Here is a 106,991-nt window from a genome sequence, read left to right as displayed (position 1 = left end):
AAATATCGTATTTATTTGTGTCCTTTATTGATAGTATTGTTATTGGACAGAATCACTTATAAAGGACTTCTCTTCAAAAATGAGCATTGTACTGGGGCAAATTTTGGCTCTGAAGACTATCTACCTGTGACTGTGCATCATTAAACTTTATTCATCCATGTCAGCTTGTTTTCTTCCTTCATTGGTATAGAAAAAAAGGGCCTAGAAAAAGTTTCTTCATCATAAAAGTGGTTCTGCCTAGTCTCTTTCCATTTATCAGATGTTATTATGGTGTTATTATGATAGAACACTATCTTGAAAAGCACATTGAATCATAGAATCATATCCACATGTGGATAACAATCCCGTCCAAAGAATTAAGAAACTTTGCTTAAGCAGAATAAATGGGAAGATAGGTGAGGCAACCAAGATTTTCTTATGATTGTCTCGTATCTGCTTCCAGCATGAACTATCAAATGGAACAGCACACTGTAGCTGTGAGTACACACTAGCAATGAGAAACTTCACCAGTCACTTTACGATCACAAGATCTTAAGATCATGCTTTTTAGGTTGATTTTCTAGATTAAGGATATGCCTTGGTTCAATTCTAAGGGTAATTTTTATAACACCCGTTGACTGTAAGTGCTGGAAATGTTATGTTAAAGTGGGATTTTTTTTGTTGTGGCTTTGTTTTTATATTTACAGGCAAAAGACATCTACAGTATTCAGCAATGCAAAACTTCAAGCAAATGGGGACTTTGGGGAGTAGAGGGAGGGATGATATTGTAATATTGTAATCAAAGATATTTTTCCTTGTTCTTTCTATATATAAAAGATACAGATATATATGTGTGTGTGTGTGTGTGTATGTGTGTATATGTGTGTATATATATATAAAAGGCACTATGCACCTATGATTCCATGCATAGGCATTGCATTGGATCAGTATGGATTTTTTAAAAAGAAAAATTAGCAGACATTGTGGGGGCATTAAACTGCTGGAGAAAGGGGATTGGTTGCCTGAATTGATTGAAATGTGGAAGCACAACATGTATAAGGTGAGCTGCTATCTTCTGCAATTTCCAGCAGCAGAAGTGGAGGGTGAGATGCAGGCAAAGGTGGCAAACAAAGATCAGAGAGCAAAAAGGTGAGGAGGGCCTGGGAAGCACAATAAACCACTGACGTAATGCTATTTTTACTATGTGTGGAAATGGCCTGTTAATCTCCACCCTGAGAAGACTGTGTCACGTCCCTTTGCCTCTGCAAACACAGCCAGAAGCAGCACCGCCCTTCTCCAGGAACAGCAGATGAGGGGCTGCCCCATCAGAGGGTAGGGAAGAGAAGTCTGAAAGGTAAATCTGTGCTTTCCAAGAAGGTCCCAGAGGGCCCTCGCTAAATTGTAGTAGATTGATTTAAACCTATTGGATCCCAGGGTTGCTACAGAATGGGCAATTGGGAACATCACAGATCTGCCTGAATTTCATCTTGGGGAGGCTTCTGTCAAGCTCTGATAGAGAAATCAAGGACAGAAACAAAAACTGAAGGAGAAATGAGCCACTTCAATTTGAGTTGTTTATGATGAACTGCTGTGGGGAACAGCACAGAGCTTATGTGGGTGAGGAACTAATCCTTCACACCTTCTGGCAGCTGGAAAGTGAATGCCCCTCAGCAGGTTGGCAAAGCAGAGGAAGAGCTCAACCCTTGCCAGCTGCTCTCCCAGACAGACACGGGCCCCTGCAAAGGAAACAAAGGAAGGCAACAAGTGAGCGACCTATTCACCTGTATAGTTCACTTCAGTGAACATCAGGCTTGGACTTCATTAAAATAGCATGAGCTGATAGGCCAAGACTTCTCTCTTCAAAGACTTCAGCAACTTGTGTTGCTTCAACAGTAAATCCTCCATACTGCATGTCATTGCCGAGCTGTTTACTTCCTGTTTTTCCTCCTTGCTTTCCAACAAAAGACAAGAGAACCAACACAAGTTTAGGACTACACTGAACCATTGATTGGTGCTGGAAGAAGTCTCATTGTACCCAGCATATGGCTATCAAAATCATTCTTCAAGTCCTATAAGTATGTAACAATGCATGTAACAACAGGGTCTCTGTGGGAAAAATTCCAGGGATCCTAGAAGATTAGGCGGATGATAGAGCTGTCCTAGCAGGATGAATGGCCAAAACTCCCATCCCTTTTAGTACACATCCCTATCTCCTGTATGCATTTATAGCCTCTAAAATCATATTATGGCAAAAACAGAGCTCGAAATGGACTGAATTGGGGTATACTCATTGCAATAGGCGTTTCAAGAAGTATTATGAACCACAATACGGCAATCTGCAGTTGGTTCATATTGGCCAGGCAGCTACATTTTAATAGCTTCAGAAGCTCAATTCTTTGTGAGAATCCTTTCCAGATGGATAAATTCTCTGCCTCTTTTCTGCCATCCAGTATTTCCAAGGATATAGCTGGACTGGGGCGGGTCAGTGCTGCTCATGGTATTGGAACTCATGGCAGCATTTGACCTTGAGGTTCTCCCTCACCACCTCGCCAAGGCCAGAATATAGGGGACAATCCGTCAGTGGCTGATCTTCCTCCAGGGCTGTGGCTAGAGGGTTGCTGTTGCAGAGATACAGACTCTGTGATGCCACCTCCACTGTGGGATGCCACAAGGTGCAATTCTCTCCCCAGCCTTGTTTAGCAACCTTATGTGCCCTCTTGCTTAGGTGATCTGGAGATTTGGGCTTCGGTGTCATCAGTACGAAGATGACACCCAGTTCCATCTCCTGATAGAGAGACACCCAGATACACTCCAAGATTATCTTGCCAGAAGTCTGGAATCATTGATCGAATGACTCAAGCAGATTCATCTGAAACTCGGCCCTTCAAAGGCAGAGGTCCTGTGTCTAGGTAGGAAAGGACCAAGTGAGGAAGCGTCCTTACCATGCGTCCTTACCCTGCCTGAACGAGTTTCAACTGCCAAGAATCTGTTTATGATTCTCAATGCCTCGGTATTTATGGCAGCACCGGTCTCAAGAGGTTATTGTATATTCATATATGATATTGTATACTGCACCGATTTATTTGTTGGATTCCTTATTCACTTTGAGCTAGAGTTTCCAGGTCTGAACTGTGAAATACCTGAAGACTTTGGAACTCAGAGTGGACAGTGTTTGGAGAAGGGATAGACCGCAATGGAGTATCAACTATGGAGTCTACCCTCCAGAGCAACCATTTTCTCCAGGGGTCCAGATCTCTGCCACCAGGAGAGTTTGCAATGCCAGGAAATCCCCAGGTCCCACATGGGGCCTGACATCCCTAGTTGGAGCCTTTGGTTCAGTCAGGATTACAGAAGGTTTCAGTGGGAGGAGAGGTCTGTGAAGTGGTGGTATCATTGCTAGGTTTTTAAACAACATATTCTGGGGATCCGGGGAAGATGGCCCTGCTGCGTCCAACTCTGTGTAAAGGCATGCCTCCAAACTGGATCCTGTAGGATTGGGGGCACTACAAAAAGCCCCCATACCTCTCCCGTCAGCCCCTGCAAGGGCACCAGGGGCTGAATTTGAAAAATCGAGATCACCCTTCTACAGACTTTTTCCTTCCTTCCTTCCTTCCTTCCTTCCTTCCTTCCTTCCTTCCTTCCTTCCTTCCTTCCTTCCTTCCTTCCTTCCTTCCTTCCTTCCTTCCTTCCTTCCTTCCTTCCTTCCTTCCTTCCTCCCTCCCTCTCTTCCTTCCTTCCTTCCTTCCTTCCCAACTAAATAATTGTTCTTGGTGATCAACTCTAAAGGTTAGATTTAATTATAGGTATTCCCAAGAGCTGCACTCAGCCAACTTGATTGATTTAGAACTGTGCTTGTCTCTCTCTACCCCCTCCGCCTCTGTTCTTTGTGACTGGGTTTTTGGACTCCAACCAACTGATACTAGACTGAAGACCTTGGATCCCTGATATGAGGAAGCAAATCAGACATAAACTTTGATAGTTTCACTTTTGGGATCCTTTTTTCAATTGTTTATAGTTGCAGCATTCCACTGCAGCGATAAGAACCATGTCGCAAGAATTGGGCTTGCCAAGAAGAAGAGGAAGAGGAAGTGGAGGACATATAGACCAAAGAATAATAAACAGGAACAGCTGTGGTATCAGACAAGCAGGTCTCACATCCGACCTATTCTCCACCAGCTGCAATGGCTGCCAGTTGAATTCCGGATCAGACTAAAGGTTCTGGTAATTACCTTCAAGGCCATACGCGGTCAGGGCCCAGTGTACCTGAGGGACCGCCTCCCCGCCTATGCCCCCAAATGAGCTCTGCGCTCTACTACCACCAACCAGCTAAGGATCCCTGGCCCTAAAGAAGTCCGTCTGGTCTCAACCAGGGCCAGAGCATTCTCTGTTCTGGCTCCTACCTGGTGGAACGAGCTCCCGGAGGAGATCAGGGCCCTGACGGAGCTTAAACAGTTCCTCAGGGCCTGCAAAAAGGAGCTCTTCTGCCAGGCCTTTGGTTGAGACCAGACACAATTAACAGCGACTGGTCCCCCCCTGCCCCCCTCAGAATTCCACCAACATGCTCTGGACCTGTTTGTATTGTTGCATTGTTGTATTGTCTATATTATTTATACTGTTTCATTGTTATACGGTTACAAACATTAGTTATTATTGTAAAGTTATTCACATGTTTATAGATCGTTTTATGTACTGTTGTTTGTTCTTATGTAAACTGCCCTGAGCCCCCGGGGAGGGCAGTAAATAAACAAAATAAAATAAAAAAAAATAAAATAAAATAAAATAAAATAAAATAAAATAAAATAAAATAAAATAAAATAAAATAAAATAAAATAAAATAAAATAAAATAAAATAAAATAAAATAAAATAAAATAAAATAAAATAAAATAAAATAAAATAAAAGGGAGGGAGGGAGGAGAAGCAGGAGGAGAAGGACAGAGAGGCAAAACACGGATTTGATCTTACAGAGACAGTTGGAGCTAGAGAAGGTTGGGGCTGGCAACAGTGTGCAAAATTCCAACTCAGATTGATTTTGGAGTAAAATTCCTACTCAGAACAATTTTGGAAGCAAATTACTACTCAGGTCGAATCGGTACATTTTCTCGCCCATAACTGGTTCATTCTGTTTATTCATATTGGCTTCTCATCATTACTGTTCATTTATTACTGTTTCTAAATACTGCATTGCAATTCTATTTTTTATATTGTTCATGCACATTGATTATATTGCTCAATGTACATTGCTATTACGTTGACTGTATCTTGATGATATTACCTGTATTATTGCCTGTATAAGTATTAGCCTTTTGATTATTTGGGAGTCAGATTATTATATTACAACGGGCCAAGCCGATTGCATTAAGGAAAACAATGGGTGCTAAATTGAAGTGGTGGTGGAGTGGAAGAACTCTGCAGATGACATCTCCCTCCCCCCAGAAACTGGAAAGGCTGCAGTTTGAAGCCCCCTAGGAAGGGAACTCACTGGCAGCGGCAGCTCTCATGCAACAAGGTTTTGCTGCCTCTGATTCTTGGAGGAAAGTGGAAGGAGGAGGGATGGTCAGGTGTGGGGTATGAAAGGCAATTGGCTGACGTCTCGACTGACAGGCAAGCTGGTTGGAGAGGGAGGCACTCAGGGGCTGGACAGCTGCCCTAAGTGTGTCTTAAGCGCTGAGTGCCATTTTAGCCATGAGACATGCTCCTCCTTCAAGGCCTTACTGAAAATATTAATTGGAACAGATATTTGTCATCTGCCTTCCCTCCCTATGAATTGTAGAAGTTAAGTATCTCGTTGCAGATATTGGATTATTGGATTATTAAGACTCTAGCTCAAACTCAGTTGCTGGCAGATCGATTCAACTCATGAAGCAAGACATAGGGGGAAAAAAGATTACGAACGAGGACCTTCAACACAGAAAAATGAACAAGTTTAAAATAATCTCAGTTGATGTAAATGGCCTGAATTCACCTGTAAAAAGTACTAAGGTGATCGAGTATACTGGTGCTGACACTTTCAGCCTTCACGAAAAGGATATGAGATCTTCTTCAAAATAAAAGAAATTGGAACAGCTCCATGTAGTCTTATCAAAGGTGAAGGAGCAAGAAGTCATTATCTATTTTAAAAGTCCAAATTTAAGAGTAGAAAGATTGCTTGTTTCTGGAATTCGTTCTGCCAGATATTAAGAGCTGGATTATAACTAACCTCTACAAACCAGTCAATGGTAACAGAGTGCATTTTGAAGAATTCTTCCAAACCATTTTGGATTTTGCTGATGGTAAGGTCTTGAGAGCCAGCTTGGTGTAGCAGTTAGGAGAATGGACTTCTAATCTGGTCAACCGGGTTTGATTCTGTGCTCACCCACAGGCTACCAGTTGGGTGACCTTGAAATTGCAATGGCATGGATAAAGCTGTCCTGACCGAGCAGCAATATCAGGCCTCTCTCAGCCTCTCCTAACTCACAGGGTGTCTGTTGTGGGGAGAGGAAAGGGAAGGCGACTGTAAGCCACTTTGTGCCACTTTGTGCCTCTTTTGGGTAGAGAAAATTGTCATATAAGAACCAACTCTTCTTCAGTAATATCAGGGCTCTCTCAGCCTCACCTCCCCCACAGGGTTTATGTTTTAGGAGGAGGAAAGGGAAGGAGATTGTAAAAATTAGAAAAATGGGCAAATGAGAACAAGATGCAGTTTAATAAAGATAAGTGTAAAGTTCTGCATCTGGGTCAGAAAAATGAAAAGCATGCCTACTGGATGGGGGATATGCTTCTAGGTAACACTGTGTGTGGATGAGACCTTGGGCTACTTGTGGACTGTAAACTAAATATGAGCAGGCAGTGTGATGCAGCGGTAAAAAAGGCAAATGCCATTTTGGGCTGTATCAACAGGGGCATCACATCAAAATCACAAGATGTCATAGTCCCATTGTATACGGCACTGGTCAGACCACACCTGGAGTACTGTGTGCAGTTCTGGAGGCCTCACTTCAAGAAGGACGTAGATAAAATTGAGAGGGTTCAGAGGAGAGTGACGAGGATGATCTGGGGCCAAGGGACCAAGCCCTATGAAGACAGGTTGAGGGATCTGGGAATGTTCAGCCTGGAGAAAAGGAGGTTGAGAGGGGACATGATAGCCCTCTTTAAGTATTTGAAATGTTGTCACTTGGAGGAGGGCAGGATGCTGTTTCTGTTGGCTGCAGAGGAGAGGACACGCAGTAATGGGTTTAAACTACAAGTACAACGATATTGGCTAGATATCAGGGAAAAAAGTTTCACAGTCAAAATAGTTCAGCAGTGGAATAGGCTGCCTAAGGAGGTGGTGAGCTCCCCCTCATTGGCAGTCTTCAAGCAAAGGTTGGATACACACTTTTCTTGGATGCTTTAGGATCCGTTGGGCTGATCCTACGTTGAACAGGGGGTTGGGCTAGATGGCCTGTATGGCCTCTTCCAACTCTATGATTCTGTGATTCTGTAAACCACTTTGAGACTCCTTCGGGTAGAGAAAAGTGGCATATAAGAATCAACTTCTTGATAGTTGGAGATTTTGGGGCCACTCCTGATCAACTGATTGATAGGCAAACAAACACCAAAAAAAAGCTAAGATGGCAAAAACAGCCCTTCATTATTTAGAACCAATGTGAGTAGTGGATGCTTAGAGAGATAGAAATAAATCCAAAAAACACTACACCTACTTTTCACATCAGCACCAATTATTATTATTATTATTATTATTATTATTATTATTATTATTATTATTATTATTATTATTATTATTATTATTATTATTATTATTATTAGATTTATATCCCGCCACTCCCTTGCGGCTCGTGGCGGGTAACAATATCACAGTAACAATATATTAGATATCTGATCAGTGCTGTATATCTAAGAGTCTACTGCCTATTACGGTTGATGTGGAAATGCTCCTCAACACTTTCACAGACCACTCCCTCTGGATTTAACACTGCAATATCAAAGAAGCGGTCAAAGAAGATAGAGGATGAATGATCTCATCTTAGATGATCCACAAATTGTGAAGTGCCAAGAAAAACTGAGGGAATTCTTTTGGCTGAACAACACTCAGGAAATTATCTAGGGCACAGTTTCAGAAACAAGTAAAGAATCTGTTAGGGGGAGATTAATCAGCTACATAAAAGTGACTCATGTTCAATGTATGGTCTACTAAGACTCCTAGATCCTTTTCGGCCATACTACTCCCAAGACAAGTCTCCCCCATCCTATATTGGTGTAAAGGGTTTTTTTTTTAACCTAAATCATAGAATCATAGAGTTGGAAGGGGCTACACAAGCCATCTAGTCCAACCCCCGCTCAACACAAGATCAGCCCAAAGCAACCTAAAGCATTCAAGAAAAGTGTCTCTCCAACCTTTATTTGAGGACTGCCAGTGACTGCAGAACATTACATTTGTCCCTACTGAATTTCATTTTATTCATTTGAGTCCACTTCTCGAGCTTATCAAGATCATCCCGTATTCTGATTCTGTCCTCTGTTGTGTTTGCTACCCCTCCCAGCTTAGTATCATCTGCAAATTTAATAAGTACCCCCTCTAATACCATATCCAAATCATTCGTATATATGCTGAACAACACCGGGACAGTCTTGTATTTTTACTTAATGGAAAGGTAGCAAAGGAGTTTCTTAGTAGACTAGTGTTAGACCTTCAATGTGCTATGAATTCAAGAAGGTTAACCTGATTTTGATTGCTACTGTAGTCCTGCAAAAAAAAAAAAAAGTGTCTTTCAGACGCGGAAATCATATCTGTCACTAAAGCTTAGAATCATAGAATCATAGAGTTGGAAGGGACATCATGGGTCATCTAGTCCAACCCCATGAACTATGCGGGATACTCACATCCCAATCGCTCATCTACTGTAATCTGCTACCCCTTTGCAGAATCACAGAATCAGCCTCTCCGTCAGATGGCTCTCCAGCCTCTGTTTAAAAATTTCCAAAGATGGAGAACCCACCACCTCCCAAGGAAGCCTGTTCCACTGAGAAACCGCTCAACTTTTGTGCAGTTTATGGGCCCTCTGTCGGAGTCTGGGGGTGAGTCAGGGTGGTCATCCACCATGAACAAAATTAGCATATGTAATGTGTAATTAGCATGTGTAATTAGCATATTGATGAAATCCCGGTCCAAACCTCATTTTCAGCTGAACAAGAGGGTGCATAAAGATGTTAAATAGGACTGGGGAAAGCAGTGCCCCTTGTGGCACCCCACAATGGATTGGTTCTCTCCTATTGCTGTCCTCTGTTTGCGACTCTGGAGGAAACAGATGAACCACTGAAGGACTGTCCTTCAAATCCCAGTTTTGGTGAGGTAGCAAGCTAGCAGCACGTGTGTCAAATGCCGCCATGCGATCATGTAGAATTAGCAGTGCTGACCAGCTGATGGTGAAGGTCATTCATCAGGGTAACCAGTGTGGTCTCCATCCCATGGCCAGGCCAGAAACCTGTCTGAGCTGGGTCTAGAACCAAAGCTTCTTCCAGGAATGCTGTCAGTTGGTCCATGGAAGCTCTTTCCACCACCTTTCCTACAATTGCTAAGACTGGGTGCCAGTTGTTGGGCTCTTGTGGATCCAGGGATGGTTTCTGGATCACTGCCTTCTTCAGCTTCCCTGCGAAATCTACAGTTGAAAAGGATCCTCTCGATCCTTCATCAGGAGTTTCAGTCCAAACTCGCTCTAGCCATCTCACTTCTCATTTCATCTCATGGAGCTCCTCCATATTCAAGGGTGGGAATTGGCAGGGTGTCAGAGGGTGATATCGTCAATGACAGTCAGCATTCTGTCATGCCAGTTGCTGACTAGCTCATTTAGAGAAGCACCGGGAGTCATTGGTCCTGCAGAGCATTCAGGAATCCATTTGGATTCATAAGTTTCTTTGGGTAAGTTAAGATATGCTCAGCACCCAATGCAGGAGGAGGTGGTATTTTTAGCCTGGCCTTCAGTGCATAGTAGTCTTAGCACAGAACAGAGTTAGCTTCTATTAATTCCACTTCTAGCAGCCATGGCAGGGTATCCGGTGGTGAACTGGGTGTGTGGTACACCACCCAGGTGACCAAGCTTTCAGTTTATGAAGAAGAGTTTGTTCTTATATGCTGCATTTCTCTACCTGAAGGAGGCTCAAAGCGGCCTACAGTTGCCTTCCCTTTCCTCTCCCCACAACAGACACCCTGTGAGGTGGGTTGCATCCCACTCAATGCCATTTTGAGAACACCCTGTCTGAGATTCTTTTTGAAATACTAAAGAATTTTTGATTATTACTTGTCTTTAGATGAAGGTTACAAACAATTTTGTATATTAAGAAAGCACTGTAAAAGAAGATAGACTTCCGTTTAAGGTATGCATGGCTTAGTATTGTTTATTGTAATGTTTTATAAAATCATATTTATATACATTCTTTATTGATAGTATTGTTATTGCACAGGATCACTGATGAAGGACTTCTCTCTAAAAATGGACACTGTACTTGGACAAATTGTGGCTCCGTAGGCTATCTACCTGTCATTAAAGAGTATTCATCCACATCAGCTTGTGTTCTTCCTTCTTCGGTGTAGAAAAATATGGCCTAGAAATAGTTTCTCTATCATAAATGTGGACCTGCCTAGCCTCTTTCATTTTATCAGACATTATTATGGCATTATTATGACAGAACAGTATCTGGATAACAATCTCGTCCAAAGAATTAAGAAACTTTGCTGAAGCAGAACAGATGGGAAGATAGGTGAGGCAACCAAGATTGTCTCATGACTGTCTTGTAACTGCTCCCAGCATGAACTATCAAATGAAACAGTACATTGTGGCTGTGAGTGCGCACTGGCAGTGAGACCCTTCATCAGTCACCTTAAGATCACAAAATCTTACGATCGGTCTTTTTAGATTGGTGAATCCACTCATGTGATTCCAGAATTCGTGCTTTAAAGAGGAGGATGTAGCAAGCTGCCGGCTATCCAGATGCTGGATATGTGCAACATCATGTGGAGCTGCCGGAATATGTGGAGGGTGAGACATGCAAAAAGGCAGCAGACAAAGGTGAGTCAGAGATAAGGTGAGGAGGGCCTGGGAAGTGCAATAAAATAACACGCTTTGCCATTCCGCTGGAACAGTGCTATTTTCACTAATGTGCGGAAATGCCCTGTTAATCCACGCCTTGAGCAGACTGTGTCATGTCCCTCTGCCTCTGTAAACACAGAAGCAGCACCGCCCTTCTCCAGGAACAGCAGATGAGGGGCTGCCCCATCAGAGGGTGGGGAAGAGAAGATGGAAACATAAGTCTGTAGCTTAGTGGGGGAACGGGAAAGGGAGCCTTCAAAGAAAACAAAGGCTGTGAAGTAGTTCCTAGCCACTTTGATCCCCTCCCTGGCCACAAACAAAATGGCTCCAGAAAAGTCACACCCCCACCAGAACTCACCCTGTCTCCATGCCCACCACTCCCACCGATCCTTTCACACTAAAGCAAACCCTGCATCCAGTGTTGGTCTTGGGATTAAACACCACGAGATTCTGTTGCTAGGAGAGGAGCTGTAATTCTTGGGATTTCCATCGTTCCCAACTGGAGGCTGGCATCCCTGAACCTCAGTGGGGTGCAATGCCTCAGAATTCCCCCTACCAAGCATCCCTTTAATGGGGGATATGATTTTTGGAGTCTGGAGAGGAGCTGTTATTCCAGGGAATCCCCAGGTCCCGCCTGGATGCTGGCAACCCTGAACTGCAGTAGGGCACAATGCCTCAGAGTCACCTTCCCAAGCAGCATTTCTTTATAGTCTGGAGTTACAGTCTGGTGTACAGTTCCTGGCCTCAACTGTAGTTGTCAGAACAGCTCTGTCTTGGAGACCCTCCAAAACTTTTGAAGGTCCCAGAGGACCCTGATTTCATCAGGGAGACTGTTGCACCAGTTTGAGGTCTAGAAGAAGCCTGTCTCTGGTTGAGTCCAGTCTTATCTCTTTGAGGCTGGGATCCTGTCCAAGGGTTGGTCACTGGCTCTTAGTGCTCCTTGCGGGGTGGAGAAGAAGAGGCAGTCCCATAGCTAAAAAGGGTCCCAGACCGTTTAGGGCTTTGAAGGTTAGTAATTAAACCTTGGACCTGGTCCAGAATCCAGCCTGGAGCCAGTGGAGCAGCAAGAGCACTGGAGTGGCATGAACTCTCTATGGAGTCCTGGCATGGAGGTGTACTGCTGTGTTCTGGATCAGCTGGCATTTCAGGATCGGCTTCAAGGGCAACACTGCAAAGAGCGCTTTAAATCCGTGGGTTGGAAGGAAGCCAGGCGCACTGAGTTCAGTCAGCTCCCTATTGCTATCTCAGCATGGTGCTACAAGAATCAGGACTGAACCGAAACCCCCACAAGAAATCCAACTATCTACAATTGAGAACAATAGATCTTCCCACCGTTGCGTGCCATTGGCTGAATCGTAGTAGACTGATTTAAACCTATTGGATCCCAGAGTTGCTACAGAATGGGCAATCGGGAACATCACAGATCTGCCTGAATTTCATCTTGGGAGGCATCTGTCAAGCTCTGATAGAGAAATCAAGGACAGGATAAATCAAGCACATGACAGCATGTTAAGGATGAAGCAAGAACTGAAGGAGAAATGAGCCACTCCAATTTGAGTTGTTTATGAAGAACTGCTGCGAGGAACAGCACAGAGCTTATGTGGGCGGGGAGCTAATATGAACCCAACTATTGGATCTGTGTTGAGTTCCTTCACTCCTTCTGGCACCTGGAAAGTGAATGCCCTCAGCAGGTTGGCAAAGAAGATGAAGAGCTCAACCCTTGCAAGTTGCTCTCCCAGACAGATACGGGCCCCTGCAAAGGAAACAAAGGAAGTGAGGAACCTATTCATCTGTATTCTTCCCTTTGGTGGCTGATCTTCCTCCAGGGCTGTGGCTAGAGGGTTGCCGTTGCAGAGATACAGTCTCTGTGATGCCACCTCCACTGTGGGAAACCACAAGGTTAAATTCTCTCCCCAACATTGTTTAGCAACTTTATGTGCCCTCTTGCCCAGGTAATCTGGAGATTTGGGCTTTGTTGTGATCAGTACGAAGATGACACCCAGTTCCATCTCCTGATAAAGAGACACCCAGATACACTCCAAGAATATCTTGCCAGATGTTTGGAAGCAGTGATGGAATTGTTCCTTTAATAAAAATTTTATCAGTTTGAAGCTGTCAGTGGTTCCCTCATCAATGTTGTGCACTCACACCTTGGAAATAGTAGCCCAGGGCAAATTGAAAGCCCAGGGTCCGGGGAAAGAACTTGGAAAGCAGCTACTCATCTGGAGGGGTGTACCCTGCAGTAAATTGTCTCCATGTTGCTTATGTGCTGGGCGGTGGGAGATTTGGAAGTGAGGCTTCCCAACTGGGAGGGGCAGCTTTGAGTCCTGATGCTCAAGCAGGCAGCCCTGTACAACAACCAGGTGGTGCTGGCAGTTACCCTGAGATATACCTTTATACCTCTTCCAGGAAGTGGTAATCAGACAGAAAAGAAGAAGAAGAAGAAGAGTTGGTTCTTATATGCCGCTTTTCCCTACCCGAAGGAGGCTCAAAGCAGCTTACAGTCACCTTCCCATTCCTCTCCCCACAACAGACACCCTGTGGGGTGGGTGAGGCTGAGAGAGCACTGATATCACTGCTCAGTCAGAACAATTTTATCAGTGCTGTGGCGAGCCCAAGGTCACCCAGCTGGTTGCATGTGGAGGAGTGCAGAATCGAACCTGGCATGCCTGATTAGAAGTCCGCACTCCTAGCCACTACACCAAACTGGGTGTAGGCAAGGGGGTAGGCAAGGCAGAATAGGGCTTGCAAAGCAAAAGAGGGCCTGTTCCATCACATCCACATTTTGCATTTACCTGCACCAAAAGGAAGAAACGCTTCTTTCTGCACAAAATTTCCATCCTTGTCCAAGAAATTATTTGGGTTGAACTCCTCTGGTGTTTCCCAGTGTGTAGGATCACAAAGTACAGAATGTAGATCCGGAATAATAACGGCCCCCTGGAAGAATGAAACTGTAGCTTTAGGATGCATACAAACAAGGACATTGATCTTTCCCAGTCACTGTCCCAATGCTATAGTTGTTGTGTCCTAGGGTCGCCAGCAATTGCTTGACCCCTGACAGGAAACTGGGGGGCAGGGAAAGTGTTGACACCATTACAGTGATGATGAGATGGTATCATTTCATGGGGAAACCTGGACCTGCTCATGTCACTATCGTTTAGAGTGGGAACTCTATGGTTTGACCATAGGTGTTCTCATTAATCCTTTAGTGGTATGGTGTCACTTCTGGATTCACTCCGGAAATGATGTCATAGTGTTGATAATATAGTGATTAATTACTTATATATAACCCTATTCGCCGTCTGCATGGCAGGTGGGAACAGCTCTGTTCCAGATATGTGAAACTAACAATATATATACTTGTTGTTGTTGTTAGGTGCAAAGTTGTGTCCGACCTATTGAGACCCCATGGAGGACAATGATCCTCCAGGCCTTCCTGTCCTCAACCATTCCCCGCAGTCCATTTAAGTTTGCACCTACTGCTTCAGGGACTCCATCTAGCCACCTCGTTCTCTGTCGTCCCCTTCTTCTTTTGCCCTCAATCGCTCCCAGCATTAGGCTCTTCTCCAGGGAGTCCTTCCTTCTCATGAGGTGGCCAAAGTATTTGAGTTTCATCTTCAGGATCTGGCCTTCTAAGGAGCAGGCAGGGCTAATCTCCTCTAGGACTGACCGGGTTGTTCGCCTTGCAGTCCAAGGGACTCGCAAGAGTCTTCTCCAGCACCAGAGTTCAAAAGCCTCAATTCTTTGACGCTCGGCCTTCCTTATGGTCCAACTTTCGCAGCCATACATTGCAACTGAGAAGACCATAGCCTTGACTAAACGCACTTTTGTTGGCAGGGTGAAGTCTCTGCTTTTTAGGATGCTGTCTAGGTTTGCCATAGCTTTCCTCCCCAGGAGCAAGTGTCTTTTAATTTCATTGCTGCAGTCCCCATCTGCAGTGATCTTGGAGCACAGAAAAATAAAATCTGTCACTATCTCAATTTTTTCCCATCTATTTGCCAGGAATTAAGAGGGCCGGATACCATGATCTTCGTTTTCGTGATGTTGAGTTTCAAGCCAACTTTTGCACTCTCCTCCTTCACCCTCATCAACAGGCTCTTTAGTTCCTCTTTTCTTTCTGCCATTAGAGTGGTATCTACTGCATATCTGAGGTTGTTGATATTTCTCCCTGCAATCTTGATCCCAATTTGTGACTCCTCTAACCCCGCCTTTCTCATGATGTGCCCCGCATACAAGTTAAATAGGCAAGTATACAGTATATATACAGTATACAATATATATGCTATTGAGGGAGAATTGTTCTACAGGTAGAATTTGTCTCCTAAGATATAAGTAAAATGTCCAACCAATTTGATGGGAGTTGTTGGAAATGTTACAATGCTATAAGTTTTTTTCTCATATGTCTTGTGGGGAAGCTAAAAGGTTTCAGATTAAAATTCACGAGAAATTGAGGAGGCTACTTAAAATTCAGTTTCTATTAGAACGGAAATGTATGTTATTAGGTATCTTTCCTGGGAATTTCCCTCTGCTTGCTAGGGAATTCTTCTTATATGCAACATCTGCAGGTAAACACATATTAATCTCAAGATGGAAGCAGCAAGAATGACCTAATCTAGATGTACGGTCAGAGGAGCTAAGAAAACAAGACTTTCCAATTTGAATTTCAGGAATGATCAGCACAGATGGGGCCAGATAAATCATGGGCTGTCACAATACTAATACTTTGATCGTAAGCCGTGACTTCTTCAGTAGTAATACTTTGATATTTCTGGGAAATGGTTTCTAGCCTTCGAAAACTACAGCACGGGGAGCTCCTCTACATGAGATTAGAAGCTGTTTTGAGACCCCTTAAGGCAAAGCAAAGCAGGAGATAAAAACTAACCCCCTTCTTCTACTATACAGATACATTTTTTCAAAGATATCAGTCTTAGAATCCAGAAGTACAAACAGAAGAGTATCCTGTACCTTTGGAATAAAGAAACCACGCATGTTCACATCTTTTGTACATTGTCTGGGCCCCCCTACTGATACAATATACTGGAAACGTTGGATTTCATGTATCACAGCATTAGTGTAGGGCAGCTTCTTCCGATCTTGGTAATGGAATATTTGAGAGGAGCCTAAAACATCTTCGATCTCCTTGTGGACTTTCTCTGAGGAAAACAATAACAAATCTTTATTATGGGTACTGCATTATTCTGAACCTCATTGATGAACCAGTGAAACTATTAAATATCACATATTCAAAATATTGGAGTATAAATTGAAGTATAGTCTTGGGTCCCAAAGCAGCACATTTAGAATTTGCTATGAAAAGAAACAAAAAAATGTAAAGAACTGGAGTCTTTCCACCCAAATTGGTCCCCGTGACAGATGGCCTTTCCATAAGTAGAGTACAATAAATGGGTCATTCGAGTCTGTTGTATAGATAGTTCACAGCTTGTGCAAAGAATGAAACAGATACTTAACCAACAACTAACTGTTTTTACCATATCCAAAATAGAATGAAGGGAAGTGAACGGGTGGTAGGGGATGAAAGCTTGAACATGTTTCAACAAGGATTGCAAAACATCAGGATGCCACCATGAAAAGAAAACACCGAATAGAATTCAGATATATGTTTTAGATTCTAGGTATGGATGGGGAATGTGGGCCACCACCGGGTTCCCTGATTCTACTGGGCCCTAATGACCCTCTCCCAGTGTCCATGCATCACATGTTCAAGGTTCAGCCTTTTGCTCCGTTGCTTGACAGGGACTGGCCCTTTAACAGGCCACTGCCTGATGACCAGCAGAGTGTGGAAATGAGGACACAAGTCAAGGCAGCAACAGCTTCAGAATTTCTCAGATCTCCTGGGAATTCCAGAGGTGTGGAGCCTCCAAGGGACCGGCATCCAGGAAGAGCCAGGCCCTTAAGAAGGTCAAGGGAAATATGTCAAGTAGATTATCTATCCTGCTGACAAGTTATTTATTTATGATTCAACTGTTAGCCCACCAGGCCCACAAAACCGGCTCGTAGCAGCTAACAATGCATAAACCCTACATTAAAACCCTCCATAAAACTCCATTACATCTAAACATTGCCAATTTCAGACAGTGGCAACCAATCAGCCCTCCCTCCTGCACAAACAGATGGATGACACCCTATGGGAGGGTCAGAGAAGCCATGCTGATCTAATTTTCTCAAGTGGGGCGTGGGGGAGACCAGGGGCCATTTCGCACGGCTTCAAAATAGCACAATGGTTGCTAATTGAAAACGCTACTAATTTGCCTTAACGCACGACGTCGCAGACAATCTGCAACACTCCTGAAACCAATCAGCAAAAAGCGCTTCGTTGTAGCGCTTTCAGGGGAATCCAGAAAAGTGGATTCACCCTCCGGATAGCGATACACTCCTGCAACCAATCTGCAACACTAGCGCTAAAGACCTGTGCGTTACCATTGTTGCGGGTTCTTCAAAGTCCCTCCTCCTGAGCCTGTCCTCCAAACTTCCGGCGAAGCGATCGCCATTTTTTTTTCTCCGAGCGAGCGGGATAAACGCACCAGCGAGCCTCTTTCTGTTTAGAGGCTTCCCTGGCTTCAGTCCTTCACCTTTAGTCACTAAGCACAAACCACATAAAAGCCCGTTTGCTGAAATAAAGTCCCTTTATTTTTTACACATTAATTCAGCTGAAAATCGGGCCCGTGAGAGGGGGGGGGGATTTTTTTTTTATCACTCGAGGCAGCGTGCCAACGATCATACAATCAAACGACAGCTCACATTAGGCAGCTGGATGGGTCTCTCCGTTGCAACGAATCTACCTAGATTCGTTGCTATGGGTCTGTTTTTTTTTTAAAAAAACCTTTCTTAAAGGGAAAGGGGCTGTTTGGGAGCATGCTAACGGCTGCCCATGTCAGGATTGTAGAATCTCTGTCATAAATTAGCCTGAGTTCCTCCATGTCAGTTATATTGCTTGATGGGCCCTGGCGCCTGCTTGTCCTGGCCTTGTAGTTTTGTAAGCTATAAAGTAGAGTAGTGATGTTATGCTAACCTTTATCTTGTTGTGGGCTCACAGGGTTGTTGTCACCTCTCTCAAGGCTGAGAGATGGAATCCTGTTGTTTTAACACATATGGCTTTTCTCTCCTACCCCCCCCCCCTTGGGAACTGTCAAGTTTTGGGCGGGAGAAATGTATTGATAAGCTGGGGCAAATCTGGCCTCTGGTCAGATTTGACTTTCAGTCCAATGCGTATAGTGCTAATCAATAAAACTCTTTTCTTTTGAATAAGTTTTGTTGTGAGTTTCCTGTGCGTCTGACATCAAGTCAAATCTCACAACTCCTTTCACCTGCAAAAATGCAGGGCGAGGGACATACTTTTTCTGAGCAGGGAGAGGGCCTGGATTGGGACCTTTCCCAGGGCGACGGCGCCAGTGCGGGGCCGTACAGCTCGGGCATGCTGAGGGCAATCTCGGGAACAACCCCGGGGCCCGAGGAATTTTTGGAACGACACGTCACCCAGCGTAGGCGATTATCGAGGTACGACCGCCCTACTGGGGACGAAGTGTGGCCGGAGCACCTGGCACTGCCTAGCTACGGACTGGAGCCTGTGGGTGAGACGCAGGACTTGCAGTTTAAGCTGGACAGAGTGACCAACTGGCTGCAGGACCTTTCGGGTCGGTTGGATCCGGAGGAGAAACGCCGGACACAGCGCCTGTTGAAGGAAGTGCTCGGTGGTGGTGCACCCGATACCAGCGGGCGCAGAGTGAGCGGTGGGCTTGCCCTGCGGGAGCACGGCATGGCGGACACACAAGCCGCAACGGATGCTGAAGCGGTGGCCAGAGCCAGAGCGCAGCTGGAGATCGAGGCGGAGGCTGCGGCGCGAGCAAGAGCGCAGAGGGAAAGGGGAAACGAGGACGAGGAGCGAGAAGACGCGGGTGGCGCTGGCGGCGACGGAGCCGGAGGCGACGGAGCCGGTGGCGACGGCGCGGACGAAGACGCCGAAGCAGCGGCGGCGGCAGCAGCGGCGGCGGCGGCGGCGGACGTTGCGGGAGCCGAGGCGGCGGCGGCGGCAGCGGCGGCGGCGCGAGAGGCAGCGGCGGCGGCCGCGCGGGCGGCCGAGGCGGCCAGGGTGGCTGAGCGAGCGAGAGTGGCGGCGGGACGAGGACGGGGCATCGGCCGTGGTGCAAGACCCCTGGTCCCAGCTCCGGCGCCGGCGGAATGGGTCCCAGGGCGCCTACCCCCCCACCTCCGTGGAGTGGAGATGCGGAGCACCTATAAATTCAAGGCTAAGTTTTCTGGGAACCCCGCGGAATTTCCTACGTTCCTAGTGCATCTCCAGGCCTATATGATGGACATGGGTTTTACGTTCCATGATGACGCCGAGCGGGTGCGTTTCGTGGGGCAAGCCCTAGAAGGCAAGGCGGCCAAATGGTTCCTGGACTTGTACCGTTACCATCCCCAAGCCATCCGTAATTACAACCACTTCCTGCGAGCCATGCGCCAGATGTATGTGGAGCCGTTCGAACGGGAGACGGCAGAGAAGAAACTCAGAGCTCACCGACAAGGAAAGTTGTCAGTGGTGGAGTACGCCAGGGAATTTAAAGAGCTGGCGTCCTCGGTGCCAGACTGGACCGAACCCCAACGCGTGCTGGCGTTTGTGGGGGGCCTCGATCCCACTCTGGCGGATAAATGCCTCCTGCTGGAAGACCCGCTTACCGTCGACGGGTGGGTCCAATTGGCGGGGGAGATGGAAAACCGATTGGAGCGAGCCTCGATGATCCAAGTTCTGGCGGGGAAAACCGGGGCGAAGACATCCACCCCGGCGAAAGTCAAGCCCCGTGCGAAACTAGAGCCGACGGAGCGCACCCGGCGCATGGAGAAAGGTCTGTGTTTGGGTTGCGGCCAAGCGGGGCATTTTCTCGCACAATGCCCGTCCAAGGTGGGATCGACATCGAGAGCCATGAGCAGCCTCCCACCGAAAGCCCAGCCCACCAAGAAAGCCGCTCCGAAGAAAAGCGCCAAGTCTCTGCTGGTGCCGGTGGCTGCTGCACCGGTAGTGGAAGACTCGGAGGAAGGTAGCGAGCCGGAGGATGAGGACCAAGCCGAGGCGCAGTCGGGAAACGAGGACGGTCTGCTGTAAAGGCGCCCCGCCAGCAGGCCGCCGTCAGGGGCAAACGCGCGGTGAGTGATTCCCCCTTGCTGCTCCTACCTGCCAATCTCTCCAACCCCAAGTCGGGGAAGACAGTGGGTATCCGGTGTATCGTGGACTCAGGGTGCACCCAGTCGTTAGTGAGCCCAGCGCTGGCCGAGACTTTGGGGGTGGGAAAAGTGCCACTGAAAGAACCCTTGCCAATCACCCAATTAGATGGGAAATGTGCCCCGGGAGGGGAAGCCACGGCGAAAACGCGCCCCATGGACTTGGACATAAAAAAACATTGGGAGCAGATCCAGCCTTTGGTGGCCCCCCACTCTGCCTTCCCTTGTGTGTTGGGGCTGGATTGGCTAAAGGAACACGACCCCCTAGTAAAATGGAAAGAAGGGACGGTAGAGTTCACCTCGCCCGCTTGCGAGCAGCACGCGCGGGTGCGGAGTCCCCCGAGTGTGGGGGTTGTGGCCGCGTTGGGATCTGGGGGGGCAGCGCTTCCCGCCGAGTACCGGGACTTTGCGGATGTGTTCGCGGAGGTGGAGTGCAACCAACTCCCCCCCCACCGTAAGACTGACTGTGCAATTGAATTGAAAAAAGGAGAGCCCCTCCCAAAAGCCAAGCTTTACTCAATGAGCCCGCGGGAAATGGCGGAGCTTAGGGAATTTTTGGACAAAAACTTGGCGAGGGGTTTTATTAGGCCGGCCACCTCGTCCTTGGCGGCCCCGGTTCTCTTTGTAAAGAAGAAAGACGGTTCTCTGCGTTTGTGCACCGACTACCGGGGTTTGAACGCAGTCTCCACTTGCAACGCCTACCCACTCCCCCTGATAAAGGACTTATTGGGCCACTTGGGGAAGGCGCGAATCTTCACGAAACTGGATCTAAGGGAGGCCTATTACCGGGTTCGAATAAAGAAGGGACACGAATATTTAACAGCTTTTAACACGCCTCTGGGGCAGTTTGAATACATGTAATGCCGTTCGGCCTCGCCGGCGCTCCGGGCGTGTTCATGAATATGATTAATGAAATTATGCATGATTTATTGTACCAAGGGGTCTTGGTTTATATTGATGATATTCTTGTGTATTCAGAAAATGTTGAGAGTCATGCTAACCTGGTCCGTGAGGTGCTCCGCCGCTTGAGGGAGCACCAGTTGTTTGCTAAACTGTCAAAATGCGAGTTCCACCAAAATGCGGTAGAGTTTCTGGGCTTCCGTGTCTCCCAGGCTGGGATTGAAATGGACCCGGGCAAGGTGCGGGACCTACTGGCGTGGGAACCGCCCCGTACTCGAAGGCAATTGCAAAGTTTCCTGGGGTTCGCTAATTTCTATAGAACCTTTATCCCCAATTTTGCCAAAGTGGCGTTGCCTCTCACTGATTTGTTGAAGACCAAACAAGGGGGAAAGACAGCTACCCGTCCTGGGGCGCCTCTCCAGTGGACACCCCCATGCCAGGACGCGTTTGACAGACTGAAATTGTTGTTTACGTCTGAACCGGTGTTGGCCCATGCTGACCCAACTAAGCAATTCACGGTGCAAGTAGATTCCTCGGACGTGGCAATGGGGGCCGTGATCCTCCAAGAGGGGGAGGATGGGAAATTGCACCCGCTGGCCTATCTTTCTAAGAAATTCTCTGGGGCAGAACGTAACTGGGCCATTTGGGAGAAGGAAGCGGCAGCAGTCAAATTGGCCCTGTCCACTTGGCGGCATTGGTTAGAGGGATCAGCAGTGCCGTTTGTGGTCTGGACGGATCATAAAAACCTCCAGGCGCTCAAGCAGCCCCGCTCGCTTTCGGCAAAACAGATGAGGTGGGCGGAGTTTTTTGCTCGTTTCAACTTCTCCCTTAAACATCTGCCCGGCAAAATGAACTTTCTGGCAGACGCCCTGTCGCGCCTGCCCCAGTACAACAGCAAACGGGACCCATTGGTGGATACAGTGTTTACCCCCGCCCAACTGGGGATGGCCGCGGTGACGCGTAGTCACACGAAACCGGTAACACCCATTCCAGGGGGTTGGGTCCAGAAGGAGTTATCACAGGACTCGGAATTTTGCTCCCTCCGCCCCGATCTGACTGAGAAAGGGGGGCTCTTTTTCAAAGGCGAGCGGCTTTTTGTCCCAGCTGCGGCCAGGGGTGAGGTTTTGAAACTTTGTCACGATGCAAAAACAGCTGGACATTTTGGATTTGTGAAAACCCTGCACCTGGTCAGGAGACAGTATTGGTGGCCCTCTCTGCGCAAGGATGTGGAGAAGTATGTGCAGGGTTGCCCCACTTGTATCACCTCAAAACCTGCCGGGGGTAAAAGGAAAGGACTCTTGCAACCCCAGCCCACTCCCTCTCGGCCCTGGTCCGATGTCACTATGGATTTTATTACGGACCTACCCCCCAGTCAAGGAAAGACAGTCATTTGGGTGGTAGTGGACGCTTTTTCAAAACAGGCTCATTTTATCCCGTGCTCAGCTTTGCCTACTGCAACGAAATTGGCCTCAATGTTTATAACCCACGTGGTACGTCTGCACGGGATCCCGACACGTGTCCTGACGGATCGGGGCCCCCAGTTCGTTGCCAAGTTCTGGCGGGAGCTCCTGAAGCTGTTGGGCATAGAGCAAGCCCTCACCTCAGGCTATCACCCCGAGTCGAATGGCCAGACCGAGAGGGTCAACCAGATTTTGGAACAGTACTTACGCTGCTTCATCAATCATCAGCAAGATGACTGGGTGTCCTTATTGCCACTCGCTGAGTTTGCCTATAACAATGGGGCCCACGCCTCAACGGGGGTATCCCCCTTCAAGGTGGTGTATGGGACTGATTTAGTGGCAGCGCCCACTTGGGAACTCAGCTCCACCGAAGCTCCTGACATTACTAAGTGGGCTGCATCCATCAGGGCTGGATGGCCAGAGATAGTTGCCAGCCTCAAAGGGGCGAAGCTAGCCTATAAAACCCAGGCAGATAAAAAACGGGTGCCTGCACCAGACTGGAAAGTAGGTGATTTGGCCTATTTGTCCACAAAGAATTTGCGTTGTCAACAAAAATCCAAGAAGCTGGGCCCGAAATATGTGGGCCCATTTAAAGTGATTAAATTAATCAATGCTGTAACTGTAGAACTTGCTTTGCCCAAGACTTATAGGAATGTGCATCCGGTTTTTCATTCCAGCCTGCTGCGGAGAGCTCCCGTCCCGGATGAATGGCACCCTCCTCCAGCTACACCGGTACCAATATACATCGACAAAGATACCCACTATGAAGTGAACCAAATCTTAGACTCTCGTCTGCATAAGGGTCGCCTCCAGTATTTGGTCGATTGGAAAGATTTTCCCTCTGGAGACAAGGAGTGGGTTGAGGCAGGGAATGTGAAGGCGCCCCGCCTCCTCCGAGCTTTCCATCGAGCTTTCCCTGAGTGTCCTCGCCCGGTAGATGCCGGCTGAATGGGGGAGTGAGTTAGTTTTAATGCGGAGGGATGTCAGGATTGTAGAATCTCTGTCATAAATTAGCCTGAGTTCCTCCATGTCAGTTATATTGCTTGATGGGCCCTGGCGCCTGCTTGTCCTGGCCTTGTAGTTTTGTAAGCTATAAAGTAGAGTAGTGATGTTATGCTAACCTTTATCTTGTTGTGGGCTCACAGGGTTGTTGTCACCTCTCTCAAGGCTGAGAGATGGAATCCTGTTGTTTTAACACATATGGCTTTTCTCTCCTACCCCCCCCCCTTGGGAACTGTCAAGTTTTGGGCGGGAGAAATGTATTGATAAGCTGGGGCAAATCTGGCCTCTGGTCAGATTTGACTTTCAGTCCAATGCGTATAGTGCTAATCAATAAAACTCTTTTCTTTTGAATAAGTTTTGTTGTGAGTTTCCTGTGCGTCTGACAGCCCATTGGCTGCTTGACGGCCAGGGGCGGGACGAGCTTGGCAATAGCGCTTCCTTTCTAGCGATTTCTGCCGAGACCGGAAGCCTGTGGGAAACGCTAAAAAACGCAACTGATTCCACTACAAAGGCAGGTATGCATAACGACGAATTCCACTATTTTAAATGGCGATTTTTCATTCCACAAACAATTTGCAACAAAGATCCCCGTGCGAAAAGGCCCCAGATCTTAACCAGCTAGGCCTCAACCAAAGATCTGGCAAAGAGCTCCATCTTACAGGCCCAACACAACTTCGAAAGCTCTGTTAGAGCCTTTAGCTCAAGTAGGAACAGATTCCACCAAGTTGGTGTCAGGACTGAAAATGCACTGGCCAGAGAGCCACCTGAAGCCATCAAAACTAATCCCCCTCGATGGCCACAGAGCCTCCATTTCACAATATGTATCAACCGTGGCAGTAAGGTCGTGGCGGAGCGACAATACTTTATATCTGAAGCCTCACAGCAGAATTCCAATTCACTACTATTTGGGTGCCCTTCTTCAAGGGCGGTAAGAGTCTGAAGTACCCTAAACAATTGTCCCGGGTGAGAGCTAGCAGATACTCTAATTTTGCCACTTTCACCATGATCCAATATGCCCTCACAAGCATGCAATGAGATGTCCTTGCTGCTTCATCATAAGTTTTCCGCCACCCTCACTCTAGTCATCTAGCTCCCCTTCTCCTCTCCCAAAGCTCCAAGGAAAACCAAGGAGCCTGTTTGAGGGGAGGGTGGAGAGGGTGCTGAGGAGCAATCTCATCAATGGCAGCAAACAAGAAGGCCTGTTGAGTGGGACCAGCAACAACCTGCAGGAATCCCAGCGTCTCCATCGCCAACACCAGGTCTGGGCCAGGTCCTGCAGACAGTGAGTCCGCATGAACATTGAAGTCCCCAAGCAGCCACCTCCTCCAGCAGGCCCAGCAGGGCATCTGGGGGGACAGTGGGTGAATGGTACACCATCCAGTTGATCATGTTCTAGACTGAATCCCAACTCAAGCTGATGCACCCCTGGTGCCAGTAATGCTCTGAAGGAATACCTGTTCTGGACCAGGATCACCACCACCACCCCTACCATGGAGCCGAGGCTGATGTAAAACTGAGAACCCGGGAGGTGCTAGATCTTTTAAGGGGACAGTTTTGCCTTCTCGCACCCAGGTCTTGGTCAGACATGCCAGGTCCACACCGTGCCCTGTGAAATACTCTCATAGGGTGGTAGTCTTGTTCTTAATCAACCTAGAATTACAAAGCATCAGCAATGGCTCCACCCTAGCCCACTCTCCTCCAGGGCAACGTATGTATCGACCAAGCCAATGAACATGGAAACCCCTCAATCGTAGCCTTCTTGGACCTGTGTGCAATGTTGCCCCCCTATTATTGAACCTCCTCCTACCTTTGCCCAGAAGTGCTGGAATTTCCCCCTGGAAAAGAGCAACTCCTCCTCCCCCCTCCCCTCCTGTCTTGCCACCCTGCCATGGCTGATCACCAAGCCTAAGGGTACCAAGCCCCACCATCAGTCAGGACTCAGGGCATCAATGACTACTCTCCACAACCCTCTAGTGGAGCACTGTCACCTACTAGCCCCCCTGAGCATCTATTGGTCGTGCCACTTCTCCAGCACAGCCTGCTCTACCTCCTTCTTGCAAGCTGTTGTTGGTCTGGTCGAGCAGCAGTTGATCTCCTCCCTCCAAGACCATGAACAAGGGTGGGATGAAATATAAACCCCTCTCTCAAATGGATATTAAATGACTTTCTCAAATGGACATTAAATGACTTCATTGCACTTTTGATCAATCCAAGTCCTCCTAAAACTGTATTAATGAACTAATCCATTTTACCCATTTTACAATGATATTTACTTAGAATCCTAGGGATTCTTTTCTACTCTTTTCTATTTCTTACTCTGCTTTCTTTTGCAGGTACGTGCTGGGGTAATCCTTGGAACTTGTGCTGTTAATTAGCTGCTCGGTATGGAAGCTTAAAAGAATTACAACCGTGGGCCATAAAGGTGGCCTTTCTTCAAGTCACTACAGAAGTCCTTCTAACCTTGGATGTCTGGGTGATTTGCCATGAGAAGCAGTCCCCATTGCAGTGACAAGGCTGAAGTTTCTGTTCCTGCGATGAAGAGGTCAAAGATACACTGAGCCAGATTGTCTTCACTGTAAGTAGAGTTGGGATCATTCTCGCTCTGTGTTGATGGAAAGAAAGTGAGATTGCATTTTCAACTACCCATAAGCATTTTGACTCTGAAGCCATGGAGAGAAGACTCCTCAAAATGTATTGAGGGAGCATCAGATAGGTTGCCATCACACCCAAAGCCACATTCTACAAGAAACCTACGAATGCCATGAGTCTGATTCATAGGTCCAGTCAATTTTGTCATCCAAGGAGGAGCAACTCCCCTCTGGGAGGAAATCTGCAACCTTCGGAAGCTATCGGGTAAAGCCAGAGGACGTGCAACATCCCCCTCAGATGTTACTTGCTAATACAATCTGGTGGTGACTGTGCACCCCGAAGCTATAAGTACTGCTTCTCCACTGCAAGAACTAGTTGCCTATTCTGGCGGTGTTTAGTGGCTGTTCTGGGGAGTATACACAGAGAACCTCTGGGAATAGGGGGATCCAGGGAGGTCTCGGCTAGCCAAGGGGATTGTTACATGCTAGTTAGGACTGCTGAGAGGGTGGGGAGGGCGGGGTAGATAGTGCAGTTGGGCTGGGGAATTAGTTTGGCTCCAATGGACAAAATATCAGGAGAGAGGGGCCTTGGGAGGGGAATTCCAATGTTTCAGGGCCAAGGGAGACACAGCGGTGGGAGGAGGTTGAATAGTAAGGACATTTGCAGGTCCAAGAAGGCTCCAGTTGTAGGGTTCTCATGGCCGTGGGCCTGATGGATATGTGTGCTGGTCTTCTAATCTCCATCCCATCCCAAGACATGGAGAGACATGGAGACGACTCTGATGTTATGCAATGCCAGGTCAATCAACAACATATCCTCGACATTGCAGGATTATTTCTCAAGGCACGAGGTAGGCCTGGCATGCCTGACCGAGATCTAGGTGCAAGAGGGTCAAACTATTGCCCCGAAAGATCTGGCCCCACCTGGTTTCTCGTTCCTTCACTTCTCAGCTCTGTGAAATAAGATTACAATCCTTGTCTGGGAGGATTACTCCTATATGGCTCTCTCAGCATCATTGATCCTGGGGGTGGAATGATTTGGTGTAGGGGGGTTATCAGTTGAGAACAGGGCCATCTGGCTGGGGGCAGCAGCTGGATCGGGGAGGTTTGGCTATCCTTGTGCTTTGAGATCTGTTGACCACTTTTGATGTGGTAGACCAGGGGTAGTCAAACTGCGGCCCTCCAGATGTCCATGGACTACAGTTCCCATGAGCCCTTGCCAGCGAATGCTGGCAGGGGCTCATGGGAATTGTAGTCCATGGACATCTGGAGGGCCGCAGTTTGACTACCCCTGTGGTAGACCATTAGTTGTTAGCACACAGCATTACAGTGACACAACCAGATACAGAGGGTGGTTTTCTTCTTGGGTCTCAGTTGTCTCTACCCTTTTGTTTTGGGTTGTTCAACAATCTGAAGACAATACAATTTGAAGAAAACACTTGGAAAACGCTGCCTGTTCAGATTAATCACTTCTCTTTCCCCCGATGCCAGACAACACCTGTCTGATACAGATGTGATGTCAACTCCACCGCAATCTTCCCACCACAATTAATACAGTGAATGAACTGGAGGCCTGTTGGCTGCCTTTAGTAGTGAGGTTTGATGGCTTCAGATGGCTCTCTTCTTCCGAAGTGTACAAGTTGTTGGGGTCGGTCAGGGCGACCACCTGCCCCCTTGATCCCTGTCCCTCTTGGCTCCTCAAAGGAGGTGGCCAGGGGATAGGAGGCCAGCTCAGGGACATTATCAACTTCTTCCTGGGTGCCAGGGAGTTCCCTGAGTGGCTGAAGGAGGCGGTGGTTCGCCCTCCCTGAAAAAACCATTGCTTGACCCACAGGACCCTGCCAGCTACCAGCCAGTGTTGCATTTGGTGTTCCTGGGTAAGTTGGTGGAAAGGGCTGTGGCAGACCAGCTCCTGGTGTTCTTGGATGAAACTTTGGCACTTGATCCATATCAGTCTGGCTTCCATCCTGACCACGGGGTAGAGACGGTGTTGGTCGCCCTGCTGGATGACCTCCGCCACCAGCTGGATAGAGGCAGGTCAGCCATGTTGGTTCTTTTACACCTGACGGCAGCCTTTGACATTGTGGACCATGATCTATTTGTCCACCACCTTGTCGGCATGGGGATATGGGGCACAGCCTTGCGCTGGATACGCTCCTTCCTCCAGAACCAAACCCAGAGGGTTGCAGTGGGGGATGAATTCTCGTGTCCCTACAGACTCCCTTGTGGAGTTCCTCAGGGTGCGGTCCTCTCCCCCACATTTTTCAACATCTTTATGCACCCTCTGGCACAGCTGGTATGGAGTTTTGGGCTGGGTTGCCACCGATAACACCCAGCTCTATCTCCTTGTGGATGGCCACCCGGATTCTCCCCTGGAACCATCTGCCAGATGTTTGGAAACAGTGACAGAATGGTTCGAGCAGAGTTGCCTGACACTCAACCCCTTCAAGACGGAGGTCCTGTGGCTGAGAGGTAAGGGGGGGGGGTCAGGAAGCGCGCAGTTTGGTGTCGTGGTTAGGAGTGCGGACTTCTAATCTGGCATGCCAGGTTCAATTCTGCACTCCCCCACATGCAGCCAGCTGGGTGACCTTGGGCTCCCCACAGCACTGATAAAACTGTTCTGACTGAGCAGTGATATCAGGGCTCTCTGAGCCTCACCCAACCCATAGGGTGTCTGTTGTGGGGAGAGGAAAGGGAAGGCGACAGTAGGCCACTTTGAGAAAAGCGGCCTATAAGAACCAACTTACCCACCCTGGCAGGGGCGCAACTTACTATTGCGTCCCAGGCTAGGAACCTGGGTGTGACCATTGTCCCTAGTCCCTACCTGGTGGAATTAGCTCCCGGGTGAGCTGCAGGCCCTGCGGGATTTGACATAGTTCTGCAGGGCCTGCAAAACGTAGCTCTTCCGCCAGGTCTATGGTTGAGGCTGGGGTTGGCAATGTAGATCCATTGCCCCCCAAGGGAGGTCAAAGTGCACATCACTCCTTCTCCATTTTCCCATCGCCTCGGTGAGAGGGGCAGGAGTAGGATATTTTTCTGCCTTGTTGGGAGTTTTTAAGTCTTTTAATAGGGGTTTTAATGGTGCTTTAAGACTATTGTTCGCCGCCATGAGCCTGTAAGGGAGTGGCGGGAAATAAATCGAATTATAAATAAATAAAAAAATATAAATAAACACAAAGTTTCTGATCTGGAGAGATCTCCATTCAGTTTTCTAAACCTGAAGCTCACGCAGTGAAGGAGCCATACAGTTTAAAAATCATGCCGTTTGCATGTGGTGTCGTCATTTTCTTTTTTATTGAGTGGATCTGATTTCATGTAGAAGGTGAGTACTTACTTTCTTCATCTGAGACAGGTAGAAATCAATGAAATCTTGTGGCTCATGGGCAGCATGATGCTCCTTATGCATCTTGATCTCCTTCCTTGCAAATGAAAGCACAGCCTCTGCCCTTGCTATGGCCTTCTTGTGAGGCCCCGGGAGGTAACGCATGAGCCATGGGAAAATGTCATAGACCTACAAGGAGAGGAAAACAAAATCCTATCAGTACTATCAGCTGGCTCAGGTGGCAGAGTCTATAAAATCACTGCTGGGTCTATAAAATCACTATAAAATCACTATAAGATCATGATCACTATAAGATCATGGCATCTGGCCCTCCTCAATTCCTGGCAAATAGATGGGGAAGAAATGGAGATAGTGACAGATTTTATTTTCCTGGGCTCCAAGATCACTGCAGATGGGGACTACAGCAAAGAAATTAAAAGACGCTTGCTCCTGGGGAGGAAAGCTATGGCAAATCTAGACAGCATCCTAAAAAGCAGAGACATCACCCTGCCAACAAAAGTGCGTTTAGTCAAGGCTATGGTATTCCCAGTTGCAATGTATGGCTGCGAGAGTTGGACCATAAGGAAGGCCGAGCGTCAAAGAATTGAGGCTTTTGAACTCTGGTGCTGGAGAAGACTCTTGCGAGTCCCTTGGACTGCAAGGCGAACAAACCGGTCAGTCCTAGAGGAGATCAACCCTGACTGCTCTTAAGAAGGCCAGATCCTGAAGATAAAACTCAAATACTTTGGCCACCTCATGAGAAGGAAGGACTCCCTGGAGAAGAGCCTAATGCTGGGAGCAATTGAGGGCAAAAGAAGAAGGGGACGACAGAGAACGAGGTGGCTGGATGGAGTCACTGAAGCAGACGGTGCAAACTAAAATGGACTCCGGGGAATGGTAGAGGACAGGAAGGCCTGGAGGATCATCGTCCATGGGGTCGCGATGGGTCAGACATGACTTCACAACTAACAACAACAACATAAAATCAGCATCATGGGTTCAAGTATGGCCATTAATTTTTCCCTCAGTGGGACCAAAGGTTGGCAGTAAGGTTTAGACAAGTTAAAATCTGCAAAATCTGAAGTGTGCATGATTGAGCAGAATACAATGGAGACAGAAAAATAGAAAGATATCGAAAGACATAGAAAGACAGAAAGTTAAAAAAAGACAGAAATGCATAGAAAAAGACAGACAGAAAGAAAGGATAAAAGTGGAAAGAAGGAAGGAAAGCAGAAAGGAAGGAAGGAAAGAGCATGAAGGAAAGATGACAGTAAAAAGAGTGGAGTGAGGGAAGGAAGGACGGGAGAAAGAAAGATAAGGGGAGGGTGGAAGAAAGATGTAAAAGGAAGGAAGGAGGGGAAAGTTAGAAAGTCAGGGCTGGAAGAAGGAGGAGGAGGTGCTTGGGAGCAGGGCAGACATGCCATTGGCCATCCATGGGAGAGTGGACACTCTCTATTGGAGGCCTACACCCATGGACAGCCAATCAAGGAGGCACTGAGCTGTCTTCACTTGTTTTGGTTTTATTATATCGGGGAAGGACGTGGACACTTTATTGTACACAAAATGTTTCCTGTGCAATTCAATCTCAAGTGAACACAAACAAATTCAAACAACTGATGTTTCCTATTTATCTCTGGAATTTTTAACCATTTTCATTATGCTGCATTAGACCTCAATAGTCTAATTTCCCTTATGCTGTCTGAACATGAGTTCAACATATTTATAAATGATTTGGATGAGGGATTAGAGGGGATACTTATTAAATTTGCAGACGATACTAAACTGAGAGGGGTAGCAAACACAACAGAAGACAGAATCAGGATACAGGATGATCTTGATTGGCTCGAAAACTGGTCTAACCTGAATAAAATGAAATTCAAAGGGGACAAATGTAAAGTTCTGCATTTAGGTAGGAAAAACTAAAGACACCAGTATAGGAAGGGGAAAGACTTGTAGTATGTGTGAAAAGCATCTAGGAGTCTTAGTAGAACACACATTGGTATGGGCCGTGTTGGTCCAGCACCTGGCATTTCTGGAAGAGTGATGGGGTTGTGAGTGTCCTGCATAGTGCAGAGGGTTGGATCAGATGACCCAACAGGTACCTTCCAACTGTATGATTCTATTATTCTGTAATTTACACAAGATATATCATCTAAACTATATGAAAATCAATATGACAAAAGAACGTCTGTTTTTCTGTTCATTATCAAATTGAAAGTCTTCTCATATTGATAGCACCTTTTTCAAAAAATAAAGTTCGAGTCAACCAAATTCTTTTCTCTCCCCAGTCATCTTAAAGGGTTCATCTTAAAGTAAAAGAAAATGACTTACAAAGTGCCAGAATGTACATAGAAATGTAAGGAAACCATGAACGTCTTCAGTCAACTTGATGAATTCTTTATCTTCAACGGGAAACCGGTATCCAAAAACCACCGCACAGATCACATTGGAGATGGAATTAAAAATGGGCATTGCAGGGTCAAATGGCTGACCTGCAAATAAAATTGGTCACAAAATATTTTCCTTCCTTTGTGAACATTCAGAGTGGACATCATAGTGGAGCAAGGTAAAAGGAAGTGAGATTTGCAATCTTAAGAATGGTTTATTTTTCAGAAAATATTAAAAGAATATATCAGGGTATTTCCCCAAACATACAACACAGACAACGATCCCCTCACACCCAATCACAGCAGGTTTAATAAAGGTCATTCTGAGATGTCTTCTTAGATTCCATTAGATCCTTGAGACCTCCAGAAATCCTGACTTTTGCAATGTGAATAGATTTTCGCATGCTTGGGCCAGTCTTCTTGTAGCTCAGTCTGTATGCCCTGTCCCACTCTGTCCTCCAAGGGTTTTCCTCCGGTCTTGGGTAACCCACCACATAACCTTTGCAAGGGATTGCCTGCAGGGAGGGTCAGAACGCCCAGATTCTCTTCCCAAATCAGAGGCTGGTTTCTCCTGCTGCCCAACACCTGGTCACCACGGGGGCACCTGGTCACCACCTTGTGCACCTTTGGAGGAATAGCTGCTTGCCAACTGCTGTCCTTCCCCTTGTGCTCATTTTACAACAGCATGTCCAAGATGGCCGGGGTTCTATGTGAGGGTCTATGAAAGCCTCTCTCAACTTTTTTACCATTAAGAAACCCCTGGAACATTTTTTTAGGCTCCAAGAAACCCCAGAAGTTATATGATCATGCAGAATATGGTTCGGAAGCAAAGTTGTGTACATTCCCACCCAGGGCCCCTCCCATTCCTACCCCCTCCAGGCCAAACTGTGACCATTTTGGGAGGGTTAGGAACCTATCCATCACAGTGTGTGAAAGATCACTGTAGCTACCAAAGCCTTCCTCTGAAGACGGCCACGGGGCCTCCAGTCCTCTTTCTGTTTTGGAGGTTGGTGAAACGTCGGGGCAGAGGAACAAGATTTCATCTGTATACTAACACCAAAACCTTGAAGCTCGTAGCCAATTGACTATCATGAGAGCACCCATTCTCGAGGGTGGCAAGGGACTGAATAACCCCAAACAGTTGTGCTGGGCGAGAAATTGAATTTTGATGGAAGCCATATAGAAATCCCTTTCACGGTTTTCACTGCCATCTCATAGGCTTTCCTAATTATTCTATAAGATGTTCTTATAGCCAGTTTGGTGTAGTGGTTAGGAGTGCAGACTTCTAACCTGGCATGCCAGGTTCGATTCTGCGCTCCCCCACATGCAGCCAGCTGGGTGACCTTGGGCTCAACACAGCACTGATAAAGCTGTTCTGACCGAGCAGTGATATCAGGGCTCTCTCAGCCTCACCCACCCCACAGGGTGTCTGTTGTGGGGAGAGGAATGGGAAGGCGACTGTAAGCCGCTTTGAGCCTCCTTCGGGTAGGGAAAAGTGGCATATAAGAACCAACTCTTCTTCTTCTTCTTCTTCTTCTTGCTGCCTCATCAGACGCTTTCCTCCAAACTCACTCCAGCCATCTCAGCTCCTGTTTCTTACCTCTCTGCTCCCCAGTGTCCCGGGGCCTGACTTGAGACAGGGGCCACCAGCAGGACGGACTACCATTTGTAGACTGTGGGGCATTGAGTGGGACAGAGCATTCAGAAATCCAGCAGGATCCCTAAATCCCCATAAGTGGGCGTAAATATGCCCTTCGCTTATATATGAAGGGGGTGGGGCTTGGATTTAACCATAGTTCACTGCTATCAACCTCTAACCCCGCACCAAAGATCAAATCCACGGTGTGGCCCATGTGATAGGTGGGACTTCCCAGAAATGGTTCCCCCCATCCAGTAGGCCTGCTTCTCAGTTTTTGACCCAGATGTGGAACTCTGCATTTCTCCTTGGTGAATTGCATCTTGTTCTCATTTGCCCACTTTTCTAGCATGTTCAGATCCCATTGAACTCTATCTTTTCAAATGTTTACAACTCCTCCCAATTTGGTGTCATCTCTTACAGTTCACTGAAAAAAGTGTTGAAAAGTACCGGACCCAGAACCGTGCCCTGTGTCACCCCACTGCTCACCTCCCTCCAATCTGATGAAATACCATTGCCGACCACTCTTTGGGTGCAGTTTTTTAGCCAGTTCCCTCTCCACCTAAAAGGTAAAGGTAAAGGTATCCCCTGTGCAAGCACCGGGTCATGTCTGACCCTTGGGGTGACGCCCTCCAGCGTTTTCATGGCAGACTCAATACGGGGTGGTTTGCCAGTGCCTTCCCCAGTCATTACCATTTACCCCCCAGCAAGCTGGGTGCTCATTTTACTTAATGGTGAACTTTGCCAGCAGCCTTACTGAAAGTAAAAGCCTTACTGAAATCTTTTTTGCTACTCCTTCTCTATCTACTTTATAATCAAAGATCAATCATAGAATCATAGAATCATAGAGTTGGAAGGGGCCATACAGGCCATCTAGTCCAACCCCCTGCTCAACGCAGGATTAGCCCTAAGCATCCTAAAGCATCCAAGAAAAGTGTGTCTCCAACCTTTGCTTGAAGACTTCCAGTGAGGGGGCGCTCACCACCTCCTTAGGCAGCCTATTCCACTGCTGAACGACTCTGACTGAGAAAAACTTTTTCCTGATATCTAGCCTATATCGTTGTACTTGAAGTTTAAACCCATTACTGCGTGTCCTTTCCTCTGCAGCCAGCAGAAACAGCATCCTGCCCTCCTCCAAGTGACAACCTTTCAAATACTTAAAGAGGGCTATCATGTCCCCTCTCAACCTCCTTTTCTCCAGGCTGAACATTCCCAAGTCCCTCAACCTATCTTCATAGGGCTTGGTCCCTTGGCCCCAGATCATCTTCGTCGCTCTCCTCTGTACCCTTTCAATTTTATCGATGTCCTTCTTGAAGTGAGGCCTCCAGAACTGCACACAGTACTCCAGGTGTGGTCTGACCAGTGCCGTATACAATGGGACTATGACATCTTGTGATTTTGATGTGATGCCTCTGTTGATACAGCCCAAAATGGCATTTGCCTTTTTTACCGCTGCATCACACTGCCTGCTCATGTTTAGTTTACAATCCACAAGTACCCCAAGGTCTCGTTCACACACAGTGCTACCTAGAAGCGTATCCCCCATCCAGTAGGCATGCTTTTCATTTTTCTGACCCAGATGCAGAACTTTACACTTATCTTTATTAAATTGCATCTTGTTCTCATTTGCCCATTTTTCCATTGTGTTCAGATCTCGTTGAACTCTGTCTCTATCTTCCGGAGTATTTGCCAGTCCTCCCAATTTGGTGTCATCTGCAAACTTGATGAGTAGTCCCTCCACCCCCTCATCTAGATCATTAATAAATATGTTAAAAAGTACCGGGCCGAGCACCGAACCCTGAGGTACCCCGCTACTCACCTCTCTCCAGTCTGATGAAACACCATTGACAACAACTCTTTGAGTGCGGTTCTCTAACCAATTCCCTATCCACCTAACGATCTGAAAATCCAGATTGCAGTCCTTCAACTTATCCATCAGAACATCATGGGGAACCTTGTCAAAAGCTTTACTAAAATCCAAGTAAATGACATCAACTAAATTTCCCCGATCCAGCAAACCTGTTACTTGGTCAAAAAAGGAAACTAGGTTGGTCTGGCAGGACCTGTTGGAGACAAATCCATGCTGACTTCCTTGGATCACCAAATTGTCCTCCAGATGTTTGCAGATCGCTCCCTTTAATATCTGCTCCATTATCTTCCCCACAACAGAGGTCAGACTCACTGGTCTGTAGTTTCCCGGGTCATCCTTCCTCCCTTTTTTGAAGATCGGAATAACGTTTGCTCTTTTCCAGTCCTCCGGGACATCTCCAGTCCTTAAAGAGGTTCCGAAGATGATGGACAAGGGCTGTGCAAGTTCTCTGGAAATTTCTTTGAGTACTCTTGGGTGCATTTCATCTGGACCAGGGGATTTGAACTCATCCAGTGCAGCTAAATGCCTCTCGACCACCTCTCTATCCATGTTAACCTGCCACCCAGACACTATCCTTTGGCTACAGCCATCTCTAGATGTGCCTAAACACTGTGGGAAAAAACAGATGTAAAATAGGCACTAAGCCTTTCTGCTTTCTCTGCATCTTCCGTTAGAGTTTGTCCATCCGCACCCAACAGCGGGCCTATTGCCTCCTTTACTTTACATTTGCTCCTCACGTAACTGAAAAATCTTTTCTTGTTACAATGGGCTTCCCTGGCCAATCTTAGCTCACTCTCAGCTTTGGCCTTTCTGATGATTGATCTACAGTGCCTAGTAACCTGTAGGTACTCTTCTTTAGAGCTCTGTCCTTCCCTCCATTTCCTGAACATTTTCCTTTTCTTTCTTAGTTCCTCTTGAAGTTCTCTGTTCATCCAAATAGGCTTCTTAGAGCTCCTGCAGTGTTTTCTTCTTTCTGGAATAGTCATTGATTGAGCATGCAATAGCTCTTGTTTGAGTAGCACCAACCCTTCACATGCTCCCTTCCCTTCCAGCATTCTCGTCCATGGTATGACACTCATCATGTCTCTGAGTTTATTAAAGTTTGCCCTACAAAAATCCAACATCCGCGTCTGGCTACAAGCTTCCTTGGCTCCCCATCTCAAAAGGAATTCTATGAGGACATGGTCACTTCCCCCTAGGGTCCTCACCTCCTTCACCTCATCCACCAACTCTTGCCTGTTGGTCAGTATTAAGTCCAGTATGGCTGAACCTTTTGTGGGTTCATCTACCATTTGATAAATGAAATTGTCAGCCAGGCAGGTCAGAAACTTGCATGACTGAGGACGCTTCGCAGAGTTTGTTTCCCAGCACACATCTGGGTAATTGAAGTCACCCATGATGACAAGGTCCTGCCGTTTGGATATTTTCTCAAGCTGCTCACAAAGTGCAGCATCCACATCCTCTCGTTGGTCAGGCGGTCGTTAGCAGACACCAACCACCACACTGTTTGTTTTCCCCTCGCTTATTTTCACCCAGATGCTTTCCACTGTAGATATGCTCTCCTTCACTAGAATTTCCTGACAGGTAAGCCCTTTCCTCACATACAGTGCCACTCCTCCACCTCTTCGATCTATTCTGTTTTTTCTGAACAGTTCATATCCATCCACCATTACATTCCAGTCATGAGAATCATTCCACCAAGTTTCTGTGATGCCATTACATTCCAGTCATGAGAATCATTCCACCAAGTTTCTGTGATGTGATCAATGAAGGGCTAAAGAGTTGTTTAGGAGCCATGTAAGTATAGCGGATGGTTTTTCTTATTCCCCAAATGGCAAATTTTATTTAGGGTTATTATTGTTTTTATTGAATGCAGAGGAGAAGAAGAGCTGTTTTTTTTCATGCTCCAGGGCCATTCTGCACAACCGCCAATGTAGCTAAATGTAAACGCTATCGTAAAGTGCTACAATTAATAGTGGCAGGTCTTGATAACACACAGCCATTTCTAGCAGAAAAAAGGCTCTCCCGCTAGCGCTGTTTTTGTTACCCAGAAGTTTCTCGTCTTTCCTGAATCTCTACAAACAAGACGTAATTTGTGGCGTGTCTGCTGGCCTCTGGCCGTCAATCAAACTGAAGACCCAGTGATATCCCAGTGCCACCAAAACCCCCTTTTCCCTTTAAATTTAAAAAAAACGAAAATACTAGTGGCAACAAACATGTGTTTATTCATTGCTCCATAGAGAGCCGTCTTTTGGTTTCTCTTCCCAAAACATTCCTTTATCGGACAAAACATGCGGCGCTCACGTGTATTCGTCGACACGCGTTTCCATTAAAAAAAATTTTTTTCGAGCAATGACTGTGGGTGACGGTGCTTGGAAAGTTTTAATACATTTGAATACGGGTGCTTTCTGTTTGGCACTGCTGCATTAGTTGTCCAGGAACTTCGGTTAAAGAAGCCGTGTGTTCGTGTGTTCATTGCTATCGGCGGCTAGGGGGAATCCACTTTTTACGATTCCCCGAAAAGTGCTACATCAAAGCGCTTCTTGCGAGAGTGTTGCAGAAGTGTTGCGGATTGTGTATGATGTCGTGCATAATGTTAAAAAAATAGCGTTTCACACCAGTTAGACCTCAGCAACCTTAGCACTGTGCGGAATGGCCCCCACATTTCACTCTTTGAAGGAGTTCCAAAGCAGCTTACAAACACCTGTTCCTTCCTTTCCCCATAACTGACACCCTGTGAAGTAGGTGAGGCTGAGAGAGCTCTAAGAGAAATGTGACTGGTCCAAGGTCACCCAGCTGCCTGCCTGTGGAGGAAGAGTGGGGATTCAAACCTGGTCCTCCAGATTAGAGGCCATTATTCTTAATCACATCGCTAAACTGGCTCTCTGATGCGGTTAGCTGATGTGGATGGAGGGGTGCCAGGCACTCACAGCTGTGGCTCCCTGGGACCTCAAACATCAAAGGGGAAATTGGGGCTGGTATGTTTGTGTTAGTAGACTGTTGGCTAGCCCAGCTTCCTGACATCACATACCTTTTGTACGTGCAAAACATTCCACCAGCTGCTGGGCCTCCTCTTCTATTTGGGGCTCCATGCCTTTCTTCCCCAGTCCCAGCTTCCGCATGGAAGTTACCCCAAACTTCCTCTGCTGCCTCCAGGTGTGTCCATTTGACATTGCAATACCTAAAGCCATGAAGAATCAATGAGAAATTACTGCTACCAAGTTTAGTTTGACAGCCTGGACAATATGGAATGCTTCTGTATGCTAATTGCTGGAATACTACTACTATTTTAGAAATTATACAACTGCAATGCAATGCAATGCAGAATCAGTCTCTGTCTGGCCCAGTGATATGTGTCTGAAATTGGCCAGCTATTATAATAGCAACTATAACAACAAAATACTAAAAACAACATTTTATTCATAATTCATCCTTCCCTGGACTCTCAATTTCTGTATTGTGTTTCTCTACTGTCATTTGATCTCCAGCCAGTATCTGTCAAGTGACCTTGCTGACCTTCCCTCTGTTACCATGGCTACCCATCTGGAATGTGTCACTTGAAGGAGCCTTTGAAGTGGTGTGTCATTAAACCTTCACTCAAAAGTCAACACACTAACCTCTGCCAGTAATTTGGAGCACAAGAAAATCAGAGTCCAGTGGTACCTTTAAGACCAACAAAGACTGTTCCCTCTGTGAATGCACAGAGTGTCTTTTCCAGCTGGTAACACAGGCTAAGCTACAAACTTTAGTATGTAGATGCAAGGTTTGTAGAAAGCTCTTTAAGAATGTCCAAAACAAGAAAAAAAAAATTGCAAACAGATTTTTAAACAAAATATGCACGTGAAAACAAACAAAACGTGACCATGGGGGGGGGGTTGAGCTGCGGTTTGGGGGGGGGAAATAGTAGTATATACAATATGTATTTGAGTCATAGCAGCTTTTCGAGGGATACAAGAACTATTCCTCGCTCGGAGGTGGGGGTCAGCAAACTGGGCTGGAAACAAAGGATTATTCATGAGCTGTGGAAATCCATTTAGTTGTTTAAATCAGTGGGTGATGGGGGAAGAGAGCAAGACATGACACAAGTAAGAGGACTGCCATGAGAGGGGGGGCAGCTGTTTGGAGGCAGTGACTGGATGGCTCAGACAGAGTCATCTGAAACTCAACCCCTCCGAGACAGAGGTCCTGTGGTTGGGTAAGGAAGGGACAGGATTAGGCAGCACACTTCCCATGCCTGGATGGGGTAAAATTAGCACCTGCACTGGTAGCCCGGAATTGGGGGGTGAACTTTGATGCCTCCTATTCCATGGAGGCTCAGATAATGAATGTAGCCCAGATGGCGTTTTTCCAGCTATGCCAAGCGTGGCTACTAATGCCCTACCTGTCTTTGGAACACTTAGCCCCAGTAATCCATTGAACGGTCACTTCCAGGTTAGAGTTCTGTAACTCTCTCTACACGGGCCTTCCTTTGTCCTTGACCCAGAGATTGCAACTGGTACAGAACACAGCTGCGAGGGGCCTCGCTTGGACATCTTGGAGGGCCCATATTCAGCCTGTGCTAAAACCACTGCACTGGCTACCAGTTTCCTTCTGGATCAGATTCAGGGTTTTGATTCTAACCTTGAATGCTATACATGGCCTGGGTCTTGCTTACCTGAGGGACCTCTTATCTGCTGATATCCCCCCACAGGGCTCTTTACTTTGCGAGTATGATTTTGCTGGTGGTCCTGGGCTCCCAGGATATACGCCCGGCCTCGACCAAAGCCTTTTTCTCCTTGGTCCCAGCCTGGTGGAATGAGCTCCCAGAAGAGCTGAGGGTCCTGATGGAGCTTTCAAGATTCCACAGGGCCTGTGAGATGGAGCTCTTCCAACAGGCATTTGGTTAAGGCCAGGGGGAATTTCCAGAGTGACCAGTTGGGGTTCCACCCAATGGGGTGTGAATCACATCTGGTGTGATTACATCTTGTGCAATGAGCCTGAAGGGGTTTAAATTAAATAACTAAAGTTTGTCTTGCAGGGTTGTTCTTAAAATGCTATGCTGCTAATCTTCACCTATCTGCTCACTAGTGACACCAAAAGGTAACTGCTGGGATTGCAGGGGCCTTAAGAATTTGAAATGGCCAAGGTGGCTTGTATTGGGTAAATTGTATTGTGTACACTAGCTCTAGGTTTTTGAGTACTGGACGATGGAAGTTAATGAGGGCTTTGCTTCTCAAAAAGTAATATGTGTTTATTTCCAGTTTTAACCAGACAGATGAATTTAAAAGTGACTTACTTTGTTCTCTCTTGTGTCTTGTGTCTTGCGACTGCAGGGTGGACAAGGATAATATTTCACTTAAGCCATTTTTTAAAAACCTGTTCCTAAAATCTTACCGTGTTCCTTCATAATAGTTTTCACTAATGGCGTCATCGACCGCTCAGCAAAGGCATCTGAATGGTTGATCAGCCCTTCTTTCACGGCTTCATATCCAGACAGTACAACGACAGGCCTAGACCCCAGCCACACCATAAAAATGTTTCCATATTGTTTGGCCAGCTGCCATTTACATGTAAAGAGACAAGAGAAAGCATTAACATAATTCAGCTGGTTTGTTTGACTGTTGCAGTTTAATCTTCTTCAGCTCCTGACCTTGTGATACAGTGCATTCATGGGCAGTGGTGGGGCATGCTTCCCCTCCACTAGGAAACGGTAGCAGCCTGGCAAAACCCCTGCTATGCAAAACCCCACTTCCCTTCCAGGCACAGATCATGCTGAGTTAAAGGTTAAACCCCAAGTGCTGCTGTATGAAGAAGTGACTCAACGAAGTAGTGGTAACATCCCACCATTTCAATATTTCCCATTCATCACATTTTCTATGTGCCTTTGCAGCTGGAGTTTCCCATGCAAAACAGGGAAATCTACTTCTAAAGTACATTGAAAGTCCAATAGTTCTCCTTTATTTTTCCAACAACCATTACTTCCTGAAACCCAAGCCTACTACCAAATCTGTAGGAATTTTACAAACTAGGACATCGGTATGCATCCTGACCCATTATGCACAGACTGGAACACCTGCACTTGCGGCGTCAGGGCATCTTGGAAAATCCCGATTATGCATGATGACAATGCCAACACGGGCATGGCCCGGCCCAGGCCCATAGAATTCCTGCATTACGGGAACACAGGATTTCCCACGGTCCCTGGGATACCATGGGTGCCAGCGGGGGCTGGGGGAGCCTGTGCTGTGCATAACTGACAGCGCTGGGCCTTTTGGTTTGGCCCCACCCCAACCTACTGTGTCCCTGTATGCCCCTGCGAGCTCCGCAGAGCTGCGGAGCCAGCCAGGGCATCTTCCTGCCCCTGGTGTGGTGGGAGGGTGGCATGCTGCTCTCCACCTTCCCCACTCTCTCCCAGCTGCTGCCACCTCTGGGAAGCTTTCCCCACTTCCCTTCCAGGCACAAAGCGTATGCGTGTGCACTACGCCAGGTCATCTGCATACACCAGGGGAGTCCCACTCCCGGGCATACACAGGAAATGGGCATACATTGAAATGGCACGATGGTCGCCTGCGTAATGGGTCAAGGAGATGTATATTTTGTGCTAGAGGGGATGAAAATTAAAAATCTCATGCTCCTTGTAACTTTTCCTCCATCTGGCTGATTTTGATACACGTTGCAACAGTTCACAAAATCAATGGGCGATTCAGTTTGGATTTGTTGAATAATATCAGAATAATACCTGAATCACTGCTGATTTGGGTTCTTTCCCATCATATCCAAGCCAACCTGTCCTTCCCTGCACTTTAAATATTCAGATTCAGCCTTATCTGAATTGCTTTTGAGCCGTTCCATTATAGTCCCAGTGGCCATTAAAATAAATGGGAAATTTTGCCTTTTCATCTATTCCAAGGTCTGGGGCTGGGTGGGTTGGATTTGAGATAAAGGCACCAAATTTACAGCATTCCTGCAGGGGCCTATCCTCAAAAGATCATCCAAGGGTCAAAAAGCTTGTAAAACAGAGTCCAATTCTATGGGCACTCAAAGAGAATAACTGCATCCAACATCCATTTTTTTTCCTTTTGTGGGGGAAAAGACAAGAACAGAGAATCTCCCCCTCCCCTTCAGATGACAATGCGGAGGAATTGGTTGCATGCTTGAGATGGAGGGGATGTGCAGTGTCCCTGGGACGCCGAAGGAGCGCAAGGCTCCAGGCTCGATGTCAGTGTAGACCAGACACAGCTGATGCTGCTTCGGAGGAGAGTGATTGATGCTCCAGCTGGCATCAGCTCATTAGCAGGGCTCGTTATAGGCAGGGCTGCAGCAGCGTTCTGGCGCGGATGCAATCTGTGCAGAAAACCTCCCATTCAGCTTTGATTCCGTTTGCTCTGTAATCTCCTGTGTGATTTCCTTTTGGCTATGCTGTCTTTTGCATATGGCTCTCGAATACGCTCCCGGTAACTGCACTGACTTTGATGGAATACCCCGCTTATGTGGATCTTAACCTTGGCTATCCCTCGACCACTCTTTGCCTCGCCCCCGACTCTGCTTGCATCGGTACATGTAGCGACCCGGACTGGACACTGATCTTGCTTTTGTGTGGTGGCTCCACAATCAAAGCACCTCCTGCCCAACTGCCACTGGGTGCAGCCAGATAAGGCAGCACACCTTGCACTCACCCAAACCATCCTAGAGGCTGGAACAAAGAGCCAGCAACTCCAGCCAGGATGGACCAGGCCACAGCTGCAAACTTGGCTGCCCACAACCAGTTGCTGGAACAACAGGTGGCTGATCTGAATGCTCAAAAGCAAGCCTTAGAAGCCCAGGTGCCGCAACATACCACTGCAATACTGGGGCTTCAGCAAGCAACCAGGTCTGCCACCCAAGGTACTTTGCCCTCCTGCCCTCGCAAAGCTCCAGAGAAGTATGAGGGGCAGCGGGAGAATTTCTCCACGTTCCTGGCGCAAGTTAAAATGTTTATTGGTGCCCGCCCTTGGGAATTCCCCACAGAACAGGCCAAGGTCAGCTTCACCATCAGCCTGCTTAAAGGGCCAGATCAAGCAGGGAGTGAAAGAAAATCTCAACCCCAGCACAGCCAGAATCAGACAACAATGTGGAGGAGTTTGTTGGGCACTTGGGGTGGAGGAGATGCGCAGTGGCCATGGAGCACCAAAGGAGCGCAAGGATGCTGGCTCGATGTCGGCGTAGACCAGACACAGCTGATGCAGCTTTGGAGGAGAGAGGTTGATGGTCCAGCTGGAATCACTCAGCTAATTAGCATATCTGAAAATTTTATATGTATCCCCTCTAATCCCTCATCCAAATCATTTATAAATATGTTGAACAACACAGGCCCCAGGACAGATCCCTGGGGCACTCCACTTGTCACTCTTCTCCAAGAGGATGCTGAACCATGAACAAATACCCTTTGGGTACTATCTGTCACCAGTTATTGATCCACCTGACAGAATTACCACGTTTTACCAGCTTGTCCCCCCTTCAAGGATCGCTGCCTTGTTGTGGCAAGGGGGCTTGCGTAGTTCAGTGAAGCTATGAGCTATGCCGTGCAGGGCCACCCAAGACGGACAGGTCATAGCTGAGAGCTCTGACAAAAGGTGATCCACTGGAGAAGGCAATGGCAAACCACTCCAGTATCTTTGCCATGAAAACTCTATGGACAGTTCCAATAGGCATAACGATATGACGCTGGAAGATGAGCCCCTCAGGTCGGAAGGTGTCCAATATGCTACTGGGGATGAGCAGACGGCTAGTACGAGTAGCGCCAGAATGAATGAAGCGGCTGGGCCAAAGCCGAAAGGACGCTCAGTTGTGGAAGTAACTGGTGGCGAAAAGACAGCCCGATGCTGTAAAGATTTTTATTCCATAGGAACCTGGAACGTCAGATCCATGAATCAAGGCAAGCTGGACGTGGTTAAACAAGAAATGAGAAGACTGAACATCGACATTTTAGGAATCAGTGAACTAAAATGGACAGGAATGGGTGAATTTAATTCAGATGACCATCAGGTATACTACTGTGGACAAGAATCTCGCAGAAGAAATGGAGTAGCATTCATAATCAATAAGCGAGTAGGAAAAGCAGTCTTGGGATACAATCTCCAAAATGACAGAATGATCTCAGTTCGAATCCAAGGCAAACCATTCAACATCACAGTAATCCAGGTCTACGCCCCAACCACTGCTGCTGAAGAGGATGAAGTTGATCAGTTCTATGAAGCCCTACAACACCTTCTAGAAGCAACGCCAAAAAATGATGTGCTTATCATCATGGGGGATTGGAATGCTAAAGTAGGAAGCCAAAAGATAAACGGGATAACAGGCAAGTTTGGCCTTGGAGTACAAAATGAAGCAGGGCACAGGCTGGTAGAATTTTGTCAAGAGAATACAATGGTCATAGCAAACACTCTTTTCCAGCAACCCAAGAGACGACTCTACACATGGACATCACCAGACGGTCAACACAGAAATCAGATTGACTATGTGCTCTGCAGCCAAAGATGGAAAAGTTCTATCCAGTCAATAAAAACAAGACCAGGAGCTGATTGTGGTTCAGATCATGAGCTTCTTGTTGCAAAATTTAGGCTTAAATTGAAGAAAGTAGGGAAAAGCACTAGGCCACTCAGGTATGAACTAAATCATATCCCCGACGAATACACAGTAGAGGTGACAAATAGATTTAAGGAATTAGATCTGATAGACAGAGTGCCTGAAGAACTATGGACGGAGGTTCGCAACATTGTACAAGAGGTAGCAACTAAAACCATCCCAAAGAAAAAGAAATGCAAGAAATCAAAATGGCTGTCTGAGGAAGCTTTACAAATAGCTAAGGAGAGAAGGGAAGTGAAAGGCAAGGGAGAAAGAGAAAGATACACCCAATTGAATGCAGAATTCCAGAGAAAAGCTAGAAGAGATAAGAATGCCTTCTTAAATGAACAGTGCAAACAAATAGAAGAAAACAATAGAATGGGGAGGACCAGAGATCTTTTCAAGAAAATTGGAGATATGAAGAGAACGTTTCATGCAAAGATGGGTATGATAAGGGACCAAAATGGTAGGGACCTCACAGAAGCAGAAGAGATCAAACAAAGGTGGCAAAATTATACAGAAGAACTATACAAGAGCGAGCTTAACATCCCTGATGACCACAGTGGGGTAGTTACTGACCTGGAGCCAGACATCCTGGAATGTGAAGTCAAATGGGCCTTAGGAAGTCTGAGCAACAATAAAGCTAGTGGTAGTGACAGCATTCCAGTTGAACTATTCAAAATCTTAAAGGACGATGCAGTAAAAGTGCTACACTCAATATGCCAGCAAATTTGGAAAACTCAACAATGGCCACAGGATTGGAAAAGGTCAGTTTACATTCCAATCCCAAAGAAGGGCAATGCCAAAGAATGTTCAAACTACCGCACCATCGCACTAATTTCTCATGCTAGCAAAGTTATGCTCAAAATCCTACAAGCTAGGCTCCAGCAATATGTGGACCGAGAACTTCCAGAAGTACAGGCAGGATTTCGAAGAGGCAGAGGAACTAGAGATCAAATTGCCAACATACGCTGGATCATGGAGAAAGCTAGGGAGTACCAGAAGAACGTCTACTTCTGCTTCATTGACTATGCTAAAGCCTTTGATTGTGTGGAGCACAACAAATTGTGGCAAGTTCTTAAAGAGATGGGAATACCAGAGCATCTTATTTGTCTCTTGAGAAATTTATATGCAGGTCAAGAAGCAACAGTGAGAACTGAACATGGAATCACTGACTGGTTCAAAATTGAGAAAGGAGTTCGGCAAGGCTGTATACTGTCGCCTTGCCTATTTAACTTGTATGCAGAGCACATCATGAGAAATGCGGGATTAGAGGAGTCACAAATTGGGATCAAGATTGCAGGGAGAAATATCAACAACCTCAGATATGCAGATGATACCACTCTAATGGCAGAAAGTGAAGAGGAACTAAAGAGCCTGTTGATGCGGGTGAAGGAGGAGAGTGCCAAAGTTGGCTTGAAACTCAACATCAAGAAAACAAAGATCATGGCATCCGGCCCTCTCAATTCCTGGCAAATAGAAGGGGAAGAAATGGAGATAGTGACAGATTTTATTTTCCTGGGCTCCAAGATCACTGCAGATGGGGACTGCAGCAAAGAAATTAAAAGACGCTTGCTCCTGGGGAGGAAAGCTATGGCAAATTTAGACAGCATCCTAAAAAGCAGAGACATCACCCTGCCAACAAAAGTGCGTTTAGTCAAGGCTATGGTCTTCCCAGTTGCAATGTATGGCTGCGAAAGTTGGACCATAAGGAAGGCCGAGCGTCAAAGAATTGAGGCTTTTGAACTCTGGTGCTGGAGAAGACTCTTGCGAGTCCCTTGGACTGCAAGGCGAACAAACCAGTCAGTCCTAGAGGAGATCAGCCCTGACTGCTCTTTAGAAGGCCAGATCCTGAAGATGAAACTCAAATATTTTGGCCACCTCATGAGAAGGAAGGACTCCCTGGAGAAGAGCCTAATGCTGGGAGAGATCGAGGGCAAAAGAAGAAGGGGACGACAGAGAATGAGGTGGATGGATGGAGTCACTGAAGCAGTAGGTGCAAACTTAAATGGACTCCGGGGAATGGTAGAGGACAGGAAGGCCTGGAGGATCATTGTCCATGGGGTCGCGATGGGTCGGACACGACTTCGCACATAACAACAACAACCAGCTTGTCAACAAGAATGTCATGTGTCACCTTATCAAAAGCTTTACTGAAATCCAGATAAACATAGATGAATGCCAAAGAATGTCAAGAAACTGTGTGAGTCTAATAGGAAAATGATTCATAATACTTCTGACTTTAATTAAATACAAAGATTAATCATATGCATTTACATACCTTGATGCCACTATCTTTATAAACCTTGACCCCTACTCGCCAAATACTTCCAATGATGGGTAGCCGAAGGGGCCCAGGAGGGTAGGACTTCTGTGACCTGAGTTGTCCCAGAAAATGTAGACTCAGAAGACACACCAGCAGGGCAATCAACACTCCCAACATGATCCTCACTTCTTTGTCTCTGTCTTTCCAGTGTTTGGGCTGGATGTCCTTCCTGCAGAGGATGTTCTTTTCTTACAGACTGCAATCACTTGTTTCGTTTTTCAAGTGGCATCTTCTTATATACTAGTCTGTAGTAAAAGGTAAAGATAAATACACAGGACATTTTCTGGCAACAATCCAAACTAATTAGAGGATGTCTTAATCCATGCATATCAGAATTATCAATATGTTCAATCCCTATCTTAGGCCAGGAATTTGTTTAATTTTGAAACACGAGGCAGATAAGGTCCAGCATATAGTATGGATGGACAAGATTACGGCTGATGAGAAGTTTCACAAAGATCGTTTATGCGCTGGGAACTTCACTGCTCAGGTTCCTGTGCAGGAGCACAAATCGGGGGCAGATCATAGAATCATAGAGTTGGAAGGGTTCATACCTCCCTCCAGTCTGATGAAACACCATTGACAACAGCTCTTTGAGTGCGGTTCTCTAACCAATTCCCTATCCACCTAACTATCTGAAAATCCAGATTGCACTCCTTCAATTTATCCATCAGAACATCATGGGGAACCTTATCAAAAGCTTTACTAAAATCCAAGTAAACGACATCAACCGAATTTCCACGATCCAGCAAACCTGTTACTTCCTGGGATCACCAAATTGTCCTCCAGATGTTTGCAGATCGCTCCCTTTAATATCTGCTCCATTATCTTCCCCACAACAGAGGTCAGACTCACTGGTCTGTAGTTTCCCGGGTCATCCTTCCTCCCTTTTTTGAAGATCGGAATAACGTTTGCTCTCTTCCAGTCCTCCGGGACATCTCCAGTCCTTAAAGAGGTCCCAAAGATGATGGACAAGGGTTGTGCAAGTCTCCAACCCATGACCAGGCTGGAAGCTGTATTGGAATGGATCAAGAGCCAATGTTTCATCCAGTAAACTCAATAGCTGTTCCATGACTTTTCAACCACCTTACCCAGCAATGGCAGATGTGAAACCAAACAGTATTTGGTTGGGTTAGATTGTATCCATTTGAGGACAACATCTTGAACCCCAATATCAGCAAGGCATTGGGCCCGTTGTCCATGACTGACAGTGACAAACACTGCTGCCAAGGCTAGCAGGAACAGCAGCAAAAACTTGCCAAGACCCAGCTGTCTCCAGAGTTCATCCATGAGGGGAACCACAGCTTTCTCCAGCCCATGACCAGGCTGGAAGCTGTATTGGAATGGATCAAGAGCTAATGTAAACTCAATAGTGTTTCCATGGATTCTCAACCACCTTACCCAGCAATGGCAGATGTGAAACCAAGCAGCAGTTGGTTGGGTTAGACAGAAACCAGTCCCAATTTTTTTCAGAAATGGCCTAACCACAGCCTCCTTTAACCTCTCTGGGACAATCCCTGGATATGTGAATATTTTAATATAATATTTGAATTCCATTCAGCTACAGGGTGGTTTTAAGTTGTAATGATCCTGGTTAATTCTATGAAGATACCTCCTGAGGAAGACCCAGTAAGAATAACCTCTGAGGAAGATAAATGATGAAACTATTTTACATCTAGATGCTTATCTACAATTTTTGACATGTTTACAATTTAATAATCAGTTTGTCTACAGGGTTACTAAATTAGGACTTTGATCTGTTTGTTTTCAACATATAAGCTGTTCTGCGGTATCATAAGACAGGACTTTCTTGAGTTTATGTCACAGGATCATATTCACTGTGGTAATATTCTCATAATTCATTCGGTTTAACATGCAAGGAACATATTTAATTTCTCTACAATTATTATAAAACATTGTTGTTGTTGTTGTTATGTGCGAAGTCGTGTCCGACCCATCGCGACCCCATGGACAATGATCCTCCAGGCCTTCCTGTCCTCTACCATTCCCCGGAGTCCATTTAAGTTTGCACCTAATTATAAAACATAGAAGCCACTAATCACAATGATTTATTTCAATTTATTTCAAAGTCATTAAGAGATTCCATTGTGGTTTGTATAATGAGAAATTCAGGTAAATGAGTCACCGTTATTACGGTTGATTAAGGATTTTGTGTTCAGTGTTATAGAATCATAGAATAATAGAGTTGGAAGGGACCTCATGGGTCATCTAGTCCAGCACTATGCAGAAGACTCACATCACTATCGCTCATCCACTGTCACCTGCCACCCCCTTGAGCCTTCACAGAATCAGCCTCTCTGTCAAATGGTTATCTAGCCTCTGTTAAAAATTTTCCAAAGAACCCACCACCTCCCAAGGAAGCCTGTTCCACTGAGAAACTGCTCTAACTGTCAGAAATTTCTTCCTGTTGTCTAGACGGAATTTCTTTAGAATTAATTTCATCCCATTCATTCTGGTCCATCCCTCTGGGGCAAGAGAGAACAACTCTGCTCCATCCGCTACGTGGTACCCTTTTAAATACTTGAAGATGGTTATCAGATCCCCTCTCAGTTGTCTCTTCTCCAGGCTAAACAGACCAAGCTCCCCCAACCTTTCCTCATACATCTTGGTCTCCAAGACCCTCACCGTCCTCGTTTCCCTCCTTTGGAAACGCTCCAGTTTGTCTACATCCCTCTTCAACTGGGGTGCCCAAAATTTAACACAGTACTCCAAGTGACACTGAACCAGAGCAGAGTACAGCGGTACCATCACTTCCTGTGATCTGGACACGATACTCCATTTGATACAGCCCAGAATCCATCTGCCTTTTTAGCCACCAAGTCACACTGCTGACTCATGTTCTATGTATGGTCTACTAAGACTCCCAGATCCTTTTCGCACATGCTACTGCCAAGACAAGTCTCCCGCATCCTATATTGGTGTATTTGGTTTTTCCTACCTACATGCAGAACTTTACATTTGTCCCTATTGAACTTCATTTTATTCAGTTTAGCCCACTTCTCGAGCCTATCAAGATCATCCTGTATTCTGATTCTGTCTTCTGTTGTGTTTACTATCAATCTCAGTTTAGTATGATCTGCAAATTTCATAAGTATCCCCTTATTATTATATCAATTCTGACTTAATGGAGATTAAGTAAATTAATCACCACCAAAAGGTTGATCGTATGAAAGAATGACCTCCAAAACATCCTATTGTTAACAACCTTGATCAGGTCTTGCAAACTGAGGGCATGGCTTCCTTGACTTAGTCAATTCATCTCATCTGGGATCTTCTTCTTTTCCTGCTGCCTTTAAGTGCAATTACATTACTCTGTTCCCAGGCAGTCTGTCTTCTTCTCTTTGAGGTAAAAAATCATAGAATCATAGGGTTGAAAGGGTCCATTTAGGTCATATGCTCCATTGCCTTATCAGTGCAGAATCAGCCTAAAATGTCAGGATCAGTGCCTGTTCTCTGCCATATTTTTATTCTAACCTGAGTTTCTCCATGTTTTAACTTAGTTTATTGCTGGGCCCCTATGTAACCCTGGCCCATTATGTTAGCTGTCTGCTTGAAATCGAAACCTGTCTGCTGTTCACTTGTTATCATGATTTGCTGTGCTTGCTGTGAACTGTTTGTCTTTTGAACCCGGCCAACTAGTTCTGCTCAATGTAACAATAATAGTTATCTTGTCAGTGAGTGCCAAGCGGTCCAAGGACGCCCCAGAAGTAACATTCCCTGGCTAATTGCCCAGCCGGGCACCTGGAGCCCTCCCCCCCTGGGAACCTTCAAGTTTTGGGCGGGAGAATTGTCTTGAAAAGGGCTTGCTTTTGTATTGTAAGGCAGATTTGACTTCGCTAGTTATAGTGACTGAAGTAAACTTCCAATAAAGCTTTCTTTTTACAGAAGTTCGTTGTGAGTTCTTCTAGCGCTCGACATATAGCTGCTGCCAATTGGTGTAGGAATGTCTACTTGTCCCCTTAAGGCTCATATAGTAGAACACATTCCCAGAATTTGGATTTGTGTATTGGATGCCCCCTTGCAAGCTTTTTTGGATAAACAAAACCCTGTTTTGGGAAGGTCTGTCCAAATCTTGCTTTGGGAAAACTGATGTAACAAAATGGTTATGATGTCATGTTATGGTTTCACGTTGATTATTCCGGTCAATTTCACTTTCCTGAGTTTCCGCTTAAAGGGCTGTGCAGTGCAATAACAACAGTTCCCAATAAATAACATTTTAATCTGATTTCACTGTGACTCCATTTTTGTGCAGTTTATGGGCCCTCTGTCTGAGTCTGGGGGTGAGTCACGGTGGTCATCCACCATGAGGAAAAGCTGAGTGTAATCAGCATATTGATTATATCCTGGTCCAAACCTCCTTAACAGCTGGGCAAGAGGGTGCATAAAGATGTTAAATACGACTGGGGAGATAACTGCTCTTGAGGATGAAGGGATGGTTCCTTCAACAGAGGCCAGACCAGTGCCTCCTTCAGCCCCCCTGGGAATTCTATAGATGAAAAGGATGCTCTCAATCGTTCAACTAGATCTAGCCATCTCACTTCCCATTTCATCTCATGAAGGTCACCTGTATTTGAGGGGGTCCACTTTTGGTGGGGATGGGGAGGGCGCCAGGGGGGTGATATCATTAATGACAGTTAACATTATGTCATGCCAGTTGCTGACTAGCTCATTTAGAGAAGCATCGGGAGGCATTGGATCCCGCAGAACATTCAGGAATCCATTTGAATTCATAAGATTCTTTCGGCAAGTTAAGATGTGCTCAGCACCTGATGGAGGAGGAGGTGGTATTTTTAGCCTGGCCTTCAGTGCATAGTGGTCTGACCACAGAACGGGGTTAGCTGCTATTCATTCCACTTCTAGTCCCATGCCAAAGACCAGATCCAGGGTATGGCCTACTTGATGGGTGGGGATGGTGACAATTTTTGAGAGCCCTACTGTTGCAATGGCCAACACCAGATCCAGTACATTTTCAGAGGATGCTAGAACAATGCAGATTTTAAAGTCCCTCAGAATAAGCAGTCTGAGGAACTCTCCCTCTACCAGGGCTGGCAGGATATCCGGTGGTACATTGGGTGCGTGGTACACCACCCAGATGGCCAAGCTTTCAGTTGCATCCCACTCAATACCATTATTGAGAACACGCTGTCTGAGATTAAATCTGTGAGTTGTAAGGAAGCCAGGCACACTGGGAGTTCAGTCAGCTCTCCATTGCAATTTCAGCATGGTGCTACAAGAGTCAGAGCTGAACTGAAACCCCCACAAGAATAATAGAATCATAGAATCATAGAGTTGGAAGGGGCCATACAGGCCATCTAGTCCAACCCCCTGCTCAACGCAGGATCAGCCCAAAGCATCCTAAAGCATCCAAGAAAAGTGTGTATCCAACCTTTGCTTGAAGACTGCCAGTGAGGGGGAGCTCACCACCTCCTTAGGCAGCCTATTCCTATTCCCCCCAACTACCTACAATTGAGAACAATAGATCTTCCCACCATTGCAGGCCATTGGCTGAATCGTAGTAGATGGATTTAAACCTATTAGACCCCAGGGTTTTTATAGAATGGCAACATCACAGATCTGCAGGAATTTCATTTTGGGGAGGCATCTGTCAAGCTTTGATAGAGAAATCATGGACAAGATGAATCAGGCAGATTAGAGCAAGTTACGGATGAAGCAAGAACTGAAGGAGAAATGAGCCATTCCAATTTGTATTGTTTATGATGAACTGTTGCGGGGAACAGCACAGAGCTTATATGGGCGGGGAGCTAATGTTAACCTAACAATAGGATCTGTGTTGAGTTCTTTTACTCCTTCTGGCAGCTGGAAAGTGAATGCCCTCAGCAGGTTGGCAAAGAAGATGAAGAGCTCAATCCTTGCCAGCTGCTCTCCCAGACAGACACGGGCCCCTGCAAAGGAAACAAAGGAAGGCAACAAGTGAGCAACCTATTCACCTGAGCGACCTATTCATTCTTCAGTTCCATGAACATCAGGCTTGGACTGAGCTGATAGGCCAAGACCTCTCTTCAAAGTCGATCCTCAGCAACTTGTGTTGCTGCAACAGTAAATCTTCCATACTGCATGTCATTGCCAAGCTGTTTACTTCCTGTTCTTCTGCCCCCCTGTCCAACAAAAGTCAAGAGAACCAACACAAGAGTAGGACTACACTGAACTGCAGTCCATTGATTGTCCCTGGGAGAAGTCTCATTGTACCCAGTATCTGGCTATCAAATCATTCATCAAGTCCTTTAAGTAATGTAAGTATGTAATAATGCAAGTAACAGCAGGGTCTCTGTGGGAGGAGGGGAGACAAGGTGAAAATTTCTACAGATCCTGGAAAATTAGGTAGATGATAGAGCTGGCCTAACATGATGACTGGGATGACCTCTTTTAACACACATCCCTGTCTTCTGTATGCATTTATAGCCTCTAAAATAATTGAATGAATAACTGAAGGTCTCTTTGCATATACCGATATACCTGCCTTTGGAAATGCTGTATTATGACAAAAACAGAGCTTGAAATGGACTGAATTCGGGTATACTCATTGCAATGGAACTTTCAAGAAGCATTATGAAGCACAATGCAACAACCTGCAGTGGGTTCCCATTGGTCTGGCAGCTACATTTTAATAGCTTCAGAAGCTCAGTTATTTGAGAAACCTTTCCAGGTGGATTTTATTAGTTCTCTGCCTCTTTCCTGCCATCCAGTATTTCCAAGGATATAGCTGGACTGTGGCGGGTCAGTGCTGCTCATGGTATTGGAACTCATGGCAGCATTTGACCTTGAGGTTCTCCCTCACCACCTCGCCAAGGCCAGAATATAGGGGACAATCCGTCAGTGGCTGATCTTCCTCCAGGGCTGTGGCTAGAGGGTTGCTGTTGCAGAGACGCAGTCTCTGTGATGCCACCTCCACTGTGGGATGCCACAAGGTGCAATTCTCTCCCCAGCCTTGTTTAGCAACCTTATGTGCCCTCTTGCTTAGGTGATCTGGAGATTTGGGCTTCGGTGTGATCAGTACGAAGATGACACCCAGTTCCATCTCCTGATAGAGAGACACCCAGATACACTCCAAGATTATCTTGCCAGAAGTCTGGAATCAGTGATCGAATGGCTCAAGCAGATTCATCTGAAACTCGGCCCTTCAAAGGCAGAGGTCCTGCGTCTAGGTAGGATAGGACCAAGTGAGGAAGCGTCCTTACCCTGCCTGAATGAGTTTCAACTTCCAAGAATCTGTTTATGATTCTCAATGCCTCCTTATTTATGGACACTAAGTGCTGCAGGATGAAGGTGGACGATTCCAAAAACAACAAAGGAATAAAGGAAGAATCTGTCCAATGGCTTAATTAAAGATCAAAAATTTAAGAGGCCATGAGCCTCTTGTTGCGCAGAGTGGTAAGGCAGCAGACATGCAGTCTGAAAGCTCTGCCCATGAGGCTGGGAGTTCAATCCCAGCAGCCGGCTCAAGGTTGACTCAGCCTTCCATCCTTCCGAGGTCGGTAAAATGAGTACCCAGCTTGCTTGCTGGGGGGTAAACGGTAATGACTGGGGAAGGCACTGGCAAACCACCCTGTATTGAGTCTGCCATGAAAACACTGGAGGGCGTCACCCCAAGGGTCAGACATGACTCGGTGCTTGCACAGGGGATACCTTTACCCAGGGGTAGTCAAACTGCGGCCCTCCAGATGTCCATGGACTACAATTCCCAGGAGCCCCAGCCAGCAAATGCTGGCAGGGGCTCCTGGGAATTGTAGTCCATGGACATCTGGAGGGCCGCAGTTTGACTACCCCTGCCTTTACCTTTAAGCTTACAACCTTGACTCTCCACACAATAGGATCATTTCCCTAATGATATTTTCAAGTGATTAACATTTTGCCACTGATGAAAGCACTGAAAACGTAAAACAATCTAGAGACCATTTTTGCAGAGTCCAAGTGTAAATAAAAGAGATAACAGAGACTTTCAAACTTTTGATCTTTAATTAAGCGATTGAACAGATTCTTCTTTTTTTCCTTTGTCCTTATTTATGGAGGCACAGGTCTCCCGAGTAGCAAAACTGCTGTTTTTCCAACTTCGACAAGCAAAACTACTAGTTCCCTAATTGATCTCAGAACACCTAGCGACAGTCATCTGTGCAACTGGCACCTCTGCTGTAACCCGTTCTATGCTTATCCTTATCCTTGCTTCGGAAACTGCAACTAGTCCAGAACGTGGCTGCCAGGGTTCTTATAAGACCCCCGTGGATGGCACACATTCAGCCATCACTCCAAGAGCTGCACTGGCTCCCAGTTGAATTCTGGATCAAATTTGAGGTGTTGGTTCTTACCTATAAGGTCCAGGTCCTCTGTATCTGAGAGGCTACATTTCTATCTATACCTCACCAAGAATCGCTAACACCAACCAGTTGATGGTCCCTGGCTCCAAGGAGATGCATTTGGCCTCAACCAGGGCCAAAACATTTTCCGTCCTGGCCCCCGCCTGATGGAACGAGCTCCTGGAACATATCCAGTCCCTGTGGTTGCTACCACTGTTCCGCAGGGCCTGCAAGGAGCTCTTCCATCATGCTGTTGCTTGGGCCAATGATATGTTAACATCTAACTTACCCATTTCTTTACCATCTACCATCAACTATTGGATATCCAAACAAAATTCTGACTTGAGCATGATGGTAAGGGGGTCAGAAATGGGGCTACTGGCACAGTATATTTTAAACTGAAGGCCATTATTTTTTTTTAAGTTTTGGTTTTTGTATATTCATATATGATATTGTACACTGCACTGAGCCAGTCCATCAAAAGGGTGGTATAAAAATCAAATAAATAAACAAACAAATGATAGAATTTACCTTGCAGTTATTTTCTAACCGAAGGTCATAGTAATAGCTGTCATAAGGTAATTTAGTGATTCCTAAGAACATTTTGTGCTAGAAGAAAATATTCCTAAATTTAATTCTTCAGAGAATCATGTGAACACCTATTAACAGGTATGGTGAAGTCCCCCCCCCCCTTCTAGGCTATATCAAAAGGACAGAGGTTGTTTTCCTCTGACCTGCGGTGAGAGAGGAAGGGTGGCATTAATCACTTGCTCAGCTTCCTTCCAATGCTAATTGATCAAGCCAGAAAACAAAGGAGATCTCCAAGCTGCTTCCCCTTCCTGGAGGCAGAATCTGAGAGGGTTGAAGAGTTTATTCTTCCTAGAATGCCCAGAAGGTGATTTAAGGGTCTCTTTCGTCTGCTGACCATCAAAGAAGGAGGATGCTGTGGTTTGATAAGAGGTGAGCAGCCATCTTTGACCATGTGGCTGCCAGGTGAATGGATGAATATTCCCTAAGAATCTGTAATCTTCTAAGAAAGGACTGTATACTATTTTTATATCAGATAGGGTTTATTTTCAAAGAGAGACAGAAGGATTGTGTTTAACACAATTTTTCTTGACTCTTTTGCTGAACTGTATGCTGTGCTAAAAGTATACCTTTAAATATTGTTCCTTTAATAAAAGTTTTATCAATTTGAAGCTGTCAGTGGTTCCCTCATCAATGTTGTGGTTCCCTCATCAATTTTCTCCATGTTGCTTATGTTACTTATGATGCTGGGCTGTGGGAGACATGGAAGTGAGGCTTCACAACTGGGAGGGGTAGCTGATGCTCAAAGCAGGCAGCCCTGTACAACAACCAGGTGGTGCTGGCAGTTACCCTGAGATATACCTTTATACCTCCTCCAGGAAGTGGCAACCAGACAGAAAAGGGGGTGGGCAAGGCAGAATAGGGCTTGCAAAGCAAAAGTGGGCCTGTTCCATCACATCCACATTTTGCATTTACCTGCACCAAAAGGAAGAAACGCTTCTCTCTCCACAAAATTTCCATCCTCGTCCAAAAAATGATTTGGGTTGAACTCCTCTGGTGTTTCCCAATGTGTAGGATCACAAAGTACAGAACGTAGATCCGGAATAATAATGGCCCCCTGGAAGAATGAAACTGTTGCTTTAGGATGCATACAAACAAGGACATTGATCTTTCCCAGTCACTGTCCCAATGCTAGTAGTTGTTGTGTCCTAGGGTCGCCAGCAATTGCTTGACCCCTGACAGGAAACTGGGGGGCAGGGAAAGTGTTGACACCATTACAGTGATGATGAGATGGTATCATTTCATGGGGAAAGCTGGACCTGCTCATGTCACTATCGTTTAGAGTGGGAACTCTGTGGTTTGACCATAGATGTTCTCATTAATCCTTTAGTGTTTCTACAAAGAACTCTACAAGACTCAAATTCATGATGAGACAGTTATACAGAAGGTCCTATTAGTTTTAACTTTAGAAAAATTCATGCAAGAATATCAGAAAGTTTTGATTCAGGAGATTCCTCAAGAGGGGAAAGGCACCGAGCCCTGATGATCTAATGACAGAATATTACAGGAAGATCATTCAAATTATTACAATTCCACTTCAACAGTGATGAGCTACATAACTGAGCAGTCAAACAAGAGTTCTCCCCAAATCTTGCAAAAATGTTTGCAAAAATCATGGCAGAGAGGCTGAAAAAAAATATATATCCAAAATTATACATGAGGATCAAACTGGTTTTATTCCAAAAAGATATATGAAAGACAATGTGTGATGTGTTTTGAACTCGCTGGAATTTCTGGGAGAAAATGCATTCATTTTTAGATGTTGAGAAAGTTTTTGATAACGTTTCTTGGTTTCAAGTAATGAACTATGGGGAAAATTATCTAAAATTCATACAGCAGATTTATTGCAAGCAGGAAGCTAAAGTTCTGGTGAATTGTATGATTTCTAAAGAAAAGATTGATATGGGTAACGGTGCAAGACAAGGATGTCCACTTTCACCCTTATTATTTAATCAAATTTTAGAAGCCGTGGTGATTAAAATAAGAAAAGAGAGCGAAGAACGGTAGAAACTATGCAGATCATGTAATCCTACCTATAACAGAAAATTGAATATCAGTTCTTAGGTTGATGAACTGTTTAAATGACTTTGGACAACTTGCTCGTTATAGACTAAAATCATTATTGAAGGAGTGGATCCTTTGGAGGCTCCTGCATTGGTCTCTTTGACTGGTTGTGAAGTGAACCATGAAAAGGTAAAGTACTTGGGTGTCAACATAAAGATTTAGAATACTTTTTTTCAAAAAGTTTAAAGAATTGTGTAGCAGATGATCCAGAAAGACTTTCAGGGATGGACTAAATTAAAAAGTTTCTTGATCAGTTGTGGGGAAGATAATGGAGCAGATATTAAAGGGAGCGATCTGCAAACATCTGGAGAACAATTTGGTGATCCAGGGAAGTCAGCATGGATTTGGCTCCAACAGGTCCTGTCAGACCAACCTGGTTTCCTTCTTTGACCAAGTAACAGTTTTGCTGGATCGTGGAAATTCGGTTGATGTCGTTTACTTGGATTGACCTAACCTAGATGTTTGGTAAGAGAAGCTAAGAGAACAAGACTTCCCAACTTGAATTTCATGGATGCTGGGACTTTTTTCTAAAGTTTGCTGATTTATAGTCATTAGGTTATAAGATTATTGTTTCAACTTTTCTTCCTTTCTCTTTACTATAGTCATAAAATGAATAATTATTTATTTAAAAAGTGCATATGCTAAATATATTAACCCTTTGGGTACTGACAGATCTAATCATTAGGTAAAATCTTTTGAAAAAAATCAAGAGTCACTGACACAAATAGATTAGTGTAGATGGGGACAGATAAATCAGGGGCTGTCACAATACTAATACTTAGATATTTCTGGGAAAAGGTTAGGTTTGTAGCCTTCGAAAACTACAGCACGGGGAGCTCCTCTACATGAGATTAGAAGCTGCTTTGAGACTCCTTAAGGCAAAGCAAAGCAGGAGATAAAAACTAACCCCCTTCTTCTACTATACAGATACATTTTTCAAAGATATCAGTCTTAGAATCCAAAAGTGCAACCAGAAGAATATCTTGTACCTTTGGAATAAAGAAACCACGCATGTTCACATCTTTTGAACATTGTCTGGGCCCCCCCAATAAGAAGATATACCGGAAACGCTCAATTTCATGTAGCACAGCATTAGTGTAGGGCAGTTTCTTCCGATCTTGGTAATGGAATATTTGAGAGGAGCCTAAAACATCTTCGATCTCCCTGTGGGCTTTCTCTGAGGAAAACAATAAAAAATCTCCATTATGGGCGCTGAATTTTCCTATACCCCATTCATGAAACAATGAAACAATTCAATATCACCTATTCAAAATATTGGCGTATAAAATGAGGTGCAGTCTTGGGTCCCAAAGGAGAAAACAAACAAAAATAAATAAATAAAAGGAACTGGAGTCTTTCAACCCAAATGGGCCCCTGTGATGTGGCCTTTCCATAAGTAGAACATAATAAATAGGTCATTCGAGTCTGTTGTCTAGAGAGTTCACAAAATCAGCAGGCCAACAGCCACTCTTGTTTGGTATATAAATCATATAATTTCTGAACAACAGTAAATTAAGACGTATCTCGCGGCTTTAAGCTCTCTAACTTGAGGCAATTTTACTCCTATGTACCGGGAGAGACGACTTAATTTACTGTTAAGTGGATTACAGACTCTGCAGTGGCAATCATTGAAGAAGTATTTGAAAACGGGGGAAAATATACCTAGGAGCCTGTTCTGATTGCCCAGAAATTATATGATTTATACACCAAACGAGAGTGCCTGTGAGACTTATCCTTTTGGCCTGCTGATTTCGTTTTTCGTTTTTCTCTTATCCGTCACATTCGGAGATCAACGGTGTCCTTCCTTTTCATTGTATAGATAGTTCACAGCTTGTGCAAAGAATGAAACAGATACTAAACCAACAACTACAGTATTTGCTGGCGTATATGACTATTTCCCCCCCCTGAAAAACATGCCTCCAAGTGGGGAGGGGGGGTCGTCCTATACGCCGGGTGCACTTCAGTTGGGATAGACATAGCTGCCCATAGTGGCCCGTAGTACTGTAATGTAATATAACAAACTCTATATTTTGAGTGGAAATGTTGGGGGGTCGTCTTATATGCCCAGTCGTCTTATACACCAGCAAATACGGCAACTGTTTTTACCATATCCATAGTCTTCTACCAAGGCCATCAGCAAGTCGGCAGGAGGCATCGGGTTGTGCAGAGCATTCAGGAACCCGGCCGGATCCATAAGTCTCTGCGAGAAGGCTAAAATATGCCCGCTGCCCAATGGGGACGGGTTGGGACCTGAACCCGGGCCTTCAGGGTGTAAAGGACTTACCATGGAACGGCATGCGTTGACATCAGATCCACCTCTACCCCAGCACCAAAGATCAGATGGAGGGTGTTGCAAGCCTGATGGCAGCCTGATTTGGGTTTAATTCCAGAATCTTGTTCCTCCCTCTAACCATTATGTCAAACAAACTTTCTTCAAATGGATATTAAATGACTTTATTGCAGTTTTGAGTAATCCAAGTCCTCCTAAAACTGCATTAATAAACTGATCCATTTTACAATATTTTCTTAGAATCCTTGGGATTCTTTTCTACTCTTTTCTATTTCTTACTCTGCTTTCTTTTGCAGGTACGTGCTGGGATATTCCTTGGAACTTGTGCTCTTAATCAGCTACTGGGTATGGAGGCTTAAAAGAATTACAACCGTGGGCCATAAAGGTGGCCTTTCTTCAAGTCACTACAGAAGTCCTTCTTACCTTGGATGTCTGGGTGATTTGCCAGGAGGAGCAGTGCCCATTGCAGCGTCAAGGCTGAAGTTTCTGTTCCTGCGATGAAGAGGTCAAAGATACAATGAACCAAATTCTCTTCATTGTAAGTAGAGTTGGGATCATTCTCACTCTGTGTTGATGGAAAGAAAATGAGATGGCGTTTTCAATAAGCCCTAAACATTTTGACTCTGAAGCCAAGTATTGAGGGCACATCAGAACATAGGTTGCCATCACGCCCAAGCCCACCTTCTACAAGAAACCTACGAATGCTATGAGTTCGCTCCGTGGGTCCCATCACATTTTGTCATCTAAGGAGGATCAACTGCCCTCTGGGAGGAAATCTTCAAGGGAATTTCAACCTTATAATATCTGCCTTTGAAAACTATCGGGTGAAGCCGGAGGACATGTGACATGGCCCTTCTGGTATTACCTGCTAAGACCATCTAGTGGTGACTGTGGGGAACCAGACCCTGAAGCTATAAGAACTGCACTTCCACTGCAAGAACCAGTTCCCTCTACCACACTCTGGGATTTCCTGTTTCATCTGGAGCTGATAGGGAAGAGCTAACTTGGGGGGCCCTTTTAGGGCAGTGTTTAGTGGCTGTTATGGGGATTATCCACAGAGAACCTCTAGGAATAGGGGGATCCAGGGAGTTCTCGGCTAGCCAAGGGGATTGTTACATGCTTGTTAGGACTTCTGAGAGGGTGGAAAGGGAGGGGTAGTTAGTGCAGTTCTGAGTAGGGCTGGGGAATTAGTTTGGCTCCGATCGGGGAAGTTACCAGGAGAGGGTGGCCCTCGGATGGACCCTCCCTGGGAGGGGAATTCCAATGTTTCAGGGCCAAGGGAGACATAGCAGTGGGAGAATGTTGAATAATAAGAGGGCAGTGACATATGCAGGTCCAAGAAGGCTCCAGTTGTGGGGTTCCCATGGCCCTAGCTACCTTGGAAGCTACCTTGCCAATATCTGGATGGGAGACCACCAAGATTTACTAGGGTCATGATGTGGACTTTGCAATGGCAAGCCCCCTCTGAACCTCTCTTGCTTTGAACACCCTGTGGAATCACCATAAGTCAGCTGTGACTTTAAGGCAAAAAAAAACACACACAAAAAAACCCAATGACAAATTGCATACAGAGTGTTGATGTTCTGCAACAACATAAGAACCTGCCCTGTTTTATACTTTGCACTTCTATTCTTGGGTCTCAGTTGTCTCCACCCTTTTGTTGTGGGTTCTTCAACAGTCTGAAGCCAATACTTGGAAAACGCTGGCTGTTGAGATCAATCCCTTCTCATTCCACCAATACCAAACCACACCTGTCTGATACAGAAGTGGCACAAAGTTTCTGAGCTGGAGAGGTCTCCATTCAGTTTTCTAAACCTGAAGCTCACGCAGTGAAAGAGCCATACAGTTTTCAAATAATGCCATTTGCATGTGGTGTCATCATTTTCTTTTTTTATTGAGTGGATCTGATTTCATGTAGAAGGTGACTACTTACTTTCTTCATCTGAGACAGGTAGAAATCAATGAAATCTTGTGGCTCATGGGCACCGTGATGCTCCTTATGCTTTTCTACCTCCTTCCTTGCAAATGAAAGCACAGCCTCTGCACTTGCTAAGGCCTTCCTGTGAGGCCCCGGGAGGCGTTTCATGATCCATGGGAAAAGTTCATAGACCTAGAAGGAAGATGGAAGTAAAATCCTATCAGTACTATCAGCTGGCTCAGTCTATAAAACCACTGCTGGGGGTCTCAAATCTGCACGGGGGGTTCAAGTATGGCCATTAATTTCCCCCTCCGTGAGTGTAATGTGAGACCAAAGGAAGAACCGGCTGGGCAGTAAGGTTTAGACAAGTTAAAATCTTTAAAATCTGCAGTCTGCATGATTGAGCAGAATACAGAGAGAGCCCTGTAGGGGGTGTCAGAGTAGATGGCTATTTAGTATTTCGAATACTCTCCTCCTACGTCCTACGTCAGTGTGGGGTGCTGTGCTGCCCCACACTGGGCTACACCCCTCTCCACCGTCGTGCCTGGTTTTCCCTTTCCACCTTGCAGGAAACAGCTACAGACGGGCTTCAGGTGGCAATTATGCTGTATTGTCTTCCACTTCCCGTACAATGCGTGTCTTCCGTTACCAGCCACCACCCTCTTCCCTTCTCCTCCTTTTATATCCCCCTCCTAACACCACCCGTGCCTATTTAAACTCCTAGCCCCGCCCACACATCCTGTTCCTCCACTTCCCCAGCGTTTTCTCCTGCCCAGCTGTCTCCCTGGTAACCAAGTCTTTCTTTTCTTCTTGCAGATTCCTCTTCTGATATTTCCTCGGTCAGGCCCTTCCTTGGGGAGCGTGGGGCCGGTTACTTCCGCATACTCCTGCCCCCCTCTCCTCCCATGGGCTGGCTGAGCTCCTTCCATGCTCTTCTCGGAAACGCTGACTACTTTTCTGTCCCACTTCCTAGACGCTAGTAAGTATTCCCTGTATTCTCCTTCACCCCTCCCTTCCTCCCTGTCTTTGTTAGACATTCTAGACCAGGGGTCTGCTAGCAGGGGCTCATGGGAATTGTAGTCCATGGACATCTGGAGGACCACAGGTTGACTACCCCTGGTCTAGACATCTCTTAATCTTTTCCCCTCTGTCTCTCTTCCTCCACCCCCCCAAGTCCGGGCGGGTATCCTTGAGAGATGCTCTCACTAAGCCCTTCCCTCTCCACAGGGCTTGAAACTTCATAGCTGGCGCCTTCTACGTTTGAAGCTCTGTTCGCCTTGCCTCTTTTCTCCCCCGGGACTGCAGCGTGTTTGCTGGCTGTTAGGTAGTTCCGAGGCTCACTGTCTTCCCCCCGAGCCCCCCTTCCCCCGCAAACATTGTGCCACTTCGCCAGCTCCTTTCTGGCCCCTTTCTCTCCCTCCCCAACCCCGCCCAGACAGTGAGGAAAGGACATCTAGGAGAAGCCAGACTGACATACTAGGAAAGTAAAAGACAATTACTTACCATATGATCGACGGAACATAGAAATGTAAGCAAACCGTAAAAATCTCCCATCAACTTGATGAATTCTTTATCTTCAACGGGAAACCGGTGCCCAAAAACCACCGCACAGATCACATTGGAGATGGAATTAAAAATGGGCATTGCAGGGTCAAATGGCTGACCTGCAAAAAAAATTGGTTGCAAAACATTTTCCCTCCTTTGTGAACATTCAGGGTGGACATTGTAGCGAAGCAAGGTCAAAGGAAGTGAGATTTGCAATCTTAAAAGTGGTTTATCTTTCAGAAAATTTTAAAAAATATATGTCAAAGTATTTCCCAAAGGATACAACATAGACAACGACCCCCTCACACCTGACCAAAGCAAGTTTAATAAGGGTCATTCTGAGATGTCTTCTTAGATTCCATTAGATCAGGGGTAGTCAAACTGCAGCCCTCCAGATGTCCATGGACTACGATTCCCATGAGCTCCTGCCAGCGAATGCTGGCAGGGGCTCATGGGAATTGTAGTCCATGGACATCTGGAGGGCCGCAGTTTGACTACCCCTACATTAGATCCTTGAGACCTCCAGAAATCCTGACTTTTGCAATGTGAATAGATTTTCGCATGCTTGGGCCAGTCTTCCAATTTACTCTATCTTTTGGAGTGTTCACAACTCCTTGCAATTTGGTGTCATCTGCAAATGTAATGAGGAATCCCTCCGCCCAATCATCCAGCTCACCAATAAAAGTGTTGAAAAGTACCGGACCCAGAATCGTCCCCCGTGGCATCCCACTGCTCACCTCCCTCCAATCTGATGAAATACCAACCACTTTTGGGGGGTGGTTTTCTAGCCAGTTCCCTCTCCACCTAAACATGTGCAAATCCAATCTGTAGGCCTCCAGTTTACTCAACAGAACTTCATGGGGAACCTTGCCAAAAGCCTTATTGAAATATTTTTGCTATTTTCTTTCTCATCTACTTTATGATTGAAGATCAATGAAGGGCAAAAGAGTCTTCTGGGAACCATGTAAGTATAGCGGATGGTGTTTCTAATTCCCCAAATGGCAAAATCTATCTAGGGTTATTATTGAATGGAGAGGAGAAGAAGAAGAGAAGAGCTGTTTTTTCATACTCCTCTTTTCACTACTTGAAGGAGTTCCAAAGCGACTTACAAACACCTGTTCCTTCCTCTCCCCACAACTGGCACCCTGTGAAGTAGGTGAGAGTGAGAGAGCTCTGAGAGAAATGTGACTGGCCCAAGATCACCCAGCTGCCTGCCTGTGGAGGAGGAGTGGGGATTCAGACCTGGTCCTCCAGATTAGGTAAAGGTAAAGGTATCCCCTGTGCAAGCACCGAGTCATGCCTGACCCTTAGGGTAACGCCCTCTAGTGTTTTCATGGCAGACTCAATACAGTCTTCCCCAGTCATTACCATTTACCCCCCAGCAAGCTGGGTACTCATTTTACCAACCTCGGAAGGATGGAAGGCTGAGTCAATCTTGAACCGGCTGCTGGGATCGAACTCCCAACTTCATGGACATCGCTTCAGACAGCATTTATGCTGTTTACCACTCTGCGCTACAAGAGGCTCTTCCAGATTAGGGGCCACTATTCTTAATCACATCAGTAAACTGGCTCTCTGATGAGGTTAGCTGATGTGGATGGAAGGGTGCCAGGCACTCACAGCTCCGTGGGACCTCAAACATCAGAGGGGAAATTGGGGCTGGTATGTTTGTGTTGGTAGACTGTTGGCTAGCCCAGCTTCCGGACATCACATACCTTTTTCACGTGCAAAAGTCTCCACCAGCTGATGGGCTTCCTCTTCTATTTGGTGCTCCATGCCTTTCTTCCCTAGTCCCAGCTTCCGCATGGTGGTTATCCCAAACTTCCTCTGCTGCTTCCAGGTGTGGCCATTTGAAAATATAATACCTAAATCCAGGAAGATTCAATGAGAAGTTACTGCTAACACGTTTAGTTTGACAGCCTGGAAAACAAATGGAATGGTTCTATAGGGCTAATTGCTAGAAAACTACTCCTTCTTTAGAAATTATACAACTGCAATGCAATGCAGAATCAGTCTCTTTCTGGCTCAGTGATATGTGTCTGATATTGGCCAGCTATTATAATAAAAACTATAACAACAAAATACTAAAAACAACATCTGTATACCGCTCTGTGGTATAAATAAAAGAGTATAAGGGGGGTGGGCTCAGTCCGGGATAGGAAACAGGGGCCAACGATTGGCCCCATGGCCCCGGACTGACAACAGAGTCCCCTCTGCCATTTGCCACAGTTGGGAGGTGCACAGCGCCTCCTGACCCGCTCACACACACTGGGACATGCCAGGTAGGCGGCTGGCCGGGGGAGCTCCGAGGCCCTGCACAGAAGCCGGGGGATCGTGGGGGATGGCAGCTGGCCAGGGGAGGTTTCCATGAGTGCCTTGGAGCTCCGAGGCCTGCCCCGAAGCCAGGGGGATCACGGGAGAGGGCAGCTGGCTGGGGGAGGCTTCCGTGCTCGCCTCGGAGCTCCGAGGTCCACACGGAAGCCGGGGGATCACGGTAGAGGGCAGTTGCCCGGGGGAGGCTTCCGTGGTGGCCTTGAAGCCTAGTTTTATTCATAATGCATCCTTCCCTGGAGTGTCAGGGTGGGTAACAACATATATAATGGTCTAGTCCAAAAGTTCCAATAGAAGTTCCAATAGAAACCTCATGAGATCTTGGAAGTTAAACAAGGAAGGATCTGTACCACCAAGGAAGGCTCTGTAGAGGAAGGGAATGGTCAAAAAAATTCTGCTTCTCATTTGCCTTGAAAGACCCTGTCTTCACAATACTGTGAATTGACAGTATTGTACAAAAAATCAAATATTTCTATTTGAGAATTAAAACCCTCATTAACTTCCACTTTCCAGGACTCTTGGGCTGGTACACACAATACAATTTACCCGATATAATTTGCCCGATATATTGCAGCTCGATGGTTTCCATTTCTTATAACTACTGTATTGTCAGATTATTATTTATTTATTATTTATTGTATGGCATTTGTGTTACAGTATGTAGTAGTGCCAGATGACTAAGTTTGAGAAATGACTTGCTGCTTGAGAAGGGGAATTTTTGGAATTGCCATCAGCAAAGTAATGTGATTAAGTTGACCCTGCATGGCTGTTCTTAAGATGCTAAATTTCACCTGTGTGCTCACTAGTGACACCAAAAGGTAATGGCTGAGATTGCAGGGGCCTTAAGAAATGGAAATATTAGAGCTGGTTTGTATTGGGTAAATTGTATTGTGTGTACCAGCTGTCGATTTTTGAGTACTGGATAGAAGTTAATGAGGGCTTTGCTCCTCAAAAACAAATATACATTCATTTCCAGTTTTCAAAAGACAGATGAATCTAAAAGTGACTTCCCTGGTTCCCTCTTGTGCCATGTATCTTGTTATTGCAGGGAAGACAAGGATAACATTTCCCTTAAGCCATTAAAAAAAAAACTCTTCCCAAAATCTTACCCTCTCCATTTGCAAATAATTTCAGAAAAGGTGTCAGTACCCGCTCATCAAAATCATCTGAATGGTTGATCAGGCCTTCTTTCACGGCTTCATATCCAAACAGCACAACAACAGGTATATGCCCCAGCCACAGCATATAAAGGTCTCCATATCTTTTGGCCAGCTAGAAAGAGACAAGAGAAAACATTAAATTAATTTGTCTGACTTGTTTGACTGTTGCAGTTCACTCTCCTTTAAGGAGGTGGTGAGCTCCCCCTCACTGGCAGTCTCCAAGCAAAGGCTGGATACACACTTTTCTTGGATGCTTTAGGATGCTTTGGGCTAATCCTGCGTTGAGCAGGGGGTTGGACTAGATGGCCTGTGTGGCCCCTTCCAACTCTATGATTCTATGATTCTTCAGCTTCTGACCATGTGATACTCTCTTCTTTGATAATTGTTAATTAGTAGAATTGCTAATTAGCAGGGATGTATGCTACTGATTTCTCAACTTGGATGACTTTCTTAGTGGACTAGCGTTAGACCTTCACTGTGCTATGACTTCAAGAAGGTTAAAATGATTTTCTTTGCTACTCCAGTCCTGCAAAAGGGATGAATGTGTCCTTCAGATGTGGAAATGGTATCTGTCACTAAAGCTTGATATTAACATATCAAGTGACTAATATTGTAAAGGTACTGGGGGGTGGCTGATTCTGTCAGATTCTCCAGGCATGTTTCCATTACCCCTCAGCGCAAAGCTGCTATCAGGTCGAGATCTTCAGGCTTTGAGAAGTTCCTAGCGATGCACCATGCTAAAACATCCAACTTTGGAAGAGCAGTTCTTTCCTTTGCCAACCTATCCCTGCCAACATGTACATGGTTCCCTGATCATCACATTATTTGGACTGTACAGAGACCACCAATAAAGAAAACCATTTCCTTAGGTGGAATGGATGATAGTTCAGTGCCCATGCCGTTGATTAGACAAGCTAACCTCCTTCCTTACAAGTGGCCTTCCTCCGATTTGCATGCTTGTGTGGAGATCATGAAGCAATATCTAGAGAATATTTGTATACATCCTCTTGGGATGAGAGGCCAGAGCATCTCTCCCTGCTGAAAACCCTGAAAGTTCATTTAAGTGATCTCCATACAGATGCAGACCAGATAGGTCAGACAACATAGATGACTGGGTGAGTCCGATAAGAAAATGATTCAAAATAGTTCTGACTTTTAACTACATAGATTAATCATATGGATTTACGTACCTTGCTGACAGTATCTGTATCAGCCTTGAGCCCTGCTCGCCAAATGCTTCCAATCACAGGTAGCCAAAGAGGCCCAGGGGGGTAGGACCTCTGTGCCCTGAGTTGTCTCAGAAAATGTAGACTCAGGAGACACACCAGCAGGGCAACCAACACTCCCAACATGATCCTCACTTCTTTGTCTCTGTCTTTCCAGTGTTTGGGCTGGATGTCCTTCCTGCAGAGGATGTTCTTTTCTTACATGCTGTCACCTCTAGTTTCGTTTTTTAGTGGCATGTTTTTTTTTTATAATCCGTAGTTAGTTAAGTACATAGAGAGTCTCCTGACACCCAAACTAATTTTGGGTGCGGTGATCCATTCATGCCGGAACGATCACTATGATAAATCCCTAGCTTAATCCTGGAAGCTTCCAGTTAAAGCGGGTGTGGATAAATATGCAGATAAAGGCTGGCATGTAGTATTAGTGGACAAAGTTAGAACTGACAAGAAGATTGACGTAAGGAACGCTATGGCCCAGAAGGTGCTAGTGGCAATATACCTCCCATTTATAGTATACTGGAATAGACTTTAGCTGAAGAATTGAGTTAAAGAAGATATATTACAATTTATTTGAATAGACTGCTAGAGAATAGTAGAAACCTATAGTCAAGTGGCATTATTACAGAACTTACAGAAGCTTCTCTTAGAAATCACATGGCAAGTTCAAACTTGGATTAAGTGTATGAGGCAGATATGTTTTCAACCTATACATCCAAGCTGCCTCTTACGGAAGGAATGTGCCCAGGTAAAAAAAATTGGACCTGTTTGGGTTTGCCTGGAATCAATTCTGCAAAATCTGTATCCCCCTAAAGGGTTCTGGACCAGTCAAAGTTTCCAGAGCAGCTTCAAGGACAGCCCTGCATAAAGTGACTTGCTGTAGTGTAGTCTGGAATGACCGTTGGATGGATCATGTTGGCTAAATTGGACACCAACAGGTAAGGTTCAAGTCGTTGCATATGGAGGAGATGGTAAAATGCCTGGTGAGCTTAATTTTATTGTGATCTGGGTCTCCAAGGCTAAGGATGCATCCAGAATCACACCCAGGCTCTTAACAATGGCCAATGATGTCAGTTGGACCCCATCAAGAGCTGGCAGTAGCACCACCTACTTCTTAAAGGACCTACTTCGTAAATGTATTTAGCTTCAGCCAAATGATCCAGTCCACCAGAGCCTCAAGGCATTTCATCAAAGAATCGAGAGGTGTAGAAAAATGGCTGTCCATCAGTACAAATAGCTGGGAGTTATCACCATACTGATGACAACCCAGCCCCAAACTCAAGACCAGCTGGGCATGGGGATTCATGTAGATGTTACATAACATCAGGGAGAGAATAGTTCCCTGTGAGACACCGCATACTAGGACCTGCCACTGAGAGTTTCTCTCTGCTAGTGCCTCTTTCTGACCCCAACCTTGGAGAAAAGATTGCATCCATTTGAGGACAACTTCTTGAACCCCAGTATCAGCAAGGCATTGGGCCCGTTGTCCATGACTGACAGTGACAAACACTGCTGCCAAGGCTAGCAGGAACAGCAGCAAAAACTTGCCAAGACCCAGCTGTCTCCAGAGTTCATCCATGAGGGCAACCACAGCTTTCTCCAGCCCATGAAATGGATCAAGAGCCAATGTAAACTCAATAGTGTTTCCATGGATTCTCAACCACCTTACCCAGCAATGGCAGATGTGAAACCAAACAGCAGTTGGTTGGGTTAGACAGAAACCAGTCCCAATTTTTTTCAGAAATGACCTAACCACAGCCTCCTTTAACCTCTCTGGGACAGTCCCTGGATATGTGAATATTTTAATATAATATTTGAATTCCATTCAGCTACAGGGTGGTTTTTAAGTTGTAATGATCCTGGTTAATTCTATGAAGAGACCTCCTGAGGAAGACCCAGTAAGGATAAGCTCTGAGTAAGATCAATTAATTGTACATCTAGATGCTTATCTACAATTGTTGAAATGTGTACATTGGAAGGGATTTAGGGCTAGTGTTTCATCCAGTAAGCAATAAGTTGGTAGGGTCAGACAGGTTCGTGACTTCTTCCAGCATGAACTATTGTGACCGCTTCCAGCATGGACAATTATACTGTGGCTGTATCATCCACTGGCATGAGTGACTTTAAGAGCACTAGCTCTTCCAAATGAGGAAGGAGGGAACATGATCTGCAACACTCAACTAGTGTTGAGGAGTCTTTCCCCATAATAAAGTTCACCCTCCCTCATTGGCTGTCCATGGGTGCAGGCCCACAATATGGAACATCCATTCTCTCACCAATGGCCAATGGTGGGTCTAGTTCACTCCCAGCCACCCCCTCCACCTCCTTCTTCCTGCCATAAGAACCAGCCTGCTCTGCTGGCCCACCTTAGAAAGGTAAGCTGGACAGAGAGCAGGTTGGCTTGGAGGGAGGGAGAGGTTCAGCCTGCCAGCCAGCCCTAGGATACCCGGAACAGCTTCTACGGCTGCACACCCAGGATCCTGGGGTTGGAGGCCCAGGAAAGGTTTCCTGCCAGCATCAGGCCTTGGGCATTTCTTTTTACTTTTTAAGAAGGTGGAATTGCTTTTTTATACACTTCCACTTTCTTAAAAATATAGAGAAATGCCCCTGGCAGCTCCATCATGCAACGGAACCCCACCACTCCAGCTGTTTCATCCGGAGGCGCAAATTCGGGATGGACCAGGTACAGCGGGGAAAATCCTCCCCCATCTGGTAGCATGTCACTTGACTGGATTTGTACATTTCCAGTTTCCGCTTGGGAGCAGACCTTGTCAGTCAGCGAGGACAAAACTGACAACACTCGCTATCTTGGTCTCGAAGATGGAAACTCTTGCTACGTGTGCAGGAGAGGGCTATAAAAGAAACTAGAAGGAATTGGGGGGGGGGGGGAGACGATTCCCTGAGAGTATCAGTCTACAAATCAGGACTGAAAATGGTCCACAGTCACCCAGCAGGCCTCAGGTGTCTCTAAGCAGTTTAAAATCTCCTTCCCTTCCTCTCCCCATAACAGAATCCCCATGAGGGAGGAGGGATACAAAGAGCTCTGAGAGAACTGGGAGTGGACTGGAGTCACCCAGCAGGCCTCAGATGTCTCTAAGCACTTTAAAATTGACTTCCCTTCTTCTCCCCATAACAGACACCCTGTGAAGGAGGTGGGGCTGAGAGCTCTGAGAGGACTGGGAATGGCCCACAGTCACCCAGCAGGCCTCAGGTGTCTCTAAGCAGTTTAAAATCACCTTTCCTTCCTCTCCCCACAATAGGTGCCCTGCGAGGGAGAGGCTGCTAGGGAGGGCAGCAAGTGTAGGGGCCGGCCCAATCAGGGTGCTGTACTGGCCGCACCGTGATTGGCCTGTATTTAAGTGCGGACACCCTGGAGACGCTCCTCCCACAGGGGCATTTCACAAATATATAGAGGAACCATGGATTAGGATTTCTTTTCCTTCCGTTCTGTGTCTCTACTCTCTTTATTCAGCCCTTAGGACAGTGGTCCCCAACCCGCAGGCCGCAGCCCGGTGCCGGGCCGTGAAGGCCTTGGCGCTGGGCCGCGGCTCCCTCTGCCCCCCCCCCCGCAGTAAAAAACTTCCCATGGCACTGATAAAGCTGCTCTGACCAAGCAGGAATCTCAGGGCTCTCTCAGCCTCCCCTCCCTCACAGGGTGTCTGATTTGAGACTCCTTCGGGTAGAGAAAAGCGGCATAAAAGAACCAATTCTTCTTCTTCCTCCTTTACCTTTGCTCTGTTGAGGAGAGGTGGAAAAGCCATGTGTGCGTGCATGTGGTCAGCGATGTGTGGTCTCTCTGATGGTGTCTGGCCCAGCTCTGCTCTCCCTGGGCTCCATTTGGCAAAGCCTTCTCACTCCCGCCAACGCTTGCAGATGCCTGCCTAGCTGGGCAACCCGAGCTAGCAAATCACTTCCAGGGCCAGGGAACATGTGGGAAGAGAACTCCCTGTCCTCTGGGCGCCAGGAAGCCAGACATTGTTCAAGCTGACTCAGTGAACTCAGTGCTGGGGTGACGGCGTGTGTGCCCACAGATAGTGCCTCTGGCGTGCCTACTGTAGGCTTAAGGTGTATTGTTGAAGTCTAAGCTATAACAACTACATCCTCCATCAAGGTACAATTAGTGGCTATTTCATTCAAACACTCCTCGATTGAAGGGAGAATAGTTTTCACTTCTACAGATGTTCGTTCATTCATGAAAGTGTTAAATCACTTACACTCCGTGGAAGTGCTTCCCACACCCCAGTTGATTTTGATCTTTGTTCTCACCATGATGATGCATAAACTGTTTGAGCCATGGTAATGGCTGACATATCAATTGTTTAGTTAAAACACTTGTTTCTGGTTGTGGCAACTTCCTCTCGAAGAATCGGAAAATTGGAAGCTTTGTCATGTGACCCACCCTTTACTCAATATCCCGCCCAAATAAAGTTAATTCTGCGACCCTCGGTTGGTTTCCTATCTATGATGGTGTCCAGATTTCATTTGGGTCAGGTTATCACGCTCCCTACATTTTTCTCCGCCCGCTCTTAGGACGTGGACTAATTAAACATTAGGAGAGCGCTATTGTTTTATTTAGATAGAGCGTGTCACATTTCAGACAGGATAGAAATCTGTTAGCATGCTTCAAAGGCCAAAACAAAGGGAAGAAGGCATCAGACCATATCACGTTGCTCTCTTTTCTTCCTCTGCAGTTTTGCTTTAGGATGCTTTGGGCTGATCCTGCATTGAGCAGGGGGTTGGACTAGATGGCCTGTATAGCCCCTTCCAACTCTATGATTCTATCTCAGTGATAAGATTGGTATATGTAGGCACAGGTATACAGCTCTTTGCGACTTAAGGCCTATGCCACTAAATCTATACCAACTGCTATGGCCTTCTCAACAGGCCTGTCATTAGAGCAGTGGTCCCCAACCACCGGGCTGTGGCCCGGTGGCGGGCCGCAAAGGCCTCAGCAGCGGGCCGCGGCTCCCTCTCCCCGCCCCCCCCACAATGAGAAACTTCCCAGGCCGCAAGCAAATTGGCCGCCAAAGTGGCCGATTAGCTTGCGGCCCGGCAAGCTTCTTTCTGCGGGGGGGGGGGAGCGCCAACGTACATGCGTGGCAGGTCCGCGCATGCGCAGCAGTCTCGTGCATGCACGCATGCATAAAAGTGCTGCGCATGCACGTTTGTGGCTGCGTATGGTGCAAACTCGCATGTGGGGACCTGCCACGCATGCACGTTTGCACATGGGCTTCCACACATGTGCGGCGCCCGGATCGCTAATCTTGAACTGGATCTGCTCCACAATTGGCAACAAATGCAGCTGTGTCAACACTGGCTGGATATGGGCCCTCCAATATGTTCCAGTGAGGACCCTTGCAGCTGCATTCAGCAACAGTTGCCATTTCTGGATCAGAGACAGGGGCAGGCCTGCATAAAGCAAGTTACAGAAGCCAGTTATGGAGGTGACAGTCACATGGATCACTGTGGTCAGATGTTTGGTATACAGGCAGGGCACTAGTAGCTTTACCTGACAAAGATGATAAATTGCCTGGTGGGGTACCATCATGACTTGCACCTCCATGGACAGTGAGGCTCCCAAAGTCACCTCAAAATTTCTGGCCAGGGGCATGGTGGTCAGTTGAAACTTGGCCAGAATGGACAAACATGCTTTCTGTCCTGCCCCCTTCCTACTCAGCCACAGGACCTCCATCTTGGAGGGGTTGAGTTTCAGGTGACTCTGCTCTAACCCTCCAGTTATGGCTTCCAAACATCTGGCAAATTGTTCTGGGGGATCCCAGCTGGCTGTCCATGCAAAGATAGAGCTGGGTGTCATCCATATACTGATGACAACCCAGCACCAAACTCCATACCCGTTTGACCAGAAGGCACATAAAGATGTTAAAGAGGGTGGGGGAGAGCACCTCCCCCTGCAGGACCCCACAGGGGAGTCCACAGAGGCCCGATGACTCTGCCACCCTCTGGGTTCGGTTCCAGAGAAAGAAGCACAGCCATTGAACAGCTGTACCCCAAATCCCCACCCTGGCAAGATGGTGAGCTAATAACTTGTGATCAACCACATCAAATGCAGTTGTATTTCCTCTAACAACTCCTGGATCGAAGTATTATCTTCGTGAATCTTCTTGAAGCAGCAAATGTTGGGGTGGGAGCCATTGATCACTGACATAGACAGTTTTATTTCTCCCATGTTTTTGTGAACTACAACTGAATTTGAGGGTACTAATTGGCTGTTTTGGGAAAGAATTAATATATGGCTGTATTTGCATGTTGTGACACAGTTTGCTAATTTAACAGAATTAACTTTTGCTTTATATTCCCACTGTCATGATGGTAATTCATAGTCTGAAGAAGAGTGCTTGCACTCAGAAACTCACACATCTGCCTAGTATATTTGGCAGCTTCTAGGCCTACACTTTTTGTTTTCTAGTTGAAACCAATATATTACATAGAATTTTATTACACTTTCTCTTCCTTAAATAAGTGAGTAATTATCTCACAATTAAACATAGTGGTAATCCTTATATACATGGATGAGCTCATCCCCAAATCATTTGGCACTATGTGCCATATTTATTTATTCATCCACACCCAGAATGTTTGATAACTTCCAGGCCTAAGGTAGGAATTAGTGGTAATTTCTACATGCATGGTGACCTCATCCCCAAATATTTTGTTCTGGTGCCAGTAGACTTCTTGTATATTTACCTTTTAACTGCAGAGTATATAAAAGATGTCACTGGAACAATGAACCATAGAGTTGGAAGAGGCCATACAGGCTATCTAGTCCAACCCTGCTCAACGCAGGATCAGCCCTAAGCATCCTAAAGCATCCAAGAAAAGTGTGTATCCAACCTTTGCTGGAAGACTGCCAGTGAGGGGGAGCCCACCCCCCCCCCCAGGCAGCCTATTCCACTGCTGAACTACTCTGTGAAAATTTTTTTCCTGATATCTAGCTTATATAGTTGTACTTGTAGTTTAAACCCATTACTGCGTGTCCTTTCCTCTGTAGCCAACGGAAACAGCATCCTGCCCTCCTCCAAGTGACAACCTTTCAAATACTTAAAGAAAGCTATCGTGTCCCCTCTCAACCTCCTTTTCTCTAGGCCTCCTTCAGGAAGAATTGAGGGGAATATATCCTTTGCTAAATGATAATTGTCAGAATCCCTGGAATCAACATTACTTCTTATAGAGTATGCACTTTTATCCAAAATTTCCGGACTCTTTTACATCCTCACCACATATGAAAGAAGGAAACATTTTTTTCTTTACATTCCCAACACTTGTCATCATAATCATTAGCAATTTTGCCAGTTACCTTAGGTGTGATATACTATCTATAAATCATTTTAGACCAGTTTTCTCTTAGTAGCTGACATTTTGTATACTTAGTTATTTTGCCTCAAATTCTTTCCCATTCATCAGGCATTACATTAAGCTCTAAATTCTGCATCCACTTAATCATCCAATTCTTGTCCTGTTCAGTTTCTGTGTCATATTTTAACAAAAGTTTATAAATTTGGCCTTGTAGGTGAGGTTTATCTTGTAATAAAATGATGTGGTTAGTCTGTTAGTGAAGGTTTCTTGTCTGATTGTTTCACAAATTCCATCTTATATCTTGATAGTAGCTATTCCAACCAACAAATTTCCTTGTCTTTGACTATAGGCTGTAGGCCAAAGAAGATTATGAAAACCCTTGGACCAACCTGATTTTTCTAGGGTCACAGCTCTAGAACAGGGGACCATGATCCAATCAGAAATAGCTGTTAAAACTGCTATATGCAGATAAAGCTTTAAGTTTGGAACAGCTTGTCTTCCTCTTCTGTTATCATCTCTTATGATTTTGAAAGGAATTCTTGGTATTTTGTTATTCTATTTAAAATCTTCTCCTTAATACCCAGTGGCATGACTTGAAATAGGAAATTTTAGGTAAAACTGTGACCATAAGTGCTGACCAGGAAAAGTTCAAATTTGACCGTAATTGAAAATCCATTTGAATTTTTCCCCATAGTGTAACATAATTGTTTCCATATAAATGGGCCAAGTCCTTATCAATCATGACTCCAAGATACTTAACAGTCCCTGAATTAACTTCACAGCCAGAGTTAGCTGCAATCAGCTTTAGCGTTTCATCTGAGGTCCCTAAAACCACAATTTTGTTTTTATTCTTTTTTTTTACCTTGTGGCCACCAAACTCTTCCAATATAGCCGACAGCCTTGGAATTGTGCATTCACGATTTGTCAAAAATACATAGCTTCTTAGATTAGGAGTTTTCTAATGAAGTTAATTCACAATCAGAGAAAGGTGCTGAGAAATCTAACAGAATTCGAAGAACTACTCATTTCAGATGGAAATAAAATTATTTCTCATGCTTATTCTATATTGTTGAAAACCTTTCTCAAAGCCAGTAAAAAAAAATATTCTATTAAATGGCATGAAGATCTAAAAGAAAAATTGGGGGAAAGAAAAATGGAGATCCATATTTACCCAAGGCACAGCTTTCACAATTAGCCTTTCATTAAGAGAGAACCAGCTAAAGAGGGTTCATGGATGTCAGAACCAGGTCGGTTTGGTCAAATGGTTGTGATCTTAATGTGTATGTTTCCATCACCCCCCCCCCCCCTTCCCCATCCTGTGTACGGTTACCACTATGGAACGTTGATGTATAAAATGCCCAGCTGGGGAATTGCTTTTGTATTGTAAATCAGTGGTCCCCAACCTCCGGTCCAGGGACCGGTACCGGTGCATGGATCAGTCGGTACCGGGCCGTGGCTCCTCCTTATCCTCCTCCCTGGCTGCTGCCTCAGGGGCTGCCTTGCCGTTCTGCCACCGGTTCACCTTTGGTGCTCTCTAGTGGCTGTCATGGCTGGGGCTCCCCTTGGCATGGCACTGCACAGCTGCTGCTGGCAGTGCCCCCCAGTGGGCAGCAGAAAGTCAGGGACACTGGCAGGAAAGCAAGTGGAGCAGGGGCTCAACTGGTGGTGGCAACGTCCCTCGGCAAAAGACTACCTCCCCCCACCCCAGGCCTCAGTAAAATTGTCAAGCGTTGACCGGTCCCCAGTGATAAAAAGGTTGGGGACCACTGTTGTAAATCATGTTGGCATTTATTGAAGCGTTGGTCTGTGAAAGCTGTGGAATCTCCAGTTCTCACCTGGAGATCACTGGGTCTGGATAAGGTCTAATAGCTGAATGTTGTTTCTCTTTCATCTGCATGCATATTATCCCGTTTGTTATGGCTTAGATGGGTCAACTGATTCTCTGCCTCCTACATTCTGTCCTCCCTGTCCTTGGGCTGGCAGAGAGTTCTCTGGCGCCTGGAATGTTTTTCCTTTGAAGCTTCTTGGGTGAGTTGGATCCCATGAAGGGGGTTGAGCAAAAGGATTATAAGTGGTGTAACTGCACTGAGAAATCATGTTGGCATTTGTTGAAGCGTTGGTCTGTGAAGGCTGTGGAATCTCCAGTTCTCACCTAGATCCCATCTGGTCTAAAGCAATACAAAAAATGTCAATGATAATATTTCAGGATGTAATTTTAGGATTTTAAAATTATTTTTATAACAGAGTCTTGTCTTGTGTCCTTCTATCATTTTTGTACATATAACGTCCCCCTTTTATTCATTTTTTTTTAAAGGGATGTGCAGAGAAAAAGAATTCGGCACTTTTCAGATTAGGTTTGAATCAATTTGGCTGAATCCAAATTACCCGAATCACTGATTTGGATTTGGAGATTCAGGTTTGGCTGAATTGATTCGACACCATTATAAGTTACGGCACCATTAAAGTCAACAGGAAATTTCACCTTTTCATCTGTTCCACAGTCTTGGGAAATGGGGGTTTATGGCAGAGGAACCGAGTTTGCAGTGTAGCTTCAGGAGGAGCCTTTCCTAAAAGGAACCACCAAGTTTCTAAAAAATTGGATCAGGGGGTCTAATTCTACAGGCAGAAATTCTTTGTTCTTGTCTTTTCCCCACTGTACGAAATAATGGATGTTGGATGTGGGTATCCTCTTTAGGTGCCCATAGAATTAGACCTTGTGGCCCAAACTTTTTGAGGGTTTTTGGGGATTGGCTTCTACAGCTTCACTGCAAATTTGGAAAGAGAAAACTAGAAGAAGAGATGCTAAGAATGTCCCCCCCCCCCCCCCCGAAAGGGAACAGAGACAAGATGGGGAAAAGCAAGAATCTGAGAAAATGGAAATGGGCAGAGAAGAGAGTATCACACAGCCAGAAGCTAAAGAGGTAAACAAGACTGAACTACACATATGACAGTCAAATAAACCAGCTGAATTAATTTAATGTTTTCTTTTGTCTCTTTCCATGGAAATGGCAGCTGGCCAAACAATATGGGGACATTTTTATGCTGTGGCTGGGGCCTGTACCTGTCGTTGTACTGGCTGGATATGAAGCAGTGAAAGAAGGGCTGATCAGCCATTCAGATGATTTCATTGAGCAGGTGGTGACCCCATCCCTGAAAATTATGGTAAAAGAACAGGGTAAGTCACTGGGAAGTTTGTTTGTTTGTTTGCTATTTCATAACTTTGGAATTGTGTTGTGACATGATCCGACTTGTTTTCAAAATAAAATGGCCAAGGGAAAAGCTCTCAAGGACTAAGGACGGAAGTGATGTTCAGGGGGGAGGCTAGGAGTAATGTCCTGATTGGGGACGGCCCTGATTTCCTGCATACATGTCCCAAGCCTGACATACCTCGTTGATACCCATGGCAAAAAAGGGAATATGGATTTATCCACATTCCCTTGCTGTGGGCGAACAGAGGGATGGATCTGCACAAGTCCCGGGACTGCCCTGTACCAGTGCCAATGTTGTCAGGAAGCAGGACTTAGCCCTGATCCCCAATAGGCACCGAGCCAAAGCAAATCCCTTGTGCGGAAAAGGCCAATAAGACTTCCCCCAGGGACAATCAATGAACTGGAATATAATGTGGTCCTACTCTTGTCTTTCGCTAACAAGGGGGCAGAAAAATAGGAAATAAACAGTTTGGCAATGAAATATGGAACGGAGGCCTTAGTGTTGAAGCAACACAAGTTGCTGAGGAACTACTTTTGAAGAAGGAAGTCTTGGCTCATCAGCTCATCTTGGTGTTACCAAAACCAAATGATCACTGAAGTGATATGTTCTTGACAACATGTTTTAACAGATTCCTTACTTGTCAACTTCCTTTGTTTCCTTTGCAGGGGCCCGTGCCTGTCTGGGAGAGCAGCTGGCAGGGCTTGCACTCTTCATCTTCTTTGCCAACCTGCTGAAGGCTTTCACTTTCCAGCTGCCAGAAGGTGTGATCCTAGGATCAGATTGACATTAAATCCCCGCCCATATAAGCTCTGTGCTGTTCCCTGCAGAAGTGCTTCATAAATCATATAAGGGGAGTGGCTCATTTCTCCTTCAGTCTTATTGCTTCATCCTAAACCTGCTCTCACCTGCTTGATTCATTCTGTCCTGATTTCTCTCTCAGATCATGATAGATGCCTCAAGATGGCATTCAGGCTAAGCTCTGTGATTGTCCTGATTGATAAAGTATTACTATTGTCTGATAAATAAACTTGCGAGTAGTTTTGATGTCATTGCATAAATGCTCAATGAAGAATTCAAAAATTAAAGCCTGCCATTGAGTCACCACCAACGCATGGTGACCTCATGAAGTTCCACCTCATGGGTTTTTCAAGTAAGCGATTAGCAAAGGTAGTTTGCTGCTGCCTTCCTTGGCATACAAGCCCCACTCTTCCTTGGTGATCTCCCATCCACCTATTGGCCTGATTTAGTTTCTGAAATTTCACAAGATCTGGCTAATTTGGATTATGAGGTCTGCTAATAATATACAAAGAGCATCTTATGGCGCAGAGTGGTAAGGCAGCAGAAATGCTGTCTGAAAGCTCTGCCCATGAGGTTGGGAGTTCAATCCCAGCAGCCAGCTCAAGGTTGACTCAGCCTTCCATCCTTTTGAGGTCGGTAAAATGAGCTTGCTGGGGGGTAAACGGTGACTGGGGAAGGCACTGGCAAAACACCCCGTATTGAGTCTGCCATGAAAACGCTAGAGGGCGTCACCCCCAAGGGTCAGACATGACCCGGTGCTTGCACAGGGGATACCTTTACCTTTACTTTTTAAATAATATACAATACTAGGGATATGTAAAACCAGAAATTTCTCATTCTTCCTACATGTCTTTAAAAGAAAATAGATATGTTAGAACTGGAAGAACTAGATGTGTCTCAGAACAGAATCACAGTACAAGCTTTATAGTGAGTATATTCACAAGCAAGCCTTGCATCTACTGTGATCCTTATAGATGTTATTATTCAATTGTTTTTTATTAAATGCATGACAGGGGAGGCCATTGTGCTGGGAATGAGTAGTCTGACCAGTGTTGGCTGTGCATTCACATGAGAAAGAAAACTAAAGCAGGAATCTTTGATATGTACAAAAAGAGAATCAGAAGATTTTAAAAATTGAATTAAAAATGTCTAGTTTAGCTGTGAATCTCGGTGATGTGAGAGGCACAGTATTAGAAGGGGCATATCAGAAATAAAGATGTATTCCTGGCTGCTGTCTAAAAGGGTTTGGTGGTTTCCTTCTATGCTTAGTGTAGTGGTTAGGAGTGTGGAATTCTAATCTGGTGAGCCAGGTTTAATTCCCCCCTCCTCCCCTACATGCAACCAGATGGGTGACCTTGGGCTCAACACAGCACTGATAAAGCTGTTCTGACCGAGCAGGAATATCAGGGCTCTCTCAGCCTCACCCACCTCACAGGGTGTCTGTTGTGGGGAGAGGAAAAGGAAGGCAAACATAAGCCGCTTTGAGACTCTTTTGGGTAGAGAAAAGCAGTATATAAGAACCAACTCTTCTTCAGTAATATCAGGGCTCTCTCAGCTTCACCTCACTCACAGGGTGTCTGTTGTGGGGAGAGGAAAGGGAAGGCAACTGTAGGCTGCTTTGAGACTCCTTCGGGGAGAGAAAAGCGCTATATAAGAACCAACTCTTCTTCAGTAATCTCAGGGCTTTCTCAGACTCACCTACCTCACAGGGTGTCTGCTGTGGGGAGAGGAATGGGAAGGCAACTGTCAGCCGCTTTGACACTCTTTCGGGTAGAGACAAGCAGCATATAAGAACCAACTCTTCTTCTTCTTCTTCTTCACTGGCAGTCTTCAAGCTATGGTTGGATGCACACATTTCTTGGATGCTTTAGGATGCTTTGGGCTGATCCTGCGTTGAGCAGGGGGTTGGACTAGATGGCCTGTATGGCCCCTTCCAGGTCTATGATTCTATGATTCTTCTTCTTCTTCAGATAACAATTGTATAACCACAGCTGTGTGAAATAATCTTATGAAATGTTCTTAACTATTACTAATACAAAATCAGGAATGTGACTTCTTAATAATGTTAATGTTGATCAACGCACATGCTTCAGGGGTATTTTTTGCAGAGTTATAGAATTATCACTATAGACAAGCCTGATGGACAAGGGTTTTGCAAGCTCTCCAGAAATTTCTTTGAGCACTCTCGGGGAAACATCATCCTGCCTGTAACGCACGTCTGGACCCCTGCCTCACCGACTAGCATACTGACTTCTACATCCAGTGGCACCCCCCTATAGTCTAGGCTTAAATCAAAGCTATAATACTGTGAAAGTCTGGCAAGCCAGGTCAGATTCCATCTTAAAGAGTTTGCTCTTGGCCACAGGTTCAGAATGTCGGTATCTGCCCGATACAGATACTCCCTGACTCAATATAGCTCTCCTCCTAACCCCTACCCCCACCCCTTTGTATTGCTGATCTAGTAGACCGGCTAGAACCTGTTTGCCCATGGGCTCCTAGGCAAACCTCTTTGTCATATGACTACTGATTGGCCCCTCTGCCATGGGAAATATCTTCCCCAAACCCAGCAGCTAGACCTATTGAGACATGACGGCTCCCTTGTCTTAGACCCATTAATGCCTTTGTCTAAGTCCATCAATGGCCATCTCTGGACCTGGTCAGGACATTGCCAACATCATGACCCATGGAAAACTCCATCATGTGCTCACCTAGGCCACATCACATAGCCCCCCTACCCAAAACCCTATATAAACCATGGCTGTACACAGCTACTCTGAGTACTTTCCAACTCAGAAATCATTGGAACCTCCTGTCACGCTGGCTCGTGTCACTGATTTCTGACTCTCTACAGCAGGGGTAGTCAAACTGCGGCCCTCCAGATGTCCAAGGGGTACAATTCCCAGGAGCCCCTGCCAGCAAATGCTGGCAGGGACTCCTGGGAATTGTAGTCCATGGACATCTGGAGGGCCGCAGTTTGACTACCCCTGCTCTACAGGAATGGTAATTATACTGAACCTTCTTTTCCTACCCTAATTCTTCTTTATACGTGTGTTAAATATATTTCTGCTTTTATTATTTTATTTCTAATAGACTGTCATTATTTTTACAATTTACGAACGTTGTCTGCCTTGAGTTCTTAAGGGTTCAATTAACTCATAGACACTGGAATTTGATCCTTTAATTCTAAGTTACTGATCTCTCGCTCTGCTAGTTCCCCACGGCTTAATACATGTCTCACAGGACACGTGTAAGTGAAGTTCTGGTAACAGATTCGGTGGCTCACATAGGCATTTGCCCCAGGTTTACTCTGGAGTAAAATGTACTGTGCGCTCAAGTAACCCAGGACATAAGGGAAGAGCCCTGAACGAACTCTTGGCACTTGCTTGTGTGTTAATGTGTTCTTGGAAGTGTGTTTTCTGAAAGGGTGGGCTTTTCTCTTCCTTCTGCTCTTTCACTGTATTTTGGCTCCCTCAGGAGACTTGTTTTGCAAGACTAGGAACACCAAGTTGAACGGGTTCTTATGCTTAGAAGGGCGGGTTGACATTTTAAATACATGCAACACTATAGGGATTAACCAACATAGGAAGGCCCAGGGGATTTGAACTCATCCAGTGTGCCGGGTGCCCTCAACAACCTCTCTGTCCATGTCAACCTGTCACCCAGACACTACACCTTGCCTACTAACAAACCAAGATGTGCCCATATCTTCTGGGAAGACATAGTGCCTTCTCTCTGTCCTCCGTCAGTTTTTCTCCACCTTTACCCAACAATGTGTCTATTGCTTCATGGGCTTTGTGTCCTTTTAATGGGATTTTATTGGGCATCTGTAACCCGCCATTAAACGGCTTTGAGAGTGGCGTGGTATTAATCAAATAATAAACAAACAAACAAACAAATATCTTATGTTTTCTCCTCACATATTTGAAAATGCTTTTCTTGTTATAGTGGGCCTTCCTGGCCAACATTATTATTTTTTTACTTATTAATTTGCTGACACAAAATATAAGCACAATTCATTAAGGTTTTTTTTTGGCAGGTTCCTTTGTATGTGTTTCTTGTAAATAAATTATTTGGAAATCCCCACTTTTCAAAAAAATGTTTTTGGGATTATTTAGACCATTCATATTCCATGTTATTATATTTCCATCTTTATTGTATGACATAATTAAGATAGTTTAAATCCACTTGGTGTAGTGGTTAGGAATGCCGACTTCTAATCGGGTGAGCCAGGTTTGATTCCCTGCTCCTCCTCCTCACCATAGCACTAAGAAAGCTGTTCTGACCAAGCTAAAATATCAGGGCTCTCTTAGCCTCCCCTCCCTCACAGGGTGTCTGTTGTGGGGAGAGGACAGGGAATGCGAATGTAAGCCACTTTAAGACTCCTTCGGGTAGAGAAAAGTGGCATATAAGAACCAACTCTTCTTCTTCTTCAGTAATATCAGGGCTCTCTCAGCCTCCCCTCCCTCACAGGGTGTCTGTTGTGGGGAGAGGAAAGGGAAGGCGAATGTAAGCCACTTTAAGACTCCTTCGGGTAGAGAAAAGTGGCATATAAGAACCAACTCTTCTTCTTCTTCAGTAATATCAGGGCTCTCTCAGCCTCCCCTCCCTCACAGGGTGTCTGTTGTGGGGAGAGGAAAGGGAAGGCGAATGTAAGCCACTTTAAGACTCCTTCGGGTAGAGAAAAGTGGCATATAAGAACCAACTCTTCTTCTTCTTCAGTAATATCAGGGCTCTCTCAGCCTCCCCTCCCTCACAGGGTGTCTGTTGTGGGGAGAGGGAAGCGAAGGCGACTGTAAGCCGCTTTGAGCCTCCTTCAGGTAGAGAAAAACGGCATAGAAGAACCAACTCTTCTTCTTCTTCTTCTTCTTCGTCTTCTTCTTCTTTTTCTTCTTCTTCTTCTTCTTCTTCAGTAATCTCAGGGCTCTCTCAGCCTCCCCTCCCTCACAGGGTGTCTGTTGTGGGGAGAGGAAAGGGAAGGCGACTGTAAGCCGCTTTGAGCCTCCTTTGGGTAGAGAAAAGTGGCAGATAAGGACCAACTCTTCTTCTTCTACCACTATTTTCATTCAACTGTTTATATTTCATCAAAAACACCTTTGCTTTTTGCTTATCTTTTCTCTTAACTCCTTGCCTTTAAGTTGAAATATATTCTTAAATATATTCTTTTTAAAAAATACTTTAGTTATAAAACTAATCCTTTCTCAGCTTGAAAACCATTGGTAGCACTTCTTTCATCAGAATAACTTCCTTCCCATCCACTTGTAACCTCTTTTCATCGTGGGCATGAGGAACATCATCCCTTGTAGATTTCAAAAGAAAACTCGAAATACCGCATGAATGTCTAGCTTCATTGGCTCCTCCTTTCCCCCTAACTTCTCGCACAGAACGTTGACTGCTCTTGGGCACATATCTTCTCCAGTGCACACAATCTTAATAGGCTTTCCTCTTCCTTCCATTTCCTTTCTTGATCCCCCCTCTCTCTCCTGTCTGAGCCTAGTAAGAAAATCATTGAAAATAGTTCTGACTTTAATTAACTACATGGATTAATTATATGCAATTACACCCCTGATCAAAGAATCTTTATAAATCTTGAATCATATTTGCCAGGGTGGGTAGCTGAAAGGGCCCAGGAAGGTACAACCTTTGTGACCAGAACTGTCTCCGAAAATGTAGACTCAAGAGACACAACAGCAGGATCGTGATCCTTGCTTCTTTTTCTCTGTCTTGATATCTCTCCAAAGTATGGGCTGGACTGCAATGGGCTGGACTCTCCAAAGTATGGGCTGGATGTATCGTTTTTCCATTGCTAACTTGCTATACACTCGAAATTTAAATGTAAATATACAGCTATGTAAACTAATTTGGGGATGTACTCATCTACACATCTAGGGATGACTAGGGATGCAAGTGTAATAACTAACCAGACAATGGCTGGTTGATCCCTGGAAGCTGTCCAATACACTGGACATGGATGAATAAGCAAATAAAGTACAGCATGTCCTAATAATGGACAAGGATACAGCGAACAAAAAGTTTCACAAAGGGAATACTAAGGCCCAGGAATCATATAATAGATTCATAATCACCCTGTGGCACACTACGAGGCAGCCCATCTTGGCTGTGAGGGTGGGGGGATAGGTTTTGGCCACCGAGAGACATCATTTTAATGGGAATATAATAATTTTAATGGAGTATTATCGTTGTGTTTTATGTGTGTGCATAGGGGGGGGGGTTATTGTGTAACCCGCCACGAGACAGCTTGCTGAGAGTGGTGGGAAACAAACAAACAAACAGAGTGGGAAGGGGCCATCCAGGCCATCCAGTCCAACCCCCAGATTAATGCCAGATAAGCCTAAAGCATCCATGATAAGTATCTGTCCAGCTGCTGCTTGAAGACTGACAGTGAGGGGGAGCTCTCTACATCCTTAGGCAATCTATTCCAACAACAACAACAAGGCACATTTAGTCTTAATGGAATAAAGTTACACCCGACAAGACTTATGAAGGGGATACTAAAGCCCAGGAGTTGTTAGTGGAAACACACTTCCTATTTATCACTCTCCAGTCCTCCAGAAGGTTCTAAAGATGATGGAGATAGGCTCCACAAGCTCTCCAGAAAGTTCTTTGAGCACTCTTGGGTGCACACCATCCAGTCCAGAAAATCTGAACTCATCCAGTTCAGCCAGGAACCTCTCAACAACTTGTCTGTCCATGACAACCTGCACCTAGACACTATTCCTTGCCTACTACCATCCCTAGATACGTCCATATTTATAGCATACCAGAATAGAATTTAGTCAAATGAAAGAATTAAAGAAAGTATATTAAGTTTTATTTGAACAACAGAGTCCACTCTAGCAGAGAGGCCGGTCTATACATTCAAGTACATAAATAAATGAAATAAATCATGTGTCATTATTACAAAATGGTCTTACAAAACCCGCTCCTACAAATCTCGTGATAAATCCAAACTTGCTCTGCCAGTAATGCGGCAGCAGGAGCCTACCTCATCAGGCTAAGGGCTGGAGAAAGGACAGATGGGGGAAACAAGAGAGAACAAGGGGAAGCAGGAAAGCTTATCTGGGGAAGAACGCAGGCAGGACGTGTGCGGAATCTTGAGTGGCAGCCCTACAGGATGGGAGGGGGAAGAGAGAAACAGCAGTTGGGGGAGATTGACAAAGAGGGAGACTATGGATACAGGTCTGGCAGATGCTGAGAAATACAAGGATGGTGGAAACAGGTCTGGCAGAAGCTGGGAACATGAGAGAATGTGGAAACTGGGCTGGCAAAGCGTGGGAGAGAGGAGACTGTCATAACACGTCTGGCAGACACTGAGGGAGAGGGAGACTTGCAGGTTGTTGGGAATACGAACTTGACTGTCAACCAAAAGTAGGGAGGCACATGAGAGCCCTATGTTTTACTCCATGAAGAGGTGGCTCTTACAGTGAACAGGTTCCCTTTCTTCAAGCTGCTGTAGAGATACGGTTAAGGGGCACTCTTCTTCCACTCCACAACTTAGGACAACCATTGTACTTAACAAACCTTCTTCAATAAATTTGTTGAATCTAACTTGGGTCTGGGAAATCTGCTTTTACATCAAGGGACTGTTTTTCTGAAGGTGCGGAGTAGGGGCCCAACCTGGAGGGCAGGGCCCACTATTCACATATACTCTGTACTTAAATATACATATACAGTTTAAGCTAGGGTTGGGCGTTTCGGGGTCCACAGTGGCCTTCTGCAGCTACCGCCACAGCACGGGGTGGGGGAAGGGAGGCGCGGCCGGCGGCCAGCGGACACACACAGGCACAGAGCTGTGCCCGCCAGTGTCCACGCATCCCCTTCCCCCCCCATGCCACGGCGCTGGCTGATTCGGGTGCAAACGGCCACTTTGGAAACCAAAGTGCCCAACCCTAGTTCAAACTGATTTGGGGATGTAGTCATCCACACATATAGGGATTGTCACTATGTTTAATTTGATATGATTGCTCCATCTAGTCTTTAAACTAGGCAACAGCTAGCTTAGGCCACCCAATATACTGGGAATGGAGTAATAATCAGATAAGGTATAGCATGTAGTATTTATGGACAAGGTTACAACGAACCAGAGGGCTCATGAAGAGACTACTACGGCCAAGAAGTCATTGGTGGAAACATACCTCCCATTTATAGTAACCGGGATTTGAATTTAGCTAAATGAAAGAGTCCTAGGAAGTATTTTAATATTTATCTGAACAACAGAATCTACTCGGGGAGAGAGTGCAGTCTAGAAATTCAAACACATCTTAAACAATTAGCGATTATAATAAAAAGGAAACAGCCTATGGGCTGGAGACAGTCCAGGGCTCTCTGGGCAATTCTGGACCTGGAATATGGGTCAATTCGGCTGCCCAGCAAAGCTGGGCGACCCCGGATTAGGCCGGTCCCTAGAGGGCCAGTTCCCACCAGCCAGCATTCTACACACACACTGGCCGAGGAGCTTGAAGGACATCTGCTCGCCTGTCTGGCCTTTTCCGCCCCAGCTGAAATGGTGAGGTGGCAGCACTGGAGGCAGCGGCCCCATGATGGGTGACGGCAGTGCCCCTGAAAGAGGCCATGGCTGGCCCCAGCCTCCTGCCTCCTGTGAAGCTTCCTGCCGCAGAGGGCTGCACTGCCGGGTTGGTGGCAGTGGCCCTGCAGTGGTGGTGGCTACGGCCAGGGGCTATGTGAAGGGCCTGCCTGCCTCCTGTGGTGGGGCTCCCCTCTGCTGTGGCCTGAGCTGCCAAGGCAGTAGTGGTGATGGCAGCTGCCCTGGCTCACCCAGTGGCTACCTCCTGGAAGTCCCTGCCACCTCTGGTGGCCCTCAGAGTCGTGGAGAATTGTGCTGCCAACGCAGAGGATGCAGCGTCCTCACGGTGCTGGGTGCAGAGCAGGGTGCTGGAGGTGGCGGCTGGAGCCACCATTGCTCTTGGTGGGCCAGGAGGGAGGGGGGAGTCACCTCCGCATGTCGCCTTCATTTTCACTGCCACCTCTGCAGAGCTTTCACAAGGGTGCTGGGAGCGGATGCTTAGAGCCTCTTCGGGGAGGGGGAGCAGCTAGGGAGGGGGGCTGCCATTCCTCTTTGGGGGATAGAGAGGGAGTTGCTCGTTGCCTGCACCCGCCATCTCCAGCGCCGCTGCCACCTCCGCAGAGCCCTTGTTGGTGTTTTTGAGGTATTGGCTGGATCCACTTTTCCTCTTGGGGTGGCAGGGATGGAGGAGGGAATCATCCCCTCCCGCTGCCTTCAGCACCGCCAACAGCTCTGCAGGGCCCTCGGCAGGGCAGTGGAGGCCATGCGCAGAGGCGATGGTACTCTTGGGCATGCCCAGGGGGAGAGAGGAAACATGACCCCTGCTGCCTCCTGCCTCTTCCTTCATCTCTCTGTTTGTTTCTTGCTCTCCCTGTGTCTCCCTATCTCTTTTCTTCTCTCTGTTTCACTGTCCTTTTCTCTCTGTCTATCTTTCTTTCTCTTCTTCTACCTATCTTTCTCTCTTTCTAGCTTTCTTTTCTTCTGCCTATATTTCTTGCTGCCATTCTCTTTTAGAATCATAGAAACATAGAGTTGGAAGGGGCCATACAGGCCATCTTGTCCAACCCCCTGCTCAACGCAGGATCAGCCCTAAGCATCCTAAAACATCCAAGAAAAGTGTGTCTCCAACCTTTGCTTGAAGACTTCCCTCTCTCTTCTCTCTCTCTTTCTTTCTCTTCTCTCTCCTTTCTTTCTCTTTTTAGAACTCTCTGCTTCTCCTACTCTTCCAACTCGTCTCTCTTTCTTACTTCCCCCCACCCCCTCCTAGCATCCTTTTTATTGCCTACAATGGGCTTTTCACAATAGTAAATAATTTAAATACATCTGATGATAAGAAATAGTCGAAATCTATAATCATGTGGCATTATCACAAAATGTTTTCTCAAATGTAACTCAGAGATATCTCACAATAAATCCAAGCTTGATGGATCTCCTGATAAACCCATGAAACCACCCAAGAAGGTCTGTATATAGATCACAAAATAAACAAATAAAAAATTCCTTGCTTCTTTATCTCAGTCTTGATATCTTTCCAGGGCACAGACTGGATGTCCTTCCTGGAGTGAATGTTCTTTTCTTACAGACTGTCAACACTTGTTTCATTTTTCCTGTGGCATCTTTTTATATACTCAGTACTTAAATATATGTATACAGGGAATCTCTTGGTAGCAGTTGAAACTGAGTTGGTGACACATATAGGGATTGGCCCTCTGTTTTATTAGGATATATTGCTCCATCATTTTTGGGGAAAAGTATGATAATGTTTTATATCATCTAAGGATTAGGCCACCCAATATGCTGGGAATGGAGTAATAAGAAGATAAGGTATAGCATGTAGTATTCATGGACAAGCTTACAACTAACCAGAAGGCTCATGAAGAGAATACTAAGGCCAGTAGTCATTGGTGGAAACATCCCTTTCAGTTATAGTAATCTGGAATAGAATTTATCCAAATGAAAGAGTTAAGAGGAAATATTTTAAGATTTATTTCAACAAAAGAATCTATCCTGGCAGAGAGGGCAGTCTATAAATTCAAACACATCTTTAAACTGCTCCATGGTATTAAATAAAAGAGTAAGGGCTAAGTGGGAGGAGAGTGGGCGGGCTCTGTCCGGGATAAAAACATGGAGGGCCAAGTGGCCAATTGGGAGGCGCGCAAAGTGCGCCTCCCTGTTGGCTACTTGGCCCATCTCCCGAACACCGCGCCGCCGACTCTTCAGTCCTCCCGAGCCGCCATCCTTGCCGGATGACTGCCAGGGAGGAGGCTCACCCTACGCCACTGGACTCAGGGAAAACTACATTCCCTCCGGCCAGTGACTGCCCTTCCCAGCAACGGAACTCACCCCTACCCCCTCCTCCTCCCCGACTGCTGTTGCCCGCACCCTTCCGACCCCCCCCACTTACAGCTCACCGCTTGCCCGACTGTCCCCGGGCTTCACCGCTGCCGCCTGCCTGCCGCCAAGATGGCCGCACCAACGGCCAGATCACCGCCGAGCTGCTCCACCGCCAGTGGAGCGCCTAGGCCTTGCTTAGGCCGCCCACTTTGAAAATCACCTCCCTCAGCCCGCCATCGGCCCGCTGCATACCCGGGCCACTCCCGCTCCCGATGGTGAGTCTGCCCGCGGCCAATGGGGGGCCCCCCGAGCGACAGGCAGCAGCCCCGCCGCCCACACCTGCCCGCCAAGCCACCTGCAACCCCATGCTCCCGGAGCTAGAGCCCGCTGTATTTACAGCACAGCTGGCTTTATTCCTAGTAAATAAATAAAATACATCCGATGATAAGTAATAGTTGAAACCTATTATCATGTGGCATTATCACAAAATGTTTTCTCAAATGTCATTCCCAGATATCTCACAATAAAAACAAAGTTGATGGATCTCCTGATAAACCCATGAAACCCCCCTGAAATGTATGTACAAGAAAGTCAGTATATATATCACAAAATAAACAAATAAAAAATTCCCTAAATAAAATAAATGAGGCATTTCTATTTTCTTTTTTTAAGATGGATTTTTTGATGTTTAGTTTTCAAATTTTGCAATTGATACAGGATGCCCGATAGTGATTCTCTTCTTTTCTTTTTTATATATGATTTATAGCTAATTATAGCTGAATGAGGTGGCTGGATGGAGTCACTGAAGCAGTCGGTGAGAGCATAAATGGACTCTGGGGAATGGTAGGCCTGGAGGATCATTGTCCATGGGGTCGCGATGGGTTGGACACAACTTCGCACCTAACAACAACATTGCTGATCGACCTTCCTCTAGCAAAGCCCTTGCTTGCTTCCCAGATGGTAGAATATTTCATTGTTTCTGCTTGGTTAAATTGATAGAATTCTTTTAGTGTTCCTTGGCAATTTCCCAATCTTTTTAAATCTTCTAATATGTAGGGTTTTTTTAACCACCATTTCCTTCTACCTACCCTTGTGATGAACATGTGTATTTGTAATGGTGCACAGTCCATGTAGGTATTTGTTAGGATTTCTGTATTAGACACTTGGGATGTCAAGGTCCGCGATATCCAACATTGGTCTGGCCTTGAACAAGATTTGTGTCTATCCAAGTAGAACGTATACTTTTTTTCTTTTGGCTTCCTTTTCCGCCATATATCAACCAAATCATATTCTTCTAGTGATTGGAGGATTTTTTTTCTTTTGCATTCCTTTTTTTGTTGCTTGATTTGTTGAGTCTTGTGCTAGGGACCATATTAAAGTCCCCAATTATCAGGATTTCAAAACCCACTCCCAACCCCCACTACTAGTAAGGTGGAGAAGGAGGTCTAATGATGTACTACTCAAACACCGGGGGGGGGCATCGGTCTACCTCGCCAGCCCCAGTCTCAACCATAGACCTGGCAGAAGAGCTACGTCTTGCAGGCCCTGCAGAAAATTGAAAGACCCTACAGGGCCTGCAGCTCACCCGGGAGCTTGTACCACCAGGTAGGGGCCAGGACCGAAAAGGCCTTGGCCCTGGTTGAGGCTAGGCATGCTTTCCTGGGGCCGGGAAGTTATCTCTGCAATATTTTACATGTTATACTAGTTCTCTCTTGTGGTTTCGTAACTATCTTCTTGATTTTAAAAAATCTAATGTCTTCTGGTTTGTACCCATATTCTACGTGGCCACTTAAAGGAGCCTCAGTAATATGAGTTTTGTGTGTGATATATACTCCAAAATCCTGACTTTCAGTGGTCTCGTGGAGAAACACACATAGAGCAAATTGCAAGGGAAATCAATGCAGTTGATAACATCCATCCATCCTGGAAGGAGTTAACCACACATTTAAAACCCTTTCTCTGATTAACAGTAGTGTTAGCAGTAATGTACACCCACTACATGAACCATATTGAAAGTTGCCCTTCAGAAGTTCCCTCATAGATACTCCCAAACTATCATCTCTAGGGGAAGTTTGATATTGTGGCTGCGACAACATGCAAAAACTGATTTATTTTCACATTCCCTTATATCTGCTATTAAGTCCGAGCATTTATTAATAATACTCGTAATCTAATTAGAATAAACCACAATATTAAAAAAAGCACACAATTCTGTACAGTTGTGGTTTTTTTCTATATTTTAATTAATTTCCCCATTCCCCAGTGCTCCAACTATTGCCTTTTTATAGTATATCTGGTAACCGCTGTTATTTAGTGATGTCAAATGATCACCAGCAATGTTAAAGTTGTCAATTTCTGTATAATTAAGTCAGTGTCTCAGAAATTGGCCCATAGGAAAATACAGTTTTAAATACCTGGGATGGAAACTACCCTAATGAAGTAACACATTATGGTCAGTAGGCTTACGGTAAGTAGAAACTGCCAGTTTGCCATTCTCATTTAATGAGATGAGTATCCAGAAAAGCAATCATCATACTGTCCTAATAGTCATGTATTGTTTGACATGTAATGATGATGATGAGAGGCTGTCCTGGGGGCATATTCCTCATGCGGAATCGGTCTTTGTCAGGTATAGTCTTGGGGTGTCCATGTCCAGTCCAGAAGCAGGTTTCATTGGACTAATCCTAAAGTAGTACAGTAATTCTACACAATGGATTTGAGCACTGTAACCCTGGTGCTTCTTCTCAGTTCATTTGTCCCAGTTCCATGAGCTGTTTTATTGCAGCTTTCTGAGCTTCTTTCTGTTGGCCAATAAAACTGAAATCATGTGGGAATCATGTGATGACGTCAAAAAACCCTGCAAGGAAGACACTTTGATTTAATTACATCTTGAGACGGAAGAAAAATCTTTTTTATCTTGTGCCCAAGATAAAAGTGCCCAATGTCAACTTTATCTTGTGCCCAAGTGCCCAATGTCAACTTTACACTTTGTTCATCTTCCAAATGGATATATCCCTGAGGTCTACAATTTGTTTTTCATTTCAGGTAAATAAATTCCCACTTCCTGACTTTGTGCTTCGTGAGAGCATAAAACATTCAACGTTGGGAGAATGTATGTCTTGTGGGAGCATGTTTATAGGATTACACTGTTTTGTTAGGATTGTATTGAGTGTCTTGGAATTAAAATTCATGCCCAGAAGCAACAGAAGCAATGGACATTGACTTTTCCTCAGATCCACAACAAATTGGCTCATCTCAAGATATTATGCCACCTTATGATCCCTTATTCAACCAACTGCCTGCACCTAACTCGATTCAATTAGCAGACAAGTGTAAAAACCAGTCTGACCTAGGAAAGCCATGTGACAGAGCAGAAGGTGACAAAAAATCAAAACCTGCTGATCAATCTCGGATGCTCCCCCATTTACTCAATATTTACAATGACTGTGACTTGGCCATGCAAACTCCACTTAAAATTTGCCCTAGTTTGACATCACAAGTGATGTGTAATAACAAATCATTGGCACAAGAGCTGTGTGAAGCTGGAGTCCTTTTGGGAGGACCTGCATGTAACCCTACTGAATTTGAGAATCCCTCCGCCCCAACTGCTACTTCAAGAACCTCCATCCTCAACTGCTGCATTTTCGATTGATTTTACATTTACACTGTAATACGTATTTTATATGCCATTAAAGGTATTAATTGATTGACTGGGGTGTCAATCAATTGACATACGTATCTGCAATTATTTTCCTACTTTTTTCAGAAAATAGGCACTTAAAATGAGTTTGAAATTATCTCCCACATCCAGTGGGATTTATACACAGAGATGGAAAGTTAATAAATCAATCCCTCATTTAAAAAGTGAGCAAAGGAAATAGCAGATGGTTTATTTCCTCCTCTGTTATATGAAGTAAAATAAGAGTTATTGTTTCTTGATTAAAAAATTAAAACCTTCGGAAGGCTAATTAACCTTTTTAATGAATTTGTGTATGGTAAAGCATTTTAAAATGAGAGACAGTGAAAAGTCATCATGGAATGTAAATCAAGTTGAGACTTTTAACTATTGGCAGACTGCCACAGAGCTAAATGAATTTGTGATACAATACTACCATGTAGTGGCCATTGAAAATATTACAGATGGGGGAAGAAAAATGGCTCTTAAGAAGATTTCTACAATTGAAACTATGAAATATTTTCAGAATTTTTTAATACAAATAGACCAGAAACTGGATCAGAGGCTATGTAAATTGGATAGCAGTCTTCAACTGATAAATAATCATCAGTGTTAAGAAAAATCCTTAAACCCCATGAAATCTAAAGTGAAGGAAGATATTAAGAAATCTGAGATCATTTTTCAGAGGAAATCCATTGATTAAAGAGAAAAACTTAATACTAAAAACAAAAATGGATGAGGTTAACATACAAATTGAATCAGGTCTGGATAACTTGACCCTTTTGGAATGTAATCAGAAGTAGCATTTCTTAAGACTGAGCCATATTATAAAGGGAGAACACATAAGACAAAAAGTGGCTAATGTCCTTGCAGAACTTCTTAAACTTACAGAAGATATGGATATTGAAGTAGAACCTCTCTATAGAATGAACTTCAGTTCTGCAATAATGAAGAAAATTCCAAAGGATGTTTTGGTTCACTTTGTAAAGAAAGCTACTAGAGGCAGAATCCTACAACAATATTCTAAGATGATGCTTAAGATTGATGGTAATGGAGTGATAATTATTAAGGAATTTCCAAAAACTATTTTATGGAAAAGAAAAGATTATGCCTTCCGGACAGATAAACTCAAAGAAAAAAAAGATTACATTTCAATGGGATAAATTAGAAGAAATCATCTTTACATTCCACCATCTGAGTAAGAGTGCTTGTACTCGACAGCTCTTGCCTTGAATAAATCTTTGTTGGTCTTAAAGGTGCTAGTGGACCTTTAAAAAATCATTTTTCCCCCTTATTCCACGATCAGAAATTCTGACTGAGTTTAGGAGATGCCTGTCTAATCTAAAAGGAAAAGAAAATTACTTACACAGTAAAAAATGCTACCTAAAAATGAAAATATACATTTCATAGGTAAAGGTAAAGGTATCCCCTGTGCAAGCACCGAGTCATGTCTGACCCTTGGGGTGACGCCCTCTAGCATTTTCATGGCAGAGTCAATACGGGGTGGTTTGCCAGTGCCTTCCCCAGTCATTACCGTTTACCCCCCAGCAAGCTGGGTTCTCATTTTACCGACCTCGGAAGGATGGAAGGCTGAGTCAACCTTGAGCCGGCTGCTTGGATTGAACTCCCAACCTCATGGGCAGAGCTTTCAGGCGGCTGCCTTACCACTCTGCGCCACAAGAGGCTTTCCCATCAATTTGATGAATTCTTCATCTTCAACAGGAAACCGGGGTCCAAATGCCACAGCACAGATCACATTGGAGACGGGATTAGAGATGGACATTGCAGGGTCAAATGGCTGTCCTGAAAATAAAATTGATTGCTGACAGAATCCGCAGGGGGTTTTTTGCCATGATTTTATTCTGTTTCAATTATTTGATTATGTTGCCTGCTAAAGTGTTGCTTTGACCAGTCTAACCCTGATGGAACACAGATGCTGTAGTTTGACACCTGAAGGTAATTTCCTGCTGCTGTGATTTATGAGTCCCCATCCTCCCTCCAATGAGCTTCTTGTGGCGCAGAGTGGTAAGGCAGCAGAAATGCATTCTGAAAGCTCTGCCCATGAGGCTGGGAGTTCAATCAAGGCCACCCCATATTGAGTCTGTCATGAAAACGCTAGAGGGCATCACCCCAAGGGTCAGACATGACTTGGTGCTTGCACCGGGGATATCTTTACCTTTACCTAAATATTAGTACTAAATTTTAAAGTTGTGTCAACATCTATATAAGGCTTCTAGCCCACCTGGTTTGCGGCTTACGGCCGGGTTGTCACCAATATATAGATGACACCCAACTCTATCTCCTGAGGGACAGATGGCTTGACTCCCCCTTGATACATTATCCAGTTGTTTGGAAGCAGTGGTTGGGTGGCTCAGAGAGAGTCATCTGAAACTCAGCCCCTCCAAGATGCAGGTCCTATGGCTGGGTAGAAGGGGGCAGGATCAGGAAGTGAAGCCTGAGGGCCATAGCTTTCTTTTCTAAGTTAATCTATCTCATCTGGGATCTTCTGCTTTTCCTGCGGCATTTAAGTGTAAATACAGTACTCTCTTCCCTAGCAGATTGATATCCATCACCAGATGTTCTGGGACAGTTCAGCCATCCTTTTACTCTGAGATCTTTGAAGCCTCTCTGTCAGTGGAGGCTCAGATCGCAAAAGTACCCTGGACAGCAGTTTTCCACGTACGCCAAGCATGACTACTAGCGTCCTAACTGTCATTGCAACATTTGGCCACAGTGATCTATACAACGGTCCTTTCCATACAACGATCACTTCTGTAACCCGCTCTATGCGGCTCTACCCTTGTCCTTGACCCACAAATTGCAACTGGTACAAAATGAGGCTGCACGAGTCCCTCGATAGGTCCTCTTGGAGGGTCCATATTCAGCCGGTGCTGCGGCAGCTGCACTGGTTACCAGTTTGCTTCCGGTTCAAGTTCAAAGTTTTGGTTTTGAACTTTAAGCCTATATGTGGCCTGGGTCCTACCTATCCGAGGTACCATTTATCTCCTTATGCTCCCCACAGGGCTTTTCACTCTATGTGAATCTGTTGGTTATCCTGGTCTCCTGCGGAAATTCGCCTGGCCTCGAGCTGGGCCAGAGCCTTTTTGTCCCTGGTCCCAACCTGGTGGAATGAGCTCCCAGAAGAGTTAAGGGCCATGACGGGGATCTATGGGTTCCACAGGGCTTGTAAGACGGAGCTCTTCTGCCAGGCATTTGGTAGATGCCAAAGTGGAGACTGAAGTTACCAATCTGAGGACCCCACGCTGCATTTTTACAATTGGGGCTCCCTGGGTTAACATCACCCAGGGTCATCTATATAAGACCAAAGACTGCAAATCTGCAGGGTTATGGGCTCAGGAGGGAGGAAGTAATTTGATTATGCTGCCATCAATTGTAAAAAGGGATTTTGATGAGCTTTTATTCTGTATTTTTACTGTTTTATAACTTGTAAAGGGACATGAGATGGCTGATGCCAAGAGTGGTGGTCTAGAAATTGAATAAATAAATGAATAAATAATAAATAACCATTCTTCTTCTCTTTGAGGTTCACTTTACTGAGATTCCTTTCAGCTTGTACTGGGATTTCCTTCTGCCCAGAAAACATACCTTCCTAATTTCCCTAAACCTGGGAATTCCAAATGAACAAATAAAATAAAAAGGATGCATTGCCCATCTGGAGGATCTATGGAGGGTTCACAGATATATCCATAGGCACTGATCCAAGGGCTTACTTGCAGCCTACAAAATGTATTGCATAACCCCATCATCTTGATCAAAGTTACGTAAGTTGAAAACTTGCAATTTTCCACTTCTCATTGTGAGGCTGCCCTGTGATGTCTGTGATCCTTGTCTTCGAGACAATTACCTTGTGAAAGTTCAGAAACGTAGCCAGGCCAGAAGGTGGATGTGAGACTCACCGCTTTCCCGAGTGCCGAAGTTTCCTCCAAGAATGCCAGGAGCTGGTCAGCCACAGCCTTCTCCACCACCTTGCCCAGGAATGCCAAATGCGACACTGGGTGGTAGTTAGCAGGGTCCCGGGGGTCCAGCATTGATTTTTTAAAGGAGAGGGCGAACCACAATGGCAGTATATAAATTGAGTTAACAACAACAACAACAATAATGTCTAGTATAATATATGATAAATTTGGGGTATATTTCCACCTACAAATCCCCAGCCTTAGTATCCCTTTCATTAATATTCTTGTTGGCTATAACCTGGTCCATTAATCCTAGATGTCATACCTTATCTGCCTGTTCATTAATATTCAGTATAATAGGTGGCTTCCAGGCCTAAGCTGGCTAATTGAAACCATTAGGAGATACAGATCATTTTCTAACACTTTCCCGAGGAATCATTGAGCAATCATACCACAATAAAACGTAGTGATAATTACTCCGTGCGTGGATGACTACATCCCAAAACTGGTTCCAGGAGACTTTCTGCACAGGTACCTTTAACTACAGAGTATATAAAAAGATGTCACTGGAAAGAGGAAACAGCTGGTAACAGTCTGTAAGAAAAGAACATCCACTTCAAGAAGGACATCCAGTCCCTGCATTGGAAAGATAGTAAGACAGAGATAAAGAAGCAAGGATCATGTTGGGAGTGTTGATTGCCCTGTTGACGTGTCTCCTGATGCTTCACTTCCTGAGACATCGCTGGTCACACAAGTCCTACCCTCCTGGACCCCTTCGGCTCCCCATCATTGGAAGTGATTGGCTAATAGGGATCAGACTTCATAAAGACACTCTCATTAAGGTAGGTAATTCCATATAATGTAGTTGATGAAAGTCAGAACTATTTTCAATTGTTTTCTTACTAGGCTGATATACAGTATTCCTTTTTCCTTCAAAGTCTTAGTAAAAAAATTATACAATTTTCTCTTACATAGCAAGTGAGGTGGAATTTCTTTCAGTATTCTGATGCCTTGGCCTTCGACACAAAATGGTGTGAGAAAGTGATCCTGAAGGATTTGATCTTTAATTACTTGTTTGTTAAATTGCACTATGCAGTCCTGGGCATTTTTGTATTTAGGATTAGATGATCCAGTATGCTTTAACAATTTGCCCATCATAGAATCATAGAATCATAGAATCATAGAATCATAGAATCATAGAATCATAGAATCATAGAATCATAGAATCATAGAATCATAGAATCATAGAATCATAGAGTTGGAAGGGGCCATACAATATATTGGATATTAAGGAGATTGCTTTAGGATGCTTAGGGCTAATCCTGCGTTGAGCAGGGGGTTGGACTAGATGGCCTGTATGGCCCCTTACAACTCTATGATTCTATGATTCTATGAGAGCCAATCTGTTCTTAACAGTGGTATTTTTCTTCACATAAATTGAAGAAACAAATGAAAAGCAAACAAACCATCCAAACCTTTGGCGTCCTATCTTTAGCACACTGCTCTGCAATTTATAGTAAGTTAGAGCAGGGGTAGTCAACCTGTGGTCCTCCAGATGTTCATGGACTACAATTCCTGCCAGGGTTTGCTGGCAGGGGCTCATGGGAATTGTAGTTCATGAACAACGGGAGGATCACAGGTTGACTACCCCTGAGTTAGAGGACTTCTCAGAAGTTTAATTACAACAGTTCTAAATTCCAGCTGACAGATAAGCACAGCAATTACCTCCCACAGTTTCACATTCGCATTTCATAAGGAGTCTTATCAATGTTGTCTTCTGAAGTGTTTGCTACCCCTCCCAGTTTAGAATCAGCTGCAAATTTAATAAGCAGTCCCTCTATTCTTTCATCCAAATCATTTATGAATATGACAGATCCTTGAGGTACTCCACTCGCAACTCCTCTCCAAGAAGATGATGAAACATTTACAAGCACCCCTTGGGTGCAATCTGTCAACCAGTTCTTGATCCACCCTTACTGTATTTTACCAAATGGTCAATAAGACTACATCTGCAACCTTATCAAAAGCCTTACTGATCAAGGTAAACTATGTCCACAGCATTCCCCTGATCTAGCAAGGTTCAAACTCTTGAAGGCATTCAATGTCTTCACCATCAATTTTGATTGTGACCTTTCTGTTTTTTTTACAGTGGTCATTATATTTTGTCTTTTTATGGTTAAAGAAAAGGCCAAATTTCTTGGCTACTTCATTGACATTTGTAATCAACTGTTCTAGGCCTTCCGTAGTTTCTCTCTTAATTTCCTTGTGTCAATTCTTTAACATTCATAGTTGCTATTTGGTTCATCTTCGTAAGACACAGACCCTTACATTCACCATTAGAAGCATCAGCACCTGGATTTGTTCTAGGCATGAAATAAAATCCAAGGCTACTTGCTGCAGGTCCTTGTTCCTTCTTAGCCACTTGCGGGGTACCAGCCTGAGGGACTCACTACTGGGCACCATATCAAAATCCTTTGAGAGCTGTACCATAAACTTTTCTTAGAAAATTTCTAGAAGTTGGGCAGCCAGGTCTTTCCATATACCATTTCCCTGAGCCTTCGGGAAGGGCGGTATATACATCTAAATAAATGAAATAATAAATAAATAAATAGAATCATAGAATCATAGAATCATAGAGTTGGAAGGGGCCATACAGGCCATCTAGTCCAACCCCCTGCTCAACGCAGGATTAGCCCTAAGCATCCTAAAGCATCCAAGAAAAGTGCGTATCCAACCTTTGCTTGAAGACTTCCAGTGAGGGGGAGCTCACCACCTCCTTAGGCAGCCTATTCCACTGCTGAACTACTCTGACTGTGAAAAACTTTTTCCTGATATCTAGCCTATATCGTTGTACTTGAAGTTTAAACCCATTACTGCGTGTCCTCTCCTCTGCAGCCAGCAGAAACAGCATCCTGCCCTCCTCCAAGTGACAACCTTTCAAATACTTAAAGAGGGCTATCATGTCCCCTCTCAACCTCCTTTTCTCCAGGCTGAACATTCCCAAGTCCCTCAACCTATCTTCATAGGGCTTGGTCCCTTGGCCCCAGATCATCTTCGTCGCTCTCCTCTGTACCCTTTCAATTTTATCTACGTCCTTCTTGAAGTGAGGCCTCCAGAACTGCACACAGTACTCCAGGTGTGGTCTGACCAGTGCCGTATACAATGGGACTATGACATCTTGTGATTTTGATGTGATGCCTCTGTTGATACAGCCCAAAATGGCATTTGCCTTTTTTACCGCTGCATCACACTGCCTGCTCATGTTTAGTTTACAATCCACAAGTACCCCAAGGTCTCGTTCACACACAGTGCTACCTAGAAGCGTATCCCCCATCCAGTAGGCATGCTTTTCATTTTTCTGACCCAGATGCAGAACTTTACACTTATCTTTATTAAATTGCATCTTGTTCTCATTTGCCCATTTTTCCATTGTGTTCAGATCTCGTTGAAATACACATGCTTGGGACCAGCATGCTCAGGTAAACATGGCTGGGTGGCCAGCAATCACCAACAAATGAGTAGCCACTGAGCTCAAGGCCCTGTGGGAAGCATAAGGAGATAGGTGGCCTCTCTGATATCTATTTAGCAAGAACGGATATGCCAGATCATTAATCTTTCCTTGTATTTACAAAGAAAAAAAAAGTTTTAATGTCATTTAGCTGTATTTTCAAGCTGGGTTTGGCAATCCGACAGCACAGCATCAACCCTTAAGGCTATTGAAAACCAAAGTTCCCTGCATATTTAAGAACAGCAAAAGACCCTCAGTTGCTGCTACAGATAGTGAAGAAATGGCTAATGTGGAATCCTGCTATTGCATAAGGTGTTGTTGTTGTTAGGTGCGAAGTCGTGTCCGACCCATCACGACCCCAAGGACAATGATCCTCCAGGCCTTCCTGTCTTCTACCATTCCCCGGAGTCCATTTAAGTTTGCACCTACTGCTTCAGTGACTCCATCCAGCCACCTCATTCTCTGTCGCCCCCTTCTTCTTTTGCCCTCGATCGCTCCCAGCATTAGGCTCTTCTCCAGGGAGTCCTTCCTTCTCACAAGGTGGCCAAAGTATTTGAGTTTCATCTTCAGGATCTGGCCTTCTAAGGAGCAGTCAGGGCTGATCTCCTCTAGGACTGACCGGTTTGTTCGCCTTGCAGTCCAAGGGACTGCATAAGATAGGTAGATACATTTATTTGTATATAGCCATAGGCCTTTACAAAATATAAAATACAGAATAAGAGGAACTGTATAAAAATATAAAATTTAAGACCAAAACACTGAAAAAGAATACATGACTACGAAGTACAAGATTCTTAAGAGGCTGCCTTAGCTGTTGTAATATTGGCCCTTATTTTCCTTGCAGCCAAGGCAAAAAGAGCGCTTTTATATGTTACTTTATCAACCTGGTCAGACAAAAGATAGATTGTCTTTTCAACAACAGAGGGGAGGTTAGAACCCCTTAAGATTTCATTGAGGAATTCAGCCCTGGGTTGGGCGTAAAGGAAGCAGTCAAGTATGTAATGGGTTAAATCCTCCAGAGCTTGCCCACCACAAATACAAAAACGCCGTTTTTTTGGCGTACAGCTAAAATGGCCCACCAATACCTCTGTGGGCATCGTTTCAAATAGAAGTGATGTAAAAGCTGCTCTGAGATTATGGTTATTGATCTTAATTAGATAAGAGGATCTACGGTGGTCATATTCTTATTTCACACAAGTCCCACGCATTTCGCCTCAGCTCTTTCAAGGGGACGGTTTTTATATTTGTGGACCAACTTCAACTTATTAAGAAATCTCTTGACAGAGTAGAAGGTCATACAATAGCAAAATTCAGCGTGTGGAGTTTCAGACGCGTCCCTTGACGCGTCCCCATTTGCCATCTTGGTTTCCCAGTGCGTCTGTACTATTCTATATCAGTGGCTAAAAAGGCAAATGGGATTTTGGGCTCTATCAAACGGAGTGTCGTGTCCAGTTCACGGGAGGTGATGGTACCATTTTACACTACTCTGGTTCGGGCTCACTTGGAGTCCTGTGTTCAGTTTTGGGCACCCCAATTGAAGAGGGATGTTGACAAACTGGAGCGTGTCCAGAGGAGGGCAACAAAGATGGTGAGGGGTTTGGAGACAAAGACATATGAAGAAAGGTTGGGGGAGCTTGGTCTGTTTAGCCTAGAGAGGAGATGACTGAGAGGGGATCTGATAAGCCATCTTCAAGTATTTAAAAGGGTGCCATATGGAGGATGGAGCAGAATTGTCCTCACTTGCCCCAGAAGGACAGACCAGAACGAATGGGATGAAATTAATTCAAAAGAAATTCCATCTAAACATCTGGAAGAAGTTCCTGACAGTTAGAGCAGTTTCTCAGTGGAACAGGCTTCCTTAGGAGGTGGTGGGTTCTCCATCTTTGGAAATTAAACAGAGACAAGATAGCCATCTGACAGAGAGGCTGATTCTGTGAAGGCAAAGGGGTGGCAGGTTACAGTAGATGAGCGATAGGGGTGTGAGTGTCCTGCATAGTGCAGGGGGTTGGACTAGATGACCATGAGATCCCTTCCAACTCTTTTATTCTATGATTCTATGACAAGGTGCAGTAAAGCATGAATCTGAGAGAAGAAAAATGGGCAGAGAAGAGAGGGTCACTTGACCAGGAACTGAAGAAGAGCAAACTGTGCACGTGACAGTCAGGCAAAACAAATTAATTATTTTAATTTTTTTCTCTTGTCTCTTTCAATGCAAATGGCAGCTGGCCAAACAGTATGGAAACATTTATATGGCATGGCTGGGGCCCGTACCTATCGTCGTACTGTCTGGATATGAAACAGTGAAAGAAGGAATGATCAAATATTCAGACGATTTTGCTGATCGGCCAGAGACGCCATTTTTGAAAGCTGCAGGAAAGGAACGGGGTAAGTCCTTGAGAAAAGAAAAATGAAAGATTTAAGTGAAAGATTTTCCTTGTCCCCCCTGCACGTACAAGGTCCAAGGCACAAGATAGAGCAAAGGAAGCATCTGAATGTTGCAGTCACTTTTAGATTTATTGGTCTGGTGAGCCCGCATTAGGCCTGTCCTCAAGCAGCTGCATTGGCTTAAGGTTGAATTCTGGATCAGGTTCAAGGTTGGCCAGGAGGAGTGGCATATAAGTCCAATAATAAGCAAACAAGTGAATAAATGTTCTGGTTTTAAGGCCAGACACAGCTTGGGCTCCATGTACCTAAGGGACCGCTTGACGGACTATACCCTCTGAAGGGCATTGGAAGCAGTCGTGGCAAACAGGCTGGCAATCTCTGGCCCTCAAGAGGTTCATGGGTCCTTCAAGAGCTGGCTCAGTTCCAAAGGGCCTGCAAGATGGCCAGCATTTTGTTGGGGCCAATAATAAGTACATCATGCCAGTTGGACCCCTTCCTGCAACAGGCTCCCCAGGAATAAATGCGATATTTTACTGGCAATTCCTTCAGCTATGGAGCAGTACAGAATGGATACAGGTATTTTAATCGTATTTTATTGGTTTAATGAGTTATTCTATTTTACTGCTATAGTTACTTTAATTGTTATGTTTTAATTATTATGTTATTAAATAATTTGACTCGCCAGGAGGGGTGGTCATAGAAATCGAAATAATAAATACATCAAAACTGGAAATGAAAATTGCTTAGCATTTATTAGCTTAACCACATAACTGGTTGTTCTTCTAGTACAGAGGTAGTCAAACTGCGGCCCTCCAGATGTCCATGGACTACAATTCCCAGGAGCCCCTGCCAGCATTCGCTGGCAGGGGCTCCTGGGAATTGTAGTCCATGGACATCTGGAGGGCCGCAGTTTGACTACCCCTGTTCTAGTACATCAGCTTCACAGCCCACAGGGCAGACCTCAGGCTGCTGTGATTTGAAGGGGATCTGGCGTGAACTGAGGAAGCTATTCAGTTCCTTTGTTGCAGGGACAGAATCTGGGTACATAGAAATACGTATTTGTGTACCATGTTTTCTGTTCAGCAATGAGTTATGGGGACTGCAGTGAGGATCTTTCAAGGCAGATGAGAATCAGAGATGGGCTTCCACTTCTCTCCTCTGCAGAGCCATTCTCGGTATTGTCTCTGCTTAGCTTCCAAGAGCTGATGAGGTCAGGCTATGCCATGCTACGTTCCCTTTCCAAAGGAAAGAGAACAGTTTTGCAGGGCCTGCAAAACAGAGGTGTTCTGCCAGGCATTTGATTGACACCTTGGGACAAGGCATGGATTTGGGGTCACTAAGGCTCTTGCAGGTTTTTGCCAACCCCACCCATCAAGCAGGGCACACCCTGGATCTCATAATTGCTCTGGGGGTGGAGGTGAATCTCCAATACCATGCCACCATCAGACCATTTTGCCCTGAAGGCCAACCCCCCCCCCCCTGCGAAGGCGTGGGGCACATTTATGCCCACTCACAGAGATTAATGGATCCAGACAGATTCCTAAATTCTCTGCAGAAACCAGCAATTTCTAGTGGCTCATTGGATGACTTGGTAGATGACTGGAACAGCCGGATGTCTTCTTTGTTGTTATTATATATGTTGCTGTTTTTTCCACTGCTGCTGATGGGAGCTCCAGTATCAAAGTCAAATTATTAACCAGACAGGAACTGATTCTGCATTGCATTGCAGTTGTATGATGTATTTTTTTCCAGCACAAAGCCTTAGAGAAGCATTCCACATATTGCTTTCTAGGCTGTCAACCTGCATTTGAGATTGGATTCCCAAACCCATTTAGGTTACTTAAATCCTGAGAGGGATTTTCTGCCACTCCATATCTTACATATATTACCCTTTGTAAACTTCAGTGGACTTTTTCAAGGGCTTGGTTCAATGCATTCCCATCACCACTGCTTAGTGGAAATCTAAGAGGACTGACTCTGCCCTTGCAATTCAGCTGCAGTTGGGCTGATTGCTCACATTGACCGTTTATGCACTGGAGGTTTCATGCCAAGCTGTAGGCTGGAGTTTTAGTCATAGCAGGTTGCCCCACCTCTTCCTGCACCCACATGGCGGAACACTTGGCCTGGGGCACCTCATCCGCCTCCAATTTGTGCTCCTGCATGGGAGCTGGGCCACTGAAGTTCCCAGTGCATAAACGGTCATTCTATTGCATAGGGATTTTTAGGGTGATGCCAGAAGTCACTGAATTTTGGCCTTGCTGTCTAGGCTCCCTGGATTTATGAATGGTTATCTAATTAACACCTTACATTCAGACAAAGATAATTGTATCTCTTATATGGTGGCGGCAGAGTGCCGAAATCCTTGGTTACTGTTGATGCTGAGTGACTTGGCTGTTAAAATGCTATAATAATCTAAGGGTGTTTTTTAATACTTTGATGCTGGTCAATTAAAGGTAAAGGTATCCCCTGTGCAAGCACCGAGTCATGTCTGACCCTTGGGGTGACGCC

General features: G+C 45.4%; 2 protein-coding genes and 1 long non-coding RNA gene across 4 annotated transcripts; 1 reads left to right on the top strand and 2 right to left on the bottom strand.

The window, feature by feature from the left end:
- Nucleotides 1-12,605: 12,605 nt before the first annotated feature.
- On the bottom strand, nucleotides 12,606-47,467 carry LOC143842889 (cytochrome P450 2J2-like). Its single transcript, XM_077348195.1, has 9 exons — nucleotides 47,306-47,467; nucleotides 40,816-40,978; nucleotides 38,474-38,623; nucleotides 31,881-32,041; nucleotides 29,562-29,738; nucleotides 26,100-26,241; nucleotides 16,009-16,196; nucleotides 13,839-13,980; nucleotides 12,606-12,796 (listed from the first exon to the last, which is right to left on the bottom strand). The coding sequence occupies exons 1-9, from the start codon at nucleotides 47,465-47,467 to the stop codon at nucleotides 12,606-12,608; spliced, it is 1,476 nt and encodes a 491-aa protein (XP_077204310.1).
- Nucleotides 47,468-53,083: 5,616 nt separating this feature from the next.
- LOC143842888 (cytochrome P450 2J2-like) lies at nucleotides 53,084-74,491 on the bottom strand. Of its 2 annotated transcripts, XM_077348194.1 has the most exons (10): nucleotides 74,473-74,491; nucleotides 68,767-68,918; nucleotides 67,526-67,688; nucleotides 65,801-65,950; nucleotides 64,044-64,204; nucleotides 62,556-62,732; nucleotides 61,046-61,187; nucleotides 59,322-59,509; nucleotides 57,184-57,325; nucleotides 53,084-53,274 (listed from the first exon to the last, which is right to left on the bottom strand). In XM_077348194.1, the coding sequence occupies exons 1-10, from the start codon at nucleotides 74,489-74,491 to the stop codon at nucleotides 53,084-53,086; spliced, it is 1,485 nt and encodes a 494-aa protein (XP_077204309.1). The 2 variants fall into 2 exon arrangements, with proteins under 2 accessions (XP_077204309.1, XP_077204308.1); XM_077348193.1 differs by lacking the exon at nucleotides 74,473-74,491 and having other exon boundaries at nucleotides 68,767-68,928.
- On the top strand, nucleotides 63,303-80,659 carry LOC143842890 (uncharacterized). The gene is made up of 4 exons (XR_013233387.1): nucleotides 63,303-63,519; nucleotides 65,015-65,049; nucleotides 79,126-79,288; nucleotides 79,989-80,659. It is a non-coding gene; the product is annotated as an uncharacterized LOC143842890 (long non-coding RNA).
- Nucleotides 80,660-106,991: the final 26,332 nt, after the last annotated feature.

The sequence above is a fragment of the Paroedura picta genome, chromosome 8 (assembly GCF_049243985.1).
Source record: "Paroedura picta isolate Pp20150507F chromosome 8, Ppicta_v3.0, whole genome shotgun sequence".
In the NCBI taxonomy this organism is placed as follows: Eukaryota; Metazoa; Chordata; class Lepidosauria; order Squamata; family Gekkonidae; genus Paroedura; species Paroedura picta.
Note: the sequence above shows the minus strand (reverse complement) of the source record. Positions and strands in the feature narration are given on the sequence as shown.

Excerpts from the sequence above, each read along its gene's own strand:
- LOC143842888 (XM_077348194.1), bottom strand. Across the intron at positions 67,689-68,766 it reads ATACAGATACTGTCAGCAAG|CTGGCCAAAAGATATGGAGA; the intron begins GTACGTAAATCC and ends GTCTCTTTCTAG. Across the intron at positions 59,510-61,045 it reads AAATCACCCAGACATCCAAG|AGAAAGCCCACAGGGAGATC; the intron begins GTAAGAAGGACT and ends TGTTTTCCTCAG.
- LOC143842889 (XM_077348195.1), bottom strand. The coding sequence starts at position 47,467 with ATGTTGGGAGTGTTGATTGCCCTGCTGGTGTGTCTTCTGAGTCTACAT. Across the intron at positions 32,042-38,473 it reads ATGTTTTGCACGTACAAAAG|GTCAGCCATTTGACCCTGCA; the intron begins GTATGTGATGTC and ends TTTTATTTGCAG. Across the intron at positions 12,797-13,838 it reads GTTTCTTCCTTTTGGTGCAG|GGGCCCGTATCTGTCTGGGA; the intron begins GTAAATGCAAAA and ends TTTCCTTTGCAG.